At 40.2% G+C, this 105,318-nt stretch overlaps 6 protein-coding genes and 3 long non-coding RNA genes across 12 annotated transcripts; 6 read left to right on the top strand and 3 right to left on the bottom strand.

Moving 5' to 3' along the window:
• Nucleotides 1–2,337: 2,337 nt before the first annotated feature.
• LOC5508568 (uncharacterized oxidoreductase YtbE) lies at nt 2,338–21,554 on the bottom strand. Of its 2 annotated transcripts, XM_048720670.1 has the most exons (8): nt 21,203–21,554; nt 19,709–19,843; nt 18,840–18,947; nt 18,422–18,640; nt 17,492–17,639; nt 15,899–15,941; nt 14,243–15,805; nt 2,338–5,135 (listed from the first exon to the last, which is right to left on the bottom strand). In XM_048720670.1, exons 1-7 carry the CDS (start codon nt 21,484–21,486, stop codon nt 15,777–15,779), a joined length of 966 nt encoding a protein of 321 aa, XP_048576627.1. In that variant the 5' UTR covers nt 21,487–21,554; the 3' UTR covers nt 2,338–5,135; nt 14,243–15,776. The 2 variants fall into 2 exon arrangements, with proteins under 2 accessions (XP_048576627.1, XP_001629144.3); XM_001629094.3 differs by having other exon boundaries at nt 14,243–15,941; nt 21,203–21,552.
• A 91-nt stretch (nt 21,555–21,645) lies between these two features.
• LOC5508548 (tonsoku-like protein) lies at nt 21,646–50,273 on the top strand. Its single transcript, XM_001629065.3, has 23 exons — nt 21,646–21,882; nt 22,009–22,104; nt 22,689–22,852; nt 23,677–23,987; nt 24,389–24,560; nt 24,712–24,829; nt 26,491–26,636; nt 27,417–27,569; nt 27,657–27,782; nt 28,697–28,907; nt 30,076–30,146; nt 30,330–30,419; nt 30,822–30,894; nt 41,039–41,202; nt 41,804–42,051; nt 42,273–43,374; nt 44,372–44,570; nt 45,967–46,125; nt 46,568–46,710; nt 47,219–47,399; nt 47,689–47,852; nt 48,399–48,547; nt 49,326–50,273. The coding sequence occupies exons 1-23, from the start codon at nt 21,852–21,854 to the stop codon at nt 49,669–49,671; spliced, it is 4,617 nt and encodes a 1,538-aa protein (XP_001629115.2). The 5' UTR covers nt 21,646–21,851; the 3' UTR covers nt 49,672–50,273.
• Nucleotides 31,839–35,760, bottom strand: LOC5508569 (endothelin receptor type B). The gene has a single exon (XM_032377282.2). The coding sequence runs from the start codon at nt 34,180–34,182 to the stop codon at nt 33,064–33,066; it is 1,119 nt and encodes a 372-aa protein (XP_032233173.2). The 5' UTR covers nt 34,183–35,760; the 3' UTR covers nt 31,839–33,063.
• Nucleotides 50,274–54,679: 4,406 nt separating the features above from the next.
• Nucleotides 54,680–58,037, top strand: LOC116615570. The gene is made up of 2 exons (XM_032377278.1): nt 54,680–55,024; nt 57,603–58,037. The coding sequence occupies exons 1-2, from the start codon at nt 54,905–54,907 to the stop codon at nt 57,867–57,869; spliced, it is 387 nt and encodes a 128-aa protein (XP_032233169.1). The 5' UTR covers nt 54,680–54,904; the 3' UTR covers nt 57,870–58,037.
• Nucleotides 58,038–61,198: 3,161 nt separating this feature from the next.
• LOC5508549 (orcokinin peptides type B) lies at nt 61,199–74,033 on the top strand. 3 transcript variants are annotated; one of them, XM_032377318.2, is made up of 2 exons: nt 61,199–61,356; nt 72,931–74,033. In XM_032377318.2, exon 2 carries the CDS (start codon nt 72,947–72,949, stop codon nt 73,829–73,831), a length of 885 nt encoding a protein of 294 aa, XP_032233209.2. In that variant the 5' UTR covers nt 61,199–61,356; nt 72,931–72,946; the 3' UTR covers nt 73,832–74,033. The 3 variants fall into 3 exon arrangements, with proteins under 3 accessions (XP_032233209.2, XP_048577066.1, XP_048577067.1); XM_048721109.1 differs by lacking the exon at nt 61,199–61,356 and adding an exon at nt 71,024–71,174; XM_048721110.1 differs by lacking the exon at nt 61,199–61,356 and adding an exon at nt 71,184–71,338.
• A 13,552-nt stretch (nt 74,034–87,585) lies between these two features.
• LOC116615579 lies at nt 87,586–89,350 on the top strand. Its single transcript, XR_004295012.2, has 2 exons — nt 87,586–88,199; nt 89,032–89,350. It is a non-coding gene; the product is annotated as an uncharacterized LOC116615579 (long non-coding RNA).
• Nucleotides 89,351–89,565: 215 nt separating this feature from the next.
• Nucleotides 89,566–98,847, bottom strand: LOC5508550 (MAM and LDL-receptor class A domain-containing protein 2). The gene is made up of 18 exons (XM_001629096.2): nt 98,711–98,847; nt 98,083–98,162; nt 97,874–97,968; nt 97,404–97,753; nt 96,609–96,839; nt 96,182–96,274; nt 95,570–95,704; nt 95,232–95,331; nt 94,443–94,584; nt 94,139–94,220; nt 93,635–93,673; nt 93,096–93,230; nt 92,661–92,902; nt 91,970–92,045; nt 91,500–91,535; nt 91,193–91,388; nt 90,725–90,874; nt 89,566–90,037 (listed from the first exon to the last, which is right to left on the bottom strand). Exons 1-18 carry the CDS (start codon nt 98,760–98,762, stop codon nt 89,644–89,646), a joined length of 2,628 nt encoding a protein of 875 aa, XP_001629146.2. The 5' UTR covers nt 98,763–98,847; the 3' UTR covers nt 89,566–89,643.
• A 2,563-nt stretch (nt 98,848–101,410) lies between these two features.
• Nucleotides 101,411–101,989, top strand: LOC116615569. The gene is made up of 2 exons (XR_007306325.1): nt 101,411–101,492; nt 101,853–101,989. It is a non-coding gene; the product is annotated as an uncharacterized LOC116615569 (long non-coding RNA).
• Nucleotides 101,990–102,821: 832 nt separating this feature from the next.
• LOC116615586 lies at nt 102,822–105,074 on the top strand. The gene is made up of 2 exons (XR_004295015.2): nt 102,822–103,395; nt 104,684–105,074. It is a non-coding gene; the product is annotated as an uncharacterized LOC116615586 (long non-coding RNA).
• Nucleotides 105,075–105,318: the final 244 nt, after the last annotated feature.

The raw sequence follows: 105,318 nt of genomic DNA on the forward strand, positions 1-105,318 counted from the left end.
TCCTACAGAAGACATTATACCTTTGCTTTTAATACAAAGGTTTGATTTGTTTGATTTGTAGTTTCCGGGGGTGCAGTCCAAATATGCATTATGTGATAATAAATTGCTGTGGGCTTCGGATCGTTTGTTATGAAAATTCAGTACTCTTAATTTCGCATCTATGGATATCTTTCGTAATTAATCGAACGTTCGGCAATCGAACTCACCCAAAATATTTTCCAATCGAACGTTCGGTAATCGAACTTTTCAATGTGACAAGCAGTGCGCGAGCAACTGATTGAAACGAGCGTGAACTAAAATCATAAACCAAGGCAAGCCACAATGTCGCTGAGAGTTCACCAAATTTTAAGAACATGCCGAGGCTGAGATAGCAGAATTATTCTTTCTTTTTTATTCCTGGTGCGTTTTTAAAATGCAGAATCGAATTGTGTTCAAAAAAGTAACAATCTTATTATTGCTATTGATCATTAGTGTAAGTCTCTTCCTAATAATTGAGTATTAATATTCTTATATACACTAAAATTAAAGAACAACGTTAAGAACATATTCAGCCTTAAAATGTCCAAAAAATAAGAACGGCCTGCCTCAACTGAGAATTAGAATTAGAATGTAATCGAAATGCTGGCTTTACTCATGTTTTCCCCTTGCCTCCATTTATTTTTCATATGTTACATTTTACCGAACGAAATCGACTAATCGTTCGATTGACTTGAGAGTTCAAGAGTTCGATTGTGTTCGGAAATCGAACTCACCGAAAACATAGTGTTTGATTTTGTTTATTTTTTTAAAATAAAAATGCAGGTTTAACCGCGCGGTACTGGAACTAGTCTTGCGTTTTTCAGCACTGGCGGCTACGTCTTGTTTTCGTCGTGGAAAACCAACCCTTCAAATTGTAGCTCAGTGCCTTTGGCTTTTAATTATGTATTCGTTACTGACCGCATCTAGAGCCTCGCTCAATTGTGTAAGCTTTCTACGTCTATTTCGTAGTGATGATGAAAGATGATAACATATAATAATGTAAAAATAAATGAATGAAAAGCGGTCTTATCTACTGAAAAGTTTTTAAGAGTCTTTTTTAAAGTCTTATTGCTTATATCAAGTCTTTTGCTTAGATATCAATTCTTTAATTTTGCTTGTGTAAGCTATGCCTACCCCCCCCCCCCCCCCCCAGCTAATCCCAGCTGAGCCAGTTTTTAATACCCTACCTCGCTTGTCAGTATGTTAAATGTTTTTAAAATCATTTCAGTCTAGACTAGAAAGCGTAATCCATCTTAATACTTCTACACGCTCTTCCTGTTTTCTCCTTCAATCCGGAAGGCTTCAGGGTGACTACAAGGACGTGTCGGTAAATGTTTCCATATTAGAGAAACAGGAAGAGATTTTGTAGATCTTGTTTATTGCTGCCGCTACTTCAATTACTCGGAAGAAGCCGAGTCGAGAAGAAATCCCCCGGAATTCCTGCTGATAAAATGTCAGAAACGTCCGTTGACCAACGTCGGTTAGTAACATATTTAACCAATGATTATAAGAATATCAAAACTTAATTAACTGCTGGAATTTCAAGCTAAAATTCACCCATAAATATGACTGGAAGCGCTGTTTCTTTGTCTTTAGACCGGACGATATATTTCTGATGAGCCAGTAATATTGAAGGGACCAGTAGTACGAAGGGGGTTGAGGGGACAGGTTTAGGGGTGCAGAGGGGGGTTGAGGGGACAGGTTTGGGGGTGCAGAGGGGGAGGGGAGAACGGGATAGGGTACGGAGGAGGGTTGAGGGAAGGGGGCTGGGGTTGCGTTGGGGGGCAGGGTTTGGGGTGCATAGTGGGGTTGAAGGGACAGGTTTAGGAGAGAAGGGGGGAGGGACGGGATAGGGTGCGGAAGGGCGTTGAGGGGATGGGGTTGGGGAACAGGGTTTGGATGCGTAGGGGCGTTAAGGGGACGGGGCTGGGGTGCGTAGTAGGGTTAAAGGGACAGGATTGGGGGTGAAAAGAGAGCAGGACGGGATAGGGTGCGGAAAAGCGTTAAGGTGCGTTGGGGGGTTGAAGGGACAGGTTTGGGGGTGAGGAGGGGGGAAGACGGATAGGGTGTGGTGTTGAGGGGATGGGGTTGAAGTGTGTTAAAGGGACAAGGTGGGGATCCGGAAGAGGGGGAGGGTTGAGTAGACAGGGTGTGGAGAGCATGTTGGGTTATGGTCTATCTAGGGACGTAAGATGATGTAAGGCGCAGGACAGTATAACCCTAGCAGACAGTCCCTGATATAAAGAAGAAGTATGAGAGGGGAGTTAAGAACACGTATTCAAATCGTTCGAATCAACATTATATATTTATTTTTTTTTATTTTTACAAATCCCCTGGAAAATTCAAATAAATATTTACAATATTATGTACATTTTGTAAATTTACCTGCCTTACCCTCGCTCATTATTTTCAGGGCGATATAGAGATTTATTATTCTATAGACTTAACATTAATAATTGAATATGAAGGCCCTGCCATTTTGTCGTTTGACGCATTCAAGGTGCAGAGGACTTCTTTTAATACTCGATTTATAACCCGAGTAAATAAACTAAATAACCTGTATTGGCTCCAATGACTAGACTATAAAGCACCCGTCAATAGAACACTCTGCTAGACAGAAATTATAGCATTGGGTCAAAACAGAGGCTTTAGTAAAAAAAAAAAGATCAATTAATAAATGTTCTACTCTTGCTTTTAGAATTACAGCTTAAAAATATAACTAGTTTGGCTTTGGCTTCATTTAATGGCTTTTTCCCCATATAAACAGGAAACCATTATCTTATATGCACTAAATGCAAAAAAGGGCCACTAATTCAGCAATATAGCCATCAATCTAGTTTTGAAATTATTGGAAAATGAAAGACAAAGAAAAATGTCCATAAACAATGGTTATGCGTATGCTGTTTTGCACGAGTCTACAGTAGGTTAATTACCTCCTAAACCAAAAACAAAGAGAAATTCACTTAGTATCAAAATCGATAATGTTATATTATGAAGACTTTTTCTCGTCATTTTTCTAGTGTGTAATTTATCGCAATAAGACGAAAAATTGCTTTTGTTTCTGTTTTCAAAGTTGAATACGTGATGTTTGGTCAGATAATTATTCGATGTCACAGTTGGATTAAAAGGTGACCTTACGAACTTTTCACAGAATGCCTATAATAGGTATTGTTGTTGTTTGTCCTATCTGGGTCTTCATTAAATGCGTCGACAAAAAAACAAAAAGAGTAAAACCCTCTTCTTTTTGATAAACACCAAAAGCAAAGTCACAGTACTTGCTAGCTTAGGCTTACTTTCGATTTGCCTGCAATTTCATCCAAGTTGCCTCAAGCTAATTCTGAAGACGTCAAACTCCGCCAGTCGAGGCCTTCGACAATAAAAGCAAATTCCGTTTTCCTAAAAACATATACAAAGCTAAGTACTTCATAAGTGTCGTTTTGCAATACGATCCTGTCATTGGTTTGATGGATAATCTGCAGAAAACAATTTATTTCCATGTCATAGCCAAACGAGCTCGTAATGCTTCAACACTAAAATTTCCGCAAATCGAGTAGTCTTTCGTCTACACAAAAATATTATTAGCTTCGGGCAAAAAATTGATATTCCGTTTTGTTTCACAAGGTAGAATGAGATTACGCACTCGAAATATCGGCATTTGCGAGGGCGGAAAGAAAAAACATTAGAAGCAGAATGATTTTTGCCTTCTACCCCATGGAAATACCACCTAATAAGGCGGTGTTGCGTAAAAAAAAAACGAAAGTAGCCGCACTTTCTTCAGAAAAAAGTATTATCCGCCAGTGGGAAAAATGCAGAAAGTAGTTTATCCAAATTTCGAATGCACCTAACAGTAACTTTGCGCAAGCGATCGATTTGGAGAAAAAAACACATAATAAAACCACTTCAATTATCATACTGCACAACAGTTTGTGGGTTGCCAATAAATCTTGCTTGAAATACTTAGAAAAAAATACATTTTATGATCTTGTGGCCATAACAGACTAATAATATCTATTTGTGTATTGATTTATACCAGGTTAATTGCCAAAATAGCTTCGACAGGGTAAATATATCGCAAAGACCTTCCCAAGACTTCGAAATTCGCAGAGATATTCAATATAATTTAAACGATCGCTATAGTATACCGAGGAATATCTTAAGCATTCCATATAAGTGAAATTCACTTATCTGTTTTTAGCATGCCGATAATGGATCTTTATAAACTCGGTTTATAGTGGCACTTAGTTCGAAACCTCTGTCCCTTCGCCGGTGTTGAATGTTATTTACATGGCGGTTATCTTGACCTCTCAGTAGTTTTTGTTTTTCTCTGTAATAGCTCTTCGAGCGGATCATTATGTATATGCTTCATTTACATCGGTAATACACAGCACACATGGCGTATATTAGCGAACAGATTTCCTCCTTTTATTCCAGCAATTCCTTCCCCAAATTTCGCGTGAGGTTTTGCCAGCCACGTGATTCTTTTAGCTCCGTTGGGAATAGCACTGTTATTATGGCAATAAAAGTGTAATTTTTCGAACACCTTAGGAGCCAATGAGTTGTGCTTTCTATCACGTCCACCTAGCACGTGTAAGATCGAGCTCTTCTGGGGAAATCTTGGTTTTTATGATGTTGCTTTCTTCTGAAATGCCTGGCTTCGTAATTACGATGGAAGGCGCCCGAGTTGAGTGCCCTCTCTCTGTGGATTGAGGCCAAGTCTTTGCCAAGTGATTCGGAATCATGGCCTTCTTCTTTTATATCATCCAAGCTCGGCTCATACGACGAATGACGCCTTAATCGGTTTCCTTTCTGGTTATGTCCATGCCCCGATTCATGTTTTGATTTGAGCATGTTTCTCTCATGGACTTCAATACTCCGTTCAATAACAGAGTCGTCTTGTGGCGAGCTCTTCACTGCACAAACCTTCTCCACATCTACTCGACGAATTACCGTCCATTCCGTCATGGACACTGGCTTGTCGGGTAGACAAATCATTTTCTCTTCCTTATCGAAGTTGCTCCGGTTGTTTTCCGCTGTCGGGAAGCGTCCAGCCTGGATTTCCGCACGATGGAGTTGCAGCATTTGCGATGTGTTCACTCCGCGAACGTGTTTACATCTATCTGATACGAGAGATACGGGACAAAGTTTCACGTGTTATGAATATTTATTACCTTTCCTAACAAGGAAGCGTGCGTTGCGGGAGGGCGCTTTTTCATTGAAAAATTATTCATAACTGTTAAGTAAAATCAACAAACCAACAACAAGAATTTATGCTTTAAGCTAAGGACATATACCTTTGGAAGTAGGACAGACTTGCGTTTTAAATGCGATGGCCAACATTATTGTTCAAGGCCAAGAGAGTTCAAGGGCAATAATAATTTGAAAATACTGTTTTTCATAATTATTCAGTACCAGCACATTGTACAAGTACAAAAAAACAAAAACAAAAAAAAAAACAGTAAAGATCTTTCGGTAAAGCTGCAACAAAACTAAACTAGAGACGTAAGTTACGGACCAAATATAATTAAATTAAGATTTATTTTTCTCACATTTTGATTGTTATGTACCGGATATGTAATGTAGAGTTATTTCCAAAATTCGAAACAAAAATAATTAACAACTGCAAAAACAAACAACATCAGTCTTTAATAAAGTTCAATGTTTAACTTTTCCAATCGATCCATAATCTGGATCCAATTCATTCCAATTATAAACAAGTAAAATGACAATTTTCTCTTTTTGAGCCATGATAATCTTAATTTTTCGGGTTTTTCTAGATATCACTCTATTTTATCTGTTATTGTTTTTTAGGGATAGACCATTAGAAAAGTGGGGGGGGGGGGGGGTGGGCAAAAAGCGAAAAAAAAAATTCGTGCAAGAAATGAAAAAAATTCATGCACAGCCGACCATACACACACAAAAAAAAATCGTGCATAAAGCCAAAAAAAGCCTGAATCAAGCTCAAGGCACCAAGTATCACATCATATCACAGTAAATCAGACTTCTATATCTAAACAATCTCATTTTATTTTCTGGTGTAACAACTGAAAATCATATCAAAATCGTATCAACTGCAACTATAAATAATCAAATATAAGGATTGACTTCATGCCCTAAGCAATCCCCATTTGGATTTATCGTATGATCAAATAAAATGAACTCTAGATAATGAACTCTAGATTCATAGTTGTTTTCCGCACCATAGATAAATTTAAGTGTCTGTGGCAAAAAAAAAAAATTCCTGCAAGCCGCTCACAAAAAAATATTCGTGCATCACTGAGGCGTCCGTGAGAATGCTGGTATACACGGGCGAACCAGACGAAATGTTCTTGTATCGAATATGTCTGTAATAGATAAAGCCAATTTCTTGAAGCTGTTGTCATAGATTAATCTGGTTCCGTTTTAGCCGTGATTCATAACAGTTTACGCGATTTTCCTCCCTTCTTTTCTCGGTTCACCGCCTCTCCAATCCGTGAGATTGCTGGTTTATGTATACAAAAGATTCCTTCTCATATACAATGATCCACGCAAAGCACATGGTCAGCTGAGAGGAGATGAAATCATTAAAAAAGTCTGGTGTTTAGTGAAAAAAGCGCGCAATGTACAAAAACAATTTTGCTATCTACCACAAATACCAAAAGGCTCTGTTTCAGTCTCTGGCACCGGGCTTTGATTATTGTTTCCAAAATAATTATCCAGGAACGCAAAAGATGAGACAACCCCCGACTGCGAAATAACAAAACACTTTTTGGAATTTGCACGGAAACCACTAAGATTTAAATTCAGTTGAAAATAAGATTTGATAAAAATAAGATATTATGATAAAACTTGGAGGATAATGATTGTATAAGTCTTAAGAACTGACTACAGATGAATGGTCATACCGAACAATATTTCCTGGAATAAAGACAACGCCAATTATAGATAACCAACACAAAGAAACCAAAACAATATCTGGAATCAATACACGTTTCTATCTAGATTATTATTTTTTAATCATTTGGACATGAAGGCATTTTAGCAACGGAGGTGATTCGTAAAGCCCTCTGAGATACCACATGTCGAGAGACTAGAGTAAAACAGGGTGAAAAGAGGCTCGGGATCCAACAGGCGCGCTTCCACCTCGCTCTGGTGGTTGCCTAAAGTGTCTTCAATCAGCGGGAATCATTAAAATGTGCATCAAAAAGGGCTTCATCGTAAGGATGTGCCCAGGGGTGTGGTCATACCGAGGGTTAAGGGGTTCTAAGGGATTCTACCAATTGGAGTTGTGCCACCTTAAATATGATTATCTAACAGGTCTGGTTCCTTCCCATACGCCCCGATCACACCGATTCGTTACGTATACAATAATTATAAAATAGCTAGATTCGTAAAGTATTAATTGATCAAGATCAAAATCTGTATCTGATCGAGGCTTGCAGGCGGAGGATACGGGGGGCACGCATCGGGGGAGAATAAAGGCGGGTGGGGGGGGGGGGGGGGGTAGGGCTTCAAGGTACATATATCCTGGGCTCTGCATAAAGATTTGATCATAAAATTAGTCTGATGATTGCAGAATGCAAATATGGAAAGGTAAATTTAATAATATATTTTTTAAAGGGTATAAAGCTATTCAACTAAGTTGCCCGGAGGGTATGATTTTGGATAGTGCTTTTTTCGGCGTTTAAAATTTTAAGCAGATATATGTTATGTCTGTGTGCAAAGGATGGTAAACTATTCTGCAAGGCGCCTCGGGGTCTTGCTCTATGCCGAACATAAAATTCTCGAGCCCTCGCGTGGAATAAACAATTATTTACAGGCTTTCCACTACGTATACTACGACACCCTGAAGGACAAGTGGGGGTTGACATTTGACAAAACAAATATATGCACTTTATTTCTTATACAGCAAGAGCGGGCTTGTTATTTTCACGAGATTAAGACGCTGATAGAATTGTAAGTGGTTGGTCGAGCACGTCAAATGGCATTCGAACAACCCCTACAATCATGTACACAATAACTCGACAAGTTGCATACATTACGAGACAAACCGAAAACATCTGACAGGTGCTACGAGAAAGATGCCATCAAGACTTAAGACGATTGGTTAATCCAGTCTTAATTGACAGCTAAAGATACAGCCTGCCAGACCAAGAAAAGTGGCGCTTCAATGAAGACGTCACACTAAGAATACGGTAACATTATTCTATGAATTTGAGATATTATCAACCGCAGACATAATATTGTTTATATTGCATTCTTCCGTCTATCATAGCATTAATGTTTCCTGTTCTCAAATGTGTTTGCGTAATTTGCATACGACAAAAACATGTTCCTAGGGCCTATATTATTCATACAATTTCCATGCATCGTTGGCACCATAAGCTATATCAATAAAGTATAAAAATAATAAACAAATGCTTAGCTTACAACAACATTTCAAACGGAAGAACAGAACAGAACTGTTGAGATAAATGTTTAACAGCAAAGTAGCATGAAACGCATGCTTTCTTGTTTTAGTGAAAATATATGAATAGAAATCATAACCAGAACAGGTGCCTTGGTAAGGAGAGTGGAAATGGGGTGATGTGCATCTCCATCTAGAGTACTGAAAGCGCGTGCCCCCCTCCCCCCTCCCCCAATATAAGATAATGACCAGCAGGGGCGTGGCTTTGGCCATATTTTCATCCCCGCGCGAATATTTCGAGGCCAGCTACGGCCCTGCTGCCGACGCGATATTCCAAAGTCCTGTATCGCCCATAACAAGGGGTGGAGTGTGTCTCAATACGGCATGATGTTATCATTAATGCAAAGCCTCGAACATAAAGCGCCAACGCCATACAGTATGCTCGCACTGAATTACTCGGCTCACCAAAAAAATAATGTTAGAATGCTACTTTTGGCTGGGCCAGGAACCCGGCCCTGAATACTGTGTTAGAACGCTACTTTAGGCTTAAACAGCTACGCCTAGATACTGTGTTAGAATGCTACTTTAGGCTTAAACGGCTAGGCCTAGATACTGTGTTAGAATGCTACTTTAGGCTTAAACGGCTACGCCTAGATACTGTGTTAGAATGCTACTTTAGGCTTAAACGGCTACGCCTAGATACTGTGTTAGAATGCTACTTTAGGCTTAAACGGCTACGCCTAGATACTGTGTTAGAATGCTACTTTAGGCTTAAACGGCTACGCCTAGATACTGTGTTAGAATGCTACTTTAGGCTTAAACAGCAACGCCTAGATACTGTGTTAGAATGCTACTTTAGGCTTAAACGGCTACGCCTAGATACTGTGTTAGAATGCTACTTTAGGCTTAAACGGCTACGCCTAGATACTGTGTTAGAATGCTACTTTAGGCTTAAACAGCAACGCCTAGATACTGTGTTAGAATGCTACTTTAGGCTTAAACAGCAACGCCTAGATACTGTGTTAGAATGCTACTTTAGGCTTAATTAAACGGATACGCCTAGATACTGTGTTTTCGGACTGTGTTTCTCGGAGCAATACTGGGGCTCTTTGCAAAGGCTTTGATATAAACTTTTGTTTTTGGACTTGTTTCCTGTACCGGAAAAATCTGTTTGTCATGCATGTCATTTGTTCTAACTTAGAATGTAAAGTGGGAGTTTAATAAGAAAAAGTAATTAATTACTTGAAACAATTAAAATGATTCCGAACTAAAAGAGTAGAAATCAAATAGGAATAGAGGAATAGACGGCGTATAAACCGCACGTAACAATTTACGTGAACCGCGACCGCACGTTCCGCAAGTTCATGTACGCTACTTTAGCAAACATTTTTTTGGATGAAATCTCTTTATAAAATTGTGTTATTTGCATAATATAGTTTTTGATTGGAAGTCCACAAGGGGCAGTGTTCAATTCCCTTCTCCTTTTAGTGGTATTCGCTTACGCTGCAAGTCAATTATTTTATTGGTAACTCTGTGTCCCTACTTCAAAGTCATAGAACTCTGCAAAAACGCCAATTTTGAATATACGGCGCCTCGGGATGCATACATTTAAAATACGGTTGTTAAAATGAAAAAAAATGATAATGTTGCATTTTTAACATTTAGTTTACCTGAGTTCAAACGGAAATAACAAATTTATGAAGCATGAAAGCCTTACTTGAATGCGGTTAAGTTAGCTTACTGGACAAGCACTTGTTACTTAGTTATAGTTTATGCATTCATGTGTGTGAGGCTTGCCTCGATCCCAGTTCCCTTTGCGTGAGGTTTCCCTCGATCCCGTCCCCGCTGGAAAAAGAATCAATCGCTGTACTGCGAAAGAACGTTGAAATAGGGTAAAACGTACTTTCCGCTGCTGTGAACACTAGACCAGATATCAGCGAGGTTAAAACCACTATTTTACCTTAGGACTCGTTAGTAAGGTTAAAATATTCTTTTATAAGAATACTGAATTGGTAAGGCGAGGCTTAAAACATTATTAGTACTAGGGGGGTATAAAAGTAATGTATGCCTTTGGAAACCTTTTCATCTGCTAAACTCACCTTTCTAAACAAAATCAAAGAAATTTGTGAGAAGCTGACTATGGAAGATGCTCAGTTAAACGTAGAAAGGATTTTAAAAGTGATACTGACGTACTTATTATAACAACTCGTAGCAATAATGAATCTAATCGCTAAATGTCACGTGATCTGTGTGGGCAGCGAAGTATTCATCACGTACAGAACGCGAGGCAAAAACATCTGAAACTCTTCATCAATATACGCTAATGGCGCGATGGAGAAATGAAATAACAACAGATGGTGAACACAATTTTGCCAATTTCATCTTCTTATGATAAATGAAAAATTTACACCCCTGTACACATTTTGACATGCTGAAGGCGATGTAGTTCTTATTGACTTGGTATTTTATGGATATTGACGCCTCGGGATTGACATTTGTATGTGACGGTACAATATGCACCATATAGATTAGACTTCAAGAGTGTTATTGTGAAAATAGAATTTGCTGTTTATGTTTATCCGCAATAAAGCTTTTTAAGTATCAATGATCGTGGACCATCTAGAAAATGATGAAAGGTGGTTATAGCAACCGAAACAAACTATAAAATTAACATAAAAATGTTTTCGGAGAATGCACTTAAGTCATTCTGAAGTGCAACTATTTTTACAGGCCATTTCTCTCTTGAGACAGAAAATAGCTTTTGTACGCCGGGGTTTAGCAGCTTATAATAGTGTTGGTGTCGAAATCAGCAATAAAGTTTATGACGTTTTTCGGTCAAATCAAAACAGCCTCCACGAAAAGGTCGTCAAAACATCTCTGATATCAAAATAGGAATTTGCATCCCGTAATAACAAAATATAGTTAGCGTTTTTAAAGAGTAATCGCTATTAAAAGTCCGTCGTTCCTTATAAAGCACCAGAAAAAAAAACAAGATTACTCTTGAAGACAGAAATCTATTATTTTGTCATCCTAGCGATAGTGAGAAAGCATCCATTTCCAACGGCTGATTTGGGGGAGTGTTTGGGATATTTTTTATTTAAAACACATTCATTTTTAAGTAGCTTCTTTGCAATTCACACATGGAAACAATAAGAAAAGGTGTTTCTAACGAGAACTCTTTAAAAGTGTACATTTGACATTGCTGAAAGCTTCTCATGCGTATTTTTAAAGGTTCAAAAAATTAGGAAAGACGAATCACACCGCGCTTATTGCATATAAGATGCCGAACAACATAGATGCAAGGGTGAAGAGAGGGTAGAGAGTTTGATAGTCATAGTAGGCTGACCATACAGGGTTCATCGGAACACAGCTTAGAAGGCTGACCGTACAAGGGTTCATCGGAACACAGCTCAGAAGGCTGACCATACAGGGTTCATCGGAACACAGCAGACCGTACATGGTGCATCAGAACACAGCTTAGAATCAAATTTCTTATAATTACTTATTTTATCTGACATTTTAACCAAACATTTCTTGAACCATATGGATTAATGAGGTACATGAATTTATTCTGTGGGATAACATTTTTATTTTCTCACCGGGCAGTAACAAATGCCGATCAGGTTTCGCAGTAAACATGATTAAATTGAAAGCAGCTGCTCGCGCTTCTATTTGCCAAATTAATTAATTGCCCTTGCACCTATGGTCTGCTTAAACTTAAAGACAAATAGGCTTTTAGAAGAAACGAAGTGGAGCAAAACTTGATATTTTCTTACTTAAAAATACACCCTGTACCAGAGGCTCCAAGCTTCTCTACCGCCGGTTCGCTCCTCTTTGCTCGTGAAGATTCTGGTACACAGGGTATTAAATACAAAAATAATCTAGTTATTTAAAGACTTCCTGCTACGCGACCCCCAATGAATTCCAGGAACAATAAAATCTTTGTTATGTCATATTAGTAATTTCTTAGATAAGACATTTCTTAAGTAAGATGTTTGTTATATACATTCTTTTACTAAGAAGCAAGAATTCCCGCAAACGGAATGATGATGACTTTGATTTTATGCATGCTCGAGGATCCAGCGTCCTTTCGGTAGCGCATGCAAAGTACGCTGGAACCGCGAGCATTATGTATTCTACTGTAAGCTTCGGTTTGGTTGCGTTGGATTTAGAGCAAACTAAAAGAAAAAGAAGCGATTACTTTTACTGAGATCTTAATCTAAACATAAAGAAAGTAAACTAAAATGTTTATCATCATTATTGGGGTACTATTCCCAGTACTTTTATGGTATTATTATGACCTGTCCAGTAAATGTATTTTATCGACCAGGGGCCGGTTCCCGAAAGGCCGATTAATAACTTAACCCTCGATCAGCGCCTAATCCCGGGTTAAAATTCGCTAATCGTAGGTTAGCTAACCGACGGATAACTCACCGTTCCCGAAAGCCAAGTAATCCCCCGATTTACTAACCCTGGATTGAACGAGTGAAAAACTGGTTTGACGAGTAAAATTCACACAGGGTACCCAGTATATCAACAGAAAGCAACTTAAATTTACCTTTGGTGATTTTATTTTCGCAGAAAAGCCCTAAAACACCTCTACATCACCTGTAATTACCTCCATTTCATGGCCAAAAAAGCGTCATTTGCAGGATTCGAGTTGGTGCGTGACACTAGCGAGACAGATTCATTTCAAGTATAAATTTCATGTAACTTTCTGTCTGTCCCAGCACAATTTTCAAGTCAGCATCGCAACGAAGGTCGCATAACAAAGCGAAATGTTAGGACATTTGATCCCTACATTGTTTTGTGTAACGTCTTTTTTGTCGACAACTTTATTTTATGAAGCTTTAGTTCTACTACAAAGTTTGGGAGGCCTGTGTTACGCCAACTAAACAGTGGGTTAGCGAGTTAACCCACCTCGCGAGCAGGGTTAGATTTATTCCCCAAACTAACCCTGGGTTAGCGCTAACCGGCGTTTCGGAAACAGAACGAATCCGGGGGTAAAAATTTTATCATGGGTTAGGGTCAATTTAACCCTGGGTTAGCGCTAATCGGCTTTTCAGGAACCGGCCCCTGGTTAACAGAAGAGTTTTTTTGGGCGACAGAGGCTTTGGCAGATAATGTAATTAATTATTCATAGTACAACATCGGGGGTATATTCACAAGGAGTGAGACAATAATACCAGCTGCCGAGCGAGGTGTTCTCGACACTTCTAACACTACTTTGCAATAGTAAAAGTACCTTATCGGTAAACTGTCACTGTAAATCTGCGGAATATTAACTCTAGGTCTGCTGTCCAAAGCTCTTTTGAGCGATTAGATAGTCCAGGTCAAATGATATGGTATTTATGGTAAAATATGCAAAACAAGATATTTGAAAACCTTAGAAAGCTACCATCTTCTCAGTGAAAACTACTATTTTTGAATCAGAGAATGAATTGTGCTGTTCGGTTAAGGCGAATCCCTTACTGAAATATTGTCTTTCGTCCAGGAAGAAAAAAAAATCGAGCTTGAAAAATAATGTCATCTCCGCAAACCAGAACAAATTTGGAATGATTGAAATAGATAAAAAAAATCTTCTGGGTTTGTTTGAACGTTTTCAAAAACTAGAGACACTTTTAAGTGCTGAAAAACGCTCCTGCAGGTCCTTTTTGTCACCAGAAAATCTCTCAGTCCGATGAACGCTTGCACAAAAGTTAAATTTGCACAAGGTGTTAGCAAACACCGTAAGTGTGGCGCTCGAATTGGCATTCAAAGTCAACGCATTTTCCCATATAAACACTACTAATAATCGAAAAGGTGTAACTTGGGTGTGATCAGTGACAACTGAGTCCTTACCTTTGCAATAAACTAGATGGAACGGACTTCTATGAGCCGTATTTAGAAACACTCGCAGCTTCGCAATAGAAATCTTTCTAATTGACAGATTTCCGCTGAGACAAGATTTATAGAGATGGTACCGCCCATTTTCTGGTTTTTATGGTAATTTTTTTTTAATAGTTCCTGGCTAAGCAACGGTAAATTGAAACCTAGAATAATAGGTGACGCAAGGCGTTAATAAGCTTCACCACTCTATAGAAACAAAACAATAATTCTGCAACGGTATTTTTTTTCATTATAACACCAGTCAAATGTTTATCGGAAAAGGAAAAAAAATATTTCACCAAATCCTAATATACAAGTCTATTGAAAATTTATTGTAAGATTCTTCGCTATAGAATCAAAATGATAGTTCTGTAACAACATTGTTTCACTAGAATATAAGCCGTATTCATGAGAGAGAGGAAAGTCATTTTCAAAACTTTTTCGCATAATGATAATATAAAAATCTAAAATCTACTTTCAGATTCCATTGCTCGAATTGTTAACAAATGATTCAAGGTTCGAATTGTTAACAAATGGTTATTTGTACATGAAGGCAGTAAATTACAGTCACGTACAACCCGTAAGTAGTTACCTGTTGTTGGGATGAGCGCAGGTGTCATGTATTTGACAGGAAATGAATGGTTGTTGTTAATATCTCGTAATTGGAGAGACACGTGCAGAGAGAGCGAACAATAGAACTCCCATAATATGCTTACAAACAATGCTTGGAATTGAAGCTTGATGCTATTTCACTGAGAGGTGACACTGTTGTTTCTACCCACAACTAATAAAGTCCAACTATTCTTCACCCTTTTAAAATTATTTCGAGGTTAAGATAACAACAGAGTGCGCAATTAACAAAGTCGCAAGTACATGTAAGGAAAAGGGGCGGATAGAAAAAATTATTCAAAAGAGTACTAAAATAAAACAGTATATTTCAATAAGGTGGTACTAGATAGATGACAGAAAGTAAAATAACGATTATAGGAACTATGCTTAAAAAAACACCATTAATAATTCTTAGAGAAAAGAAGAAGCCAAAAATACATTATGGAAAAATAACTGTGAAGAAGCAAATGATGCTTCATTCCTCAAGATACTTGTTTCATAAGCAGCTTTTTACAATTCCTAGGGGATAATCTGCAAGGGAGGTTCGGTGTGTGTGTGTGGGGTATTTTGCTCCTTTCTTTTAGTAGAAATGGATATATTATTATATCAGTACGCCATGTGAAAATTATATCAAAACTAATGTTTCACATGAAGGGTTCCCATAATAGCACAGGGTTCCCAAGCATGACTAATCATTATGCTGATGGCCCATTCAACCCCTCCATGGCAGAGTAGTAGGATCTTCATTCGGATGAAAGCAGCACAGGGTTCCCAAGCATGACTAATCATTATGCTGATGGCCCATTCAACCCCTCCATGGCAGAGTAGTCGGATCTTCATTCGGATGAAAGCAGCACAGGGTTCCCAAGCATGACTAATCATTATGCTGATGGCCCATTCAGCCCCTCCATGGCAGACTAGTAGGATCTTCATTCGGATGAAAGCAGCACAGGGTTCCCAAGCATGACTAATCATTATGCTGATGGCCCGTTCAACCCCTCCATGGCAGAGTAGTAGGATCTTCATTCGGATGAAAGCAGCACCTCTCAGCAGGAAAGGTTTCCTGGGGGAACACAAAGATTTCTATGTTTGAGTTAAAACCCTAACCCTAATGAAATATGATGACCTTTGTTTTAATTGAAAATTCATGACGAAATTATCTCTGATTAACTTTACTTAGTATTGACCCCCCAACCGGCCTATACCGGCTTTGAGAAGTACCCACAACCCAAAAAAATTCATATAATGCAAAATAAACACAACAAGGTGAAGATACTCAGGCATCAATCTCAGGGATGAATGGTCTTGAAGATATGGATCCAAGCAAGGTGATAGCAACTACTCTTTAGCCAAATAATAACTCAGGTTCTCTGACAAATTTCAAATCAATCAAGGAACAAAAGGCAGAATCACCACTCTCAATAAAACACTCAAATTACCAGAGAGAGATCAGCAAACACAACACAAGACACAAGCACCTGTATTCTGATCCTCCAGGGTCATTTCCATGGCCTCAAAACACAATGTCCACTCCTTGAAGGCTTGTGAAACCACTTGGATGCCATTACGGATGGAAAAGCATTCTGGGAGATCCAGGGAAAAATTCACCAGGGAAGGGCCAGTCAACACTCCTCTCCCCAAAGTCAGATGGTCTTCTCACCCCGAAGCCAAACAAATCAATTCCAGGTCATACAGACACAGAATAGCAGTGTTAACAATTTTGGAATCAATTTGGTTTCAGAAAAGACAGCATTTAGGAGAGCTGTGATGATTCATTAGAAAATTATTTTCTCATCCAGGTAAAGCCAAACAAGAAAAAATCACCATAAATCCACCTTTGCTTGCAAATATCCATAAGCCAGCACTCAATTATGGCCCAATAGACTTCATGATGTCCTAGGACACTCTCCAAATATGCTCATAACTGTATTTTTGATGAAAAATACAAGCAACCATCAACTTGTGCTCGCATCAGCACAGGAAGAAGGGATTAGAGATGGGAACGCAAAGCACTGTTGGAAAGCTAGGATACCGCTGACTAGGTGCAGCAGTGTTTGAATTTGACAGCCTGCATAAAACTCAAAATAAGGGGGGGGGAGAGGTATCAGCTTTCAGTCTGCTTTTTGTGTGAATTCAGCTCAAAAATAGCCAGGAGTCAATGGGTTAAAAAATTTTCATCAACAATAACTTGAAAGAGATTGTAAAGTAGCAAGTTGTGAATCAAATGGAGTATAATAGATTCTAAAGTACTTCTGATTAGTAGATATTATTGCACCATATAATGTGCACCTGCAGCCTTTACCATACTTGCGGACCTTGGAAGCTCAAAACACAGGAGAATGTGCTTCAAATACAAGTACTATATAAGGAATTATCCCGGAATTTTCAATTATTTTACTGGGAGATGAAGGCTAAGAAACGGGGGTCTCCCACAAAAACAAGAAGAGTTGGCAGGTATGCTTTTACACACATAAAGAGTACAGAGAGATCTATGTTTTTTGGCATATACATACAAAAGGAAAACTGTATATCATAAAAGCAAAAATACATCCCATAGAACTTATTCTCACCCTTCTAAAAACCACTCAGTCATATAAGTTAACAAAGACTCACCAAGTTTTTCATATCTTTCTCAGAGATCACAAAGTCAAAGACCTGTGCATTTTCCAGGATGCGCTCAGGATTGCTGGATTTTGGGATGGTTATATATTGTTTCTGAACACTCCATCGAATCATGATTTGAGCAACAGTCTTGCCATACCTATTAAGATCAACAAAAATCTAGAACTGATAAACATTGTAAATAGTGTGAACCAAAAGTATAAAGAGTGTATAATTAATTGAAGCGACATACCATAATGATTCAAACTAGCGCCCTTCTTTAAGTAGGCACCCCTCTCCAATAAGCACCCCCCTTGGGCCTTAAATTTTGGACTAAGGGCCCCCTCTTAAATAAGCACCCCCTGAACTCCCCCAATAATAACCCAACAAAAATACCACTTGAATGGTGTAAAACCTTTATTTCAAGGACTGGTCATAAAGTACAGGGCGTGGTGAGGGGGGTGGAAAAATAATATAACAGCAGTTTTATGTGGCCCACCCTTCCTTATTTGCCCCATAATCCATGGCCCACCCTCACTTGCGAGAGTAGAAAAAGGTGAAAGGTAGCACCTGTACTCACTTTTCCTATTTATCTGTTAGTGATAGAGTAAAGACCTTTTTTCACAACGTTTTCATTGTGTCAAGTTCATGTAAATATAGGGATATCATAGCAGACACTGCACTCTTAAATGATAAAATCTTATACTATCAAATTTGTACAATGATAGGTTGCACTATTTACTAAAGTGAAGTGAAGTTAAATCATCCCCCCTTCACCAAAGATCATAATTTAGTGATATAATGGACAGCAGCTGGCAGATCTTCGGCATGGAATCAAAGACTTACTTTTAATTTTAGGAGTTCATCCTCTCCCCCTTTATTGGAAGTCTGGTTCTGACAATGATATGCTTTTATATCAAACTTTACTTTTATTATATTCACCTTTCTGACATCTCCACCAAGACAGGATGGTCAAATTTGCAACCTCTGAACACTGGTGCATAACCCTCCACCGTAATTCCATGCTTGTTGCAGTATTTTATAATCTCCTCCTGACGCCAGAAGGGGTTTATCTCAATTTGATTGATAGCAGGAGTGCGACATCCTGCCTTGCGCAACTCTTCTAGATGATGGACTCCGAAGTTAGACACACCAACAGACCTGTGATTATGGAGGTTATACAGAAAGTAACATATATGCACATGTTAAAGCCAAACTTTTTGCTTTGCACTTTATAATGTATCACCTCTAAATGTATGAACAAAAACGTCATCTAACAAACAACAGTTTTATTGGCCAGGATCATAAAATTGCAACACAAAATTTAACTTCTGATATTTTAGAATCATGTTGTTATTACCTAATCAGTCCTTCTTCCTTAAGTGTTAATAGTGCATCATAAGCGGCAATAATGTTCCCAGGTCTTGGAGTATGGATGAGAAACAGGTCTACATATCCAATATCCAGCCTAAAAAAAAACAAAAATATATATGTCCATGTGTGTGTATACACAAACCCAGCCTCAAACAACAACAATCACAAACAACAGGCCCATTTCAGCCTAAAAACAACAATATAACAAACAACAGAGACCTGTGTAGTGACCATAGTAAGGCTTTACTCAACATAAAACAGTGCTTACAATAAAGCAAGCGAAAACAAAATGGCCACTAGTCTAACTAACAAACTGCTGACCAAGCGCAGGCTCAGGCCACAGGAAGCCCAACAACAACAAATGTCATATCAACCTGTATACCTAATACCGAGCCTAACAAAATAACAATTAACAATCCAACTACAGATATCAAAATTTTGGAAATTATTTTGATTAACCAGAGACAGACAATAGACAAAAAAGTCAAGCACTATGGTCATTACTTCAATAAAAGAATGTGGAGAGAAAGATAAATTGTCAACAGATTCGTGGATGGACAAACAGAAGACAGAGAGACGTCAATTGGCTCAATATGAGCACATAATAAATGATTTAATGCAACTGCTAGTGTGCATGGTCATAATAATATGGAAAAATGATAGCATTTGGGGATCCTTGAATATGAAAATTACCAACTTTTTGGCAGCCAAGGGAGGGGAGGAAATGAAGTAGATAGAAGAAATTGGTGCGTCTTCGAAATGCATCAAAACCCCCTAGTCAAAATAATGACTACAGGCCAAGGACAGGCTGTGATAACATTCTTATATTAAGTTAACTATTGTCCTTCCACTTACTTCTTTATACTTTCCTTTGCATATTTGAGAGCATTTGAATGACCTTCTTCAGATGGCTTAAGTTTTGTTGTCACATAAATATCTTCTCTTTTTAACCCAGACTTGCGGACAGCTGAGCCAACTTCTTTCTCATTTCTGAATTTTAAAAAACAATAAATAGGAACACAATGCATTAAATCAATTTTGTGTTACAGGTGCTCCCCCCCACCCCCCCCTCCCTATGCAAGGCAACTCCCCTTTTAGGAGAGGGCAAAAGCTAGCTAGGAAAGAATTAACCCAGTCCTGGTCTTCAACAGAATACAATACCATGACAACTGCTTCATTGTATTCTGTATTGTGTCCAGGCCCTGACCACGCTCAGGAGACCAACCGTTTGTCAGCACCATGGAAGAATGATAAATTTTGACTTAACAGCGAAAAGTTGCAGGGTCATTCTTGCTTTTTGGATTATAGGATAGAGCAAATAGGATTTTGAAGGGAAAAGTTGTCCGTTTTCTGCCGATAAAGTTGCCTGGAAGAGTGGAAGTTGTGATTGCCAGCCCATATGGAGCTTCCTACCCTGTTGTATTTTATTATGAGTTGAAATGGAGGAGGTGAATCAAAATGATGGAGGAAAGTAGTGTAAACTGTTATGAATCACAGCTAAAACGAAACCAGATCAATCTATAAATCTATAACTTCAATAAATTGGCTTTATAACAGATATATTCGGGACAAAAATTAAAGATAATATTCAATACACAAACATTCCATCTGGTTTGCCCATCGGCGTGCACAATTTTATGTTGGATGTTCACCCTGACATGGACATTACGACATAAGAGAAAAAACATGTTTTTTTCGTTTATGTCATTATGCCCATGTCGGTTATGTCGGGGTAAACTTACGAACATAAGAGTGCGAGCGCCTATGTCATTATGTTACTAGCAGGCACATACCTAAGATTGGCTGTGGGTGGTGTGCCATCATAGATATCATATGGAAAAAGCATAGTACTTGCAGATTCCTTAATAACAAATGACACTTTTTGGCCGCCAAAGAGGGGTGTGTACTACTTACCCAGCGCACCCCCATGTGTACGTGCCTGGCTAGTTGGCATTTAAGTCAATTAATGGAATGTCCCATGGAAGGCCCGCACCCAGGGGGGGGGGGTGCGGGGGGTGGGAACGCACCCCCCACAACGGCCAAATGCCACTATCGGTTCTCAATAGATGTGCTATTAGTAGACAAAACTATAAAGCATAACCTAGATCACTTTGGTATGTAGTCAAATCCGACAATAAATGTTCCGTGGGGATACTGCAAAGGCATAAAAAATCTTTTTTTTCACGGGTGGTCAGATTTTATTAAGAGAACTCCCTCCAACACCCCTCCCCCCCCCCCCCCCCCCCCACACACACACACTGGATAAATTAGGTCCACTTTTTCAGATTTCGCCCCCCCCCCCCCAAGAAAAATCCTTGGTACGGGCCTGCATGGTCATAGTCCACTTACTGATATATGTCGGCTGTGTCGAGCATACGATATCCATTTTTCAAAGCAAACAAACAGACGTCTTCGCAACCTGTCTCTAAACGAAAAACTCCTAGCCCAAACAGCGGCATCTTGCGGCCATCATTCAGAGTCACGAAAGAGCTCAGCCCTTCGCCCTGTACCTTAGACATTATTGAAGGATCTCTAGGACCCGTACAGAAACGCAATTTTTGTGAAAAGAAGCGTCTGGTAAAATACCCGCTTTTTGTTGCACAGCGTAGAACAAGCAAAGATCTAAAAAACATCAAAGATAATTACACAACCAGGGAAGTGTACTTCCTGACACAATACAAATCAGGCAAATATTATAGTGAGTTTTGGTACTCCTGTGGGACTTAGTAGCCACGCTCTGTTAAGATTTTATGATCTAAAAGCAAAAATGCGTTACAAATTAATGATTACTCATATACGATAAAATATATGCCCTAATCCGCCTCTCCTTCTCCCTTTTCTTCTGTGAGAAAAAATGTACGCATTTTTTTTAATCGATTTTCATTTTTAGGCTACCTGTGGCGAGCCCACACCACTCGAAGTCAGCGCGCCGAAGCCGTCCCGCCATTTTTCGAAACACGAAATTAATACAAAATGGATTTGTGAAGTGTTCGTTTGCATGGATCCATCGCTACAAAAGCAACTAAAAGGTGTCTTGATGTAGCATATTCAGCTTTTACAAATTTGTCTCAGATCCGAGTTTCAGAATCAAATATCACAAGTTATTACATGGCTCCCATTATCCATGTTAAGAATTGTTTCTCCCTTGTTTTCAGAGTTGAACAGGAGAAAGAGCAAGGCTCAAGAGAAGGGAGATATTGTAGAAGAAGCGAAGCTTTGCAATGCATGCGGGGAATTGTTATCTCAGTATGGTAGGTTAATGTTTCCCTTTTCTCCTATAATTTAACTTTAAGTTAAACATTAAAAAAGTCACCCTCTGGATTTTAAATTTTGGTGAGAAATATTATACTTACTATTATAATATAAAGTGAAAGCAATCAAAATTTTATTAATTATTTGTTTCAGTCATTGATCTTAGGTTATAAGCTTATAGTACCTCAAAATGTGTTGTATTTCTGTATTGCAAATATCCAAGCATTCTCACCTGCAACAGACAGCTCGTCAGTAGAGATACAGACGGTTGCATGCAGTTCAGATTCGTGAGTGTGAGTTAGTGTTACCCGTTGAGTCAGGGTCCCCAGGAGTTCTTTTCTCATCCCTCAGGTTAAATTGTGTGTGACGAGAGAAGGGACTGGCTTAACGTCCTTATCAGAGAAAACAGTGATTCACATTCCCCACTTTAAGGCTTTTATACCCCTGGAAAAAATAACATGATGACCTGGGCTGGATCCCTAGTCCTCTTACATGAGATTATGGAGCCTGTACCACTGAGCTAGCTCACAGATTTAGTTTGAGGTCCCCCACTTCCCTGTTTTAATTGTGATCCTTTGATCAGGTTTTCATGAGAAGGCCATCAAAGAACATAAACAGGAAGTTCAACTCTCGGAGGCTGTTAATGATGACATTGGCTCAGCAATTGCACATAGAAAGGTTGGGGAGTGTCTAAGTGCCCTGGGAAAGTACAAGGAAGCCTTATTCCACCAAAACCTTCATTTGCAAGTAAGATATATTTGTCACATTTTATTTGTACTCGCATCCTTGTCTACCAGATAATCATTTGATGACCATGCTTAGTGAATGGAAGTTCAGGTTTCATTAGGCCCCGGTGGCCGGCGGAAGTGCCAGCTATTTTCCATCAAGCGCCGGCTCTTTTTTTTTTTTTTAATTTGAACTAAAAAGATAAAATAACTTCGACCCGCTACTTATCAATATCCAGTGCCTACTCTGAAATTTAATGAAAGCCCTGGAAGTTTATGGCAATTTACTACTTCTTTATGGCAATTTACTAATTCTTGCTTTTGTAATTCTCATTTTCAAGAACTGAAATGGTTTCCAATAATGCAACCTCTTCCCAAGGTGCTGAGAATGCACCAGATCTAATTTTTTCAGAATGACGAAAGCTGAATAGAAGTTGGAATTTTTTTACTCAAAATTCACAGAACATTGAACATCATGGAAATATTTACCTAATCTAGTAATCATTTATTTATTACATTTTCGGTGATGTCCGCCGAGGTAAGCAAAAAATTACTCGAGGTCCATTACAAGCTTAATCTCCTTAGGTCAGCTGCATAGATAATGTTACATACAAATTATAAAAAAACACTCTAGCAAACTTTAACAACAAAAAACTGAAGAAATGTTACACCGCCTGAAAATTGGACACAAGATGGGCCAAGTTCGGATGTTGTCACGGCGGAAGATCTCGGATGCGCGCGTTGCTAGTAGTTACTATAATTTATACGAAGATGTTATTTCAGTAAAAATGGTAAAAATTTAGGGCAATTAAAAGGAAATTGATTAAAAGTGATCAAAATCCACAGCTTGCCAAGACAGCAAACAACCTTGTTGAGCAGCAGAGGGCGCTGGCCACAATTGGCAGAACTTGGTTTGTCCATGCCGATAGTCCAGTAAACGATGACCAGGAAGTGGAGGAAAGCTTAGTAGAGGCCCAAAAGGCCTTCCTTCTAAGCCTGGAGATATGCGATGCCCTTCAAGAAGATGGGAACATACCAGACAAGGAGTTGCTAGAGATGCGTTCAAGACTCTATTTAAACCTGGGCCTTGTTTATGAAAGTCGAAATGACATACAAAATGCACGCAAATTCATAGATAAAGCTCTTGCCATTTCCAGGTACGTATTTGTCTGATTGCGCTTTATTATGCTTTTTGCATTTGAGAAATCCTCCCCTGTATCATCAACATTATACAGTAGAAGGACATGGTGGAAAAATTAGAAGAGATACTAAAGAAGCCACAATTTTGAACAATAGCTCTTGCATTCCATACTGATATTCCCTATACAAAACACTTTATAATAATGAGAGGCCAAATTTTTTCAGTGAATTCTTCCTTAATAATTGGTATGCTGTTTATAAACCCATTTGATGGTTTGTTTGCTTTTACTCAATAAGTACTTGATGTGAAATGCTCATTCGAGCATTTTTCCGTCATGTCCCCACATGTACATTATACACCCATTCTTCATCTGTAGCTACTGCAGTCCTTTACAGCTAAGGATTTTATATTCTCCAGAGACCAGAACCTGCGTGAGACTGAGTTTCGCTGTCACTACTGTATTGGTGGTCAGCTCTTGAAAATCGGACAAGACTCCGAAGCTGTCAAGTCTCTAGAGAAAGCTGTCCAGGTGGCCCAAACTAATGGTAACAAGTTTGACGAAGCAGATGCCCTAGTGCAGCTCGGTCAGGTGACAATGGACATTCCTCCCCTGGTCCCAGAGCCTCGTGCGCTCTCTATTTAGTGGCCAGCGAATAGAGAGACACTCGAGGCTCTGGGAACAGGGTAAAAATAAGCTCCCTCTTTGATAGCTTGTTTATCTCACTATGCCCTTACTTTAGGCACACCTTAAGCTTGGTGAGTTCACGTTAGCACGGCGTACACTCAAGAAAGCATTGAGGATCAGCAAGACTCGACTTAGTGGAGAGACGGAGGGAATAAAGAAGAGTCTAGCTGCAGGTGTGTCTTCCCACTTTTGTGATTGATTCTCTAACATCCCTCCCTTTTATCCTTACACTTGTTAAATTACTCGCCCATCCAATCCTCTCCCCATCTCCATGTTCATGTTCTCCCCTTGTGGCTCTCTCTTGTCCCTCTCCTCCCCTTGTTCATTTTCTCCCCTTCCCCCTTACCCTCTTTCCTGCCAATTGTTCAATCGCTCCCCCCTTCATTCTCTTTTTGATTGCCTTCCAATTCCATTCCAGTCCTCCCACTTGTACAATTTTTTTCCCTCCCATCCACCCTTTTTCTATTCCTTTATTCTTTATTCCCCTCCCTATATGCCATCTGGAAAGCCAGTCTACTTTATACATAATACCAGTCAAATACAGGCTTGTTATACAATAAGACAAAGCTAAATGACACTGAGACCATGTCTATTTAAGAAAATGTGAACTACGTCAAGAGAAATTAAGCCAATAATTAACTATTTAGCAAGTAAGACTAATAAGCATGTAAGACTAGTAAGCATGTAAGACTAGTAAGCATGTAAGACTAGTAAGCATGTAAGACTAGTAAGCATGTAAGACTAGTATGCGTGTAAGACTAGTAAGCATGTAAGACTAGTAAGCATGTAAGACTAGTAAGCATGTAAGACTAGTAAGCATGTAAGACTAGTAAGCATGTAAGACTAGTAAGCATGTAAGACTAGTATGCGTGTAAGACTAGTAAGCATGTAAGACTAGTAAGCATGTAAGACTAGTAAGCATGTAAGACTAGTAAGCATGTAAGACTAGTTGTAAGACTAGTAAGCGTGTAAGACTAGTAAGCATGTAAGACTAGTAAGCATGTAAGACTAGTAAGCATGTAAGACTAGTAAGCATGTAAGACTAGTAAGCATGTAAGACTAGTAAGCATGTAAGACTAGTAAGCATGTAAGACTAGTAAGCATGTAAGACTAGTAAGCATGTAAGACTAGTAAGCATGTAAGACTAGTAAGCATGTAAGACTAGTAAGCATGTAAGACTAGTTGTAAGACTAGTAAGCGTGTAAGACTAGTAAGCATGTAAGACTAGTAAGCATGTAAGACTAGTAAGCATGTAAGACTAGTAAGCATGTAAGACTAGTAAGCATGTAAGACTAGTATGCATGTAAGACTAGTAAGCATGTAAGACTAGTAAGCATGTAAGACTAGTAAGCATGTAAGACTAGTAAGCATGTAAGACTAGTAAGCATGTAAGACTAGTAAGCATGTAAGACTAGTAAGCATGTAAGACTAGTAAGCATGTAAGACTAGTAAGCGTGTAAGACTAGTAAGCATGTAAGACTAGTAAGCATGTAAGACTAGTAAGCATGTAAGACTAGTAAGCATGTAAGACTAGTAAGCATGTAAGACTAGCAAGCATGTAAGACTAGTAAGCATGTAAGACTAGTAAGCATGTAAGACTAGTATGCATGTAAGACTAATAAGCATGTAAGACTAGTAAGCATGTAAGACTAGTAAGCATGTAAGACTAGTAAGCATGTAAGACTAGTATGCATGTAAGACTAGTAAGCATGTAAGACTAGTATGCATGTAAGACTAGTAAGCATGTAAGACTAGTAAGCATGTAAGACTAGTAAGCATGTAAGACTAGTAAGCATATCAGACTTCTAGTAAGCATGTGGTTATTGCCTCCTAGCTATCCGTGGCCTTGGCCTTGTCCAGCGTCTTGATAAACTGCCATCTCTTGGGGGCGAGGAGCAGATCAAAGTGTTGGACAAACTTGGTGACATCTACACCACCGCCAGGGCGTACAGTAAGGCTCTGAGGTGTTATATGGATGAGGTATGTGAAATCATCCTCGGTTCATACAGTATGTAGCAAGAAACGGGTATGATGCCCTTCACACTGTGCTTCTCTGCCCTAGTGAGAGTGCTTTTTTGCTTCTGCACACCAAAATACTATACCTTATTACACTCAATATTCGCAATGTCATAATTTCACGATTTTGAGATGGCGATAATTTTCGCAATTTTGCTATTTTCGTAAAAACCAGGTCACTTTATTTTCGCGATTGTGCGATTTTGGGGCAATAAAAACAAGGGAAATTAGAATGTGCTTCAATCGTCAAAACTGTAGCAAAGTTGTAACAAAACATGCGTGGGCTAAATTTAGTTTCACAAAAAAAAAACAATAAAAAGACTTCAGAATTGCCCAACTCAACCCCGTATGGTACTATATGTACATAGGAGGACTGATGACATTGTGTTGTTTCAATGGAAGTTTAAACGGCTGATATTTCAACCCAAGGGGTTTTGTGTACTCAATTTTCGCTCATCCCAATTTTAACGACACTACTTTCGCGTCACTCACGCAATTAAATTGACGCGAAAATTAAATGTAATAAGGTAATTTTTATTGTGTTGTTAAACATCAGGTGTAGTTACACAGTCTCCCTAGCTCGGAGAGGTCATATACATGTTACGGTATAAAAGCAGCCTACCAACCTGAGACGTGTCCCACTTCTCAGATGTATGTGTGCGTGCATATGCTGTAGGTCCCGTGAAAGAAATTGGTGTTGTTGCAACGCTACATGCTTCATAGATAATTTGTGATGTCTGACAGCTGGAAGTTGCTAAGAAGCTGGACCTGGCGCCATCAATACTCTCTCCCATCTATGTCTCTCTCGCGATTACATACAGTGATCTGCAGGAGCCGAGCAAGGCTTTGGAATGCTACCATGAGGAACTTAGCTCCATACAAGGCAACTTCAAGGGGGTATGTGGTTATTATTTGGTTATTATTTTCAACACGTAAAAGACGTGTTGTTTAGGACCATGCTGATTGGTTTATTTTTTATGATAGATGTGCGACACGTGGTGTAATATTGCCCAAGTACACGAGGAATCAAAGGATTGTTATGAAAAGGTGGAGCAGGCATATTTAAACGCGCTGGAGAGCGCTAAAAGAGCACAACGACCTCATGCCCAGGTAACAGGAAACGCATAAGACACGCAAGGAATGACACGCATAACACACGCAAGAAATAACACGCATAACACACGCAAGGGAGACACATAACATGCAGGAAAGACACGCATAACACACGCAAGAAAAGACACGCATAACACACGCAAGAAATAACACGCATAACACACGCAAGGGAGACACATAACATGCAGGAAAGACATGCGTAACACATGCAAGGAAAGACACGCATAACACACGCAAGGAAAGACACGCATAACACACGCAAGGAAAGACACGCATAACACACGCAAAGAAAGACCATATAATAATACACGAATGAAAGACACGCATAACACTTGCAAGAAAAGACACACATAACACACACAAGGAAAGACACGCATAACACACACAAGGAAAGACACGCATAACACACGCAAGGAAAGACCATATAATAATACACGCATGAAAGACACGCATAACACTTGCAAGAAAAGACACCCATAACACACTCAAGGAAAGACAAGCATAACACATGCAAGGAAAGACATGCATAACACACTCAAGGAAAGACACCCATAACACACTCAAGGAAAGACCATATAATAATACACGCATGAAAGACACGCATAACACTTGCAAGAAAAGACACGCATAACACACTCAAGGAAAGACACGCATAACACATGCAAGGAAAAAAATTCATAACACACGCAAGGAAAGACATGCATAACACACCCAAGGAAAGACATGCATAACACATGCAAGGAAAGACACGCATAACACACGCAAGAAAAGACACGCATAACACACGCAAGGAAAGACATGCATAACACACGCAAAATCCTTACGTATGTGCACAAAAGCAAGCATATACATGCTACTTCGTAACTCTCACACTCCTTTTCCATGTCGATTGATTCCATTTCTATGTTCAGATTGGCGTCTTGCGTTGCCTCCTTGACACGCAGGAGAAATATGGCAAGCTTCTCTTGTGCGAGAAGACCCGCAAGGAAATTGAGGAACTGGAGTCGAAATACGGGATTGACGGAAGCAGTAGCGAGGAAGAGCAGGACAAGCTTGTTACGGCGGAGGATGAAGATCAGGACGAAGATCTTGTTAATAAAGAGATGGCGCTCTCTGATACAGGTGCTTATTCAACCTTCCCCTAACCACGCCCAACCCTACACCACCCTCCAACCACACCTACCCAAACCCGACCCCTATCCTCGCCTCCCCCTGCCTCAGCTCCCAAACCCGACCCCTATTCTAGCCTCCCTCTGCCTCAGCCCCCAAACCCGAGCCCTATCTTCGCCTCCCCCTGCCTCAGCTCCCAAACCCGACCCCTATTCTAGCCTCCCTCTGCCTCAGCCCCCAAACCCGAACCCTATCCTCGCCTCGCCCTGCCTCAGCTCCCAAACCCGACCCATATCCTAGCCTCCCCCTGCCTCAGCCCCCAAACCCGAGCCCTATCTTCGCCTCCCCCTGCCTCAGCCCCCAAAGCCGAGCCCTATCTTCGCCTCCCCCTGCCTCAGCCCCCAAACCCGACCCCTATCCTCGCCTCCCCCTGCCTCAGCCCCCAAACCCGAGCCCTATCTTCGCCTCCCCCTGCCTCAGCCCCCAAAGCCGAGCCCTATCTTCGCCTCGCCCTGCCTCAGCCCCCAAAGCCGAGCCCTATCTTCGCCTCCCCCTGCCTCAGCCCCCAAAGCCGAGCCCTATCTTCGCCTCCCCCTGCCTCAGCCCCCAAAGCCGAGCCCTATCTTCGCCTCCCCCTGCCTCAGCCCCCAAACCCGAACCCTATCCTCGCCTCCCCCTGCCTCAGCCCCCAAACCCGACCCCTATCCTCGCCTCGCCCTGCCTCAGCTACCAAACCCGACCCATATCCTAGCCTCCCCCTGCCTCAGCCCCCAAAGCCGAGCCCTATCTTCGCCTCCCCCTGCCTCAGTTTCCAAAAATACGCAACACACAATAATTTCACAGTTACATAGGCCCTTAACGAAATTGTTAGGACAACATGAAGATGAGAAACATATAGCTACTTCCTTGTCCCTGGGATTGAACGCGTTTCAGATGAGAGGCACCTTATACTCGCAGGACCTCGCCCAGGGGTAACACCCAGGAATCACCATGGAAATATGTAGGGTAACAGGAAGGGAGTTTCGAAGGAATAATTGGGTTCTGCGATGTGGAAAAAGCTTGATTTTGGTCTTGTTATAGTTACCACCGGACTAAACATTTCGGGGAAAGTGATGGAGGGGAGAGAGGGGGATGAAGGGAGCTGTAAGGGGTAACACGAGTGGTGTTTGTTCACCGACAGATGATGACAATGATGAGGATGACAGTGAACAGCGTGCGACTCGACGCCAGCAACGCACTGTGAGAAACAAGGTACCTCTTCTTCCTTCTGACATTCCTTCCCAACTTTTACAACCCCTCCTTCATCTTCCATCATTTTTGCGTTGTTTCCCCCAAATAAGAACGGGAGTATCACATCAGTCTAGTCGGCGTTGACACTTAAATCACATTATTATTTTATCTCTTTACAATGTCTATTTTCTTTTCGCTTTCAAGGTGAAGAAACAGAACGAAAAGGGCGAGACGCCTTTGCATTTGGCAGCGATCGCGGGCGACGCGGCTGCGATCAAACATCTCATTGAACATGTAAGAGGAGAAATCGGTTCCAATAAGCTTGTAGTGACGAGTTGAGACTCGAACGTAAAGCGCATTTTATTATCTTCTCCTGACGTCGCATTACACAAATAACAAGCATTCTCTTTACCATTTTAATTACTGGTGAACGACTTGACCCTAATTTTGCACCGAATACATTCCGATTCGTAGATTTTAAAATGGGTTTGTGCCTTTCGCTCCGATGAAGGGTTCTCGGAACGTCAACGAAACTGCTCGGTTATCACAGAGCCGTGAAACATACCCTTTAAACCATTTGTTGATTTATTTTCCTCGCTATAGTTTGACGCAGGTTCGTCTTCTTGAACTTTGGATAAAGTGCACTCCCAGAGCATCGCTTATAGGCGCTTATGTTTCGTGTTCTTTCGATTGTAGGGTGCAGACATTAATTCTAGAGATTACTGCGGCTGGCAGCCCATCCACGAGGCATGCAATCATGGACATGTTGGTAAGGGGTAGATGTACGCCTGGAAGGTGGCCAAGATAGTGGTGAGGGGAGAGGGGCGCGTCTGGCTGGCAGCCGTTCTATAAGGCTGGGTTAGGAGAAATGTAGGGAACGAGGGATGACCACGGTTGACAGCCCGTTCCCGAGGCGTGTTATCATACAGACACGTTGGTAAGGACTGAGGTTACACTTGAGCGGGGCTGGTCAAGAAAAGGGAGAGGGGAAGGAGAAGGGGGAGGGGAGGGGAGGGACAGCCATAGCTTACAGCCCATTCACGAGGCACACAACCATGGCCTTATCGGTCCATGTAGGCAGCTGAGGGAAGGTGACCAGGGAAGGCGGGCCCGTACCCAGGGGGGTGCCCACAACGGCCAAAGATCCACTTTCGGTTCTCAATAGACGAGCTATTATTTGTAGACATTATTATTGAGCATAAGCTAGATCCACTCTGGTATGTAGCCAAATCCGACAAAAAAACTTCCCGTGGAGATACTGCAAAGGCATGGTCAGATGTTCATCAGAGAAATCCCTCCCCTCACACTTTTTCGGATTCCCCCCCCCCCCCCCCCAAGAAAAATCCTGGGTACGCGGCCTGGAAGGTGTCAAAAGCTGGAGGGATGTCAATAAGGACCACTTCTGGGGTAGAGAAGGCCAATCCACCCATATTGTCATCTGTTAATGGAAAAAGGGGAAGACGAAGCCATTTCTTATCGACAGAAAATAAATGTTTATGATTTGGTGAAATTTTGGTGTAAAATTGGTGTCTTCTTCCCGAACTCTTCTTTGTCGGCTTCGGTTTTGGGTAATTCCAACCTCTTCATTTTGCAAAAGTCAACAAGATTTAGTTAAGCTGAAAATGCTTTCCGCCCTCTTGACGAGGAAGCCTCAATGGGTCGTGCTTAGGTTCAATGTGGAAAGGTTTGATAATACGAGCAAATGCGCGTGAATTTAGTTGATTAACAACGTCTTTTGCTGCGCATTTTATTTCATTTCATTTCTACCTTAACAAGCCTTTAATTTTCTTTTATTCTCGCATTTACAAGAGAAAAAAAAGGAAAACACAGGTTTACTAGCCCTGTGTCTTGAATATATTATTGTATGTGAATTATCAAATTTCAATCGAATTTTCAGTCTGGACTACTATATTATAAAGTATATGGTATGATAAAATATATTAAGTAAAGTTTACTGAATATGATAAAACAGGCTTATGTTTTTAAAAGATTTTTAAGTACATATTCTACATTTACGTTCTTCATACCAGAGTTCGTTTTTGCACTTCAATTATTTATCCTTTTTTTATTGGAATAATCCCCTCAAATGACAACTTTGGATTTATTAAATATTTTAAAGATCATCTCGCCTTTTACGAAGTGCCTTTAGCCTTGATACCAGAGCTAACACGTGTTGCAATAACAGATTCATTCTACGATATCATTATTATTATTACTACAATTCTTATTCACCGTATGTTATAATACAAATTTCTTTAACATGGTCGCTTGTTTTGTATGAAGCGAATAATGTTTCAGTTTATATTTATATTTTGAATTTCCAATAGAATGGTATTTATAGTTTGGCATCTAAGCTACACTCTGATGTGTTTGGATATGGTAAACATGATTCGGCTTAAAGTGGTATTTTATCATTCCTCACAACTATATAATTACAAATATTAGACACAGCGCCTACTTTTGAAAAAAAAAAAGCCTTCTTCTTTTGGTGCTTGAGGCGAATTTCTAGCGGGTTCGAAAATAACTCTATTATTCTACGTGCTTGTGGCTACTGTCGGCTCTTTTTTAAAGTCTTGAATTTGTACCTCAATCTTTTCTCTACCTTACATTACATCGCCTTACCTCGCATAACCTTGTACCTTAGCTTACTTAACCTTACCTTGCCTTTCCCCGCCCTACCCCGGCCTTATTAAGCCTACCTTACCTCACCTTAACCTACCTCACCTTACACCTTACCTCACCTTACACCTTACCTCACCTTACACCTTACCTCACCTTACACCTTACCTCACCTTACACCTTACCTCACCTTACACGTTACCTCACCCTACACCTTACCTCACCTTACACCTTACCTCACCTCAGATCATCAGAGCTTGCATTTCCTCCTAGAACTTTGCGTAGTAAATGACAAGCGCCAAGCGTCCGTCCAATATATCTAAGAATTTGACGCGAGAAGAGGGCTCATCCTCAGTGACACTATCTTAGTGGCTGCCCTCGTGGTGCTCGTACCCGCCGACCCAGCATTGCCGGACCCTCCCCTTTCCCTGCCAGAAGAGGCAGAGGTGCACCCCGCCTTCTTCATCCTCAGCATACTTCTAAGCCCCGCCCCGAACCTCTCGATGAAGATAAAGTAAATGATAGGATTCAGAGCGGGGTTTGTGTTGGCGAGGAACTGGGCTGCGAAGTAGAATTTTTCGAATCCGCACGTTGTCTTGTAACGCCAGTGATAAACGAATGTCCACATGATCAAGAGACATATGTACGGGCCGTAACAGAGCCCGAACACCACCACGATCGCCAAGGCCATTAGAACCACCTTCTTGGTCTTCTGGTATCGAATGCGGCGTTCTCTGCGGGGCTGGGAGCGCGCCATGACTCCCTGGTCCTGCCGCCGAAGTACGCATAAAATGGTTGTGTAGCAGAACACCAGTATGATAAAAGGGATAATGATGTAGATCACGCAGATGAACATAGTGAAGATGGTGTGCGAGCGCAGATGCCTGACATAGCCCTGGTCCCACTGGAGGTAACACTCCAGCCCGTAGCCCCTATCATTCATTTTAAATCCGTACAAATACGGCGCGAAGAAGGCGACAGGGATAGCCCAACTCGTGAAGATAAAAATCGCGGTGATCTTTGGACCCGAGTTCATCCTGAGCGGAAACACAATAGCATAGAATCGGTCCAACGTGATGAACACCATGCTGAGGATCGACACCGGCATGGAGAGGTCCACCATGAAGGAGAACAGTTTACAGAGGGCCACGCCCCCCGTGCCAGGAACGTGCCACTCGAATGAGCCCTGAGCGACGTTCACGATTTGCTTGACTAGCCCAAGAGGGATGAGCAGGTCGCTAATGGCCATATTCACGATGAGCGCGTTCACGGTGTTGCGGAGTTTCTTGTCTCTGTACACGATGCAGATTGTGAGCGCGTTACCGACGATTCCCCCTACCGTGATGATAACAAAGAACAGGATCTTCATCGCACGGCCGACCTCGGAACCCGAGCAACTCATTCCTACAGGGTAGCTCGAGTTAGTCGTGTTATTCATTTTTAGTACTCTAAGCCTGAGTCCAGGGTTTTTTACTGATAGCCTCGGTTTTGCGCTAACCTAGCTTTTCTTTTTTGGATTTATCTGATTGCCTTGGTTTGCACTTGTTTCGCCTTTGGTTCACCTTATTTGTTTTTGTATAGAAACTTATAACGATATCTTGATCGTCTTGCGCTAATGTATGTCACTTCTCGCGGTAAATCGTCTTCTCCTTTTCGTACTACTTTCCTCTCACGAGTTTTTATCTCTTGTCTCTTTTCTTCTTGCCCTTTGGGTACTTTCTCGTTTTCGTTAATAAACTTCATGGACCGACAATCTTTTGCTCTGTGTTCAATTGTTGAAGTTTTTCTCTCTTATTCCCCTGGCCTGGTTATTTCGTTGTGGTTCTCGCCTGGGTGATCTTCGTTTCCGTGCACCGCGCGCCCTCTTATCTTAACACTGTACGTCACTACGTTGTTTCAATCTAAATAATGCCTCAATATCAATATCCAGAAGTGTGCCCCAATTCATTAGGTCACAACTGACTGGTTTCTTTCCGCTAGTTTTAGCGTTTGTTTTTCTTTCTGGAAGTACACGCTACGCAGTGATCACTTGTTTTCGTTTCTCAGCATTGATTTGAAATAAAAGAAACGCCAGTTTTGTTGTATTTTCCCCCCTTTGTTCCGTGTATTGTCTTTTTAGGAGAAACCCCGCTAACTACTAACTGATTGGTAAATGTCGAAATCAGGTTTAACGAGAAAGCGGCAATCTTCATTAAAGCATTCCTCGTCAATCACGCACGAATTGTCCAATAGCAATGCGTGCTTCTCAATTAAGCGCACACAGTGTCCAAGGCTGTTGTCCCTTGACGTCACCAGTGAGCTTCAACAGCAAGTTCCCGTATGTTCCCGCGTTGTTCATTGAAGCTCATCCGAGGCAACAGCGCAATCAAGATAAACAGGACAAATTACGCGATGTTTTAAAAAAGGGGGGAAAGGCCCTTTAATCCTAATCTTACGTTGTTATTATTACCAAGTTCCTTTACTGAGAGATAACCATTCAATGTTATCGTCAAGATGTTAATACCTCCTTAAAGAACGGAAAGCTTGGTGTATTTTTAGAGCACTGAGATTGTCCCTGGCGTAAGCTCTTTCTTTACCCAGCGCACCTTCTTCGCATGCGCTTACCTTCTCCTATCGTGTCTCGCCATGTCCTTTTGCCTTTTTTTAGTTGAGTTGAAGGTACCGCGTCTAGGAAATGCGTCTAATTGCCTTCTCTTGTCTTCTCCTCTCTCGCCAAACTTGCGTTAAGGCCTTCAAGAGCTTGTATACTTTACTTCTCGTTCTCCTCCGGCGGCAATCGCGCGTAAGAGCCTTCAATATCGTGTACACTTCACAGCAGAACCACGCATTTTAAACCCCCGCAACGCCTGCTTGTAACATAGAAGCTTTTCCTATGCCACTTAGTAACACAAAACCTGTCGCAATTCCTAAGTTGGCAACTTAGTGAATTTCCTGAAGCTTATGTTCATCCAAGTGATCATTTAGCGCCTTCGTGAAGCTCCTTGGGTTCTTGTGTAATACGCCTCTCGATTTTCCTCCTCTCTTTTATTTCTCTTTCCAATGCTTTTCCCACGAATATCTGTTTCAAAGATAATTACTCGCTTAGAGCTTTTTATCCTAAACACCGCAATTAACGTTTTTAAAACCATACATGTGAAAAAAATAGAAATTAATTTGCCCGCACTGATGATAATAGGTAGGACTTCTTTTTTTTTTTTTTCTTGAGACACCAAAACCCTTAACCGCGTAGTAATGGTCTGTTTTTTTCCTATTTACTCAACCCTTGAAGGGAAATACGCAGCCAAAAAGTCGGCCTAATATCCTATGTTTAATTAAGTTATTAAACGAGGCATTAAAGATTTCTTACGTTTGATGGATGCCGTGCTTTTAACGCTTAGTGGCATCGCTATATATCCCTCCTTAAAGCGAGCCGTGACTCTTTTTAAAGCTATAAGCGCTATATCAGCTCTGAATGTCATTCTTACGTTATTTCATAGTCATGCCATTTTTTTCTTATATTAGAAAGCCTCTAGACACTTGCTCTACTACTGTCATTACGTATTTATAGACGACACTTCCTTCAGTTTTGTGGTAATTAGGCATCGCTAATGAAGACATGGATTTTTTCGCCTTGTATACGTTATCCTTTGCAGTTTTAATCGTGCTTTCGCTGATTGAATTGGAGCTACTAAAAATCTAAAAAATACGCCAAAGGCAAATTAATAACTAGCAACGTTAGAGGGATTTTCATCAACCACAAATGACACTTCATATTCCAATGTGTTTTTTTTTTGAAAATGTTAACGGGTAGAAGGCTTCTTTTGTATTTTCTTTTCTTCCTTATTTATAGCCCTTATCATATGTAGCTGAGGCAATTACTCCTATGTTATTGTTGGTTATTCGGAAGTTCGAACTCAATTACTTGAATGTTATTGCTGGATATTCTGAAGTTTTTTTTTATATCGTTTATGATAAGATCCGGATCTCGAGGTCTGGTTTTGCGAATCTTCCGGGATTAACTTTAATCAGACTTTTTCCACATCTAATCTTACTTTGTAATGAGTATTAGTGTTAGAAATAGTCGGCGCATATTCCTGAAAGCTCTCAGAAAGATGTATACATAAAATTTTACCATTAATCTCTGTTCTGCTAATGACAGCAATTCTTCCGAATTCTCACAGGACAACGAAGATCGTCAAAAATCAAAAGCCTTCGAGCTGAGCTATCTGCTAGTCTTAGACAAAGCAAGAGAAGGCCTTTTTAAATGCACAAGGAAAAACATTTGAAGAATCGAAAGGCTCTATGAGCCAACGGGTCTAAGACACAGCGACAAAGATTCTCAAATACTAACAGGTCCTTTAAGAAGCACAAATACGGAACATTAGAGAATCAGAAGGCTCTATGAGCCGAACAATTGAACAATCGAAAGGCTCTATGAGCCATCGGGTCTAAGACACAGCGACAAAGATTCTCAAATACTAACAGGTCCTTTAAGAAGCACAAATACGGAACATTAGAGAATCAGAAGGCTCTATGAGCCGAACAATTGAACAATCGAAAGGCTCTATGAGCCAACGGGTCTAAGACACAGCGACAAAGATTCTAAAATACTAACAGGTCCTTTAAGAAGCACAAATACAGAACATTAGAGAATCAGAAGGCTCTTCTTAGCCAATCCCTCAACGCACGCGCATGCATTTTTAACGGTGTACAATACAGCATATGATAAGAGTGACTAAAAATGTATATGACCTAATTTAATGACGCAGACAAGTCATTTAAGGTTACGGGATACCTTCAGCCCGCGGGACGCCGAAACACCCAAAGTGTCGAGGAAAAATGTTGATACGCGCGTCAGATTTAATCGAATGTGTTCATGTTATATTAGGATTCATATAGGATTAAATAATAGAATTAATATAGGATTAATATTAGGATTAAAGGATTACTTAAAAGTCTTCAAGCAAAATTTCTTATTATATCGAGAAGATAATAAAAATCCAAACAGTTTTCTTTGCTACAATAAAGGTAATGCAGTAGGGAATTTAAAGATGCAAAAATATTTTTTTCGATAGAATTTTTACTTCAAGACACCCCGTAACCTAAGAAAATTTAGGAAAACTCGTCCTGTAAGAGGGGGGGGGGAATTTTGGGACAAGAATCAAATCCCATTTTTTTGTGAAAAGTACAAACAATACTGATAGTAAAACAGCGATTATATAGCTAGACATACAATTTTGATAGTAAAACAGTGTTACTAAATGCACTATATGCACTATATTTTAGTTAATAAAATACCAAAAATACTGATAGTGATTTAGTTTATACAAGTAGACTTACAATACGATATTAGCATTTAAAAAATAACCAAATATCATCAAAGTGATGCAAACAATAAAACAAAAACAGGATGTCTTTGTTATTACAAATATCACGGTGTATCATATAAAAACAAAGAAATGTAGCAAATTGTGGATAGAGCGCGCAAACATGGACTCGCCGCCATCTTGGTTGAGATAAATCGAGCGAGTGTTTTTCATTCTAATGGGGGAATTGCGCTAAGAGATCACGTGACTGTTTGGGTGGCAAACTAATAGCGCGCGCTCAATCTTTTAGCGGCAAAATCACAGCTTTACCATCGAGTTTTCATTTTTTTTTTTTTTTTTTACGATTTATTGACATCAAAGACAACTTTATGAGATTTTATTCGATATTTATTTTAAAATAGATCATTTACGGGAAATAATTCTGATGATAACAGCGGGAGCATGGTAAGCCTGTGGCAAAATAACCGCAATTAAAAGCAAATTATTCAGCGCTTACGAAAAAACGAGCGCAATATTGCAACCCCGTGATTTCCTAGTTCAAGTCGCCTTTTAGCACAGCATCACCTTTTAGTAATGTAAAAGTTTAAAATTCTAGTTATATATAAATAATAGATCTTTTAAGAGGAAAAAAGACAATCGTCTTAAGAGGATTCTTTCTCTCCAGTCCACTCAGACTTCTTGCTTTATTCTACTCATGTTATGTTTAAAGTTAATAAAAAAAACAGATATCTTATGCTCTCCTGACACAATCCAAAGGTTCTTGTAACACAACTTGAAATTATACTTGTTGGAAAAAATATAGGCGTTTTCTCGGTTTTGTACGCTTCTCTTTTACTAGTAAATCGTTTAGCCATTGAATTTCTCCAGGCAATTTGTACCCGGTAAAATAGACAGACAAAGCTGCTGGAATAAACATTTTTTTAGCTGGCTTTTTTAATTCATTTTTAGATAACTTATTTTGTGGCTTTTACTTGAAGTATTAAAAGTTATACTGAGCGTGAAATTACAAAACAGAAACATCCGCGCGAGTGTAATTACTTGGCGATGAGAGATGCAACAATCTTCTCTTTCTTATATGACGAGCGCTCTCTAAGGATTTAAAGGAAATATAGCAAAAAGCAAAAAGTTATACAAAAGTAGCAAAAAGCGAAATATATCTAGCAAATGAGCAAAATGCAAAATAAAATCTATAATAAATTGCAAAATGCAAAAAATAGATAATAAAAAAATGCATGTTATCGTGCACAAATAAAAAAAAATAAAAAACAGCAAAAAAATAATTAAAGCAGAGGCTAGCAAAAAACAATCTTCTCGTGCCGAAACCAAAAGCGTGGGTTTCAACCCCTAAGGAAAGACGAGGGAATTGTTTATATCAGAAAAAAAAGAGAAATTAAGGGAGAAAGAAAAGTGAAAATCCCTAAAGGAAACTGGAGGAATAAAATAACGTTCGAAGACTAGCTAATATTTTTTGGGCAAAATTAACAACATCAAACCTCTAAAGAAGAAAAGCTGTTTGAGAAAAAATATAGGTAAATAATTATGTTATTTTTTATTTCTTGTGAAGCCCTTTGTGGTCCACAAACGTTTGTGAAGTAAAGTCCGTTAGCCTCGACTAGATAGTCTGGCCTAATCTGTCAGAGTTGAGTACTTAATGTAAGTGACTCTATAGAATAAAAGCGTACTCCCCACGACACCAGCTCATTGCGAATCAAGAAATAAACCTCTTGCTCATTTTCCATAGCTAATTTTCATTTTTTTTTTCGAGAGAGAAAGTAGCTCCTTCAGCCGCCAAAAATGATAAGGAAATTCAAACCTGCGTTTATTTCCATCATCAGTGCTATTCCCCAGCTATCGTTTGGTTTTAATTATTTTTCATTGAGACTAAACAGGATGTTGAAATCGTTGTTATCATCCTTATTTCGTTTTTTTTCTTAATTTTTCATTCACTCCCAACAGGAGACTTTTATTTACTTATAAACTTGTCGCGTGTTTCTATTCTCGTGACAGTTTATTGAACTCTCTCAAATCCGCCGCCCTTTGTGACATAGAGCTTGGGCGCCGCTAGGGACTTTGCGTGCAGTTAATTGCTTTTATGTTTGTTCCGCGTTTCTCAATACACGCGTTGAGTGCCTCAGAGAATTATCCGGTCATTATTCCCCATGTCATTCGAGACACAGTGAGGTTTCTTCTTTTCCGAGTGTTTCTATTTCGCAACCTTCTAGCGGATGCGTTAATATCGATAGAAGCGCAATTGAGCATTATCATTTTAAGGCTATTTTGAGATTTCTTCTGAAATATTGGGTGAAAGCAACAACAAAGGTGTGGCTGACTAGGTATTTTTGATATCAATAAATGCGCAAATAACCGTGCATGTTCTGAAAGCGTTTTCAATAAATGCGCAAATAACCGTGCATGTTCTGAAAGCGTTTTCAATAAATGCGCAAATAACCGTGCATGTTCTGAAAGCGTTTTCAATAGATGCGCAATCAAATCATTCTACTTTTTTACCACTCCAGAAAGCTAGATCATCCGACACGTCACTGGGAAGGAAACCCTAGACTTTTTTATCAAAATTGGACGATCTTTTGCAAGTTCCGATAGTTCAAGGGCTAGTTAAGAGTGCGTGCGATACTATTTTTTTTCTTTCTTGAAGACAGAAGGACTTCGCTCGTCTCGTTTGCGTTTGGAGATTTGTCTAATCTTATAATCTGCATGTGTTAACTCTTAAGGGACGGGAAATTCTTTCAATATTTTGGGCAGATGACACACACAAAAAATACAAATTTTCATGCTAGATCGAGACCCACGTAGCACCTTTGAGGAATAGAGAGGGGATTTAGAAAGGGAGGGTGGGATTGAGACTAGAGAGAGAGGGGAAATGGAAAAAGACAATTTGAAAATTGGAGATACGTGTAGGAGTTACAGTTATGAAATACAAGAAGGTTCACTTATTAGGATGTTACTAAACCCCTTTCTTCCCCCGTTTAGATGCCGTAAGAGTCTTAATAGAAAGTGGTGCAAGTGTAAATGATCCGGGGGGTAAATTCTGCAATGGAATCACCCCCCTTCATGACGCGGCACAAAACGGCCACCTAAAGGTGGTAGAGCTACTAGTGCGAAATGGAGCCTCGACAGAGATCAAGAACGCTCAGGTACGTGTTACAAGAGATCAAGAACACTCAGGTACGTATTACAAGAGATCATAAGATAGCTCAGCTACGTGTTACAAAAGATCAAGAATGCGCAGATACGTGTTACAAGAGATCACAAGAACTCTTAGGTACGTGTTACAAAAGATCAAGAACTCTCAGTTACGTGTTACAAGACGTCAAGTTTGCACAGGTACGTGTTAGAAGAAATCAAGAACTCTCAGGTACGTGTTACAAAAGATCAAGAATGCGCAGGTACGTGTTACAAAAGATCAAGAATGCGCAGGTACGTGTTACAAGTGATCACAAGAACCCTCAGGTACGTGTTACAAGAGATCAAAACCTCTCAGGTACGTGTTACAAAAGATCAAGAATGCGCAGGTACGTGTTACATGAGATCAAGAATGTTCAGCTACGATAGAGATACAACTGGGGAAATCAAAAGACTTTACAAGAAGCTATAACACTTCCTCTCAAGTCGCGTTCTGATTTCACCTACGTGCGCGTTCGCAATGCATTTCAGAAGAATAATATTTAGTTGTGTACGGATAATTCCCCCGTAGGCCCTACAAAACTCACCATTTAGTCCCGTGTTTTATTGCAGGGCCAAACGCCTTTGGATGGCGTCATCAAGACTCGTAGACTTGAAGATGACGATGATGCCCCAGACACCAACGAGGCACGGGGTCGGCGGGAGGTTGAGAGATTCCTTCGTCGCATTCGTGTGGGACGCAAACCTGTGGCCTCACAAGCCAGTGGAATGCAAGATCGCCTGCGCCGACGGGATCTACCGCTGGACAAGAGCAGTGATGAGGAGGAGGGAGGCAGCGTCATCAGTCGGTTCACTGACAGGTTCGTACAATCCACAAGATATGTATGCATATTTTCACTTAGTCCCGTGGCAGTATATTGACTAAATTGCAATGATCCATACGGATACTTATACACCAACGCAGTAGTAAATCCCGCAGTGATCGATCGAGAAACGTTTGTTATTGGAGGACCGATTAACTAACCGGTATCTATTCTCGATTGTATACGGTATATTGAATCGGATACTCATTCTTTTACAGGCTGAAGCAAAGAGAAGCTTCTAGAAGCAGGCGGACCCTTAGTAGTAGCAGCAGCAGCGGTGAGAGCGAAGCATCATCCCCCGTCCCTACCCCCAAAGGGCTCTTCGACCTCCTGCACGAGGAGCAGTCGAGCGCCGAAGCCCCAAGTTACCAGGATGCCACGCCCGACCTGTCCTCGAACGACGATGAGATTAGTTTTGTAGGGACTGGTAACTTTCAAGAGTCCAATAACAACGAGCGAACAGTCAATACCGGGGTTTCCAGAAAGAAGCGGAATCTGGACCAGCTTGTCCAGGAAGATTCCAGGAACTCGGAATATGGGCATGCCCCAGATGATACAACCCAGCGAGGCAAGCACAATTTGGACCAGCGCCAGAATACCATGGCGGATTCTGGCTTCCTGGAAAGATCTCTGGTCAGCGGAGAGAAAGGTGGTCTCGACATGGGTACTTCTAGCGGTGGCACGTGTTACGTGAACGTGTTCACAGGAAGATGCAGCGATGGCGACGTCACGCCTGCCCTGGTATCAGAACACGAAGCGGACTTCCAGTCACACGGCACCATCAATCAGTGGCTTGTCGACGACCTGCCGCAAAGACCTCAGAAGAGACGAAAAACCGCCAAGCAGACAACTCTGACCAGCTCCGTAGCGAATAGATCTCTAAGCGGCACACATGGGACGAGTTCCCATTCGTCAAGTAGTTTTCACGGGGCGAGTAGTCAACCGGCGGGTAGTTTATCTGTGAATGCCCGGTCGTCCAGTAGTTCTCATGTAACCGGGCCAGTCTCCCAATCGCAAGCTTCGCGAAGGAACAGACCGCTTTTCAGCAGTGGCAACCCGCCAAGACGGAACTCGCTATCGAGACAAACCCGCCTCGAAGTGAACAGAACGCCAAGCCCCACCTTTAGTGAGCCCCACGCAGGCGCAGCACCACCGAGATCGCGTCCCACGGACCATGCCGCACCAGCCCCCACTGTCGTGGAACCCACAGGCCCGCCGCCTATAAGAATAAGCGTGGAGGTGCAGGGGAAAACGTTCCTGATTCCTTGTCCACAGCAGAGTGGGGAGGAGGCCAAGACCATCGCGTGGCTAGCTGAACAGGTACACGCGGGGAAGGGTATATCTCACATCTCTAGCTCAACATAGAGAGGGGAGGGGATATCTCGCGTGACTACTTAACAGAGGGAGGGGAGGGGATATCTCGCGTGGCTACTTAACAGAGGGAGGGAAGGGAAGGGAAGGGGATATCTCGCGTGGCTACTTAACAGAGGGAGGGGAGGGGATATCTCACGTGGCTACTTAACAGAGGGAGGGGAGGGGAGAGGAGGGGAGAGGAGGGGATATCTCGCGTGGCTACTCAACAGAGGGAGGGGAGGGGATATCTCACGTGGCTACTCAACAGGGGGAGAGGAGGGGATATCTCATGTGGCTACTTAACAGAGGGAGGAGAGGGGATATCTTACGTGGCTACTTAACAGAGGGAGGAGAGGGGATATCTCACGTGGCTACTCAACAGAGGGAGGGGAGGCGAGGGGATATCTCGCGTGGCTACTTAACAGAGGGAGGGGATATCTCACATGGCTACTTAACAGAGGGAGGGGAGGGGATATCTCGCGTGACTACTTAATAGAGGGAGGGGAGGAGATATCTCACGTGGCTACTTAACAGAGGGAGGGGAGGGGATATCTCACGTGGCTAGCTAAACATATTAGCCTACTGATTAGCCCACAGAACGCTTCATGTAGAAGCTATCAGAAGATTTCACCACATTGGATTAATGCACCACAGACAAAACAATGGAAAACAAAACAATAGAACGAAAATACATTCGAATAATGAGGTAATCCAGCCAATCCTGTTAGCCTTACGAGCGGGTTTCTACACTTCTCCACAGAACTGAATTGTTTTGTTGCAGCAAAATTATAAACGTTGTGATATAATGTTGGGTAAGTTTTTCTTGTGAAAGGGAAGGCGCCTTTAATAGATTGTAGTCCGGGATTTTTAAAATAGGTTGTTTTTTAACTGGATTCTGCCTTGAGTTATAACGGGGGCTTATTTACTGTTGTATGTCACACTTACTCATTTCTGGGTCATGTAGGCGTCTCTGCGCTACTTTTCTGCGCATGGCCTGCGTCCCGTGATCTCGCTGCAGACGCGCGAGGGAGCTTCCCTGTCAGCAGACGATAGAATAACGGACGTCGTCTCCAACAACGAGAAGGTGGTCGCTCAACTCGACGCCTGGGACCTGCCACCGCTAGAGGAACGCTATAGCACAGCGTGTCTCAGCACTAACACAGGTAACCCACACTACCAGATTTCGTGTCTTTGCACCAACACAGGTAACCCGCGCTACCTGACAGCGTCTCTCAATACCAACACAGGTAGCCCACGCTACCAGGCAGCGTTTCTTAGTACCAACACATGTAACCCACGCTACCAGGCAGCGTCTCAGTACCAACACAGGTAGCCCACGCTACCAGGCAGCGTGTCTCAGTACCAACACAGGTAACCCACGCTACCTGACAGCGTCTCTCAGTACCAACACAGGTAGCCCACGCTACCAGGCAGCGTTTCTCAGTACCAACACAGGTAACCCACGCTACGAAACAGCGTCTCTCATTACCAATACAGGTAACACACGCTACGTGACAGCGTGTCTCAGTACCAAACAGGTAGCCCACGCTACGTGACAGCGTGTCTCAGTACCAAACAGGTAACCCACGCTACGAAACAACGTGTCTCAGTACCAAACAGGTAGCCCACGCTACGAGACAGCCTGTCTTAGCCGGACACAGGTAATCCACACTGGATATCTCACGTGGCTACTTAACAGAGGGAGGGGAGGGGATATCTCGCGTGGCTACTTAACAGAGGGAGGAGAGGGGATATCTCGCGTGGCTACTTAACAGAGGGAGGAGAGGGGATATCTCACGTGGCTACTTAACAGAGGGAGGGGAGGGGATATCTCACGTGGCTACTTAACAGAGGGAGGAGAGGGGATATCTCGCGTGGCTACTTAACAGAGGGAGGAGAGGGGATATCTCACGTGGCTACTTAACAGAGGGAAGAGAGGGGATATCTCACGTGGCTACTCAACAGAGGGAGGGGAGGGGATATCTCACGTGGCTACTTAACAGAGGGAGGAGAGGGGATATCTCACGTGGCTACTTAACAGAGGGAGGGGAGGGGATATCTCACGTGGCTACTTAACAGGGGGAGGGGAGGGGAGGGGATATATCACGTGGCTACTTAACAGAGGGAGGGAAGGGGATATCTCACGTGGCTACTTAACAGAGGGAGGGGAGGGGATATCTCGCGTGGCTACGTAACAGAGGGAGGAGAGGGGATATCTCACGTGGCTACTTAACAGAGGGAGGGGAGGGGATATCTCACGTGGCTACTTAACAGAGGGAGGAGAGGGGATATCTCGCGTGGCTACCTAACAGAGGGAGGAGAGGGGATATCTCACGTGGCTACTTAACAGAGGGAGAAGAGGGGATATCTCGCGTGGCTACTCAACAGAGGGAGGGGAGGGTGTGGGACAGCCTGTCTTAGCCGGACACAGGCAACCCACACTGTTAGACAACATGGAAATGCGTGCTTTCTCACACTTGGTATATTGCTTATGGTATGTTACCCTCACTCTGCTATCTTTCATTTTGCATCATTTCCCCTCGCTTATTTCCCATGAAGCCGTGCGGCCAAAAATATCCAAACTACTACAGGACCCCCAGCAGTCTGTGCTCGATTTCACCAACATGGCGCTTAGGTCACGTGACATGCTACCGCTGGGCAGAACACTGCAGTGCCACGACCGACTTGTCAAACTACTGCTTCCCGGCAACAGAATAGGTATGCCGTGACACCGTAACGGGTATGGCGTGACACCATGACGGGTGTGGTGTGACGCCGTGACGGGAATGGCGTGACACCGTGACGTGTGTGGTGTGACGCCGTGACGGGTGTGGTGTGACTATATGTTGTGACAATGTGTTGTTCTTATTTTTTGTTCCTATCCGCCTTATGCTTCGCGCGGCGAAATGCAGATCCACTAGCGTGAATCACATTTTTTTAGCAAATTCCATGGTTTGTATGGTGTGAGGTGTGTAGCTAGCTGTGATGGGCGCGAGTAATAGAGCGATACAGAATTGGAGTTTTACTGATGACATCTGTTTATTTTATGTACATGATTTTGAAGGGAGGGATAGAGGAATGGTTGTTATGCGTTTTTTTTTATTTTTGATTCTTTGTTTCTTATTAACAAGATGTAAACACGCGCTTTCCGCCCTTTCAGGGGACAATGGCCTACAGCATCTATCCCAGGCCCTCTCGACATGTCCTAACCTAGCGGTGCTCAGTCTCCGGGCAAACGGTATCTCTCAGCACGGGCTAGGTTACCTAGCAAGTGTGCTCACGCAGCCGGCCGCTGATCATCTGGTAAGCATTTACTGGCTCACGCCCATCTTTGCAATAGAAGACCTCAGTGCAAGCGCGGCGAGCATCGGGGCTCATGATTTTGTACAATATTTCTAGCGGCCTCGATTAAGATTTTCTGCTACTTCCTCGTCTATTCAGTTGCGGCTGACTTAACGTTCTCGTTTTTTGCCAAGTTTTTGGAAATTGACTTCCCTTAATGTAAACCCTTATCTGATAACAGAAATATCCAGATAACAGAAAAATCGCCCCCTAGTCGTTTCTCTGTTGGTTGTGCCGGATGCAACATGCACTAAACAATGAGCTGTTAATAATGGCTTTCTTTGTAATTTCTGCATCGAGTACAACAATGAAAAGGGCGAAAGCCTAGATCGCTTTTGTTGAGTTTAACGCCATTGCGAACAGAAAAAGGGACAGAGGGAAGAAAACAGTACGAATATCGACTTCTAAACTGAAATGATTCGGTGCAACGTATAAAATTGCCTTCATAAATTATTTTATTTATTTTTAGCCGAACAATTTGACGCTGCAGAAGCTTGAAGATCTTGATTTGGCGTTCAACCACTTGAGTAACCACGCCTTCAGTTCCCTCGTCCCAGTCCTCGGGGCTTGCTCGCAGCTCATCAGTCTAGACCTGACCTCTTGTTCGCTTACTACGCCCTTCTCGCCTTCATTCGCTGAGGCTCTTAAAGGTGTGTCGACTCAAAAGGATCCAGGTTGGATTTACTTTATGTGTGGAAGAAAATGGTTCAGTCATTTTACGCCAAATAATACCAGCCCGCATCAAATTCGCAATATACAAATCTCGGCAGGTTTCACGTTTATGTGTTGGCTAATTACATATTAAAAGTCTCCCATAATTGGAGCTCGGTAACGTCTCTAAAAGATGAAAACCTCTAAGCGATGGAAGGTTTTCCTTTGTCAACTACTTTGTTTGATTCGATACCAGCCCTTCTCATCTTATCGCGTGTTTTCCTTCAGCCTCCAAGCTGCGTACACTTTCCCTGGCCCACAATGCATTGGGGTCGGGTGGCATTCAAGACACCATCGGTACCCTCCCTCGCCACGCCCACAAGCTTGACCTGTCATGCGTTATGACTGCTGACCCTGATTTAAGTTGGAACGAGGGCGCAGTCGGCAACACGGTACGATTCCACATAATTGAATTTATATCTCTATTTTAGTCAATTTTTATTCTATCTTCTATCTTTTTGGTGTCAAAAAAGACGAACCTTTGTTCTGTTTTCACTATTCTGCGAACTCTCTCTGATAATTTCCAACAGGTAAATCGCTGGCTACTGGCTATTGCCTTGAAGAGTTTTTCTTGGCCAGCACTGATAGTTGCAAATCTTGGGGTGTCAAAATAGACGAACCTTTTTTCTGTTTTCACTATTCTGCGAACTCTCTCTGACAATTTCCAAACGGTAAATCGCTGGCTACTGGCTAAAAAAAAAAGATTTTCTCTTGGCCAGCACTGATAGTTGCAAATCACACCAACTCTTCGCTGTGGAGCGATTTCAAAGCAACAAATGCGTCAGTTTGAATGACGGGTGCCAGACAGCGATTTATCACTTGAACATTATTGACGAGACTTCGTGTTTTCAGTTATAGTTTGGGTTTTCAATTCAGTACAAACCTACTTTTTTTTTACGATGCGCTTACTTGCGTACTCCCTTCCCTCCCTCCCCCAGGAGCTGCGCGAACTGATCTTGCATGGTAATAACCTAGAGATGACTGCCGTGAACTCGTTACTGTCACGCAAGGATGTCACGCAATCCCTGCTCAAGCTCGATCTGAGTGCAAACGATATCGGGGATGACTCAGCACTTTCTCTTGTAACGTAAGTCCGATGCAAACGATATCGGGGATGACTCAGCACTTCCTCTTGTAACGTAAGTCTGCAAACGATATCGGGGATGACTCAGCACTTTCTCTTGTAACGTAAGTCTGGTGCAAACGATATAGGAGATGACTCAGCACTTCCTCTTGTAACGTAAGTCTGCAAACGATATCGTGGATGACTCAGCACTTTCTATTGTAACGTAAGTCTGGTGCAAACGATATAGGGGATGACTCAGCACTTCTATTGTAACGTAAGTTCGATGCAAACGATATCGGGGATGACTCAGCACTTTCTATTGTAACGTAAGTATATCGGGAATGACTCAGCACTTTCTCTTGTAACGTAAGTCCGATGCAAACGATATAGGGGATGACTCAGCACTTTCTCTTGTAACGTAAGTCTCATGCAAACGATATCGGGGATGACTCAGCACTTTCTCTTGTAACGTAAGTCCGATGCAAACGATATAGGGGATGACTCAGCACTTCCCCTTGTAACGTAAGTCCTATGCAAACGATATCGGGGATGACTCGGCACTTCTATTGTAACGTAAGTCCGATGCAAACGATATCGGGGATGACTCAGCACTTTCTCTTGTAACCTAAGTCTGGTGCAAACGATATCGGGGATGACTCAGCACTTTCTATTGTAACGTAAGTATATCGGGGATGACTCAGCACTTTCTCTTGTAACGTAAGTCTGGTGCAAACGATATCGGGGATGACAATCTCAGAGACCGCCTGCTTCTAGACTAATGACACTTTATATTTCCTAGGTTGATCCAAGAGAGCGCCCTCCTTAAGATCCTTAACCTATCGGGTAACCCCTCCCTGGGTAACACCACCCTTCACGCCATACTCAACACCCTGATGGACACGCCTTTGAGCCAGCTGGGCACCCTGGACCTCTCCTCCTGTGGGGTACGCAGCCCCCTTCCTCCTGAGCTGCCGACTGTGCTGAGAGATGTGCGGAATGCAGGTTGTAGCCTGAACCTCCTTGATTTGTCCGGGAACGCACTTCTTTTGGATGACCGGAAGGCCATGACAGAGGCCTGGGAACTAGCGGATTCAGTTAGTGTTCTTTCAGGTGCCTTGTGTTTGTTGTTGGTCAAGGATAAATGAATGAAAATGTAGGATCGTGAAAGGTATATCTGCCTTATGTTAAGGTATAAAGGTTTCGCCAAGGATCAGGGATAAATAAATAAAGATGCAGACTGCATAGCCTTCCGGTCATCCAGAAGCAATGCGTTCCCAGACAAATCAACGATTGTAAAAGGGAAACCTGCCTTATCTAAAAGGCATACGGTTAAAGGTATACTCCTTGAAGGTCTACTTTAAGAGGTGTACTATAAAAAGTTTACTGTGAAAAGTATAGCTGGGTCGTATTTGACCATCTGGGGACGGAAGATACCTTGTAATGGGTGAACTGAGGGCTTGTGAACCCCTGGTGGACTTGAATAGGGAACAACCGATTGATAGCAAAAATTAACTCGATTCGATATTCCAGATAAAACGAGAAATCCAGCTGGCGCGAACAGAATCATTCTTTCTCTTCTAAGATATCAAGGGATCGGTCCCTTAAATAGTGTGGTCATGTAAGGGGTGTGTCAGATGCAGGCTGATGGCGGGCCCCAGTTAGAAATTTCCTTGATATCATAGCACGGGTATTGTATGAGCTAGATCAGCTCGAATCGAAGCTAATTAATAAATAACAATTAAGTATGCGTGTTGGAGTATTTTTTTTTTTTTTTTTTTGCACTGATCAACTTACCAGCAATTCGTCTGTGCAGTACGTCTGTTTTTTTTTTCGGCTATGTAAAATAAATTTTGCACGTCCAAAGTCAATGCGGTTTTCATCCTGCAATATGATATATGAAACTCTAAATATATAACCTTCTATTTAGTTCCCAAACATTAATAAACAGTGGAAAGCATAGCCTGATAATAAACAGTGGAACATTCCCACAATTCTATTAATTTGACCTTCCATACAAAACAGTTACAGCGGAACCTCGATTTAATTAACCTCTATATAACGAAGTCCTCGGTATAACGATTAATTTTCTTTTTTCATCCCGGCCGCAAAAATTCCACTAAAACGTTTGGAAAGGAACATCTATATAACAGTCCTCAATGTCTCCTAATATATGAGACGCTTTTTAAAGGATTCAGGTGACAAGTTTGAAGCTCAAAGGTAGTGCAGGTTGGTGACGTCATACCACACGTTCAATTTCTTGTGATTATCGAGAAGGCTCTCTACTTTTCCTTCGTCTTACAGAATATTGATTTGTTCCTTGGTGTGCCACCAAAGCGTTGTGATATCAGTTCGGACAATGAAACCTGGGCGATGGGGGCAAACGAAGTAGTTTTCTCATAGTATGTTCAAAGTTACCGCGTCATTGGCAGGTTTCACACGTAAGACCGTGTGGTAGAACAAATACCTTATTACAATAAATTTTCGCGACGTCAAAATTTCGCGATTTGAGATGGCGATATTTCGCGACACTATTTTCGCGATTTTCCTATTTTCGTAAACACCACACCGTACTATGTATGTTTACACTACTATGACAAAATAGACAAGGTGTTTCCATAAAGCTTATTAAACGGCCAATATTCTCCCAAATTTTCGCGACACTTAATTTTCGCGTCACTTTATTTTCGCGAATCTTTTAAAATCGCCAAATTCGTGAAATTAAAGTGACGCGAAAATTAAGTGTAATAAGGTACGTCTTACTTGTTTGGTTGGAGCAAAACCTTTATTACAGTAGGAAACGTTGGACTTTTCGGTACAGTCCATCGTTTATTAATTCGCTAACCCTCACAGCAGATCAGGTGAATTGAACAATCAACACTTGATGATTTTGTCCCTGTCATGGTTTATTTTAGAAAGGAAGTCGCAGCCAAAAATAGTTCAAAGATAAACTGTTGAAGACACAGGAAATTGCTGTCGAGACGGTGCTTAAATAGCGGTGTTGATAAACATTGACAATCTTTACAGAAGAGACTTCGCTACTTGCTTCAATAGGCCATTCCAGCTATAAGCATGCGCGCGCACTCACCATGGAAACGTACCTCAACTACCGGCATGCAGCGCGCGCTTCGATTGATGTAAGCTTAAAAAAGCGCGCGCTGCATTCTGGTAGTTGAGGTAGGTTTCTATAGTTATGCGCGCGCAAACTTATAGCTGGAATGGCCTATTCTTTCGATAAAAACACTCTGCCCAGACATGACGGAAAAACATGACTTAACGCTTCAAATAAGCTCATTTCAGATCTAATAAGGCGGAAAATTTCTCTAAGTACTTAGTGAGCAATAGCAAACAAAATATCAAATGCGACTTTTTTTAAATTGATGCGACTTTTTGTAAAGTGTCATTGAAATTTGAGCTTTTCGTCCCTGAGCCCATACATAGCGCAAGGATGATCAAGGGAAAAATATATTAAAAAGCAAAAATCTGGGTATGTGCATTTCGGCCTCACGTTATTTGTGTTTCAAAAATCAGTCCGGAATACAAGGAACCGATGGCCATTGTAAGAAATTGTGTCTTCTTTCTCTATCTCGGATCACGAGAGTTTTTTCCGTCATGTCCTCTGCCCACCATCTATATCACTTCCCTGTCTACACATCGCTGAGAATCGTATTACAACGCCAACATTAAAAGATGGATAATAAAAGATCATGTAAACAGATGTTCAGTGGAGAGATGAGAGGCCTTTTTCCCCAATAAAGAGGGCCCTCTCCTTTAAAGAATGTCGATCGACAACCCTTTGTTATTGTTTACAATTGAAAATGCAACGCTTCATTTTAAAGGAAAATTCAGTCAAACAATCATCCACGATTGAAGTCTAATACCTTATAAACTATATTCGATGGTAAGTATCTCCGTTGTGTGCTTGAACTGGCCAATATGGAAATGGTTCTTTGTGTGTCTCGGTATTAAGAGGGAGCATAAAATGGCGGCGTATTGGCCTTCTCTAAACTTGAGTCTTTACAACTTCCTTCTTTCAAGTTAGAATTAGCATTATTCAAGACAAAATTCAATACCCTCCACTTTTCATCACAAACTTTATGTTTGCTCTTTCTTGTTCCGCTTTGTTACATTGTTTTAGTACATCCCTCCTCGTGTTGCCTTATACTTCCTGTTCTTATATGACGTCATGTATGACGTCAAAGAGCGATTGCTGAACATGTGAGGACCACGAAAGTTTCGATCGAGATGTGGAATGAACGAAACGGAAATGAACGAGTTTTGATCCGGAGAAAAAATGTAACAATAATTTGTTCGAAACGGGCACTTTTACCACCCAGATTAGTATAGTATATCCTTTGAATGTTGACATTCTCTAAATAGCACTTGGGTGGGACTTGGCGCTTTATGTAATTAACTTAGATAACGAAGAAGAGAAGGTGTACCTTTTTGTTTATTTTAAAGATACTCTATTGCATCGTTAAGAATACTTTTTCTAAAATCACTTGGTATTTAATGTTTGACACCACATGATAAATGTAGAATGTGAAGAATAGGGGAAAGAATGCGAACCTACTCATTTTATCGAAAGTTGCACCTTTTTAAGTCTCTGATAGGGGACTTGAGGTAAGAGATCACGTGACCTTTCTGGGTGGCAAATTCAAAACAAAATAATCAAATAAAAAATAAGAAATGAATGCAGTCGTCACACCAGAGAACGACAAAAAAATAAAATCTTTAAATGAAACTAAACACTTTCTGACAAAAAAGAATTCTGTCTTTTTTCGTATGCGCTGAATAAGTTGCGTTTTGTTGCTGTTATTTTGCCGCTAAAAGCCTGAGCGCGCGCTAGTTTGCCGCCAAAACAGTCACGTGATCTCTTAGCGCAAGTCCGCTATTCCCCGGACTTCTTTGCGAGGCGCACTACACCAACACAATAATTTTAAAAAGTGCTAGTAAAGTTGTTACTTAAGAAATATTTCACCCATCACCGGACGCTTTTTCTACTAGAGTGGTTTTCAAAAACCCGTGAAATACTATTAAGTTTATTTAGTACTAATACACTGTAATGTCTTTGTTCTCTTTTGTTCTGGCTTGACTATTACACTTTAACAATTACATTTTGTTGCACGGGATTTGGAATACCTCTAATGACATTATTAGTATTTTTTTTTCTTACAGTAAAAGCAAAATTATTCTAAAATATTCCGTATCAAAGATGTAAGATATTCATTGACGTATAGCCCATAAGGAATTTTTATACAAAATTGGAGGCGGATTTAGAAACCTGCTCTTTTAAGCCTTAATAGTCTCAAGAGGTTTGTTAATCCCACGGCTTACAAAACAAAACATGCAAAAGGCATCCCCCACCCCCTACCCCTTAGGTCATTTAAAGTCCAATATGAAAAAGGGGGGCGACTGAGTAAATAATAGTTTCTCAATAAAAACTTCCCACACAAGAAATAGTAGAGAAATAGCATTCAGAACAGGTGAACATTACCTATTGCTCATAAAAGGGTTTCCATTTGGTCGTAGTAAAAACACTTGTTTTTGAGTCATTTAATGATTTTTGTGTGATTATAGCACCGTTTTATGCAACTTAGTTATCTAGAAGATCCCGATCGCTACGTGACTCAGCTTAGTGATGTGATGTCAGAGCGTGGTTTAATGTTATAGGTTATATGCGGGTAGGCAGATGGTGAATCGGTTGAGCTGTTCTTCTCCACGAGGTATTAGCGACAGAGTACTCGGTGTGACGCCAGCCAGACTGTTGAATCTCTCTAGTCTCAAACACACAAGGAGCAATTTAACTGAGAATAATGAGTTTTTTGATTAAAAAAATGACGAGGATCGCGCCCTTCTTCCCTCAGCCCCCCCCCTCCCCTCCCTTTTCTATTCCCCCTTTTTTTTCTTTGAAAATCGTTCCCGGCCCGAAGCCAAACACACGGGAATGACAGAATCTAAAATGGTGTGTACAAATTATATTAATCACAACTTTGAGAGTGAATTCCGAGATTGTGTTAGAAACTATACGCAACGCTATTCGCGATACGCTACTCTATTGTCCCTCCCCCTGATGATTCCTTTACCGCCCCCTTCCTCTCATCCCCCCCCCCCCCCCTCCTTGTTTATTCATCCCTTTTCAGCGCGTTCGGTTCAATCTATCAGAGTGATGAACGATCTCCCACGGGAGTGATTATCAGTCCTAAGCCATCACAACTCAAACAATTTAGCAGACTCAACAAGCTCTCTCTGGTGCTATTTCCTGCGCGTGTCGTCATTTGTTCGGCTCGTCATAATATAAATGACTGGCGCACACGACCAACCATTCGAACCAAGACCTCCCGTGCTCACCTGATAAGCACCCTCATCACAGCCCAAGACATGAAGGTCGAAGTCGCAGTCTTTTCCGCGTTAGTTCTAGTTGCGAATTTAGCCATCGAGGCGGAAAGCTGGATGTGCTCGCCGTACAATTGCCCAAGAAGGCGCAGTAAGATCGCAGGGGTAAGGCGGCTTCTAGTTATTCCCTTTTTCATTTTAATGGTCATTTGGGGGTGAGGGCAGACTTATCATCCATACTACTAATATGTGTACGGGTCGTTTTGCTAACATACATACACACATAAACTTTATTTAAGTGTCAAAAGTATTTAGCTAAAAAAAGCTAAGCAAAGCACGAGTGTATTTTGCTTGTCAGAAAAAGGCGTTGGAATATTCCACCCATTATATAAGTTTGGCGAGGGTAAATGGGCTGTGTGCATTGCGTCGTGGCTATGAACCTGTTGATATAGATAGAGTCTAGTGAACCAAAGACGCTCTTTTTTAGTCGCCGTAAATATTGGTCATTTTCTTTCTATTGAATGAAAAACGGCACATTACACCAGCCCGGAAGATGGAAAAAGAGTTGTGACGAAGCAGTGAAACGCCTAATTCCATTTTAATGACAATCTTAAGTTCGAAGTACTTCAAAAAAATAAATAAGTTCAGTTCAAATAGACAGATGACACGGTTTTTCTGTCGTAAATTAATTGAACAATAGAGTCGCCTTGTACTGAAAGACTTCTACTTGACGGGTTGATTCCGGGGTCGTCTGTTTGACGATTGGTCAATATTTGCAAGCCGTATTAACACCGGAGTATTTCATTAATGCGGAGTTGTATGAATGGACCGGGTTCCGGGTTGTTCGAGATCGCTTAGACATCGTGGATCCGTTCAGATGGTTTTATTCAAACGCTGTTTACCCTTTTAATATGTTTTTAATTGAAAGGCCAAGCGATTATAAAGCGCTTACTACAAGCGGAAAATTACGACGCTTTCTTTTTCCAAGATCCATTTTGTACAATTTTTTATGTAACAAAATAAGGAAAAGAAAAAATACCTTTGTTTCTTCTAAAAAAAACCGTTATGATTTTCTCTGAATTATTAAGTAACAATTAGAATTATGGTAACAAATCGAAGGCATACTTCGGTTGATTGATATGTGATCCCAAGTACAACAAGTGGTTTTCCGTTTTACTTAATTCATTGTCTTTCGATTCTTCTCATTAAGTCATCAAAGAGGAAGAAATGTAAATATTGTTAGCAAATATTACGCGCAAAGAGAGAGATGTCGATTATACAACACGCTTTTTTATTACTTTCATAACTCTGTACGATTAAAGAACTTTTAGTAGATTCTGGAATTAAAACTGACCGTTAACCTGACAGGTTCGGCATTAAACAATTGATTTTTTTTTTATTAATAGCAAATATTTGTTGCTTTTTTGAACGACAGAACAGAGCAGGTGTCGTTACCGACTCTGTTGTTTTTCACTGCTTTTTACCTATTTGGATTATTTTACTAGTTCTTGGACGATAGGGCAATTCTTTACAGCTGGTGTGTTTAAGAATCTTTTGTTGTAATTTCCCCAAAAATATATCTGTCTTAATGAACGCCTATTAAAGTATTTTAGTATGTTTCTCGACTGAATTTCCTTTCGTTTTGCCTAATCTTTTTAAGCCTTTTTTATAGTTTCATAACAGAAATTCTAGCCGTGCGTTGCATGTTATGTCATTCCCTTTTGTCAAGATTTCTATTTGTGAACGCGTAAAATGAACACAGCATTAACGGTTTTATTTATTACATCTCCTTTGCGTCCTCTTCTCTTTTTTATTCCAATTCTCCGGTTTCACTGACGCTAATGATGTACGTCAGGTGTTCCGCGTTCTTTTAGAATCCTTTGTTGTAGTTATTCCATTAAGCAGTTACGTTTGGAGCATTATTAATGGATTAGCTGGCAAACTTGGTGGTCTTAGTGATTAAAGATGCCAAAGATTCGGCTCTGATTGCAACCTCCAGCAGCTCGGGGTATTTAAGATTTATTGCATATGACACAAAAGCGATCCAAAAAGAGGCCTTAGGACTCAAGTTAGCTTTAATGCGAGTCGCTGATAATGTTAAGATGTAGACATTGATTAATACTCATGTTCCTGTTAGCGTAAAAATTAGGAGCCTGAAAAATAAACCCAAACCATAAAAATAAGAAAGTATTTTGAAAAGAGTGAAAAATTGTTACAAAATGTTAAAGAAGGAATTTGCATGGGTGCAATTGAATAACTAGTTTTTCTAAAAAACCTTTTTTTTAAACGCAGGTTTCGTAACGGCCTCAGGAATCGATACGATTACAAGATCGTAAATCAAAGTAACGCTGCCTCGTTTATTACACGTTGCGGTAGGGATTTAAAAGATTTTCACGTAAATCCATAAAAAGTGTTCCTAAATTCAATCATAATCGGTATAAGTCAAGATCAACAGTTTGAAAGTTTACGTTTACGTTAACAGTGCGCGCATTTCCGTAAGAGGGGGAGGGCGTAGGCGCAAATCACGGGATGAATGGTACTATAAATATTTCTCAATAAGTCTGTTGGAGAAATGTGTAATGAAGGTAAATGAGTTGCACTTTCGAGGAAAACAAAATGGTATGACAAAGGGTAGAACAAATATTTTGATATTTTATTCGAAATTAAATGTAACTCTAATGTCAAATGGCTCCCTGCCTTCTACGGAATGATCATAAAGCGTATCTTTCTGGTTCATTTCCAGGTGACTAGAGAACCCTCCCGCACGGACTATCGTCTGACCGCGTGTCCTGATGGGAAGGGACTTTGCCTTCGTCGATTTAGAGACATCTTTCGAGATGACGACAGCTCCGAGAAGATTGATGGTACCAGTCTGCAAACTCGTGCCCAGCCCTCCGCTACCGACGCATTGACGCGTCGAATCGAGGCTCTACGCATGGACAAAGACGCCATGAGAGAAATCCAGACGCGCCTGCGCATAAAATCAGCCGCTGATCAAATTGGGGAGTAACGCACCGGAGATTATAGACGACTTGATTTTCGCTGGATATTAATATGATATATTTTTTAGCTAAATGCTATGTTATTTAAGCAAAAAAAAATAGTATTTAAAAGCGTTTGTATCAAGGATTTTAGTGTGAGATATGTAGCAGTAATAAACACTTTTGTATGTACTTGATGAAAAGGCAACTTGTTATGCCTATAAGGGAATGCGGTGATACCCTGATGGACGGCGGAGCATGGGGCCTAGTAATTATAGCGTACAATCACCCCCCTAAACGTGCACGCAGCCACAAGGGAGGGAGGGTGCGGGGGTGCTGTGCAGACATGGATTTTATATTGAATAGAAAATCAATAATCAAATTTTACGACTTTTCAATAAGGAGATCATCCATTTCTTGCGGTCGAGATGAAGGTTAGGTATGGTCTCAAAGAGCCTGGAGCGAGCGCGCGGGAGACCTGTGATATTCTTAAACGTTAGGAACTAGGCTCCATTTTCAAGATGGCTGCCAGCAAAAATGGTAGTAAAAACAAACTCCTGCAAGTTTGCGTGAAAACTCTCGACTTACAACGTTCTAGAGCGACAAAAAAGCGAAAAAACGATTAAAGTGGACTCCCAAATATGGTATGTAATAAAACTCCATAATAAATATCAAACAGGGTCGGTGCGCACGCGAGCAATTACCGTCACTACGCACCTGGATGGTCAATGAGAAAAACAACAACATATCCAAAACGAAGTGGTTAATAAAATTAAACGTTCCATGGAAACCATTCTAACAGCCGAACGCGCTAGCCGATTGCGCCACAGAGACTTAAACGTATTTCAACTTGCCATCTTGTAAATTCATTTCGTGTAACGGTGGTTGAAGAAAACATTCTCACGATGCTATGTCCCTAGGAAACACCCTTGCACGCTATCGGAGGATAAGGATCACTCCCTTAATGGTCATATGCGACATAATTTCACTTCACCTCATAGCAAGCCGTGCGTACCGTACCCGCATGGTCCGAAGTTAGAAGGTAGAGACTGCGATCTACCGTGGTTTGCTTCTTTTGTCCTGCTGATTAAAACAAATATAGATTGTCATATGGGAACGCAAATGGAAGAGACAGTTCTTTGTTCCCTTAATCTTTTGCGAATTTATGAAGAGTCGTTCGTCATACAATCTAGCTTCTGCTAATGTGAGGGTCGTGTCGTTCGTGCCTACAAGCTGTTCATCAGAACCATTGACATCACCATTATTTGGTTCGTAGTTCTTGACGGGACTTGAATCGTTTTTTTTTTTTTTTTGATTGGGGATTTGATTCTTCTTGCACCCTTCAGCATCAGCAGAGGCTAGCTCCATTCCTCTTTAATCGTGTTCCTACTTATCGCTGGAGTTCCCGAAGACTTTTCAACCACTCTCGAAAGACCACGCCCAAAATAAGTGAGTTCAGAGAGATACGAAAAGGGGCAATCGATCATTTATATTACACTCTTTTTTGATCCGACGCTGTGTTTTGTTTTCTTTTCTTGTGAGATTACTCAATAATTCCACCCATAGATCCAAGCACGAAACTACAAACCGTGTAACTGTAACAAACGTACACACATTGAACTGCTTACACAGAGCAACAAGCCAAAGAAGCAAAATAATGAAAACAAGTATATAAAAACAGCACTGCGGAATGCCCTATGATTTGATTTCGTATTTCCAAGTTGTTATAGAGTTTTATGGGTATTATGAGCATTAGTACAGTTACATTAACATAATGTGTTTATGAACAAGCTAAGAGCGTGTCACTTTGGAAATAATCCTTTTTAGAGCTTTTGTATTATACAGCACCAAGTTCACAATAATCAAAAGGGCAAAAAGATAAAGAAAACATAAAATAATACATAATTTATGTCTTCAAAAACGACTAAACAAAGTTTGAAGGAGAGAGTGGGAATAAATCGGACGACAATTACAGAAAGCTTTCACGAAAAGTTATTTCTGATGTAAAAAATAAACAATAAAATCACTTCAAGCTATTGTGAAGAAAATTATAAGGTATCATTATCACTAGCTCGGAGATTTTAATATTTATTTTTTTGTTCTCGATTCGATATTTCTTTCAGATAGATCTCTTTTTTTTTTCGTTTGCTTCTTCTTTTAGTGGTAATCTATATTGCGGCATCTTCTTTTTCAGTGATTTATTGGTTTGGTCAAAAAGAAAAAAAATAATAACCAGAAGTGATATCTAAAACTGATCCAACCGGATCACTGATCAAAATGGGATTTTATCAATTAGATTAGTCATGATTCTATTGAAGGCATTTCTAGGAATTTCTATATCGTAATAGCAGAATCACATTCAAAAAAATTGCTTTGTATATTTTGTCTTTTAGAGTTGGAAGCTAATCTTATACATGATGACATCTGTTTTAAAATCTTTTTTTGTTCAATAAACATACCTATCTCTACCGGAGGCTGTTTGTGGAAAAGGGAAAAGACTGACATCACGCACACAGGTTAGATTTGATAAAAAATGAATCAAATTTAGAACACATTATCGAATACATGAGAAAGACAGAGTGATTAGGGTCATTAACAACTTCCTGCGTGAAACTGATACATTTTAGTTAGTTTCTCATCATAAATAAGACGAATTGAAAAATCCAAATGTTTCGGAAGATATTGGTGTGGGTTTGCAGCCCGCTATGAGCTATAGCTCAAATATCCTTAGGTAATTTGTATTGCCCTGGATCAATGTCATAAATCTGTTCTTCCTTTTGACTCAAATAACTAATACAAGCCCGTAGCTAGCATGGGGGGGAGGGATGGGGACATCTGCCCCATTAGAAGAACAGGAATTTTACAAAGACATATATGAAAAGAAAACCCCCATGGACAATATTGTCTAGCTACGGGCTTGTAATATATAAAATCTTCTTCGCCTTAAGCTCCTATGTTTAACATTTCTAAAGACGGTACAAACGAAAAGTTTTACGGAAATCCTCCCGTTGCATTGTTCATGCATTTGAGTATATGCAAGCGTATGCCATTAACCCCACTCTGATTCTCAAATACCTACGAACTAATATACTAAACCCATTACTAACACAACATTGAGCGACTTTCTCCTGATTTGCACAGATAAGAAAAGTGACAGAATTCTCACAAATCCTGTCAACAATCGCTTTCAATATCACTAGTAAAAACATCACAGAAAGAAAATGGTTGGGAATAATTGTCATCACTTTTTCGGTGTGCTTTATTTTGATTGATTTTGACAATTGAGTCCGCGTTACAGTGTCCAACCTGTCTGCGGTTTTCCCGCTGAAATTAGCCGGCTGGCTGATATCAGATGTTGTATGGGTAATTAGCTATGTAAAGTATAAAAGCTAGGGGTAACTATACCGGTTTACAGATATAAGTCTACGGGTGCTACCGGCATTGCCTAGCTGTTACGGATAAAACCACACTCGCCCAAGCAAGAAAACGTGCAGAAATACTAGAATTATCTTGAAGGTAAAAGATGTATTGAAATCTGTATACTATACATTAGTTCACTTTCAGCTCGATAAAACCAGCACCTACACTTTTGTGGTCCAACAAAGCGTGATACTTTTATCAATCTAATTTTTATACAAGCACATATTCGATAAAGAATATATCTTTTTTGCAAAAGAACAATCTATAAGGTGCTGTTTATGTTTTCTCGCAAAACCGTGCCTTCGAAAACATGAAGAGCAAAATGATACTTCCTGTTGAATGATCACATGCGAAGGCTGCTTAAATACCGACGACATTTAGAAACTTGTTATCTTCCATCGTGTATAATAATCAAGTAAACCCGAATTCTTATAGAGACTAAAATTCGATACGGTGTGAGACCCACTTGAGTAACAGATTTCCTCACAAAACATCTACATTAATGTCTACCTGAGTAAATTGTTTGGTCAAAGATTGGTTTGGTGAATAATTGAGAACGTTGTTCTTATCTGCAAAAAGATATTCGCCGAGAACAATTATCAATAACACGCCTTCTTAGCCAAAAACCAGCTGTTTTTTTAGTCAAGCTTTCAAAATACGCCAACAATGGCTATTCCAAGGGTACTGGACGAAGACCAACAACAGTTAAGCAAACAATAAAAACACTAAAGATGGCAAAGCCGTATCAGCGCTTTTCATTATGCGCTAGTCCGGTAATGGCGTTTAAATATTTAATGGAAGAAGTAACGTTTGAAAGGGAAGTAATCGATGGAAATGGAATGAAAGGATATGCATTAAAGTTTGAATACGATCCGCGCAAATATCGCCAGGAAAAATCACAAATTACCTAAGCAGTATGTCTAGCAAATCGGCTTAAAGGCAGAGAACTTTTAAATGTTAGCTATGGCTGTCAAAAATAATCGATTTTAGAAACATTTCCGCGACTCTATGTCGGGCCAAAAGGGAAGCTAATGAAAAAAAAACATCAACATGGAAAAATCTTTAAGATAATAATGAGTGTTGGAATTTCAAGGTTTAATGGTTTTGAAATTTAGATCATTATCCACATGACTTAAGAGACGCCTATTTTATTTTAACTGAGTTCTTTGATTGATGTATCGCAGGGGCTTCGTAAACTTTATGAATTGTAATCAGAAGAGAAAAACAGTGACTGTGACCATCTTTACTCCATAGAGAAAGTATCTAAAATCAAACTAAGATTCCTCGGTACCAGACCCCCAAAACGACAACGTTTTTTTCATATGAATTTTTATATCGCCTACATGATATAGTTGTATCCGCTATTTATAAATTCATAGGCAACAATACTTAGTCTTTTTGTACCAGTTAGTTTGCTTCACATGTTGCTCAAGGGGATGCGTCTCAACAAGCCTCCCCCCCCCCCCCCCCCCCCCACACACACACACACATTCAATTCCCAAAGCTATAACGTCATGAAAAAATAAATAATACTGTAATTTTCTGCCTGTTAATCTTTTTCTTAATATTTCCTTAGGGGTGCGCGCGTACAATTCTACGACTTTTCTTTCCAACAGGAATAGGGGACTAACCAGGCAAAAATAGTGACTGACCCCTTCACGCCAGAGAAGAAAACTTAACAGACAAATAAACTTTATGGCTAGATGGTTGCGTTTTCTTGTTATTATGTAACCTTATGTTACCGCTAACGGAGCGCGCGAGTTCACTACCCAAAAAGTTTGTATCAGAAAAAGCAAAAGAAATGACACCCATATGTGATTCATTTGCAATTTACTTCAATGTTTTCAATCCCCTTAAAAGAAACGATAAAAGAAGGGCAACTTTCTGCTGTCGTTTGCTTTTCAGCCTTAGTAGTATATTGTTTAGAGTCCTTATTCTCAAACACTGACCCATTGTATTTATTTAGGTACACTCCATCAACAATTTTCAAAAAAAACAATATTATTTTTGGTGTTGTATTTGTGATCTACCGATAACTCGATTTTCTTTCGATTAACCTTTGAGTCTCTAGTTATCAAGAGTAAAGTGTAATTCTATTGCACATCTTAGTGCAAAGTTCTCTCAACTAAGTGTTTATAATTTTTCATTTATGAATCATGTTGTCATTTAAAGAGGGTTTTTTTTCTCTATCAAGGCCAAATATTCGATTGCTATATTTAATCTGTAGGACACCAAAAATGCTTTTGTTATGATAAAGTATAGACTAGTCAAAATAAGACAGACAGGAAATTAGTACAATATAATAACGGCAAAGCCTCACTAAAAGCATTACAACTATTCGTGCCGACTTTCTTGTATGACGTCGTAAAGTATGCTCAAAAAGCATTCTGGGATATTGAGCTTACGGTTATGATTGAGTAGATTTCAAAGAGAGGGAACAGCGTTCATCTTAAGGTATGAGGGTAACATCAGCGAGACTATAAGATTCTGATGTATTTTCTTTGCTCTGATATAATACTATTTTGCTTCTATTTTTGCTTAATTCCCGGCTTTCGGTAGTTATCAGGTTATTGTTAACAGTTTGTCTCGTAGTTCTGGGTGCTTCTTGTTGGGTATGTTCACGTTGTTATGGCTGACCGTCCCGGTAATGGCTCAGCTAACTTTTTAGTCTCTGTTTGTCTTTAAGAAAAGCCTAAAGCTGCTTCCGAGTCGTTTTTCTTTAACTGGACAACAACAACAAAAATCAGAAAACGTGAGAAATTGAAATTGCGAAGTTGGAAAAACGCTATTAAGCTCAGAACTGGAAATAACCGCGTCTTGTATCTACAGACTTACTTCCACTTATTTCTTCGGAGGAAGAACATTTATCTAAAGTGTATGTAGGGCGGTTTCTGATCCACATACTAAAAGCCTCCAGTTAAAATCTCTTTTCTACATTATTAAATATATTTAAAAAATAATTTGCTTGGGCGTGATTTTTATTGGTTTAGATTGCGATGAATAGCAATTTTATTAGATTTAAAATTTTATGAACTTTATTGTTTGATTGCTCTTGATAAAATCATTCACAAAGCTCCAAGGCATGTTTTGGTTGTCCTTTGTATGTGATGAATACGGAGTTTTATTAGATTTTAATTTTTATGAACGAATGTTTGGGCAAGACAAATTATTTTTATTCCACATCATCATTCGGTCTTATTAGGAGGGAAATCGCAGAGAAGTTTTAGAAATAACATAACTTAGAAATATATTCAAAATGATAGCTTCCGTGTTTTGAATTTCTATCGACGAGGATTTGTTAATTTCTCCGTTTTATCCTCCGTTTTACTTTCTCTTCCAATTGCAAAACATATGCCTGCCACATAATCTGTTTATATTTCATTTTTTTAAATGCAAGGCTTGAACGAATTACATTTATCTTCTTGTAAAAGGATCCATGGCGTTAATTTGTAAGATGTAAGAAGTAACTGACCAGGATACAAGGGTACAAAACGGATCTGTTCCGCAGCCCGACTTTTTGCTGGCTGGGAATGTTAGACCCCTCGGTTGCTGGCAAAAAAAAATTGTTTCGAATAGTTCTGCTGGCAAATTTGTGGAGTCGAACTAGTTGTGATGGGAGCGCTGTTTTGGGGCGCTGGAGCGGGTGCTTAGGGGAAAATTGGCCCGATATCGGTTATACGGGCAATCATTCACGTGCTAAAATGTCTAACCACCGCTGGCTGAGCAAATTGACTAAACCAATGCTGGCTGGGAAGAAAAAAAAAATGCTGTCTCTCCTGGAGGAACAGATAATTTTTTCCCAGCAACTTTTAAAATCGATATTTTCGGCATCAGAACATATTCAACCGGAGAAATATGCCATTTTATCGTGTTTCGGGGCTCGTTGTATGCCCTTGTGGATACACCATAATACGGCTACGCGCATTATCAGGCTATTGGTGTTTACGAATCCAATGACAAATTTGTACGCATTATCAGGCTATTGGTGTTTACGAATCCAATGACAAATTTGTACGCATTCTCAGGCTATTGGTGTTTACGAATCCAATGACAAATTTGTACGCATTATCAGGTTATTGGTGTTTACGAATCCAATGACAAATTTGTACGCATTATCAGGCTATTGGTGTTTACGAATCCAATGACGAATTTGTCATTACGCGATATGTCATAGTCTAAAGTGTTCATGCCTTGGTATATAACATGCCTCAAAACCAAAACTCATCCATATGAATTTTTACCATAAAGAATCCCCCCCACCCATCTGGCTCTAGTTTTTTTTTTTTTTTTTTTTTCGGCTCAACGCTCGAAACGTTAAACTACTCTGTTTTCACACATAAAAGTAACCATTTGTTTATCAATTTCGTAAAAATCCATTTTCATCCAACATCCAAGTGGAAAATCTAAACTAATTTTTGATGAGAAAGATAAGTTTTTTATGAAAGTCTTGGGCGTATAAATACAGGGCTCTTTAACACTTGTCACACTATATTTTTTGTTTGATAAACTAAAATTATTTGGATTGAGTTTTTATTCATGCTCTCATTCACTGCTATGATCACATTTTTTCAGTCTTTTGGCCAACAAAAAAAGTACTTGATTTAATCTAAATCTGATAAAGGCAATATTTTGGATTAGTTGTCCCGCAGAACTCGATATTAATAATCCCGTAAGTGATGAAAAAAGTATTGTTGAATTCGTGTTATCCTTCTACTGTTTATTGGTATTACTTTTGAATTCCCGACTCCTACTCTCCCACCTTGACTTTCATTTCAAGTAATTTTAACGCAGTGGCTATTATTCAAATAACCCATTAAATTGTCTTCAAAGTGAGTTCAAAGTATTCTAAATTTGTCGAGAAAGGGCAAGGGAATCTGGATTGGGGTTTGTTGTTCCGTATTGAATGTTTTCCGTTGTCTGTGTACACTATAAAATCGTATAGATATCTTCGTAAATTGAGAGCTACACGAATTTTCCTTCCAGAGTCACTAAAATTACGATTTTATGGTGTACACAGACAACGGAAAACATTCAATACCGACAGCAAAGCTCGCTTTCCCTTTCTCAATAAATTGAAAACTGTCGGGCATTTAGTCCATCCAAGACCTGTCCCGACTGTCGTAGATTTAACCTATTTTTTACAATTATTATTAAGACATTATTTTTATTTATTAAAATTAATGCGTACGGATGTTCTCAATACACTGATAACTTCCCGGTATGTTTTATATTTTTCATCTATTAAGTAGAATGTTCTTCCGCAATAAAGCACTGCGATTATGATGATATTTCAGCTCAGATATTTCCTTGGCCGCCACAAGATCATCTTCCGGAAAACTTGCATGTCGAGCAAAGGAGTAGATTCTAATACTTTTATCAGGCGCCGCACTACCTCGGAAGGTGGATTAAACTTGCTATCATCCATATTTAAATCAAATTTTCCCCTTCCATTCCCATGCAGACCCGAAGCAGCGCGTGGATTTACCGCGTCGATGTATATAAAGTTCAATTGAACGTGCTTTTGATATGATTACCAGTCCTGCTTAGGATGTTAGGCATCATAATTGAATACTGACGGGGATACATTTGGCTTTGGCATTTTTATTAAAACGGCAAAAGAAGACAAATTAAGTTATCTATATGTTGATTTGCCGAATTAAGCGCAACATATAATCAGTCCCTATTCACCCCACCTCTGAATAAGCTCAGCTCTTTTCGATCACTTCCTTTTGTACCAGACAACATTTCCAGCTGTGTACGTCGAGAATTTCCTCGTAAAATTGCAGGAATTTGTATTTATTAGGATTTTGCAGGACCTTTGTTTTTAGAAATAACAGGTTTCACGCGCTCGCCGCAGGATCTTTTTGTGTATATTTCTAAAAACGACAGCCACCGATTGATGGGGGTTCAAGATCCCTCCTTTTCGACAATGAGAACTCAATCCCCCCTCCTTTTCTCAGCAAACCCTTCCCATTTCTAAGGAGTGGGAGCGGTTTCTAATCCATAATCCAAACCCCTCCCCTAATACTCCGATGCCCGGTTAGTCCGGCGGATATGTGTTTGAATTGCGCACTTTTTGCTAGAGTTACCAATTCTAGCATAGTGATAGTTTTTAATACCCTTTTCAAGATAGGCTATAGAGCCAAGCTCAGATCGGTTTAAATTTCTAATTAATAAGGAGTATTGATTTGGCCGCCATTTTGAACCGGAAGTAAACTACCTTTTTATAAAAAATAAATAAACTTGCACATTTTGATACTTTTTTTCACTAGACAACTAATATGAAAGTCAAAGAATGTATTTAAAGCCAATATTTTTTAAAATAACCGCAAATTTGTCATTTTTGGAACTTTATAGGTGATAGCCACCTTTAACCGGAAGTAGTCGAAAGTTATACCTCGGACGTTTATTTCACCCCGCGCCCTCTAGCAAAAGACACCAATTTTATTGCAGTTGTAGGTTGAAATAACCTTTGTAAGATAAGCTATGGAGCCAAGATAAAGTCGGCTTTTATCACCGGCTAATATGGTTTATTATAATTGCAGCCATTTTGCACTGAAGATTAAAATTGGCATTTTTGAAAGCACAGATGCACATCTTGTTTAAAAGCAATTTAATATAAAGAAAATGTTTTCTTGCTGTGTTAGCCTCGGCATTTTGTTAAAATTTAGTGAAATCTTAGTCAGGCTGGACGTTATTAAAAATAGATTCTTATAAAACAAAAAGAGTGTGGTTCATAATACGTCGGTCTTAAACGTAATAACAAACTCCGATGAGAATTATTTTCTTTTTCTTTATTCTGTTCAGATATCTTACAGCTTTATCGTTAAACGATTCAATGGAGCTGCAAAGGGCTGAGCATTTCAAGCTGGCTTTGGTGCAAGTGCAGCGTGCTGCACCCTATCTTGCATCTAATAGCTCTTGGTTCATCATCTATATAGTTCTTTGGCTTCTTGGCACGCCTTGGAAAGCTCTAGTAGCGTTTGTCCAAAGCGGCTATGGCAACTGTTGTTCATTCTGCTAAAAAGACGGAAATATTAGGACAGGGAGGAGTGTTGTATAATAGCTGCCTTCGTCGGTAGAATGCCATTAAATGCTGTTCTTCTTCACATTCTTGCCTTGTCTACTTCCGATTCTCTGTACTTCGAAAAAAGTATCGACGCGTGACTTTTCACTTTCGGATTTTAACTTATCGGCCATTTTAATATCCAAAGATAATCCGTGTTTAAATCAGATTTTCTTTTGGCTCCATAGCTTATCTTGAAAAGATGACCCTAAACTACTCCTGAAACAAGTTTTTTTATATATTTTTGTTTAAAGGCGCAAAGTGAAACAAGCGTGCCAGTATTTACTCTTGACAACTTCCAGTTCAAAATCGCTGTCACCGTAAAAGTTACAAAAATGGAAAAAAATCTTGTTACTTTAAGAACTCTTTTGTTTAGATGCATTCTCTGACTTATATTTTATTTGTCTATGAGTAAACTTTCTTAAAATGTTTTTTTTGGAAAAAGTTAGTTTACTTCCGGTTTAAAATAATATTCATTATTAATCAGAAATTAAAGCCGAACCGAGCTTGGCTCCATAGCCCATCTTGTAAGAGGTATCAAAAACTATCACTATGCTAAAATTGATAACTTTAGCAAAAAGTGCGCAATTCAAGGTAAAATCTGCACATATCCGCCGGACTAGGTTTTCCATATCAATCATGGCTTTCTTTTCTCTGAATGGTCTTAAAGAGCCTAGGGCGAGAGCGCGGGAGACCTGTGATATTCTAAAACGTTAGGGACTAGGCCCCATTTCCAAGATGGCTGCAAGCAAAATCGTAGTAAACACGAATTCCTGCAAGTTTACGTGGAAATTCTCGACTTACAAAGCTCTAGAGCAACAAAAAAGCGAAAAACTGATTCAAGCGGTTTCCCAAATATGGTATGTAATTTCTAACAAGGAAATGACGAGCGAGCTGACAGTTTTTAAAACAAGATTGACTGGATATGAAGATGACCATCTCTTTGTTCTACACCCCCCCCCCCCCCTCGGTCCCCAGTTTGTAAGCTAACCCTGTTATTGTTCTACCCCCCCCCCCCTCCCCTCCAAGCTCACAATCCCTTTGTCCTATCACATTGTTTTTCCGCCCACCATATTGTACATTACTCCTTTTTTTAGAGGATGACGTCCCGTATAACTTCCTCCTCTGCCAACCGAGTAGCTCTCCCGACACGCAAAACCTTCTCATACCCGTGTCGGAACTGATTATTCATTGCACCAATTATGTAAACAAATAAATAAATGAATATATAATAAATAAATAAAAAAATTGTTTGGTTTATAATCGGGCAGGCTTCTTTTACCTTTTCCAAAATCAGATTCCTTTTTTCTTTTTGGCTAATCAATTTTGTAATAAAATTCAGAAAATAACTTTTTGAAATAATTTCTTTAAAAAGTCCACCTGTTTATAATAGCGGAAATGGCGTAATGTATAGCAAATCAGTCACGAAAATCTGAAAGTAACTCTTTGAAAAATTTTCTTTGAAAGTCCACCTGTTTATAATAGCGGAAATGGCGCAATGTATAGCAAATCAATCACGAAAATCTGAAAGTAACTCTTTCAATAATTTCTTTGAAAGTCCACCTGTTTCATAATAGCGGGAATGGCATAACAAATCAGTCCCAAGTGCAAACACTGTGGAGTGGTTCCCGAGGGCCGTAACCGCGGTATGAGGCAAACAAGGCACTTTTGAGCCCTCGATAACTCCAACAGTCCCACAATATTCAAACGATTTCTGCCCTCCTTTAAGTAATTTCCTCCTCAATAACTCAAATTACACTTTAAGCCTATGCTAAAAGGCATCAGCTATTCGACATACTTACATTTTATAAACGTCAGCCTTTTCTTTCGGATCGGGTTTAGTATATGTCGCATGCAAGTCACAGTTACCTTTATTTAAAAAAAAAAAAAAAAAAATTAAAACTTGATTTCTAATTCCCATTAGTAATGTAAAAGCTTAAATCTATTAATTATTTGAAATCAAAATTGTCTTTTTCCCTTTAACAATCTTGGGCAGAAATGCCGCGTCTTCTTACGTGGTATTTTTGTATTATGTATCGCCTCTTCAAGGTCACAAATTACTCTCAGCCCTACAGACTAAACGCCTTTTAGGGTGTTATTACGTTCTAAGGAAATTAAGTGCTACTCTCAAGGGTGTGAAACCCGCGCAATTAATACCTCATTGATGCCTTTGTGTTAAACGCTCGCTGAAAATACCCTTCTAGTAAATAATCTGTATCCATTTTTAAGAAACGGAATAAATTATGTTTCTTTTCATGAACAAAAATACTAATCATTTCATGTTTCATCGAATGGCAATTCAAGAATAGCTATTGAGCACAATATGATTTTTTCCCTACGCTTAACCTGCTACTTATCAAATCAAATAATGATCTCCTTGCTGACTACTTCAATACATATTACAAACTCACTTTAATTTCCAGACTCACACAACTTTTAAAAAAGTTTTCTTTCCAAAAGTGAAAAAGTTGAACCGAATTTTTAAAGATCACATGAAAAGATTGGCTTAAGAGTTGCGGTTCCCTTGCTATTTGGTTATAAAAATATAATTCTGTCTGATTGTTTTTTCGGAAGTTCGTGTATCTCTTGAAGATGAAATTACCAACGTTTCTAATCGATTAACGGGATAATTGAAGATCCCCCTAACGCCTACAATAACCAATCAGATGCTGATCTCCCCATCAGCTCCGACTGGGATTTCCGATTTAAGAGAATACACTCGAATAGCGTCGACGCAGTTGTCGGGTTACAAAAAGAGGATACAATTATATAGCTGACAATCTAGTTGTTATAGATAACAAATATTCTCTGTTACAAGTTGACCAAGCGTTCTCGGATTTATATCAAGGTGAGACAACATTATGAAAGGAGCTTAGAACTTCATTCAGAAGACAAATTACTTCTCTTAAGAACCATTGATTCTATAAGCCAGGCCGTCCGTTCATAGGGCGTCCATTCAAAGCTGTATCCAAGCTGTTCAGACCACAGCATATCTCGCAGTTCGCAAGAAAGGTTTGGTGCACTAGTGTTTTGTTCGCTTTTCATTTCAACTTCTTTTCTGGAGCAATCATATCCCATTGTTAATACTCCCTTTCAAATTGATAATCACTTAGCATGTAATATCAGTTGTATTTTTGTATTAGCGGATTTTCGCTAAAATATTTTAACATCAAAATATTTGAAATCCATTTGTGCTTAGCAGGTGTACTAAAGTCACCCTTTACACGATCCTAAGTCACACCAAACTAAACCGTTCCTGCAGCAAAGATGCATGTGATGTTTTGAGAATCAGGGAAATGTCATCATTCCTATTAAAATCAGAGATACGCCATGGAACTTTATTTTCGACTGCTCTAACCACAAACACATGTTGTTCGTTGTGTCAGTGAGCGTGGTTAGTTGTAACATTTACGAGTAATAGTTTCACTGTGAGATAATGACCAAGTACTTGAACACAGCGCCTGGCGCATGAATGTTGCATGATGACGTATTAAGATATCAAAAATAACATAAAAGCTTTACTTCAGGCGCGTAGAGACAGTTTTTGATGCGATGGGTGCGCAGGAATAGAGAATTCGTATCAATCTGTCAATAAAGTATAGATGATCCCTCGATAAGAAATGATCCATTAGCTGAGGGAGGAGGGTTCGAAAGTCGTTTTTGTTTACATTTTAAAAGTAGTAAAATTTTGCATCCTTTTACTGTTCAGTCTTTTTACGACGCTGATTTCAAGGGTAGGACTCATGATTTTCGTCCGCATTGAATATACAGAGTGACTTTGATCTCTCACTCAAAATATGAGTGCTGATTTTCGTTAATTATTGATGAGATATTGAAAAGCTTTAATTCTACTTTTAAGAATCGTTATGGCAAATGAAATAATTATTACTGACCAATTACTTTGAGGTGTCAAGACCAAAAGAAGATTTAAATTTTAAAATTCAGAAGCCAAACCGTTTTATGCCCCTATGAGGTTTAAACTCTGATACTACCTGGTGCGGATTTTTACCCTAGCTGGTGGATTGTTTGCCTCCCTGGCAGAGATTTTCTTGCCTGGTACAATTTCATCCTAATCTGGTGGGACATTTTACCTCGGAAAAAAAGGCATTCCACCGACAAAGTTTTTACTGGAAATTAAATGTATTTTAGTCTTTACAGAGCTACAAAACTTTATGGCTAACGTAATAGCGAGGTCTGTGTGAAGCCAACATAGGCCTGTGTATTGATGTTCCCAATATCCTTTGATGTAACTGTCCCAAAAGTGGGAGGAGGAAGTAGTTAGGGGAGGGTTTTTTGGAGGGGTGGTAGTTCCGATGAGAGGGGGTACCTGGTGGGTTTGAAATAGAGTACCGCTGAAAAATAAATACATACAGTCTAATATAATAACTGTAGATGATATACAGTTTAAGAATAGCATCTTTTATCAAGCAATCGATTTATCATGAAGCATTTTAAACAGCGCGTTCAAGTGAAATGAAAACCATCCAATCAGATAAGTTGGTGCGCTGCCACTGCTAGCCCTCCGGCCCGCCGCCATTGTTAATGCACTATCGTAAAAGTTAAAAAAAAAAACTGCGATAATCTTAAACAATCTTTCATTCCAGGCCAGCTTCTACAACCATGCGTGGTGTCTTCATCGTCTTCTTTGGCTTTCTTCTTACTGTCGTTAGCGCCAAGTCAGCGGAGGAACGACCAACTAAGGATGTTCGCCGAGAAATTCCGCCACAAGGTTTCAGATTTAACCAATGGGGAAAGAAAGAAATTCCGCCACAAGGTTTCAGATTTAACCAATGGGGAAAGAAAGAAATTCCGCCACAAGGTTTAAGATTCAACCAATGGGGAAAGAAAGAAATTCCGCCACAAGGTTTCAGATTCAACCAATGGGGAAAGAAAGAAATTCCGCCACAAGGTTTCAGATTCAACCAATGGGGAAAGAAAGAAATTCCGCCACAAGGTTTCAGATTTAACCAATGGGGAAAGAAAGAAATTCCGCCACAAGGTTTAAGATTCAACCAATGGGGAAAGAAAGAAATTCCGCCACAAGGTTTGAGATTCAGCCAATGGGGAAAGAAAGAAATTCCGCCACAAGGTTTCAGATTCAACCAATGGGGAAAGAAAGAAATTCCGCCACAGGGTTTAAGATTCAACCAATGGGGAAAGAAAGAAATTCCGCCACAAGGTTTAAGATTCAACCAATGGGGAAAGAAAGAAATTCCGCCACAGGGTTTAAGATTCAGCCAATGGGGAAAGAGAGAAATTCCGCCACAAGGTTTGAGGTTTAACCAATGGGGAAAGAAAGAAATTCCGCCGCAAGGTTTGAGGTTTAACCAATGGGGAAAGAAAGAAATTCCGCCGCAAGGTCTACGATTCAGCCAATGGGGAAAGAAAGAAATTCCGCCACAAGGTTTAAGATTCAACCAATGGGGAAAGAAAGAAATTCCGCCACAGGGTTTAAGATTCAACCAATGGGGAAAGAGAAAGCTGATTAATCAGGTCATGATTTAAACAGATAATTTAGAAAATAGTCACATGAACTTTCAAGTTAAATTGATATTCATTGGCGGTTGAATTACTTATATGTACCAGAATTAGCTGAATACTTTATAGAATTACACTTTTTGACACGAAAGAATCTGAAAAGAAAATGTTAAAATTAAGTTGTATTCAAATGTTGTGACGAAATAAAATTGGCGAAATCTTCAAACTATTTCCAGAAGAAGAAGATTATTAACTATTGCTCTGGCCTTTCAATTAAAATGGATTTTGACCGGTATACCGCATTCCATGCTCAGTTTTAACAAGAAAAGGGGAAACAATATTTCTGTACAAAACATTGTCACGATTTCAAAAAAAATTAGGTGCCTACCTTTTTTTATGTAACCGGAAGTCGTTTTTAACGCATGCGCTGTGGCCCAGACTATTTTGGGGCGCGGCTGCTTAGCCACAAATCTTGTGCATGGCGCTTTTCACGCTGCCATGTTGTTTCGGGACTCGCAATCGCACGGAAAACAATGTTGTAAATACTGAAAAAAGGCTCACAGGCGCTGGTTGTTTGATTGTTTGAGTGGATTTATTCATTTGAGCGAAAATCTTGTTGCGAAGAATCGTAATATAACGGCTTGTTGTTCCAAGGATCGTTCCGACAAGATCGAAATCCGGAAGAAACTATTGGGCTTGCGAAAACGTATTGTCTCTGTCAGTTGGGACATGTCTTCGTCGCTCTCCATCTCAGAAAAATACGAGCGTTATGCAAACTAAACGGTGCAACACATCTCATTCAAACGCGTGTGAAATGTCATAAACTGGCCGCGAAGGGGAATATTTGGTACAATTAAGATACCAAGGCCTTTGTTTCAAGGATGAAAAAGTTTTCATGACTTTTTAGCACATACCGATGTGGTTGGTCATTAATCAACGATCGCTGATCGTTAAATTTTTGATTGCCGTAGAAATTGCAGAAATATCTTTTCGATATATATGCTAATGCCGCTTAAATCCTCCGCACCACTCTTTGTCAATCAGGGTTCAATTTCAAAGATAAAGATTCTGAAAAACATTTTTGCGTGGAAACCTTTGTCAATTTGTAATAAGTCAGTTAATTACCTCGAACCTTCGGCAATAAGCGTATACATCTCGGCCTCCGGCCTCGGGACGCTTATTGCCTCGGCTCTCGGTAATTAACTCTTACATAAAATAACATTATAGCCACTGCCACAAGAATTATAAACAGATAATATATAGGTTTAGGCATTGCCTAAAATCGGAGCTCCAAACGACCAAACCTTTGCTTATTTTCGCTTAAAAAATATTAAATATTTTTATTATTATTTCTGTTTTTGACGACGTCAACGAATTCAGAGATCATGCGACCAACTTGTTATACCCCTTCCCCCACATCTACATGACACATTCTTTAATAAAATATAAATATTTTTATTTAATTTTTTAATTTTTTATTTATTGATGACGTCCCAATCACGTGACTATATTGGTGCACCCCCCTCAACACCTTTATGTTGACCGTTCATGAGATATAGATATTTTTATTCTTAATGAAATCGGAATAGTTTTGCTTTTAGTGACGATGACGTCACAATTCACGTGACGGTATTTTTGCACCCCCTTTGACACAAACATGACACCTGCAAAGTTTGGTAATGAAACAATGTTTCTTTTAAGAGATGTGAATGATTTTGCTTTTAATCACATTTTTTTGCTTCAAGTGAGGTCATCGATGACGTCACACAACACGTGACCATATTGTTGCATCCCCCTTGACACCTACATGAAACCTACCGAGTTTGGTTGCCATACAATGTTTCTTTCGTGAAATATAGATATTTTTTTTTATTTTGATGACGTAAGAATATTTTTGCTTCTAGTGACGTCATTGATGACGTCACCAATCACGTGACAAATATTTTGCACTTCACTTGACACACTGTACATGACAACCGCCAAGTTTGGTTGTCATACGATGCTTTTAAGGGACGGACGGACGGACGGACGGACGGACGGACGGACGGACGGACGGACGGACGGACGGACATCGCGTCACGAAAACTCGAGTCGATGGCTTACCAACATTTGTTACCATTATTTGTTTTATATACCACTTTTTTTAGGTATGGGGCTCCTTTCACGCGGCGCTTCGCGTGGGAGCTCCGCTAAAACAAAAAGTGCGCGAAAAATAAAACCGTGCGGAGTGACGAGAAGCTATTGCACCCTATCATAATACTGATAATAGACATAATAGAGTCTGCCATGAAGAAGTATTATAAAAGACGTAAATTTGGCAGAGTCGAATTCCAGTTTTTGGTGTATTCTATCATAATAGCGAATATCATAATACCGAATATACAATTAACTCTGTAATTGACTCGCCCAGCATGCCCACTGTTCGGCCGAATAAAAGACGAGGAAGCTATTGCACGCGATAATACCCAATATATACTCAATAATCCTTTTGAGTGAATGCACTTATCCGACAGGCCAAAACTTTTGCTGTGTTATTTACATATTATTTTTTTGGTATCCAAGTGCCCAGAGAATGGGAAAAAGTTTGACTTGTGACCGTGTAGTTTTCGTGTATTAAAAAAGTGTTCATTTATTACACATACAAGACTACACTGGAAACCTCTAATAAGGTGCATGTATCTTCACTGAATGTTATAGCAAATGCAATAAACTTGTTTCATCTAACCAGTTGTGGGATTGACAATCCCCATTTCCTAAAAGTGAAAGATAGGAATTCTGTCTACCACGAATTTACCACCGGTGCTTATTGGTAATAATTATTTGTACAACTGAAGGTGACAAAAAAAACTCTAGCATTGCTCGAACTATACATTAATGGTCTTCAGCGGACATTTGTGCGATTGAACGTATTTTTCTGAATTTGGAAATCATATTGCGAGATCCGTGTCTCTTTTCGCTTCGTACAACGTTTTCGTTTTCTAGAAATGGGTGTATTTACTAGGCCAGGTTCCTAGAAAGCAGCTTAGCGCTAACCCAGGGATGAATGCCCTTTCTATCTTATCAAATGTCAAGATAGCCGTAATTATCCCTGGGTTTGCGCTATTAGCATGCTTTCTGGGAAACGGCCCCTGAACTATAAGTGGGCTATCCCTTCACAAGATTATTTCTATCGGAGGGTTGTTGTGATAAAGTGAATGGCTCGTCAAGCACCCAATCCCACTAGACCCTCCGGTATCACGTGATCTCCAATATCATGCGCGTGAGTTGATACAAATGCATGCAAGTAGGGCGGCAGTACATAATACTGAAAGGCATTTTAATTACTGTTACTTTTATAAGTGCCACTTCCTCTTATCCTAGATAAAAGGTGATAAGCGACTTTAAACAAAAGTAAAAATCTTATTTTCTTTTGAATGGATAGCTGTTTTCCTTTCTTATCTTTAATCGAATCTCAACCGTAAACGCCGTTGCGGCAGTTCCTTTGGGAATTATTTACCTTTTTTCGGCTGTTGATGCTAAGTTTTTCAGCCGCAGTCCATGTTTTACATTAAATAATGCTCACTTTTAAAGAGTCCATTCAATAATGTTTCAAAATCGGGTTTGCGCAAAGGATTATGTTTATCGTAAATCACTTTCAGAATCTGGAAAGAGTTTTGCTTTCGAAAAGGCGATAATTCATTTGAGTAGAGGGTAATCTTTTAAAAGGATCTTTGTCTACCAGGCGAGCCACCAGTTCAATTGGTAGACCTGTTATTGACACTAAATGGGGAACCGTTTAAGGGATCATTTAACTAAGTATTGATAACAGAATTTTGAAAAGTTTACCTCTTTCTGAACGCACATATTCGATAAGTAACTAGCGGATGATTACATTAAGTTAAAATCTATTGCACTCAAAGCGTTGCAAATTAGCAGAAAAGAAATAAATGAAAAAAAGATAAGATAAGATGACCAAAAATGCACTGGTGCTATAGGGAGAGAGAAAGAGAGTGAAAAGCACAGCCGGGAGCAAGAGATTAGATCTAATGGAGTTTTATTTAGTTCGTGATCAATGTTATCAATATCCGACGCGACACTCTTAAAACGAGTGTCATTTCATGATCTCTAGCTTTTCCTCGCTTATTATGTGTTTGAGCGTGGGTTAACGATCTTTTCTGCAAATTTCACCAGATAGTGACGGAGCAATGCTCAAATTTGCTTACCGTCTCTAATGAAAGTCTATTCCTTTTTGTCGTACATGATCGACATGAGCACATTTGTGATTATAATGAAATACAGTTCAGTTTATATTTAGGTCTGGTGCTTTCCGGTATCGGTTTATAAGGAATACAAATTGTAGAATTAGGGGCTAGAAATTTGCGGTATAACCATTCCTGTTGACACGTTTTCAATAAGTAGGCGGTGAGAAAATAACCCCTGGCCCAAGGGAATGGGAATGAGTTCTAAAAACAATATTGCGATATAGTTCTGACAAAACATTTTTTCCAAGAAACACTTGCAATACTCTCTAAAGTGCTGACAACATCACGTTCCAAGAAACGCTTGCGGTGTGCGAGGTGCAGCGTTGAGTCGTCCCCACCAAACTCCCCATAAGTAGATGAACCGTCGAACAAATTGTTTGCCTGATTAAAGAATGCAAATCAACCTGTTTTAATACGTTCTCAAATAATATCAAGTCGCAAAATCATCCATTTCCCATTTCCATCATTTCCTAATTCAAACAAATCTTTTTCCAGTATCAGACTTGAAAATAGTCATTTTATTGTAGATATATCGTTATATTATTATTATCTTAAAATTACTTCCTTGAAGGGACCTTCAAGAGTACAAGTGTGCTCGGCGGGGTATTCATAAACGCCTCCGGCCAATACACCAATTTATAAAATATATCCTTACTGCTATATAAACTATAGATAAATATACTTCTGTAACACGCGTTAGATGGCAAACATGTGAGTTTCTCCTTCCAATTTTCATTTTTATTTTTCATCGGTTCTGAAACATTTTCTGAAGAGTCAGTGACGTCTAATAGTCCACGCTTTATGTTCTTACTTAAAGTGGTTATATGTTTTTTTTTTCAAATGCGAGGTTTTAATGCAGGATGGTTTTGTAATAATAAAGTGCGATGCACAGTGCGCTTGACAAAGTTCTGATAGATTTCCAAGATTATTCGATAAACCGTTAGAGTATTACCCTTATATTACACCCTGGTTTCCCGTTGTTTGTGAGGATTTCAATTCACATTCTGGGTCTCTCTTTTCTCATTTTATTTGGTCATTTCTCAGAATAAATGAAAACCGAACCACAAAACAACAAATAACACCCTACTCTTCCAATATTCTCTATATATGATTTTCATATATTTAGTGGTTTAGGGTAATTATGTTTTTTCCAACTCAGTGCTTTTAAGTCTCTCTGTCTGAGAAAGTGGTTCGTCCCTAGAGTAAGTATTTACAACCAAAAGAGTTTTTGTATCAGCCATTTTTATTTGGTTTACGCAATACCGGAAGACAAATAATAAGAAGAAAGCTCTCTAAAATTGAAATCGGTGCTTTGTTTATCGAATTCAATCGAGAATATTACTCCCAAATCAGCCGATGGAAATGGACGCTTTCTCACGGTCGGAATTTTGCTAAAATAACAAAATCGCGGCCGATAGAGACTCTTTGAAGACTGATGTCGTGTACTCATATCTATCTCCCGTGACTTCGAGATTGAGGGCTGATATCTCTTGGTCATATCATATCAAATAACTGTTGTAATGGGAATTTATATCCACGCATTAACACCCTTTACCAACATTAAACCGGATAGGAAGTACTGGATATTTTCGAGTTCTTTGAGGTTGGAAAAATCCCGGAAAACGGGGGTTTTATTGCCTCCTTTCAATGTCGAACTTTAATTCACATTCAATTAGCAAAAAATTGTATTGAATTTCTGCTATATAAATGAGAAAAAGACACCATATCAAAAACTATAAGAACAGAGCCAGTCAGGCTAGCGAGTCGGACGAAGCAGTGTAGAAAAAGTCTTTTTTTAATAGTGAATTATGAACTTCAAGTTTCAACAAATATTTCCCGCCTTTTTTGTGGTGGTATTCGCACTTGGGTTCTTTTTCCCGCCAATTGACGCGTACACGGGTGGCATGGGAAACATACCGTCGGGCTGGTATGGACGAAGATCACTTGAAAACACACAGCAAATTAATGAGGTTTTAAAGGTAGGGGGATAAGGAAGTCCTTACTGAAATAATCCACAATTTTAACCATTTGTGTAGCAGCTTCTGTTGGTAAGAAAGGCAACAGAACCGCCTGTGGGAACTCGAGCAATGGGACTTCTGACAGGTGGTGGGAAGGGTATTTGGAGATAAAACTGGAGCAATCGTACTTATTGCGAGGTTAGGAATGGGCATTACCACCATGAGTCATCGGTTTTACTGTTTACCAACAAATTGTGGCGGATTTCGACATTCAAAACATCCTCTCCTTTCACTTTATTCCTAATAGTTTTTATCGCTTCAATTGTTTTCCAATTGGCTTTTGATAGAAATAGCTTATTATTTATTTTTAATGTTTTCACGCAAACTTATCGACAAAACACTGGAGTTTAACAGGATTGTAAAAAAAACGTGCTTCGGCCTCATTAAGTCTTCTTCCAATATAGTAATGAAAGTTTTCTTCTAGTTCAAAATTCATTATCAAAATTCTTTTGTCTTATTCTAATATGGTTAAAATTTTAATATCATTATTAAAAGAAGCTATTTTCATAGACTAAACAAACGGTCCTACACGCAAGTGTTAGGGGAAATAGGAAGGGGAAAAATTAATAGACTTCATGTCCATATGAAACTTTCTCAAGTACGGTGATTAATTGAAAAAGACAGTAAAAACAGCGTGAACAACACAATAAACGTTTACAAATAAAGCGTACAAACGCCATCCCACGGCGTTGATGATAAAATCTACTCGCAGAGTAATATCAAAGAAAGTAGTATTCGTTATTCTGATTTATTTGTATTGAGGCTTCTTTTATCTATTAACGGATCATTGTAAAACTAAATACATTGTAATAAGTTTTTCAGGGATGAAATGGTCAAAGGAGACCCAATTCACTTTTGCTTTGATTTGGGTTAAATCTCGGTGTATAGTTTCGCATTTTATTCCATCGCGCCTGAATTTGCTGTAACCTATAAAAACAGTTTAAGATCGCTAATGATAAAAACAAGTTGCTGGTAGATTGAAACAGATATCATTTCCCATTATGATTCACTTCCCGCAAAGTAAAGCCGTGTGTTTTCATAAACTCTTTGCTAAGCGCCGCCGGCGAAATACCAAGAATACAAAACAAAAAACGATTTATCATAACTTTAATTACAATTCTCGGTCAACAAGATAAATAAGTGCACTCTATAAAATGAGAAGCACTTTAAGGAACTCCTTCACTTTTGGCTTTCCATTCACGGCAACTCTTTGTACTGCTGCATAATGATGAAGAGAGAGTTCGCGATAGTGGTTGTGTTGGTTGTGCTGGCGATGGCGATGAGCGTGGAAGGCATGACTGGTGGAGGGTACAATGGCTATACTGGCTACTATAAAAAGCGCGCGAAAGAGGCACAAGCTGCCCAACAGGTATATCATATAATATCACTATTAACTACCTTCATTTATTTCCCTAAATGTATATATTACTATTAACTTAAGGTATATATCACGATTAATAACTTTGAACGCCATTTTACTCTTTGCCATGAGCGTTGCGCTTCAATCTATTAATGTGGTCAGAGTTTTAACTAACTTTTTTCTTTCTCATAATATTTCGGTATTAAAAACATGTTTTTTTTTCAAAGGATTGAGAATTGCCTCATAAAGGGATTTAGAATATTAAACAATGCGTGAAGCTTCCCAAACATTGAAAGCTCCGACGAATATGTTTTCGAAATTTTGTTAAAACATTTGTGAATCGAACCAGATGTTATTCCGGTGTAAGGATCAAATTTCACATTTTTAGCTCATTATCACCGCAAATTACGTCCGCCTACTCTTTTCAAAAGAACTTTTCTCATAAAGATGTGATCTCGTCTTGCCGACATTTGGACCGTGTTTCCACATCACCTCGTAATAGCTTCGGGATTTGTTGTTTGTTCTTTGTTCAAATTTCACAGGAGTCTTATAAGCACATAAGTATACAATTGTACAAGGTTTTGATTAACTGATATATACGTATTTGATACGGTATTTACTCGAAATCAATCCATCTTTATTGCAAACTTCCGACAGAAATGTTTTCCTCAGACCTCATAAGAAGACAATTTTTTTTATTTCCCTCATTTTACGGCGAAAGCTCCATTTGAAAAGGCTCTGTGTCAAAGAAGTCTTCAGTACTGTGATTTTAACATGAGGCGGTCCGAGGTATTGGCTTTAGTCGTGCTCTGTGTTGGAGTAGTTTTTCTCAGCCGCGTAGAGTGTTTCGCCGCTGGCGGTTATAATGGGAACACCGGGTTTGGCAAAAGATGGGATTTACTCGCTGCACAAGAGGTAACGTTCTACAGGCTGGTAAAGGAGGTTGTGGTTCACGTTTCACGGACCGGGCAAAATGGCTTTCCACGTTTTACGGATCGAAAAATGGCGTTTTAAATAGTTAAATCACGTTTCGCGGACCTCGAAATGGACGATTTCACGTTTCATGTAGGGTGAAAAATGGCCAAATCTCATTTCCCGAAAATATCCTTTACCACCCTACGGTTTCCTGTCAAACCACAGTGCTCCCAAATTGCCTTTTTTCGGGGTAGATTTTTTCTAGAATGTCTGGCTTGGCACTGATTTTTCCAACATTTTCTAAAAGAAATTGCTTTCCAATGACGAAGCTCTATATATGACACAAATAACCACACAATTCAAGTAGCAGAGTTATTTCAATTCATATTACGTTATCCATGAGTTATCTCCAATGCATTTTTGGAGAATTCTACAAGAGTAACAGGCGCGTAAACAGGGGGGTGCGCAGAGGTGAGCAGGCTGCGCGCGCAACCCCCCCCCCTTGGCGGCCAAAAGTGGGTCATTTCTCATTAAGGAATCTTCAAATATTATGCTTTTCCATATGATATCTATGACTGCGCACCCCCCCCCCCCCCCCCCCCCGGCCAATCCTGAGTAACAAGTAATAATTTCTGATCATTCTATTTATTCTCAATATTACAAAAGATAGAAGTCATCACTGCACATCCTGTTTGCGCATCGAGTTTAAAACCTTCCCGTTTTTCAAAAGATTTCAAAACTCAAAGAATGTATGATTCAATGTATAACCGGTGGGAGACAGGGCCATTTTTAGTATAGATTATTTCAGTAATGATAAGATGACGAAATCTCAATCTTAAACACGGAAAATACACCAAGAAGACCGTTGTTTTGATGGATAAAATTCCGGGATACTAATCCTCTTTACTAGATTCTGCAGATATTGTTTCTTTAGTCGGGTATTATTCTTCGTGTTAAGAGGATTGCAGGACGCCAGACAGATTTGTTGAAATGTAAAAAGGCCAATACATCCGTGATGATTATTTGAGTAAAGACTATTTTGTCGCGCCAAACCTATTTCAAAGATCGACGCCCGCGTTTGGCTAAAAAATAATCTTTTATTTAGATACATGATTTTAAACCCGCTCGCGCAGATGGCCGATTCCCATATTTATAAAAATGTAAACTTTGATAGAGTGCGTGTGACCGCCATTCATCTTAGTCGGCGATAGCGTTAATCGTCATGTGACATTGATATCCAGGTATTTCATTTAGTCTATGAGTTGTAATGACCGCATGGATATGGAAAATGACATGATTCTATTTAAGACCTTAACTATAGATAATAAATGGAGGCAAAGACGAAAACGCGCGGAGACGTTAATCCGGCCCGTATGTTAGCGTGACAAAAAAAAAATGCGCAGCTGTGGTGAAAAGTAGCCTGCTAACCGGCTGTCCTGTGGGTTAATTCGAAAATTCCTGTTTTAGGGGTGTCGGGATTCCTGTGGCGAGCAAAAAGGCTTTTCTCTTCCCTTTCCCCTCCCCCCACTCTTGATTTTTTGCGCCACGGAGATCTTGAACAAACGAAATCGCACAGTCGGCTCGCACGCTGATACTTGGTCAGATGATTGCATTTAAATAATGATATTACTTAATCATTCTATAACTTTTTTGCACTGAATTACAGAATAAGCGTGACATTATCTTCTACGCCTTACGGGTAGCTGTTTATCATAGCCTACTCTATAGAATGGTGTACAGGCAGATATCTTATTGAAATAGCAAAACATTTGACAATCTTTCAATACGGAATGATCCCACCTTTTGGCGGGAAGCTATAGCTACGCGCCTGTCTAAAAGAAAAACACGTGATGTTCCCCCGCCCTTCAACACTCCACAACCCCTCCCCTCTACATAAACGCCCCTTCATCTTTCCTCTTGTTATGTTATAATAATAAATTATGCTTTCAATTTCAGGCAAAGAGGGAATTTTGCGCTATGGCTCAGAGGCATTGCAGAAGGGAGCTGACCAATGATGAGCCTGCAGTTCACAAGACGCACCATAACTAACGCATGATAACCCAGCGATTCTCTACTTGTTGTACAAAGCTTATCCTAAGTCAGGAAATCTCATGTTTAGTGTTATAACGTACAGCAGCCTTATTTAAACGTACAGGAACCACCAGGCGCAGTTTGCTACTGAAGATTAATAAGATGGGAGTTGATTCATGTTGATAGAAATACGTCTTGTTAGTCGAACTTGCAGAAAATATCACTGTTGTATACATAGAATAAAAAAAAGATTCTGACATGAATATTTAATCTTGTAAATGGCAAGGGTTGAGGGAGAGAGACCAGCCCTGACCCCTCCCTACAAACCATCCCCAATCCCTCCCCCTCCCCCTAGAAACCCATGGCTGTCGTTTTTCTAAATGGTCTGAAAGAGCCTGGGGCGAGCGCGCGGGAGACCTGTGATATTCTAAAACGTTAGGAGCTAGGCTCCATTTCCGAGATTTCTGTCTTCCATTTGCAATTAGGTCCCCCCTCCCCTTCACCTGGCTAGACCCGCCTCTTTAGCTCCAAAAACTTTGTTAAACTTCCGGTGTTACCGTCGTTTAGAAACGTGTTTTCTCTTTTAAGAGAAAAAACTTAAAAGTTGATTTTGCCAATTATCGTTTCATGACAAACAGCCAGGCCATAGTTATAACAAACTTTGATCGACAATATAACACAAGATAGCCTTAGCCCAAAAAAGAATAGCAAGCTCTAGCCACATGTACCGTGAATGCTCGTTTTAGCGCTTGACATGAATAAAAACTGACACTTTAGCGTCCCTCTAAAAGCGTAAAATATAAAAGCGTCCTTTTCAAATGGGTGTCCCACCTTTTCACTCCCCGATATTCAGACAAATTTTGTTGTGAAAAATATTCATCAATAGCAATCTATGAGAAAGAAGCAAGAACCGATACAGACAAACAAGAAAATATACCTTAGAAAAAAAAAGAAGTCATTGGCAAGGATCGAACTCTATAAGCTAGATAAACAGGAAAAAAATAGACCATACATCCAGACGTCCGCTGAATCACCGTATGGCAGCTAAAGCTTTACGGCTAGGCTGGAGATTTCGGCCCCAACACCGCTATCTAGCGAACTGTGTAACACACAGGTACCGAGGCACCCGCGCATTAATAGGGAGGCAATAACCAGGTTCCTAGCCCTTAAGACCTAAGTCTTATACGGTTACGCCACACACAGCTCGCTATGACGTATAGTGAAAATACTGAGGTCTATTTGGGCGCCCTGGGTCTCTTGGGAGCCTTAAGACTGGTCTTTAGCGGAGACGGGATCGTCATGCACGTGTGTATGCCTTCCTTTGTGCACAAGAAATTAGGAAAACAGGAACCATTAATAGGTGGTGCACATTAGCGAAATAGAAACAGCAGCTATATCAACCTATCTGCTAACCGTTTTTAAAAAAACGAAAATAAGATATTGTACAATATAATATAAATATTGTTATATTGTTTAGTTGAAATAGAAAAGTCTAAAGCGCAACAACACAATATTTTTTTTATGAAAAAGTATATTTATATTTAGGCATATATGCATTCATATATGCACTGGCAGAACTTAGATAACCCACAGCTTTCTACTGACAGCACCGTGATCTTTGTCATGCTAGTCATCAAATATCCGTCGTGTTGGTCAGCACAGTTGTCTGTCATACTTCACTTAAAATAGAGTGAGCAATTGAGTGGGAAAGCAAGTACGCGAATCGATAACATTAAATTACTAAACAAACAAGAGTATTATTTTAGAGACCATCATGAAACTGGATTAAGTGATTCACAAGAGGTCCTCAAGTTTATGGCAACTTGCAAGTTGATGACGTCAAAGCGAAACAGGCATAAAGTGATACGCACCCCCTCTCCCCCGGGGGAGGGAAAGCGTTTTTTTGAAGAACCACGTTCTATATGACTTTTTTCATACCGCCGCCTTTCCAAAACTATAGATAAGGATGATTTCTTTTCTAGCTGCATCTCATATGTTGCTCTACAAAACAAGCATAAATATAAATGATGAACGTTTTGAGGATTTATCAAACAAAGAGCTCTATTTCTCGTATAGATCCGGCTGATTGTATAGCCATACACACCCCACCCTAACCACTCTCTGCAAATACTCGCTACGCTTCAAATGGAGGGCGCTACTCTACCCCCCCCCTTAAAAGTCCCCCCCTAACATGCTGTATAAACTTCTACGTACTCAATGCTTATCATGTCAGAACGGTGAGAAAATTCGAGCTCAAACAGATAGGGGTGGGGGGGGAGGACAAGAAAGGGTTTTCACGTGCTATACAGTGTGTTGTATAGTATTAGTATTTGCTTAGTACGGTATATATACCGTAAAAGATTTTTAAAGCCCCCCAACAATCCCGTTTATGTCCCCTCTCTAAGCCCCCCCCCCCCCTCGCCGTCCCTTTTAAGCCCTCCTTTAAAATACCCCCCCCCCCCCCTTCCGAGACCAAAAGAAGAAATAAATCCCCTAGGGTGAAAGAGCTTTTTTTGATAAAGAGTGATAATGTGAAAACGATAAACATCCAGGGTGGAAAGAAAAGAGAGTCTTATTCCAAACACTGCCACGAAACATAAAAAACTGACATTTTCAAATAGGATGGTTTATTAGATTTCTAGATTACTCAATAATGACATCAAATCGGGTTTCCTGTCCATTAGAGAGCACCCGCAAAGGATGCTGGATCTCTAAACATTAGGTTTTTTTTTTCGTAAAATTGCGAAATGCACCAGCTGATTATATTGGCTTCCCAATTTTCTCCAGCCAAACCGCAGGCAAGATTACGATATTTATATTGCTTTGAAGAAAATCAGATAATGCATTTGAAGTTTGATAACTTGCTTCTGTTACGGTGATAATTATAAGGAAAAAAAGCGAAAAAAAGATATAGTGAATAATTATATGGAATAAACTATGAGACTTGAACTTTTTTTTATTAAGGTAAGACGAGAATTTAATGGTTGTTGTTGGGCTTTTCGATGTAAACCTAAATTATTCAAACTTCCCCTTTCTTTTTTTTCCCAAACGATATTAGCGCCATGAACCTAAATCACATTTTCGACATATTGTAAGTCAATTTTGCTTTCCGCCGCAAAAGATACGTAGAACGCCGACGTTTAAAACAATTTCTAAATAATAAGAGTATTTCGCCGTCCACCTATTATGATCCTATTAAATTCTGAATGGGGAAAAGTTTCCGGATGATGGTTCAAATGTACAATTAATTGAGAAAGAGATGACGGCCTGTGATCTTTCTGCAGCCGGTTAATCGACAATTCATTGCTATTATTTGTTTAGATACAAGCGTCAAAAGCTAAAACGTTTTCTTCAGGAGCGCGCACTTACAGATTTAACTTTGATAAGCGACATGTTAAAAACATTGATCGACAAAAAGCTCTTGAAAAAACTCAGGCTTGTCAGTCACATGTAATTTTCGCTACGCATGCTGAATGGAAACCTCGACCTGTTAGGCGAGTAATTGAATACGAGGATTAATGGAGCATTTACTTAACCATGTAAACTCAGGTGCTCAGTAAACTTCCAGGGGATTATCAGAAACGCCCTCGAGACACTTAGCGGTCAACAAAGCGAGAGAGACCCGTTATATAAACGGGAAGTCATCGAGGGAAAATCACACTTGGAAGAACGCGCGCCTTTACTCGATAGCACCAGGTAAAGAGATGGATAAGAAGATTATTGTACTGCTGTGCTTCGTTTTGCTTTGTGTGAGTTTCTCAGAGACTGAAGGATGGGCAGCGTCCTCGAATTTCCCATCAGGAGTCTGGGGCAAGAGAAGTATGGAGCAGGTGAGATAAATAACATAAATCTGGACTTTTTCCCGCAAAATTTTAAAAGCGAACAAGAATTTTCCAGACACCAGCCATGTATGGTTAAAATGATGTGATAAACTTGCTTATAGTAGGAAAAATATTGAGATAAAATTGAAATAATTTTCTTATATTTGTCGGTTTCTTGTGATCATTATGTTTTAATAAAAAAAATTGATCCTTTAAAAAATTCTAATGTATACACTCAACGAAAATAATAACAATAGACCATGCCCTAAGCTAAAAGCCTAAAGTTCCTTATCTCATTTTTAAAATTCAATTGGATTTCTTGTTGCTTTCATTTCTTCCTTAAAAGCAAGGCGTTCCTTCGACGGATATATACCGGAAGATTTTTTCTAAATGTTTTTTTCTTTTGTACGATCAAGCGGCACAGCGGCAATGTGTTTTGTTTTTTGACTGTAGAGTTGTTCAGTTCTAGCTACAAGAAATGCTATTTTCCACCCCGCCCTATACTGGACACGCCGTTATTTTGTTTTGAATCCTTAAAAAAGTGCACGCGCTGTTGGTGCGCTTTTAAAGTTTTGTGTCTTTAGTGAGCAAAAAGTGGATATTTTAGCGCAAATAAAAACGAAATAGGGATTGCCGTGGCTTTGCTCGAGTTCGTTTCATCGCACCCACCCAGAATTAAAACGTTTGGCTGTAATTTTTGATAAAATTATAACACATATAAAAAGATTCTAAATGCCCTTAATGATTGGGAAGTTTTAAACAAAGAACCTAAATAAACAATAATTACTTAAAAATATAGCAAATGAACAAATAATCTCCTTTTTAATGCCTTGTGTCGCAGGCTAAAAGACAGAGAGACTTCTGTAACAGGTGCGCCAGCTTCTGTAGCTATGACAACCAGAAGCGCTCCGATGTGCCCGCAAGGCCCGCTGGGATAGATCACTAAGCCTCTAATCCACACAAGACCTGGTATACTCTGGAAAGTCACAAACCTGCACCAACATGATGTATAGTCTAGGCTGAACTTGGTGTATCGAAGATGTATTTTATTTTTTTATTTGCTTTACTCTTGCTTATAAAGAACTATACAGTTTCTTTCGCATTTGACTTGTATCTATTCATTGCTGTTGTAATAGAATAATAAAAGAAGACCTCCTTCAGAACCGACTACTCATAACTCAAAAGGTTTGAAAAAAACCCCTCTGTCGAATAACAAAGCAATAAGGGTGCATCCCCCCCCCCACTCTTAGGGTTAAAAGATTGGTTGTCAATTACGACACCTGTCTCTCTTTATTGGGAGTTCCTCCCGGTAGCCTAAAGGGCTTGCTACTGGAGATGTTCCCAGAAGTAACCAAAAGTTAAGAAGTAGACTACGTTTGCATATGATAATTTATTTCCCTCAGTAGTTATACAATTCATTAGATTTAGTCCCAGACTTCTTTCTAAGATAATTTTAATTCCTGGCCATCTCAGACCTGACCCACGCGACTAGATTCTTGACATGCGCATAGACGCCAAATTTGCCCGGCTGAGCGCAGCCATATCCCCAGCTGGTTGCTCCGTGGATGTAGAACCGCCCCCGACTCTCACACACCATCGGCCCGCCAGAATCTCCCTGGCAGGTGTCTATTCCACCCTGGTCGAGACCTGCGCAGAGCATTGAGTCGTGGATCTTACCAGGGTAAGCCTTCTCACAACGAGCCCGGCTCACCACAGGGACCGAGGCTTGCTGGAGGATGTCCGGGGCTGTACCACCGGACGCCAGGCGACCCCACCCCGTGATCCAGCAGCGAGTACCATCAGTAGGCGCGGGGACAGCATCGGGCAGGCACACCAGGTTAACATGTCTAGGGAAGAGTGATTCAGTTATCCCGGTAGCAATGGATTCAAATGAGTCTCTTGAAGTACGCTCTAGCTAGCGGGGTTTCCAATTTACTCTGCATGTCAATTCAACTTTTGCAATTCCTTGCATGTCGATATCGGAGTTAGTCTGTAATGCACTACTCAATTGAGTTCCCGTCCCCCCAACCCCCCCTCCCCCCCGCCCCGGGGACATAGGGGGAGTAACGGTGGCATGGCCGTTAAAGTACGCTTGTGCACAAAATTCCCCAGGCGGCGAGGACATTAATTTTTGCCAAATTACAGGGATTTTTTTAGCAGAGCTAATAACGCGAAACCTTACGAAAGCTTTCGACTTTGACGATCCTTGTATCGATTATTTTCACTTTCTTGTTTTATACGTCGTGGGATGTTTGTTTGATCTACACTAGCAGAAGTTGTTGAGGTAGGAAATCTAGAAATAAATGTACCATACACCGGGGCAATAGGGGATTGTAACGGCACGATTTCCCCCGGGGGCGGGAGAAAATTAAAAATGTAACACCGCACAAATGTTATATTCCCCGCTTTTTCCGAGGGGACCGGGGTTTTAATTGAATAGTGCATAATAAAACCAAGAAACAACAAAGTAAAACAATGTATAAAATAGAAAGTGTATGTCATAGTAAAAGCTAATCCTGTCAGTCCAGTTTTACCTGTTTAAGTTAGCCGGCTTGAGCAGTTTGATGAGTGCAATGTCGTGCGCAAGTCCTACAGGTTTTCGATATCCTGGGTGCATGATGATTTTTTCAACTTTAATGTCTTGCTCCATCCCGAGGTTTGCTCGTCTATTATGAGCGCCAAGCCTGAAGCAGAAATAAATATGACCTCACATTTTTCTCCCGCAACGAAAAGAATTTTCATGTGGTTTGGTGGAACGGGACAGTCTGAACCTGCAGTAAAAGTATCGATTAAAAGTAAATGACAAAAGAGAAAATGGAAAAACTCCGTTGGCTAGTGGCAGTAGCGGATCTAGGGGGAGGGTTTAAGGGGTTTAACCCCCCCCCCCCTTGGGCTGCCAGAAAGTCATATGTAACAAAAAAAATTACCCCCTCCCCCCTTTGTCACTGAGCCAAACCCCCCTTCAGCGAAAAGCTAGATCCGCCCCTGAGTGGTATAGCCACCTGATGTTAAGATCCGTGGGTCTCCTACTAGACACGCAGTGTGTCGCCGTCAAAACCCATTGAGGATGAATCAGAGAGCCTCCGCAAAACGGGAACCCTGAGGTGCTTCTAAGCTGAGCCTGCCATGGCCAATCGCCCTGTTTGGCAGCGGTTCCCCCCACGATGCGCGTGCTCGGACGAACGCCACACGAGGCAACTGGATGACGGGAAATGGTGGAGTTAAAAGGAAGGATGATGGGAAATAGCGGAGCAAGAATGAAGTACTAAAAATCTCTAGTCAGGTAGTAAAGTGTTCGAGTGTTTTTACCTGGTGCCTGAGTTGTAGGGAATGGTGGACGTGTCGCTGTAACGGGAAAAATGCAGTTAGTGTAATTTTCCGGTGAAATATAAAACAAAATAACAATGTTGGGAATGTTTAAAATTTAATTTTTTTTTTTTTTTACTTTTCCAATGGAATCTAGCCACAAACAGCGACAAAAAACAACGCTTCCTTCTTATCATACCGCCACCTAGGGATATCAGATTGTCATCTTTAAATTAAACAATGCTTTAAATGTACAATACTCGCTCACCGAGATGTATGACAAGAATGACTATTTTACCTGGTGCCTGAGTCGGTGGGGGAGGACAGTAATATCAATGTCATTGTCGATATCACACTCTGGCTGTGTTCTTGATTGACAGTAGCTTATCAGTATATATTATCTATTACCGTGAAGACAGCGCGCTTTTCATTTTCATGGTGTCCCGTTACCAAACGACACCAGGGTGACTTACCACATGACTTGATAGTGACGTCATCAATAGCGATATCTCCTTGGTAACTATAACCAACGATACCCTCAAACATCAGCTGTAAGAAAGGGACAGTTTTTAAGATAACAGGAAGAAGATAGGAAGGGAGAGTTTGTAAGATAACAGGAGAAGAAGATAGGAAGGGAGAGTTTGTAAGATAACAGGAGAAGAAGATAGGATGGGACAGTTTGTAAGATAACAGGAGAAGAAGATAGGATGGGGCAGTTTGTAAGATAACACGAGGAGAAGATAGGATGGGACAGTTTGTAAGATAACAGGGGAAGAAGATAGGATGGGACAGTTTGTAAGATAACAGGAGAAGAAAATAGGAAGGGACAGTTTGTAAGATAACAGGAGAAGAAGATAGGATGGGGCAGTTTGTAAGATAACAGGAGAAGAATATAGGATGGGACAGTTTGTAAGATAACAGGAGAAGAAGATAGGATGGGATAGTTTGTAAGATCCCCAGGTCCCCTTATCGTGTGTTCCCCGCCCTGTGTAGCCCTACAAGACTCTCCCCGGGCCCCCTTACAGTGCGTTTCCCGCCCTCTCCCCAGGCCCCTCTTACCGTGTGTTTCCCGCCCTCTCCCCAGGCCCCCTTACCGTGCGTTTCCCGCCCGCTCCTCAGTTCCCCTTACCGTGCGTTTTCCGCCCTTTCCCCAGGTCCCCTTACCGTGTGTATCCCGCCCTGTGTAATCCTGACGTTCGCCTCGTGCCACATGTTGCCTTGCGCACCTGACCTGGTGAAGATCTTGGTGCCGTCGAGGTACACGTTGAGGGTGTTGATGTCCTTGCCGTACATGTGGTAGTAGAACTTCAAGCACGCGTCTCCACCTGCAAGGTCTACGTCTTTCTGGAGAATTGCGTTGTCGCCAAATCTTCTCGGGTGCGATGTTTCGATGTACATGTAATAGCCTGCATAAGAACAATCATAGATATCTTAAACACACATTATTTCATTTTGTTGTGTTGTGATCTGTGGACAGCCCTGTTTACACGTCTGATTACCTTTAGTCGTGGTGTGATCTGCGAAAGGCCCTGTTTACACGTCTGATTACCTTTTGTTGTGGTGTGATCTGCGGAGGGTCCTGTTAACGCGTCTTATTACCTTTAGTCGTGGTGTGATCTGCGGAGGGCCCTGTTTGATAAGAAGCTGTACTTCCATAATGCCGTCTCCAGTCGAACTTGTCAGAGGAGGCCTGGGAAAAGCCACAAGTGTCGGTGTCGAAGTTGCAGCTCACCGCTGGCATGAAAAGAAGAGCTTAGTTTAGTGAGGTACAGTCAATCTGTGGTTTGAGCTGGAACTAGTTTTTCGACGCGGGTACCCTGTGGTATTAGCTCCAAAATGGCAAATCGCGTTTATTTGGATGTTCCACCGATGGGATTTTTTTTGGGGATTCTTAGGTTGTGACACAATCCGCTGAGAGAAATTCTATTGCACTTCGTTTCACCTTGGGCATAAAAAATTCATATATTGACTGAACTAAAACGCGGTAACGGCATTGAACATTACATACTAAACCACATCCATCCTAAAAAATTATCATCATATCCAGCAATACTACCATCAACACTATCACTATCATCATCACCAACACTATCACCATCATAATCATCACAAAATTTTCAATATAAAATACAACTTACGAATCATCGGTTTAGCTGTTGGTTTCACTGTTGTTTGAGCTAAAAGTGAGATGCATATCAATTAGTAATATTCCATCAGTGAGGTTATAATTTGACATCTTTGACACCTTTTTGTCTTACCCGTGTTGCACGAGACTACCTTAATGCCTTACCCGTGTTGCTGGAGACAACCTTTAATTCTTACCCGTGTTGCACGAGACAACCTTTATGTCTTACCCGTGTTGCACGAGACAACCTTTATGTCTTACCCGTGTTGCACGAGACAACCTTTATGTCTTACCCGTGTTGCACGAGACAACCTTTATGTCTTACCCGTGTTGCACGAGACAACCTTTATGTCTTACCCGTGTTGCACGAGACAACCTTTATGTCTTACCCGTGTTGCACGAGACAACCTTTATGTCTTACCCGTGTTGCACGAGACAACCTTTATGTCTTACCCGTGTTGCACGAGACAACCTTCATGTCTTACCCGTGTTGCACGAGACAACCTTTATGTCTTACCCGTGTTGCACGAGACAACCTTTATGTCATCAATGGCTATGTCTCCCTGCCAATCCTTTCCACGAACTCCTTCGAAAAAGAGCTGAAATTAAAATGTACATCCTGGTTAGCAAATAGCGAGAGAAAAACGTCTATTAGGAAGAAGTATGATCGACTTATTGCGGTTTTGAATTTGTCGTTAGAGACTTGGGATTCTCCAAGTCGTGGTAATTGCCTGAGTAAAAGTATTTTGACACGGTTTCGTAGATAACTGTAAGGATTGTGATCACGTGATTGTTATGACCGGAAGTGACGTCATACTGACCGAGTAAGGGCCGACGCCATTAAAGTCAACCACAGCTTTTTTCCAATCTCCGCCCTGATGCCCGGTCTTCTCGAAAATGACCGTTTTCCCGACCCTCACTGTGAGACGGTTGATGTCCCGCCCTTGCATATGGTAGAAAAAGCTGCGGTAATAAAAGTGAATTCCTGAATGAGAAGTGGACTAGTATGGAGACTGTGTAGAAAAAGCTGCCATGATAAAAGAGATTTCGAAATGAGAAGTGGACTAGTATGGAGACTGTGTAGAAAAAGCTGCGATAATAAAAGTGGAGTCCTGAATGAGAAGTGGACTAGTATGGAGAGTGTGTAGAAAAAGCTGCCACGATAAAAGAGATTTCTGAATGAGAAGGAGGCTGTGTAGAGTAAACTTTCGACATGTCACCATAAATAAAGTCTGAATGTGTGAAAGAAAGAGAAAAACACATCCGGAGATCAATCTAAGGAAGCGAGTAAAGAAGAAGCTTGTTAGCTGTTGCAAAATGAATTCTGGTGAATTCTGGTAAATTTGATATTGTTTTGAAAAATAGTACCAACTCCAATCTCATATATGCCGCGATTTGATTGCACTTCACTGCTCTGCTATATAAACATTGGTGGACGCCACAGTTGTACCTGATCTGCTATATAAACATTGGTGGACGCCACAGTTGTACCTGATCTGCTATATAAACATTGGTGGATGCCACATTTGTACCTGATCTGCTATATAAACATTGGTGGACGCCACAGTTGTTCCTGATCTGCCATATAAACATTGGTGGACGCCACGTACCTGATCTTTGTACAGCCGTCAAGTGACAGACCAGTCTTCTCGATTACAGCGTTATCATCAGGCTGGCGAGGAAATGAGGTCTCGATATACAAGAAATATCCTGCAAAGGAAAGCGCTCCGTGTTATGTTATTAGACAAAAATAAATGATTTCTAGAAATTGCATTTGTTACGACGTGGGATACAATAAATACAAGTGAAAACATTCTCTAGGACGCAAAAAAGACAGGATATTAGTTATGTTTTGATGTTTTGACTACCAACTAGAAAGGGTGTCGAAGTATAGCTGAAAAAAGACAAAACCCGCGAAACCTCTTTTGACCACGCCCATCTTTCTTACCCCCGTTGCCGGTGTGGTCGGAAGTTGGGCCAGTGTTAGATGAAGGAGTCCCTGTTCTAGACTTTTGCCAATCAAACTTGTCCGATTTTGACTGCACAAAACCACACATGTCGGTGTCGAAGTTGCAAGAGAATTCTAAACACAGAAAAACTATGTTAATTATCGTACACTCAGTATCCACATTTGATCATTTCTTGTAATGCAAATGAGCTGATGGAAGAAAATGTGTGAAATAAAATACGTTCCCTCAGTTATCAAGTTCATATTATTCTTATTAATATAATAATATTGGTGTCAGAGGAGGTATGCTAAAAATAAAAGCTCCGGAATAACTAAGTGGTCTGCGAAGGTATGATGGAATTAGGGAAATAAATCAACACAAGGTTGATATGGTATGTCTAACATAGAATGAACCAACTGAACTTCGAAAATCGATAAAGAGAAAAACACAAGGTTGATATTGTATGTCTAACATAGAATGAACCAACTGAACTTCAAAAATAGATAGAAGAAAAACGGAACAGAAGTTCTTGAAAACCTGATACATTTGTTTTTGATAATATAGCTAGAAAGTGAGATTTTGGGATCACATCCCCAGGTCCCGCTACTTACTTGTTTGTCCTGAAGGTGGTGCTGGCGTCTGTGGCGGCGCAGGGGTCTGGGGTGGAGGTGGTGTTTGTGGTGGGGGTGGGGTCTGCGGTGTACCTGTCATGTTAAATGCATAATATTCATGTGCCAATCGATCCTTGGAACTCCAAGAGATTGGAAACACTGGCTTTAGGAGATTTTATCACTCACACCTTGTAATCACTTGTAATCATTTTCATCCAATTTTGAAAGACAAATTATTTAAAGAAATTAAAAGTAGCCACCTTAAATACAACCTCATGCTTCAGCTACCGAATTCAATTGAATATAACAAAAACATTTCCCCCAATCACCCGATGGAAATGCATGCTTGGTACTTTGCTACCGGCGACAGAATGACGCGACTGGCAGACTCTTTAAAAGGTTTTCTCTGCATGATCAACATGCTCACCACCTGACATGTGCCGGTCGATCCAGTTCCTGAAGTGAGCCACGCGCCCGAAAACCGTGAACATCTGACTACTGTCGCAGCGACCTGAACCCCAGCTGACGTCACCCTGTAACACGTAGCGACCATCGGGCTGTATGCACACGTATGGGCCACCGCTATCACCATGGCAACCGCTGACGACACTTCCGGGGACTCCAGCACAGACCATGGAGTCGGTGATCTGAATACCGACTAGAAAGAAAGTTTGGTTTAAGATTAGCGAAAGAGTAGATAAATAGTTTATCTGCAAATAAGCCCACTGGACAGACGGATTAAGGACGCATAGAAACAGTGAAAGCCCCTGTTTCAGGCGAACCGTCTGCAAACGCAGGCGAGATTAAAAATAATTCACAAGTCTAGCTTATTTTTTTTTCTAAGCTCCAATGGATTCTCGATGGCATGAATTGCTGGCATGCGCATGAAATTTGACTCAAATCGAGTGTTGCCCTCTCCAACAGGCATATTGGAATTTGAAACTTGACTTTTACGCGCCAAATACTATCTGGAACTACCCGGAACTACGCAAACTGGAACCTTGAATATCAAGAAAATTCAGCCAAAAATTGTCGTTTTTGCCAAACGCGGTCACTTCCATATAAGGAAACTAAATATTCCTTATTTGGAAAAACTGCATGATTCTTGTAATTTTTAAGGTTACCGTACCTCAGGTGCTTCGTAAACATTACTTGTAATCAGAAGAGTAAAACAGTGACTGTGACCATCTTTGATCTCATATTTCATATGTGTGCCACTTACATCCGGCCTGTTGGACCTTCTTCTTACACGCGTCTTGGCTAAGGGGCGGCATCATGGCTTGCTGGAGAATGTGATGAGATCCTCCGGGGTGTCTGATTTTTCCCCATCCCGTGATGAAACATTTAGAGCCCACAGAAACTTGGTGACCCTGTGGTGGAAGGCAGACGGGGTTCACCCTGTCGCTGAGGGGGACTGGGCTGGAGAGCTCGATGAGGGCGATGTCGTTGCTGAGTTGAGGACTGTTGTACGTGGGATGCGTGATGATTCTCTTGACATCGTGGGTCTGTTCGGTGCCCTCGGGCGAGTTACGAATGTGTTCTCCGGTGACGACCTTGTAGCTCGGTGTGTGACTGGAAAGAAGCACGGAAGATTGATAATGCGCACTTTAGAAAATAAAGAGGTGTCAACGGGAGCAATGGGAGCCGGGTAGATGCTCATGGGGCCCCTGTGGTGTGGCGCGAGGGCTGTACCTAGATCCTGCGATGCAATGAGCTGCGGTGACCACCCATGTGGGGCTGACCAGCGATCCTCCGCAAATAAAACTTCCAGATCTCTCTAGGGCAATCTGGAAAAAAAAATATCTCGATATAATGACAATGATAAAAGACTTCCCAGTCACCACGACCAAGGTGGCATCTGATACGGCTGGCCGCGAGGAGCCTGGGACTGTGGAACTCACCTGCCAAGGCCACGCCCCACTTTGGGCATTGACGCCTCCGATGACTCTTTGATTGACAGGTGTCCAGCCGCACGGACGGGCTGAGAGGAGATGGCAAAGAATTGATCAGACACGAAATACCAATGGCAATAGGAAATCAGTTACAATACGCTGAATCACAGAGATGCAAAGGTGTTTAAGGCCTGGAGAAACGGGAAAGAGATGATCAGACACGAAAACGTAGGGAATTGCTAAAAAAATACGCCGGCTTACAGGGATAAAATGTTCAGTGAGGAAATAAGTCTTCCTTGTAGCCGTTCTGGACTTGTCACGCTAGTCGGTGAGCCCCCAACGACACATCGCGTGACAAGTCCAGAACGGCTGCGAGAGAGACTATGAGACTATAATTTCAATGGTATATCCGTTAGGAAAAGACTAGAGATAGAAAAAGATACCTAATTCGTTTGTCTGCACAGGTAGTCTATGACGAACACATCACCAGCAGGTTATGAAGAATAAAGGCCATAAATACCAACCAAACTACTCCAACAAAATAAGACAATAGAAGGCGTGACCATATGCAGACAACCTTACCGGAACAATCCATCAGAACAGGGCAAACGCAGTAGCGTTATGCAGTTTAAATTACCTGAGAAGGCGGTCTTGGCCAGAACCAGAATCGCAAGAAAGCTGATCCACATCTTGGTGTGTCCTCTGAATTTTATGAACTTCAAGCGAAAGCGGGTGCATTTTTATACCCTATACCCTACCCTTTTTATACCGCCCCCTTGAGAAAAGATAATAGGTTTATTTTTACCCAACAGGTGAAGATACAAGACGAAATGGGTTGTTTGCGGCATCATTGTTAGAATCGGACCAAATGCTCCAGGTTTACAGTGGAAAGTAAACAAAAGGTTGTTAATTGTTTCATCTATACTCTCTCCACGTCTCAACGCGTTCTTGATGGGATCAATCAATTAGACGTTTTGTTCATAGAGTACCTCAAATTTTCTGTACTTGTCGTAAAATGTAAATAGATTTATCAGTGTTTTTCCACCTGATCTGAATGGCAGAGACTCAAGACCTTCACTTGAGTCTTACCATTTAAATGCAGATTACTTGTTTGCACAGAATGTTTGCGTGCATCGAGCAACATGCAATATTTTTGTGTACAAGATACAGTATGTCCAAGAACAAAATACATTTATTTCCCTGCTCAAAAAATATACAATCACAAATCCGTCAAAGTGAAAATTAAAAAAAAAAAAAGAGAAAGTAGACCTAAAAAAGGTCCCCGACAGAGGATCGAGCTTGAACAACTGTGTGGGGAAAAAGGAAAGGGAAATAAGACCATTCCAGACGGGCACTGAGGATCGTATGGTAGCTCGAATCTTATATACTTAGCCTCTTATTTATAACATGGATTTAGAAAATCCAGGCCTGATTTTAGGGAAAAAGTACCAGTTATATAAGAACACATTCAGCCTGAAAAATAAAAGTTATTCTTATATGAGAAAATATCAGAGATCAACGCAACTTTCTATTGCACATATAATAGTTCCATCCAATTATATGTAACAAAGTGTTTTTTTTTTGCTTAAAACATACTTCAGATCACACGTTTCCAGAAAAAGCTTATTCTATTTCCTTTTTTTTAACATTTAGAAAAGTTACAGGCTGATTTTGCATATTATTTCCTTTATTTAAGAACCACATCAGCCTGAACCGCCAAAACAGGTGTTCTTATATGCGGGTTTTTACTGTATTGCGATACTGTCTAGAGAAGCTGTGGAGTAAGTCTTCTAGAAAAAACTGCAAAAACTACAAAACAAAAGCGTGTTTTGACATTTTCGGATCATGATGCGATGCTGATGCGAATGAGCTGTTCGAGATCTTAGAATGGACAAATCTCAGCAACAAATTCATAAAGCTATCATGGTCTTCAAATGTCTTCATGGTCGAGCTTCTGAATATATACATTTTTAAAAAGCATCGTCTCCGCATATGGCCTTAGGGATTCAGAAAATGGACTAAATGTCCTTTACCACGTACCAACTCCAAAAATAGCTTGCTATAGTGGGGCCTGTGGGAGTGTGGAATAATCTCCCCACTATGATTTAAAGTCCGTGAATCCGACTTGCTTGACACTGTTGTTTTGTTTTTGTTTTGAAAGTTTAGAACTCCCATCATTTAAAAAATATAACTTACCCAGCATTGTTTGATATCGTAGAAATATAATCGAGTCGATTTTATTGTAGGATGGATTTAATTTCAGCATGATTCAAACGGTTTCAATTCACATGCATGGGGTTTTCATAGTCTACAAAACCCTGCGCCACGCAAATCGGATCGGCTGGCAAGGAGCATTGGGCCTATACGAGCAGTTAAACGGCAGTCAACGATTTTCTAAAATATGACGGCGATCACGGAAAGCAGCTTTAATATTTAAAAATGTAATTACTATAATTATTGTAATTTATTAGTATTAAATTGATTTGTTATATAATGGCTGGAGATTTCGGCCCCAACACTGCTATCTAGCGAACTGTGTAACACACAGGTACCGAGGCACCCGCGCATTAATCAGTTAATAGGGAGGCAATAACCAGGTTTCTAGCCCTTAAGACCTAAGTCTTATACGGTTACGCCACACACAGCCCGTTCTGACGTGGGTGAAAAATAAAGCTGTCTATCCGGGCGCCCTCGGTCTCAAGGGAGTTCAAAATACTGGCCATTTATAGCCGGTTGGATCGTCATGCGGGTGCGTCACAGGCCCTGATGCGAAGGGGAAGTGAAAAATGTCGAGATCGATCTATTCGGACGCTTATGTCTCTTTAAACAGTTCAGGAATGTCCCAAAGCTGTGATGTTTGTAATCGTTGTGCACGTGTTTATGACCTTTTAATTATATAACATAACCTAAAAAATGGTAAAGTATAAAAGTTGAAAAGTGTAGCGTCTTGTATCAACGACATCTACCGAGGGCTGTAGGATAGCTAGAGCAGAGGACACCTCAATCACAAAATTTCGTTCCTTTTTTTTTTTCGCATTTACGGGATGTTAAACTAAAGAGGCATTAGAAAAGGACACGAGGTCCATCAAAAGCAAAGCAAAGACCCCCTGTTTGATCCCCAAGAGACCCAAGCTTAACTGAAGCCTGAAAAATAATTTGATTTACTGTAAACTCCCGGATGTTACTAAAACGGGGAACGGGGAGCGGGGAACAGGGATCTGGGAACGAGTGATCAGCGGTAGGGCACAGCGATGTAGCAACCTCACATGCGTCTCCTTGGCTCTTCTCTCGTTAAAATGGATGGTAAAAGAAATCTCTGACTCTGTTTCTAAGAATTATGAATAATTCATGCGCCCATTGAATCGAATCTAATACGTTTCTTTTATTTTAGATGTGATAGAGATCAAGTCAAGTGAAAGGTACGTTGAAAGGGATAATAAGATAACAGTTTGCTTGGGTAGTTTAGTGCGAGCTAAAATCGCAATGGTAAACTTGAAAAGAGATTTATGGGAACATATTTTGAATGCGTATATTTTTTTGCAACCTACATTGCCATGACTTCAAATTCTCATCACATAGTGGTGAAAAGCGCTCTTTACAAATTTGAGGTGCTATTTTCAGTATTTTCATGATTATTGATGTTGAAAGCTGCTGTTTTCCGTGACCATGACCCTTCTTTCCTCTAACACCAAGTTGACTGTTTACTAAATTAGACTATTGCAAAATGTTATTACTTTTCTGGCCCCATCTTATTTGCTCCTCTGTACACTTTATTACAGCTCAAGCTCAGACTCAAGCTCAGACTTGGACTCAAGCTCAGACTTGGACTCAAGCTCAGACATTGTTGAACTTGTAAAAGGAAAACAGCAGCTTTCAAAATCAATAATCATAAAAATACTGAAAATAGCACCTCAAATTTAGTGCTTTTCATCACTATGGGATGAGAATTTGAAGTCATGGCAATGTAGGTTGCAAAAATATCCACGGATTCAAAATATTTATTTCCATAAATCTCTTTTCAAGTTTACCATTGCGATTTTAGCTCGCACTAAACTACACCCAAGCAAACTGTTATCATATTATCCCTTTCAACATACCTTTCACTTGACTCGATCTCTATCACATCTAAAATAAGAGAAACGTATTAGATTCGATTCAATGGGCGCATGAATTATTCATAATTCTTAGAAACAGAGTCAGATATTTCACTTACCATCGATACCATCCATTTTAACGAGAGAAGAGCCAAAGAGACGCACGTGAGGTTGCTACATCGCTGTGCCCTACCGCTGATCACTCGTTCCCAGATCCCTGTTCCCCGCTCCCTGTCCCCCGCTCCCCGTTCCTCGTTTTAGTAACATCCGTAAACTCCCAGACTCGGGGACTTGTGCGAGGGCTCTTTTAGTGCCCCAAATCGCAAATGAAATGTAGATTTCAGCAGCGAACTCAATCCATCTGAATTACTGAAATTGAATCCAACCGACAATACTTACAAAAAATAAAACGGTCCCTTTTTATTGCTAGGCATAAAGTGATGTTTTGAAAATGATATTTTCAAAAATGATAAGATAACCCAGCATAAACGGGGAGGATTATAACTGAAAAGTCTTGAAAACATTATTAAAATGGCTTTTGAATATTAATGAGTTTTTTTAAGATTCTTGAAATCCCTTCCGTTATTGCTCTTATCTCTAGTTAAACAGTCAACCTTAATATATCTCTCGTATTTACCCTTGGTTGAATATCTCGACAATCTCCAAGCGCCCGGCGGTAACAACATATTACCTTTCAGTAATTAGTTTGCGACCTTGTTTTACCATCTCTTGCTTTTCTCATGCGCATTAAATAGTCATAAAAAAAGCGCATTTCTTAGCATTTGTTTTTCTAACAACCTTTTAAATACTCAGTCTTTTATCAGTTTTTTTCTTTCAGAACTATTTCTTCATTCGTGTCTATATGACCATGGAATAGCAGTTGTGTCTATATGAACATGGAATAGTGGTAATTCAGTCTTTTCTGACATCTTCAAGCTTTCAGTTTACAAAACAGAATGCTTTTTCATTTCCTATATTTTTATTTACGAAAGGGATTTCGATGAAAGGACCTTATGATTAACATTTTTAATAACAATCAATTTGTCTCGAAGCGTTAAAAGAGTTAAGTTTGCCTTTTCTATTAAGTGGATATCATTAGAATAAACATTTTTTCGCCGCTTATCCTATATCTAGGCTAGCTTATCTTCGGTCAGCACACTGTCCCTGGACTGTTCTAGAACAACTACGAGGCAAGCGTTCTACTGTGAAGAGGCGAAGAATCGTACAAGTAAGTACATGACATCATGCTGATTCGTGACGGGTCTGTGGCTTATTGTCAGTTTGCCCTTTGTAAATTTATAGAGTTTTAGTATTAAATAGAGAGCAATGTCTAAAACGTCTTACTTTATTGTGACCTACTTTTTTTGCCAGTATGTTTCTAATATTCTCCCTTCCTCTCTCTTTCTCTCTCTCTTTCTCTTTCTCCTTTCTCTCTCTTTTTTTTTCTTTCTTCCTTTCTTTCTTTCTTTCTTTCTTTCTTTCTTTCTTTCTTTCTTTCTTTCTTTCTTTCTTTCTTTCTTTCTTTCTTTCTTTCTTTCTTTCTTTCTATCTTTATCTTTCTTCCTTTCTTTTTTCTTTTTTTCTTTCTTTCTTTCTTTTTTCTTTCTTTCTTTCTTTCTCTCTATCTTTAAGGAGGCTCGTTAGTAATTCTTGCATAAAAAAAACTTGCATGCTCAATGGAAACCCACTAATTTTTCATGTTGTGGACTTGGGGGACATTTGCACGTGCAGAGACATCTCGCAAGGGAATAACAGGGCGCTCTATTAGTATGCAGAAAACTTATGTTAAGATTGCGTTACCAGTTTGCTACATAACAATAGAGTAATGTCTCTATGCACGTGCAAATGTCCTCCAGGTCAAATTGAAGGATAACGCATAGTTGCCCGAAGCAAAGTTAAAAAATGGAGTATGCGGACAAAAAAAATACATGGTCAGTTTACACTTGCCACTTTGATCCCCATCATGCCTAAGTATAAGTTATGTCTCCTCGCAAATGTAAAGAAAAAGCATTGGTTATTTTTGGAAATATATCGGTAAGTTCATAAAATACTTTAAAATACTTTAAATTAATACTTTAAATTGGTTACAGATAAATCAAATAAAACAGTAGCCCATCAACTACGGATGATTAAGTAATTCGCAGTGGCTACATGCCCGACATGCAGTCGGGAAAGGTCTTAGGCAACTTTTATTTGTTTACTGACTCTAAGACATAGAAGGAGCGATTCGTAGAACGCCTGTTTATTATTCTTTAGCAGCAAACGTTACAATAAGAATCCATCTGCGTTAGGCAGCTTGGAGAGCTAGAGAATGTAAAGAAATCATTGATAAAGAACTGCAAAAATTCAAATAAACAAATGCAAAGGACGTGAAAAAATCGAGTGATAAAAAAAATCGAGTGAAAAAAAAAGTGAAAAAAAATGCTATAAAGTATTACTAACGAGCCTCCTTAAGCTGTACTCTACCCTGACATGCAGGTTTTCTAAAGTAAAATTACACGTGTGCATTTGTGTAGACAAACGATGAAGTCGTACATCGCCGTTCTTCTGATTTTGGGCCTCGTCATTTGCGCACACGGCAGCAACCTCAGAAAGCGCCTGCGCTTACAAAGAGAAGCCGCTGTTCAGGGGGGAAAGGCTCATCTCCAGGAACACGAGGAAGATCCGTGTTTCTACAACACTTACAATAACATGTGCATGGACGAGGCTGGCGAGGGTAAAAACGCGGGGAGACCTAGGCAAGCATGACGGACAAACAGTCTTCAATATACCTAAGCACAAGTAGTCTTGGATAAGGTTGTCGAAGCTCCAAAGCTTATAAACAATATTGTAGATGTTTTTCAATAGTTGTATGTAATAGTTGTTGGATAAATGAAATCTGATCGACATTAAAGTATAAATAAGTGATATCTGTTATTAGTTCTTCGTCAAAGCGAAAGTTATTTTAATATTTAAACAGGCAACACGGAAATGATAAAAGACCCTTAGGCATTAGGGCTAATGGGCGTCAGGGGCGGATCTGGAGGTTATATAGATAAAATGCACACTTATTGTGTTTTCATTCCCTAGAAGGAAAATTCGGTATAAATCTTGAAGGGAATGGGACAATGCATAAAACATATTGAGCGAGTTGAGACTGGCACACCTTCTT

Source organism: Nematostella vectensis, chromosome 13, assembly GCF_932526225.1.
Source record: "Nematostella vectensis chromosome 13, jaNemVect1.1, whole genome shotgun sequence".
Classification (NCBI taxonomy): domain Eukaryota; kingdom Metazoa; phylum Cnidaria; class Anthozoa; order Actiniaria; family Edwardsiidae; genus Nematostella; species Nematostella vectensis.

Bases quoted from the DNA above. Each gene is read 5' to 3' on its own strand.
- LOC5508568 (XM_048720670.1), bottom strand. From the start codon at position 21,486: ATGTTTTTTAGATCTTTGCTTGTTCTACGCTGTGCAACAAAAAGCGGG. The intron at 17,640-18,421 runs GTGAATATAATA...TGATCTTAATAG, and splicing joins TTGGTGGAGATGTCAGAAAG to GTATGGCAAGACTGTTGCTC. The intron at 15,942-17,491 runs GTGAGTCTTTGT...GTGTTCCCCCAG, and splicing joins AGAAAGATATGAAAAACTTG to GAAACCTTTCCTGCTGAGAG.
- LOC5508548 (XM_001629065.3), top strand. From the start codon at position 21,852: ATGGATCCATCGCTACAAAAGCAACTAAAAG. The intron at 24,830-26,490 runs GTGTGTCTTCCC...ATTGCCTCCTAG, and splicing joins AAAGAAGAGTCTAGCTGCAG to CTATCCGTGGCCTTGGCCTT. The intron at 44,571-45,966 runs GTAACCCACACT...TTTCCCATGAAG, and splicing joins GTGTCTCAGCACTAACACAG to CCGTGCGGCCAAAAATATCC.
- LOC5508569 (XM_032377282.2), bottom strand. From the start codon at position 34,182: ATGAATAACACGACTAACTCGAGCTACCCTGTAGGAATGAGTTGCTCG.
- LOC116615570 (XM_032377278.1), top strand. From the start codon at position 54,905: ATGAAGGTCGAAGTCGCAGTCTTTTCCGCGTTAGTTCTAGTTGCGAAT. The intron at 55,025-57,602 runs GTAAGGCGGCTT...GTTCATTTCCAG, and splicing joins GGCGCAGTAAGATCGCAGGG to GTGACTAGAGAACCCTCCCG.
- LOC5508549 (XM_032377318.2), top strand. From the start codon at position 72,947: ATGCGTGGTGTCTTCATCGTCTTCTTTGGCTTTCTTCTTACTGTCGTT.
- LOC5508550 (XM_001629096.2), bottom strand. From the start codon at position 98,762: ATGTGGATCAGCTTTCTTGCGATTCTGGTTCTGGCCAAGACCGCCTTC. The intron at 95,332-95,569 runs GTAAGAAAGATG...TTTCCTTTGCAG, and splicing joins CGACCACACCGGCAACGGGG to GATATTTCTTGTATATCGAG. The intron at 93,231-93,634 runs GTAAGTTGTATT...TTTTCATGCCAG, and splicing joins AACAGCTAAACCGATGATTC to CGGTGAGCTGCAACTTCGAC.